This window comes from Phyllostomus hastatus, unplaced genomic scaffold, assembly GCF_019186645.2.
Source record: "Phyllostomus hastatus isolate PE091 unplaced genomic scaffold, TTU_PhHast_1.1 phas_contig_210, whole genome shotgun sequence".
Taxonomy (NCBI): Eukaryota; Metazoa; Chordata; class Mammalia; order Chiroptera; family Phyllostomidae; genus Phyllostomus; species Phyllostomus hastatus.
Genome location: NW_025333737.1, coordinates 25,017,054 through 25,138,949, shown reverse-complemented (window position 1 = coordinate 25,138,949; position 121,896 = coordinate 25,017,054). Strand labels below are relative to the sequence as shown.

The window sequence follows — 121,896 nt, the reverse complement described above, 5'->3', positions numbered from 1 at the left end:
GACATCAAGGCCTTCCAGTGCACACACAGATGAAAGGATGCCAGGTCTGTCAAGATCTAGAAAGGTAATAAGGACAATGTGAAGTTTAAAGTCTGATGCAGCAGCAGACAGCTCTGTATCTTGGTAATCACAGGTAAAGCAAAGGTGGAGAAAGCAAAGCAGTTCCTGCCCCCAGGTTTGGCAGGGAAAGAGAGGAAATGAACCAGACCCACCAATTGTTTTACGATGTTAAAAATTAAAAATGAAAACAGATCCCCCTTAAGTGGTCCACACTTAACCTCTGTTCCTGTTGTGTTTTGGGCTTTCTTTCTTTGTCCGTGAAACCCCATCTTCAATGCGACCTTGTCCACGTACCCGCCCATATTCTCTTCCTTGTCAGCAAGTAAATTCTCACTCATGACCTCGCTTTTACCTTGTTAGACTGTGGGCTCCGTGAGGAAGAAGCTGATTTGACTTTCACAGGGGCCTCTGACTGCTTTTAGAAGGCATTTGATATTTTTAATAAAAAAGGAAACCTCTCAAAAACAAAAGTGTATTAAAAAATTGCTCAAACACAACTTAACTTTAATATTTTATTTTGTGTAAAAAAGGGCAAATTTAGTGAATTATTTTCATCTTGTACACAAAGTTATAATTTTAATGCTTTTACATCCATGCTGAAAATTTGCAATTTGGTAAAAATGAAAGGAACATAAATTTCTCCAAAGAATTTTTCACGCCATTATATACACTTCCTGAGAAAGTTTCAAATACTTTCTCAATGATCACAAGTTACCAAGAAAATAAAAGATTAAATTTGTACAGATATTGGTCTATATATCAAATACATACAGAAATGATGTAAAAACCTTATGCAGTTTATTTTGACCTCTGTCCTCAAAAGATTTGCCCAGGGACAGATGCTTTTCTTTCGTATAAATGACTGTGGCTTTATATTTAAAATATGAAAATCAAAGGAAGAAACCCAGTTTAATCACAGTATTTTTAAAATCCCTTCCCAAATAGTAAAGGATCATTACCAAATATATAGCACCATAATACAAATATTGATGGGAGAGGGTATTCACATCACGCAAAATTAATAATAATAAAAACAAACAAACACTGAAAACCCGTGTTAGTATCCGTAGAATAAGAAGTTGATAACAGCTTTAGCTTTCCTCATACACAGCAAAAAAAGGTTAAAGAGTTTAAACTACCAAAAGCCCCAAATAATCCTACCAGGAAAAAACAAAAACAAAAACAAACCCAAGGTCAGCAGTACATCTTGAACCGTAAAAGAGAACGGGGCTATTGAGCTGTACTATTGGAGTTATGGCTAATTCATGAACCTCCTCCGCGTGAACTCATCTCCGGTCGTCGGCAGGAGGAGTCAAGTCTGCACAACGAAGAGGGCTGCAGATGTGTTTACACTGTAGGAAGTCCTTACCAACCTTTAACTGTTGGCCATGGGATCAAGAGGAGAAACACCATGAGCAGGGGGGAAATTCAGAAACTCCCAGAGCCTGGTTTCGCTCTAGAACTGGAAGCTTATGAACAAATGAGCATTTCACAGATCTAATTACCAGGCTCCAAATCAAATCTCTCCTGACTTATTCAGTTCCCTGCAGAGCCCTTAAGCCCAAGGTACTGGCAGAGCACGCCATACAACTGGCTTCTTGTGCACACATCGTGCAGTCAGAGTCCTGGACTGAATTCACTGAGTCTGAGAATAAAGATGGTTGTAACTCTTGCTTTGGAAGTCTTCTAGGCTTTAAGTTTATGGGAAGATCCTTACAAGTTAAAGATTTGGAAAGTGTGAGGATGTCACATTTACAGTAGGTCCCTCTCGGTAATGTTTAAGATAAATATCCAGTAATTTAAAAGCTGAATTCACATATATTTGACACATGAGAATCAACTTGGCATTGATATGATATACATTTATGCCCCTAAAGAATCAGTATTAAGAAATGTCGACATGCGATTCCATAAATTCTTACACTATAAAGTAACAAATTTTACTTCCAGTAGCAACTACAAAACCTTATGTTATTAACCCCTCTTGCATAGAATGAGGTAAACCTGTGCGTATTACCAATGCTATTATTCCCAAAAGTAGAGCATTATTTTAGAAAATAAATTGCTGGTTTTTAACGTTCTATGAATTTTAAAATTCAAACAAAAATCTTACTTAAAATGGTCTCCTGGGACTTTCCACTAACATTTTTAAAGCATTCCATAGGTTGAAGGACTGTAGAGTTTAATCATTTTGATTAATTTCTAATTAGCCCTACCTATATTCCAGAGGAGATGGTCAGTGTTACCACTCTGAAGAGGCCAGGCTAAGACCCAGAAGCACTTCTACAACAGATGCAGTAATTCCTGAGAGTTTAGTTTATGAACCCCACTGGTAAACGCTAGAGCTCTCTCATTCAGTCACAACTCAGAAAGTCAGAACATGCAGAGAGCAAACCTTTCACCAATTTACCCTTCGATCCTTTTTTCTGAAAGGAAGCCACGTGAACTTTAAAAACAGGGAATGTTCAAAATGGTCCAAATCAGTAATTATTGTTAAAACTAATTCTGAACACAAATAAAGACAATTCATACTGTATATATATATATATGGAATTTCAAGAAAATTAAATTCTCTTTCAAATTAATTTCTAACAAATCCAGGATAGTTAAAAGCATGGCTGGAATGATTTTGAAATCTTAAACTTATTTTGGCTTTAAACAACTTAGAATTTGATTCTCCCGATACAGAACATCTGTTTTGGGGTGTGGTTATTCCAAGTACTATCTCACAAATGGAGGGAGGTGGCAGAGAACTCATCAAACTCCCTTCTGTAGCATACTTTTTAGTAAGGAAAATGAAAGAAACTTAGGATAATATTGCATTTTCCCCAACCCCCCAAAATGTAGACTGACATCCTGTATATCTATCTGGTCAACCATTCCAGTTAACACTTTAGTGTTAGGATAATTTTCATCATTTTTAAATTAAAGAACATATAAAAGTATCCAGAGTTCTTCCAGTTTCATATAGAACTCCAAATAAATGTTCACAGAATGAAAAACACTTCTGTACAAATGTTTAAAATGGGCTGCAATGAAACGCCAACAAGCAGAGCCGATTACCCCTTCCGTGATCTATGTGGTGCCGAACCGGCCCTCCAGGAGGGGGTTCAGTTGCATATTTCTGCAGCAAAGGAAGCTGGAGATGTGACTGGCCTAACTTCGGAAATCCCCAAATCTCCCGACAGGTACCAAAAAGGTTCATTTGTGTGGACAGTTCACTTGCATTTTACAACTATATCCTTCTTAAATCATTTCCTTCAATCCTGCTACCTAAACTTTTAATCTTACCAAAAAGTTAGAATTTCAGTTCTTGTTAACAATGCACATAAATCCAAATGTGTAAAATATTACAAAATTCTTTCAAAATCTTCAAATACAACACAAAAATTGTCCATCTTTATAAATTGAAAAATTTCCCCCCATGACTAAAATAGTTTCCCCACCCGCCTGAAAAATCCGGAACTGAAATTTTCTATGTTTAGCAAAATGTCCCAGTAGAATAGCCCCGCTGTACAGCTGGACTGACTACAAAGCAGTCCCGTGTAAAAGTCTTCCCCGCCCACCCTCAGTGTCTGAGCCACTCAGGGCTCTTGTTTGATGTAGAAGTTGGCAGAGCCGTTGCTTTCCTGATCAGACGCTCCTTGGAGGAAGCTGTAGTCCTCTCCGTCTATCAACTCCTCCTTCAGCTGCAATGTAGTCACTGCATGAAAGAGATACACGCACAGGATGTTATTAAGCCTTTCTGGAATATTCAGATTCCTTTTAATCTTCATATTCCACTAGCTTGACATTTCGGTAGAAACACTGAACTAATTTTAATTTTCAAAGTGGACTGACACTTAAGGAAAATTTCAATACAGAACAACAGCGCATATTGGACACTGCACGACAGACACCTTCAACAAGATATTCAAGATAATAAGGATCCCTAATTTGACTAGAAAAATTAGAAATTTTCTTATGGGTAAGTATTCACTTTTATGTCAATGTCTATACAAACAATGATGCATTAGGTTGCATGGTCCTGAAATATATTTAATAAGTAACAACACACAAAAAATGACTTTAACATAATCTTACTGACTCCATGGAATATACCTTTATTAAAAAGACTCCTTGAAGAATAGAGATATAAATCACCTGAGTTCTTATCTGGTGACCCAGTTTTTAATGAACACAAACGAACAGTATAGGCAGTCCTCAATTTACAGAAATGTCATGTTCTAATTGGTCTTTTTTTATGGACAATTAATCTTCAGTTTCTAATATTTTCAGTGGGGTTTAGATTTCTGAGCAGCAGCCCAAGCCATGCTGGTGGGGCTCTTTCTAATGCATGGACAAGGAGGAAGACAAAAAAAATTTTTTTCTTTGCTGGGCCCAGCACTGATCTTATGTAAAAAATTTAGGCTGTTTAATTCTGAGATTTTGCTAACTGTTTTTATAAATCCCTCTGAACTTAAATCACTGTCCCTGGACACAATTATCCAGTAACTTCAGACTGCCCTAATTCCTTTTTCTGAGATCTACCCCCTACTTTGTACAGATTTCCTCCCTTCCAAAAAATTATTTCCCCAATTGCTGAATAAAAACAATCTCAGCTAGGTGTGGAAAACAAGTCTTAATAACAACAAACCTCTAAGAGATGTGTTCAGGTTTCTTAAAAAGTTAATGCTTCACCAAAACTGAGTTGGTAAAGTTTCACACAATTTAAAGAGCAGGCAACCTTGTACGCTAACATGCTCACTGGAACCCAATCCCATGGTGAGCAGCGCTAAGTTTCTTCTCACATCTATGCAACAGAGGTAACACACTGTGCTTTCCCCGTCTTACCTGTGCCCCAGGGTTCTTTTAAATTTGACCCAATATTCTGAAACAAAGAGCTTTCACATAAAACCCCAACAACTCGAGAATAGCAGTCCTGAGGGGCTACAAGCAGTGGGAGCCGACTGGCTATTATCAGCCGACTACGAAGCTGCGGCTGCGGCTCTGGCAGCACAGTGCTCCCCCACACAACGCAGTTCAGTGTGTGACTGACGTAAGCTGCTCGCTTCCTGCAGGCACGGGCTCCAGAGATAAGGTATTCTGTGCTCTCCACTATGGATCTTTCTATTACATGCATGAGGGGATGCACATACATGGAACGTAAGTTGGGAACTGCTTATACAGAGTAATGGTAGTTTACGGGGAGAATTGGGACTCAGTATTAGAGGAGCAGTAAGCCAACTAAGTTTTCAGAAAACAGCACCTCAATAGTGTCACCACATAGAATATTCAAACGGTACACTTTTCAAAGCCAGACAGTGCAGCCATAGAAAATTATCATGCCTTGATTTCAGTTACAAAAGATTAGTTTCAAAAATAATGGTCTTTGACATTTTATTTAATAATTAAAAGAACTGTCTTTTCAGAGATACCAATTCATTTTATTTTACTTTTTTACTTGTTTTGGTAATGACGCTAATAAACGTAATAGTCCAAAGACAGGAAAGTGAATACACTCTACACCTGTAGCAGCAGCAAAACAAGCACCAATCAGGTAAAAGCAAACAGGGCTGTGTGGTTCTTCCTTTCTTTAAAAAATTAGTTTGTAAAAATGCTTTTATGAAGAGTATCAAGTACGTAATAGTTATCCTTCAAATCTAACCAACATACGTTAATTGTTAAGGACATCGAAACAATACCATGAAAATAAACACATAAAAAGGAAAAAAAAAACCAAACAAACCCAAGTTTCATTAAAGGTGCAGTACCCACAATAAAAGGTTGATTAAAACAATATCTTGTTAAATGATGATAAGATGGCTAAATGAATGATAAAAGAATTATCGTGCTTCAAGACCAAACATGTGCCATTCAAACAGATGTTTTTGTTTGTTTTTTTTTTTAATGCAAGAAAGGTAAGCTGAGATTCTAAAGCACATCCTGAAACTATTTGCATTTGCTGTTAGCAACAAATTTCTGGATTATGCTTTTACTCACGTTAACATATGGAAACAATGTGCTTAAAAAAAAGTAACTCAAGATAAAGGTGAAACATTCACTCAGATGTGGGGTGTTTTAATGCAGTTTTTGTTTCAATGGAAACTAAAAGAAAGCTTGTCTGGTCTCTTCACACTAATCACTTCTCCTTTCCAGGTCTTACTGTCAAAGAAGGATGGATAACTGAAATAGATCCTGTGGCTACATTTCACTTTCTACACAAACACATTTTCTTAACTCTCGTTTTAAAAGGAAGTCACTTTACTGACTCTGATCACTAACATTTGAGGAGATGAACGGAAATCGCATTTTCCTGGCAAGAAGTCCATAAACACAATAAGCACAACAGCTTACCAGCAGCAGCTCTGACATGGTTAAGGCATCGCAGTCCTTACAGTTTCACCCGAGTGACGTCAAACCAGTGCCACACGGGAGCCCCCAGCTCAGGGGACACTACAGACACTGGCAGAACGACGGTCGGAAGCCTTGGGTTCCTGTCCTAGTCACCTGCTCTATGTGCTCGGGCTGGGCCAGTCCTAGCTCCACTGCACACAGATCAGTGACCTCTCTCAAAGTGGGACTCTTGTCTTCAAAACCAGACTAATGCTTGAAGACAATACATCGAAAATCCAATACAAACTCAAATATATCCAGAGCTCACAATATCTGTAAGTACTTAGGTTGAAGAAGACTACTTCGTAAGTAACAAGTACAAAAAAGAAAAAATTAAAGACAAACAAGAAAACTGTAATGTTCTTTAGATAGACTGAAGGTTTTTCCATTAAAGAACAGATAAACTTGGATTTGCAGCCCTTATTTTATATATATATATATATATATATATATATGTACACACACACATATATAAAATATATATGCATATATATGTAGAAGGTATAAGGATATTAGAGAAAACAAACTAGGAAGGCTCAAGATGACCTATTAACACTGTTAGGGAGGTGAAAGCTGAAAAGCATCTTAAAATGGCAAGAAAAATAAAAAGGCTGATATCTTGAGGTGCAAAAATATAACCAACCAACCAACAAAATAAATAAGCAGACAGAGAAATGAGAAGAAAACTGGCACTAAGTCTCACCTGGGTGTTCAATGTACAAAAGGCATTTTAAATAAAATGATATGGTTTAAAAACAACCGTTAGGATGCAGATACAACTTTGGTTTTCCATCTGATATGTCCTCACATCTGCTGAAGTTCATCACATGCAAGTGAAGTCTTTCTGATATTCTATGATAACATGTTTATTCTTAGCAATTACAAAGGACAAAACCTTTTGTAGTCTCCTGTACAATCTACCAGCTTGCCCTCATCAATTAAACTCAAATATAATTTAATTAACCACTGTACATAAATAAATGTGAAATTAGGGAAGTAATTTCACTCAAATTTAACACCAAAACCATACAGGTACTGTATTTCCAAGTCCATGCCATCCAATTTAAGATTGTGGTAAATGTTACTACCAGAATGAAATTACACTGAAACACAAAACACATCCTTTCTAATGATCGAGATGCTGTGGAATGCTATGATCGAAGCCTCATCTTTGGATGTGATTAATCAGATCGATCCCTAATGGCGTTTCTCTCCTGGGGCGAGGCACGTAAAATTCTGCAATGCCAATGTTCAACTATTTTAATGAAATCACAAACTAGTTCAAATTGTTTTTATAATTCCATAAACTAAAATTATAGCTTTCCCCTAATCTGAAGTTCAAAAATGGTTTGTTAACAAAAATAAAAAACTTTCCCTCCCTGATGATTCATCTTAGTGAAAATGAAATTTTTAGTTGAAAGTAAAGAAAAACTTAATGAGTCAGCACCTGTCATGCCAGACCATGCTTTGTCTCCCACCACCCTGCCCAGACTTGACCCTGTATAGTACCTGAGGTGCTGATGTCACTGATTACCTGTTTTGAGGCTGGGACTGAACTCTCGGCTAGTGCTGGGAGGTGGGAAGGCCTCCAGGGCTGTCTGTGCTGGAAGGGTTCGATATGGAGGAGGAGTCAACTCTTCGTCACCAGAGAAGCTCCTCCGCACCCCACCTGTCATGGGCAGGCTCGACAAACTGACAGGCTTCTTCCCAATTGGCATCTTCCTCTCTAAATATCAAGTCAAACTAAAGTAAGCTTCTACTTACACGCCTGGCAAGAAAAGTGCATTATATAACTAGGAAAACTCGTGTTGCACAGAAGACTCTGAAAGGAGAACCAATGAAGCAAAGTTTGTATTTCTAAAAACAAGGAGAGTATGTGTGTGCGTTGAGCACAGACTGGAAGTGGGGGGGGGGGGTGGTGGTGCATTTTTCTAGTCACTGAGAGTCTAGTAATCCTGGTTCCCGACTCTCAAACAAATTTAAAACATAATCAAGCAAAATGACCCACAGAAAGCATTTGGTATGGAGAAGAACTGGCTTATTTTCCTCACAAAAATTTTAGCTTGAGGGGAGCTGAGAATTCTGTGCAAGAGAGTGAAGTTTTTAAGACCCTATTTGGGGAGCAGCATTTCACTGCCCATGTAGGCGCCAACACTGACCTTCAGGGAGAAATCACACAGTTTAATGTATTGTCTAGGCTTGGCAGGGCTTTACCAATATAAAGTGTGCTTCCCTAACTTTTGGTTTATAATCTTCTAGTTTAGAAAACTTGTAATTCTTATTCTGAAGAGCAATTCTAAAATTTAAAGCTTGTTGCCTGCAAGTTCTTAAGCAGTCTAATTTCTTTTGAAATACCTTTTGGTTATAGTTTCTTAAACAAACATAAGCCTTCAAAAATTTATACAGTGCTTTCACTAACAAAACAGATATTCTAAAATTTGCAAACACTGAACAACCAAGCATACTGTATTAGGTTGAAAGCTGAGGAATACTTACATATATTTGTGACTATAAACTGTATTTGTTTTCTTCCAGAGTATTCAAATGACCCAGCCAAGGGCAATTAGAAATTATGCTTTATAAAAATCAGGACTAAAATATAAATACATCTGCCAGATATTAGAACTATGTAAAATGATCTGGAAACTCAGGTACTAGTGAGTACACATTCACCTCCACTGCCAACCTAAATCACACACAGCAATCATTTAGACTTTTTCTAACGTACTACACACCTAGAGATAAAAATGCAAGAGACTCTCCAATTCTCTGCTACTTCTAATGGGCCCTGAAGATGGTATAGAAATCAGTGCTGGTCTTCTGACCTCAGAATGACCAAACCTTGAGGAAAAAAAGGCTTTTGGATAGGACGGATCACACACACACAAGTTTATATGACCCTCTCGGCAGAGTATGACTTGTTTTTCCAAAACATCAGTAAAGAGTTACCCTTTAGAGCATCAACGCAGCTCCTTACAAAACAAACTAGAATAATGAAACTGATCAACTGTCTATTTCTGTAAAAAATAAGCACTACCAACAAATACACTGATGGATAATTTAGGTACCGAAAGACCGAAGAGCTGTAAGAAGAAAACAGAGCCAAAATACAATAATCTGCAGGCAAAGTTCAAACAGAGGAAAGGCTTTGTGGCCTATCTCCTATTGATTAAATCTGAATACAATGAATGACTTAGGCGTCTGAACCCCAAATTCTTTATTATTTGGGTAAGTTTTGTGGGAAAAATTTCTAACAAATGATTTGTTGAGTGATATAAAAAATAAATAAAAGGAGCAAACAATTTCTTTATAATGAAGACTGTTTTTCATTCAGCTGGCACTATAGTTCCTTATCCTCAATTCCAAAATTCAAATTTTTGAATAAAACTTTGGTAACAAAACCAGACCTGACTGGGTGATACTATTTATAATCTTTATTGGTCCACTCAATGTAAATATTTATATATATTTTGCTTCATAAAAATGCTCCAGAGTCTGTAAGGGGTATTACATTAATATATGTCACACATACTGTACTTTTTTAAAATCTAAAAAATTCTGAATTCCAAAATACATCTGGCCCCAAGGGTATACAAATAAGAGATTCTGAGTTCATTGTTCTCTTCCTTCCTATGTCTAAACGACAATTTGAAGACATTAGAGGTGACATCATAATACGAGCTATTAAAATGTAAGAGAACACATATTATTTATGGCTAAATTATTTTTTCTAGATAACCCAGAAACCTGATGATGTTAAATCTGATCATGTTAAATGGGTACATTTTGTTAAATGTAGTCTCTTTGTTAATTCTGTAATTCCTCTCCTGTTCCCAGCCCACTGATTCAAAACCACCGAGCTCCATAAACCAGACACAAACCCTGCAAGAGGCACACCAGAGGGAGGCATGTGAACTGTGTCGACAATGCTCAGAAATTAGCTCTAAGAAGTATTTTCATTAACCACAAAGCAGTAAAAAACATTCTTAATTCAACATCTTGGAAAGAAAACTCTGAAATCAGAAACTATGGTTCAGGGAAAAGGGAACGCACAGCTAGAGCGGCCCGTGCTGTTCTAACCGACCTTACACAGAGACCAGCGATCCTGCGCTGCGGTCAGTCCACCGACAAAGCCCCATGTGACTGTGTCCTAACCATTTCCAGACACGTGGGGAATCACTTTGATCTGCCCAGCACAGTGCTCTCGGGAAGTTTTTTTTAGGTGAATATCAAACATGGCAAGCAAGTTGCAGGCAAAATAATTCTGGGACTGCGGGAGGCCTATGCCAGTAACACAAAGGAGAGGGTAAGAGGCCTGGCAAGTTATCACCGAAGGGAGGCTGGTCCGAGTTTCCTGCTGCAAGGAAACCAAAGCGCCACTGCACTGGCTGGTAGAAGCTTCTAAGTTCCCCACTGAAAGAATTATAAACTAATAACTATAATCTGAAAGGTAAGGATTTACTGCCTTTTTTATGCTTCTCAGTCTCTTGGTTGTTAATGAGACAGATTAGCACTTATTTGAATTGATGGCAAGTCAGCTGGAACAAAAAAGCTTTCAGTTTTAATCCTCAAATCTACTTTTTAGTTTTAAAAATAACTTTGGATGAAAATAATCTTATCTTAGAATGAAATATTCCATGACCATCTTCATGAAGAGAATCTACAGCTTTCTCTGGTGGGGAAGAAAGATTTTAAAAGACTCAGGTTGAGCTATCAATATATTTTATACTATTTTGGCTATTAATTCTAATGAACACTCATTGTAAGGTAAAATACAACACAGAAAGTATATTCAGCCCTGGCCAATTAGCTCAGCTGGGTAGACTGTTGTCCCGATACGCCAATATTGTGGGTTTGATCACTGGCCAGGGCACATACAGAAACCAACCAATGAACACTGGCCTGTGTGGCTCAGTAGGTTGGAGAGTCATCCTGCAAACAAAAAAGTTGCACGTTTGGTTCCTAGTTTGGTGCATGCAAGAGGCAACCAACTGGTGTTTCTGCCTGTCCCCTTCCTTCCCTCTCCTCTCTCTAAAATCAGTAAAAAAATAAATAAATAAAAGAATCAACCAGTGAATGTGTAATTGGAACAACAGCTCAGTGTTTCTTTCCCCGCATCTGAAATCAATCAATTAAAAAAAAGAAATTGGACTAGAAAAATCTTCTTAAGTCTAACTTTGTTAGCCGTCAACTTGAATTTCTTTTAAGTACTGATCTAGAGTGTTTCAGTTTGTAAGAGTTTTGGGTTTATTAGGTTCCCAGTCTATTATAAGCATCAAACATCTGCTTAAAATTTTTTTAATAAAAAGGTTTTAAAAAATTAATTTCTAGTAGGTTTACATATTATTTCAAAAATCATTTGTAGACTCTGTTCTTTAACATGTTACAAATATCATGGTAATAATTTTTCCTGTCAATTAAAATATGCATTCCTCATTATTGAAAATGTTTGCCTTTTATAGCATACTGCACCTTTAAGCATAATACACAATGTACAGTCGTCAGCTCTCACAAGGGACATGATTTTCTGTGCAGAAATACCATGACCCCAATTGGTTAACAATTTAGGAAATGTATGTAAACACCATGTGATGACCCACTTTTCTTATGTCCTTTGTATTGCTGGGACTTAGCCTTTTTCTTCTGTTTTGACGAACCTGATTGGCTTTCTCTTGACGCTGAAAAATAAAAAGGGAAAACTGGTACCAGCTAATTGATTACAACTAACCACAGGCACAACTTAGATGAACTATCTTTACCAAGACCATTATGCTTATAAAAGTATATAATGCTTTGAAAATAAGGGTGCTTGTTCAGATAAACCACGAACCTCGACACCATACAGATTCCACTATTTACTCAGTAAATACTTATAATACACCAGTAAATCTTATGCCTATAATTTAAAACTCATTAAAATAAGTCTAGCATAATTTGGTGAGTGCTCCTACTGTTGTGTTTCTATAGTCATCATATAACTGACTATTGAGTTCACACAGCCATGGTAAACATGGTCTGATTCTGTGATATTGTTGTTGAGTCTTAAGATCTTACCTGGCAACCAATCAGACATAGGTCTATTCTTGTCCTGTGAGCTCACAAGATGATTTATGTGAAATAGTCCTCTGAAGAATTGCTGATTTTTTACAAAAGGACACCTTTTCTGTATAGCAACTTACACTGTGATGCTGGAGGCTGTAGTTGATATCCAGTTAACTGACACCACCCTACAGGATAGAGGTCAGGGGACTCACAGTCTACCCACTGATCATACTCTTCTTCCCATCCATCAAAATGTATCCTCAAGAGACGATGAATAATTCGAGTTACTGTGGCTACACATATTAAACGTGGCTCCATGAGATCTACTGCTTCTAATTTCATTCCTACACGAAATCCGTGATTTGGAACATCCTGACATGGAGAAGCAAAACATTAACACCGGTGAAAAGGAGAATGCATCACTCCACTATCACTACACAGGAAAACAAGAAAGCAACGTAATTTAAACCAAAAAAAAAAAAAATCCTAAATAATTCTTTAGTTATTAAAACGTAAAAAGACAAGGCATTTAAGAACTAGTTAGGCAAAGTATTCATTTCCATTTTACTCAGATTAAAAAATAAAACAAAGTTTGGAAACAAACTTTATTTCTTCAGTAAAAAATGAATTTATATTGTTTTATTACTCTATTTTTTAAAATACAAATCTCCACTAAGAAATTCTAATATATTTTGATCAAATAATGGTTTGCATGTGTGTAAAATCCCACATAATTATTACGCCATCTTCCACATTTACCTTATTAAACAGTTTTACTGGTGCTGCAACGGAGCCCGTTTCCCTGAGGTAGTCAAACCATTTAAAAGGAAGTTTAGTGTAACCTGAAAGACACACCTGGTTTAAGTAGCAGTTCGTTTAAAAGTAGCATAATACAAAAAGCAGGTAAAAAGAAGTAACTCTGTATGCTCAGATATTAGGTTATATGACAAATTTTTAATTCATGCTCTAATACTACCGAGTGTAATAATTCCTCCATGTCATGAGGATATTCCTTCTTTTCTGAGCAGACACTGGTGTACCCCCTTATCCCAGTGACTCCTCTTTCCTCTACTATAAGAATTGTGGACTTTTGCTTCTTCAATTCTACACTTACAATAGTTGAACATTTACAATTTCCCAGTCACATTTTCGTTCTTTGAAAGAAAGAAAACTAGCTGGACAAATACTATTTTTATAGACCTCTGGTTTTGGCTTTCCCTCCTCCTTTTCTTAAGAGCAAAACAGAGGCGCAGATATTGAAATTAGGAAGTTGATGGGCTAGGCCACAAGAGCTACTTAAGGGCGTATCTTTTAGAAAGCCACATGGGAACCTAAAAATGAAAACCTGCCCCCCTGAACAAAAGAATCTATTTTAAAAAAAGTTAATGGATGCAGTAAAACCTACTGAGCCTACATCACCATCTCAACAGGGCTTGAGAATAGTAATTCATACTCTAAGGTGTACAGATGCTCAGAAAAAATTGTACACTAACAAAATTTATTAAAGCTAGCTGGAATCAGTGCTTTGTTTTTAGACCATCCCACAGTTCTTTTACGTGTGCATATATTTACATATGCAATATATACACATATTAGGTATTCATGCAGCAAGAAATCTAGGGCTGTGTTACATGTTGTAAACAGATACCACATACAATGAAAGCAAGAAGGAAAACCTAAGTGTGTGTATAAGCATGAAGTACCTCTAGGTGGAGTAAGTTCAATCATGTTAATTTCACAGAAACCAACAGGGAAAATAGAAGGGGAGGTTGCGTGATAACAGAACCAGTCAGATCCATCTGCTGCTTCTGAGCCATCGATCCCAATCATCAGGAATCCGTCAGCTAGCACCTTTTAAATTAAAAGAATTCCAAATATTTGAAATTAGACACCACTATTTATAAAAATAATTCTTTAAATTTAAGTGGCACACTAAAAGAAAGGAAAATCTATTACATAAAGGTCTCTTAAAAGTTGAAAAATGCTTCATTATTTATGTTAAAGAGCTAAGATGATAATGGAAAAGTCTATGTAAATTCCAGTGTGCACCAGAAACGAAAGCAGGGTCACAAAGAAGTGATTTCAGAGGTCTGGGAAAAACAGTGCCTTTGCCAAAGCCTAAGGCGGCCTGCTGCCAGGAAACCATAAAATCAGGCTGAATGCTCTTTCACAATTAATTTAACCAACTAATTATGGTTAGGTTCTAAATCATACTCAGAAATAACTATACTTCTTTTCTTTGGATTTATCACATAAGAAGAGGTTTTCCAACTGCTTCCATCTTCAAGCTCCAACTTAATCTCTCTTATCCCACAGATAACCATGTTTCTCTACAACAGAATCTAAGGCCAGTTGGGCAGGGTCTTCCCCTCACTTCTTTCACACCTCAAATTGTTGCAATAGCCCTTTTCCATCCCACACAAACCTTTCCATCTTGTCTTACGATCACCACTGGTACCTTTGTCAAAATACTGGCTCATTTAATCTGAATCTAATGTCCTCCAACTTCTATTACATTAAAAGTATTTTATGTGGAACAAAAAGCAAAAATACTTTATTTTGAAACAGTTCACTGTATAATGACTCCTATATTGTTTTCACCTAGAGACTTAAGTCTTACACACACACACACACACACACACACACACTTCTTGCAGTCTGACTTCTGTCCTTACCCTACTAAACTGCTAAGTTTACTAATGACCTCAGTTTGTCAAATCCAGTGCCTTTTCCCAACACTCATCCTCCTTAAACTTCAGCCTTCCCGCAGTTTCCAATATCCACTGGCTACTCTTAACTTTTTGAAACATTTTCTCCCAGACTCTCATTACAGTGCAGTCACTGGTCAATATTCTCACCTCTGATCATTCCTTCCACATTTTAGTGGCGGCTGCCCTTTCACCTCCAACCCTTCGGTTTCTGATGTTAGTCCTGTTCTTTCTGTTTTGGTGTCCTCATCCACACTCAACGTTTCAATGACAGACTTCTATGCCAACAACCCCTCAAGTTTATTGTGAGTTTGTCTCTATTCTAGTTTCTCAGTCCTGCATTTTACTTGCAGGCTGAACATAGTGTCTGAAAGTTAACACAGGGCATCAAACTAACAACTCAAAGGTTATCAATTACAGGTCCCGCAACTCTCTATGAACACTCGATCCTTTTACCCTTGCCACTAACTCTCTTCTCCACTATCCTGTTTGACAGCATTGTTTTCAGTCTTCCCCTACGGACAGTTCCCTTTCACAAGTGAAACTTTCCTTTGGTATGACCTCTGTTTATGCCAGAATGCTTCGCCAACCTACCCTGTCATTAAAGGAAGCTCAGAAGGGTCTGACCAAGCATTCTGAGTCTGCACTACTGGGTTACACATTATCTCTCAGTCTCTGCTCCCAAGTTCCTTCCTTCTGGTGTTTTCGTCTATATTGGGTATGTACAGGGTAGGGCAAAAGTAGGTTTACAGTTCTGAGTACACAAAACAGAGTTTATTCTTATATTATTACATATTAATTATTGCATTATTTATGTAATAACTGTAAACCTATTTTTGCTCCTCCCTGCATAGAATAACTTTCTCTTCAAGTGTCAACAGCTTTGTCCAAGACCCCTGAAAAGCACTACCCACATCACATGGGATTCCTTTCTCCCTTTCTAAATGCAACTGACTGAGCTAGGGGCTAGTTTCTAACCTTCAGGGGACCAAGCCAAAGGCTGAGTTCAGCTAGATTCTCTCTCAGTAACTAGACTTAACACACAAAGACTATTTTTCAAGCCCCATGTCAGAGCTGGGACTGAAAGGCTGTGATACAGAGCAGGACTGCGGCAACATGTGCTGACTGTGTGGGCACAACGTCCATCAAAGGAAAGTGGAACAGACTCAGAATAGAGCAGAGGGGGACACACAGGCCCATGGCTTTCCAGTTCTCATCCCTTTGCTTCCATGTCTGGGAGATTGCCCATTGTGTCCTCGGAGTAACGTTCCTAGAGCTAACTTGGGTGGGTTTCTCTTTCTTTTTTCTTTTAATCTTTTATTTATTTATTTTTAGAGGGGAGGGAGGGAGAAAGGGAGAGAACTATCAATGTGTGGTTGACTCTCATGTGGCCCCCCACTGGAGACCTGGCCCATACCACAGGCATGTGCCCTGACTGGAAATTGTACTGGCAACCCTTTGGTTTGCAGCCCACACTCAATCCACTGAGCTATACCAGCTGGAGCTCTTTAAAGATTTTTAAAATTTATTTCTAAAGAGGGGAAGGGAGGGAGAAAGAGAGGGAAACATTAGTATGTAGTTGCCCCCCTACTGCAGACCTGGCCTGCAACCCAGGCATGTGCCCTGACTGGGAATCGAACCAGTGACCCTCTGGTTCACAGGCCCAAAGCCACTGAGCCACACCAGCCAGGGCTGGTTTCTGTTTCTTATAAAGAAAAAGCCTTGCCCAGAATACTCAGTGCAACTTGTCTGAAGTGCACTGTGTGTGAACCACTGGTCATTTCCTAAACGTGGCCTGTACTTTCCTTCCTGGATGCTTTTGTGCGCATTCTCTTCCTACGGCAGCTTCCTCCTGTATCTCTGCTGGGCCCACTTTTACCATCCTTCAAGATTAAGTTTTCAAATGTCCTCCCTTCTACAAAGCTTTCCCTGATTCCTCTGAGCCAACATCATCTCTCTTTTGTCTGAATCCCAACAGTACTTTGTACCTTTCTGAAGCCACGGTCAATCTTGTATTAAACTTATTTTTGTCATCTTACTTTGTTCCGTAAGACGGTAAGCTTTTTAGCGTCTCCTAGCACAGACGGCATTAACTCAGTATCTCCTGAGGGTAGCCTGACATCGTACTAACTGGACACTTCTCTGGACAAGGGCACGGGATAGTGGCACTGGGTCCTGAACCCGGAGAGTCACAATCACCCAGAGAACTCCATGCTTTCTTCCTTTTAAAAACAAACACAGATTTCTGGGCAATATTTCTTGTGATTCTGATTGAGCAGGTCTTGAGCAGATCATGGAAACATGTGTTTTAAATTGTAGCAGGTGACTCTGATCACTAGTCAGAAAACGAGGAAGAACAGGGTTTGGAGCCAGTCTTTTCTAGCTGTGTGACCTTGAACAGGTGCTTGAGACACAGCAGCCAACATCACTGTTTTTAATTCCTTTAGCTTTAGGTTTTAAACTGGGTTGAAATGCACATCACAATTTAAGTTATACCTTTATGTAGGTATACTCATGATCAGTGGTTCTTAAGTGTGGCTGTGCTTATGGATTACCTGGGGATTTGAAAAGAAACCAACACGCCAATTCTGGGGCCTCAAACCACACTGATTTAATCAGATAGGGGAACAAGAGGCCTGATTACCTATTTTTATAAGTTTCCCAGGGGATTCTGATGCCTAACTGAAAAGTGAGAACCACTCTTCTAGATCTTTTCCTAAAGCAGTGTCAGAAAAGAGGAAAAACTGAAAATAAAGAAAAAAAGAGGAATAATTAAGAAAAAGAAAAGAAAAGCACTACCAAAAGGAAGGAAAAGGCCCAAAAAGTTTATACAGGAAACTGAAGATAATATTGGCCTTGTTACAATTCTCTGCTGGACTAGCTCTGACCAGGAAGTAATTTAATTAAATATTCTTCCTCTACTTAGGATACACTTCAACAAAAAAAGGTGGCAGACTCAAGATGACAATCTTGACAACAAGCTATACAAAAAGAGATCCTCTGATAAGAGAATTCAAATTCATTCTAAAATTACTAGTAACCGACTTCCCAGTGAAGATCCAGACACATATATTTTATGTCAAAATGAATTGCGTTAGGGCTTCTTTCTCCCAATACCTTAAACACAGTTCCTATAACTGCATTTCTGTAGTTTAGTACCCATTCTCTTACCTTTCTAATGGTTGCGACACATATTGTGGAAAGATTTAATGGGTCTATAGCTTCCAATTTCATTCCTTCCTTGAACCATTCCCCACTCTGGTCTACTTCTTTTACCTAAAAAATTACATGAAAGCACATCTACTGTTACAACTGTTATAATTTTAATAATTACAATGTTACCAATTAGAAAAGGTTTACCACATGGAAATACCAAATGCCTTCTCCTACCTACCTAATATTGTAACTCAAACTTCCATTAGGGAACAGAGAGAATTCAGGTAAACCGGCAGAATTTAAGGGTAATTATAATCAATAGTTGTGACACCTGTGAATTACAAGGTCTCAATCCTTTTAAGTGAACATATGTAATTGTGATTTCCATAATTTAGGAAAAACCCACAACCCTCTTTCAAACATAATTTACAAATGAGGGTTCTTATAAAAACTTCTTACCTTAGCAAATAAATGTGGTGGTGTATCAAAATGTCCATCCTGTTTCTTTGTAATATCTACAAGGAAAAGTTACATACTAATCTGTCAGCATTTGTGAGAAGATCAAAAACCACGTTTCTTTGAAGGTTTCAAACTCACAAGGTATGTATACTCTAAAACATGGCAAAAATACATGCCTTCTACATTTACGATGAATAACCTTTAATAATTTCTCTTGTCAGGATACATGTGCCATTAAGTACAGTCAGCCAATTAGAATGCTGGCTATTTCCTTAATTAGGGAATTACAACTTTAGAAACATGTTTTAATGTGTTCAGTATTAAGTCTAACCAGATGTAATCCTATTTTGATTTAAATTGAATGGAATGGGAAAGGGTATCTTTAGATCAAATGGGCTGGATAAGAAAAGTATAGAAAAACCAAATGGAGTGGTGACCAAAAGTGCATTATTTTAAAACTGGGAACAAGCAGAAGGAATATAAAGGAATTAGGATACAAATATTCCGGTGTGAAGCTTCCCTAATGAAGGTAGAACAAGCAGCCCAGACAACTAAACTGCTATTTCTGACCTGTGCTATTCTGGAGAGGAAAATAATCAAGTAGTGCACTTCAGCCTCAGTGACATTGTCAACAGGAGTTCTTGTGACAGGTGCTTACCAGATCTTTTGAATCGATGGCCTATGCTTCGAGACCAACCGATATGATGGATTAACGGGCTGTGCATGTGGCACCAGAAGTCATCTGTTCTGTCTTCACTGTCTTCATACACCAATCTTAATCTTCCTCCAATGACACTCTCCACCACTGCTACTCGTGTTCGACACAAATGCCTCTTGTCGACCACTTCTACTCTCATGCAAGGTTTGAAAGGGTACTGCATGCTCTCTGAAACCTTGAAACCAAAGCAGATGAAAACTCTTTGGAATTCAAGACAGAGGTCTACAAGTCATTTTACCATTGTGCTATTAAAACTATTGATATTTAATGTGGCTCTGGCTCACTAAACTAAAGCAATTCCTTAACAAAACTCAGAAGTCACTCCTTTTTACAGAGCTCTCATTTGACACTCCAGTCCTTTCTAAGTCTTTACCTTTTGTGAGAAATCGGGAGGAAGTGTTTTGGCACCAGTAAGTCGTTTCACTAGAAAAGCTTTCCAGTTAGCATACTTATGCTGAATAGCTAGAACAGAAGAAATAACCAGTTACACTTTAGCGACGAGTATAATTGCTTCATAAAGTATTTGTAAGGGAAAAATAAATTTCCTTGCAATATACTATATTAATCAAGATCCTGAAGAAGGGCAACAAAAATATAGAAGACAAGTATGTCTTGCTGGCAAATATGTTACTTGAAAACAAAAAAATATAATTTTAATTTCTATATTATCTTAATGTTACTACGAGTGAAACTGCATTAAGTTATGTATATTTAAATTACAGTAAGGATAAACAGACTACTTACTTCTAGGAGGGACAAGAGGTTTTCCACTGGCTGCACACCAACCAACTGGATGGATATCAGAACCACACACATTGCACCAGAAGTCTAGAGCAGAGTCATTTTCAAATCCTTCATATCTTAACAGGGCATTGTAACCTGAAATCAATAAAGCAATCACCACATAAGGAGAAAGCGAACGAAACAGAACAGGATCTAGCGCTGGTAATGGCTGGGAAATGTTAGCGTGCATCTGCACCAGAAACACCTGCAGGACTTGTGTGCAGACAGACAGCGAGGCCCCAACCTGGAGGTTTTGATTTGTATCTCGGGTGAGTCTGAGGATCTGCATTTCTGACTAGTCCCTAGCGATGCTGTGGCCACTGGTGCAGGGACCGGACTTCGAGAAGCACTTGGTGCACGGACAACACTCCAACCGAGAACCATTTATATAATGCAGCTAGTTTAATGGTTTTCAGGGCATGGCTTCCTCCTTTGAATGTATTTCAATTTCACTCATAGTTTTTTAAATTCTGAAAAATAAATCTGCAGTGAAAACACGGTTGGGAAAGTTCTAGAATGTGTCGTTTTGAAAATAAAAGAAAGATGATTGTGTGGTTAATAAAACCTTTTTAAGTCAAAGAAATCCAGTTAAAGTATATTTCAGAGAAATTACTTTATCCAGTTGATAATCTGGATTTAGCTACTTCCAAAGTCTAAAATGTTCAACCTATTTATTTGGAAATAAGACTAGAAAAATGTTAGGTCAAGAAACTCAATAAATACAAACAATAGCATGTGAAATCATTTAAAAACTGTATCTACTAAGCAAATAGGAAACTATATTTCATAGAAAGAATAGTAAGGTTATATAACCTGTTTGTAATTTAATAAATCTTAGGTTGAAATAGATCAAGGTTTAACTTAAGGCCTTTAGTGGAATAAAAGAGGACCAATAACTTATATTTCAGGCCAGGAGGTAAGTTCAGTCAGCATTTTCATGAGTTAATATCTAAGATAAAAATTTATAGCATTAAACCTTTAGCCTTAAAATTCATAATTCACAGAAAAACTCACGAGTCTGTTAACGGCTATAGTTCATAATTATCATATTATATTAAGCTCTAGTTCATAATATCATCAGGCTCACTTCTAAAATACCATTAAAGTGGCTAGAATAAGATATATGAAGCAATTAGATAAAACAGAAAAGTAAAATCAGACATGGAAGGCAAATAATAATTCTTAGATATTCACTGCCACTGACTTAAACATCGAGGACAGAAACAACATATTGCTGTTTTAAATTTTGGTGTAGAGAATACAATCATTTAGAAATGCTTATATAGCTGGGGAAATATCTGAAGGAAAAGGTGGGAGTTGAATTGGGTTACATGCTAAGTACAAAGCATGAAATAGACTTCCAGTCAGGATGGTGGCACAGGTAGATATGGCTCACCTCTTTGCACAACCACATCAAAATTTTAACTGAAATATATAATAACCATCAGAAATTAAGTTGAATGGAAGTCTGGCAGAATTAAAGAAACCATATCCACCCAGAATAGTAGGAGGGGCACATGTGCAGAAAAGGGTGGTCCCTCACGAGTGGTGGCTAAAACTTCTAGAGGGATATCTCAGGAGCAAGTAGTTCCAGCCCCACACTAGGCCACCCAGCCCAGGGTTCCAGAGCCAGGAAGGTAAGTCCCCACAACTTATGGCTGCAAAAACCAGTGGGGACTGAGTCCATGAGTCCCAAGAAGCTCCTCTTATACAGCCTACACACAGACTCACCTACTCAGACTCACTCCCTTTGAGCTCCAGCACTGGGGCAGCAGCTTGAAAGGCATCAAGGGCATAAAGGGAGGAACTGAAGTGTCGGGCATCAAGGTGAGCAGAGGCCACTGTCCCCTTTCTAAAGCCTCCCCTGAAAGAGCCTGCAAGCTAGTGCCATAGCTGAGACCCCATCAACCTGGCTAACACTTGACATGCCTTGGAGATCCCCAGAGACATAGCCCCACCCAACTTATGGACCCTCTCAAGCTAATTTTCCATATGAATGGCTGGTCTTGGCTCCTGCTTCACAAGGGCCTAAATCCTCTCAAACAAGCAAAAGGTGGCCTCAGTGAGCCCCCAGCTCTGCACTAGCAGCAACCAGCCTAGGTTCATAGCCTGGCTTTACCTAGGACTCTCCAAACCAAGTACAAGTACCAGCCATCTCAGATTACTTTGCAACTCAGGCAGGGTGGCCCCAGGCAAAACACAGGTGGGGGCTGATCTTGGCCTGCCCCACCTGGGAAACCCCAGGGCCAGCACACACAGTGGACAGCTACAGACCACATCCAAGCACCACCACCCTGCTACTGCACAACTGATCCTCCACAGAGGGCAGAGGTTGGTGGTCAGTGGTCAAAGCCAGTCCTTGCAGCTGACTGGCCTGGGTACATCCCTCTCTTTAATCTGCCAAGAGCAACCAAAGCTCAACTACAAGGAGAGGGTGTACTCAGCCTACACAAAGGGTGCACCTCGAGCCCAGCTTGGGTGATAGGGGAGGCTGTGCCACTGGACCCTGCAGGGCACCTACTACATTAGGCCAGACTACCAAGACACGGAGTCAAAGCAGCTAATACATAGAAACAAACATAGGGAGGCTGCCAAAATGAGGAGACAAAGAAATATGGTCCAATTGAAAGAACAGATCAAAAGTCCAAAAAAGAGCTAAATGAAATGGAGATAAACAATCTATCAGATGCAGAGTTCAAAACACTGTTTATAAGGTTGCTCAAGGAACTTAGCGAGGACTTGAACAGCATAAAAAAGATCCAGTCAGAAACGAACGATACACTAATTGAAATAAAGAACATTTTATAGGGAAATAGTAGTAGAGTGGATGAAGCCAAGAATCAGATCAATGATTTGGAACCTAAGGAAGCAAAAAACAACCAATCAGAACAACAACAAGAAAAAAGAATCCAAAAAACTGAGGATAGTATAAGTAGCCTCTGGGACAACTTCAAGCATTCCAACACTCACATCATAGGGATGCCAAGAGAACAGAAAGAGCAAAGAACTGGAAATCTATTTGAAAAATAATGAAAGAAACTTGCCTAATTTGGTGAAGGAAACAGCAAGTCCAGGAAGCACAGAGTCTCAAATAAGAAAGATGTAAAGAGGCCCACTCCAATACACATCAAAATTAAAACGCCAAAGGTTAAAGATAAAGAGAGCATCTTAAGAGCAGCAAGAAAAAAAAAAGCAGTTAGTTACCTACAGGGGAGTTCCCATAAGACTGTCAGCTGATTTCTCAAAAGAAACTTTGCAGGCTAGGAGCGACTGGCACGAAACATTCAAAGTCATGAAAAGCAGGGACCTACACCAAGAATGCTCTACTCAGCAAAGCTATCATTTAGAATCAAAAGACAGATAAAGAGCTTCCCAGATTAAAAAACACAAAAAACAAAAACCCCAAAACAAACAAAAAAAACCCCAACACAAACAAATAAAAACATAAGGTGTTCATTATCACCAAATCATCATTGTATGAAATGTTAAAGGAGCTTATTTAAGAAAAAGAAGATCAGCCCTGGCTGGTTTGGCTCAGTGGACTGAGTGCCGACCTATGAATCAAAGGTTGCTGGTTCGATTCCTGGCAGAGCACATGCCTAGGTTGTGGGCCGGGTCCCCAGTCGGGGGTGTGAGAGAGGCCACCTATTGTTTCTCTCACACACTGATGTTTCTCTCCCTCTCTTTCTCCCTCCCTTTCCCCCTTTCTAAATATAAATAAAATCTTTTTAAAAAAGATCAAAACTATGAACAATAAAATGGCAATAAATACATATCTATCACCAACTGAATCTAAAAAACAAGCTAAGCAAACAAGAACAACAGAGACAGAATCATGGATACAGAGAGCATTTTGATGGTTGCCAGATGGGAGGAGTTATGGGGGAAAGGGTGAAGAGGTGAGGGGATTGAGCAGTACAAACAGGTAGTCACAGAATAGCCGTGGGGATGTCAAGTACAATATAGGAAATGGAGCAGCCAAGGAACTTATACACACATGACCCATGGACATGAACAATGGTGGGGGGATTGCTTGAAGGAGTGGGGGTGCTGGGTGGAGGGGGACTAAAGATGGAAAAATCAGGACAACTGTATTAACATAATCAATAAAATATAATTATTTGTATTAAATTAAAAAAAGAAAAGCATGGCACATTGCTATGGGAGTAAGCAGAGGCACAGAGGTGACAGAGAATAGGTTATATGAGGGAGGAGGAAGATTGATCCCATCAGAAAAGATCACTTATGTTGGGGAGCAACAAAAATTTGGGCACTGGCATATGGTGCAACTCAACTAGCTGTAAATGCTGACCATATCTGTCCTTGAACGACAAAGGAAGCATTAAAGACATCTGAGCGGACCCTGGCCAGGTAGCTCGGTCAGAGCACCATCTGGGTATGCCAAGGCTCCGGGCTCAAACCCCGTTCAGGGCACACAGAAGAATCAACCAATGTATGCATGAAGAAGTGAAACAATAAATTTGTTTCTCTCTAAAAATCAACAATTAAAAAAAAGGCATTTGAGTAGAAAAATGGAATTAAGATCATTTTTAGGTAAATTAAATTTATCGGCAGAACAGTGACCAGTACGCAGGGTGTTTGGGGGAGAATTTCTGGACAGGGCTAAAAAGAGCAGGCTGAATAAGACACCTCTTCCAGTCATCTAAGGACAACTTTTCTTAGTTGAGTGGCTATCCCTCCTCCAAAGTACTCCAGTGCCCTACTATACCGCCACTCACTGGGCACCCTGTCATAATCATATCCAACACTGGCAGATGTAAGGTTGCTGAAAAAAAACAAACAAATCTTACACTCCTGCACATCACTTGCTTACAGTGTCTAATGTCATAAATACCTAACGCATTTATTTCATGAGCAATTAAGAAGGGCCAGAGTATATAAAGGGAGTGAGGATGAGAAAAAAGGAAGAATCCAAGACACACAAAATTATCAACCCTAGTTTATTTTTGGCATTATAAATCTTATCACTTTTTTCAGTACCTCAACTGTGTGTTACTTTTTCAAGTATTTCCCTATTCCAGGGGTTGGCAAACTATCATTGGCCCACAGATCTGGCCTGATGTTTTTTATATTCTGCCATCTAAGAATGGTGTTTACACTTTTAATGGAAAACAAACAAACCTAGAAAACAAAGGAAGAATAATATTTCAAGATACATGACATTTAAATAAAAATCAAATTCAGTGCTTATAAGTAAAGTTTTACTAAATCACAGCCATGCCTATTCATTTATGTATCACTACGGCTGTTTTCATGCTATGATGGCTGAGTTGAGTAGTTATGACAGACTGTATTGTCCAAGAAGCTGAAAACATGGACTGTTTTGCTTTTTACAGAAAAAGTTTGCCAATCCCTGCCCTATTACCATATTAATTTATTTGGCAACATTTGCAAAATTCACAAATATGCTTCCTTATAAGTTACAAACACATTTGGCGTTTTCTAATACATGAAGCGTGCTCTTCACCTGCTAGTTTTACAATCCCAGCAATCCAGAAGACTTTGGTAGGCAGGCTGCAGTCTGTATTGGGAACTTCTACTCTCACATTCTCTGAGATATCACCCCAGCAGGTCCCCATAGGTGCCTGTCATATAAAAATTATTAAATTATCATTTTATTAATACAAAGCCTAAAACAGTCCATCCAAACTTAAGCATTGCTACCAATAATAAAATACTGAACTAAAAATGCCATTCAAATTATTCACTTTTCTTTAGAAGTGTAATTATTTCTTTTTTCACAGAATTCTATTTGGAGAAAGCCAGTGACAGCGTCAAGCTCAAGATGAAGAGGATTCACATACATTAGAATAGATCCATGTTGACTTCAAAACTCAATACTGTCCTAATACAAGACTTGAGCAGTAATTTTTGTAAAAGCTGAATCACAACTTGGTAGATTTCACAGGACAAAACTGACTTAAGAAACTCATTATTTTTAACATGTACTGAATGAATGACTGCACTTTAATCCCTAATTTTAAAAGATCTTGCCAAAGAGCCGAAAGAAAAATAATTCCCATCAGCAATGTGGTTTCTAATAACAAAGGAGAAACAAAACTTAGTTATTTATATTTCAACTTAGTTAAAATTCATAGAACAGAAATACAGCCTGTTCAGACAGACATGTGGCAAAAGTACCGAGTCAAGTTATTTAAAAGTTGGAGTTTACGCATACCATGGCTAAATAATGCTGTTTCTAAATTTTTCATGCAGGAGTTACTATAAACAAAGAAAAAACTTTCAATGTTAGAGCTGGAAATCACTAGCCTTTATACCAAATGGTTAAGATGGAGATCCAGAAAACCAATCAAATGGCTATCATGAAGGGATTTTCAAAAAGTTCACATACGTTTCCAAATTACAATTTCCACTCCATTTTAATCCTTAAAATGTGAGGCCATTGCCCTGACTGGTGTGGCTCAGTTGGCTGGAGCGTCCTCCTGTAAACCGAAAGGTCGTGGGTTTGATTCCCAGTCAGGTCACATGCCTGGGTGGCAGGCTCGGTCCCGGTTGGGGAGCACATGAGGGGCAACCAGTTGACCTACCACAGATGGTTCTCTCCCCACCATGGATGTTTCTCTCCCTCCCTCCCTCTCTCTTTAAAATCAAAGGGCATGTCCTTGGGGGAGGATTAAAAAACTAAACCTTGAGGCCATTTACAAGTATTTGGCACGTATGCAATGGTTGATTAAATCAAAATCAGCAAATTCAGGAATATAAATGTTGACAATACTGAACCATCTCTGTGGCCCTTGACTCCAGCTCCTCATTAAGTATAAGTTAACACCTTGACCACAGAGAAAAGGATTAGGTGAGGTTGTAAAAGACCTGATAATACAAACGAATCAGGAAAAGACAAAATAGCTTCCAAGCTTGAAGATGAGTAAACGAAGACATCCAGGAGTTACACAAACCAGCCACTCTGAACATTCTGCGATGTTTTTCATGCAAGGACTCCCACACTTTGGCAAATACTAACCCAACAGGAAGATTAGCCTAACACAGTATTCAAAACCCCTATCCTCTCAATAGTTTACATAGAATTTCTGAAGGAGAGGAAGAAAATGTCAAATACTGAACTAGGGTAAGTCTGGAACCAAACACGGAATCAATTTGTAGCTACTGCTTGAAGTAGCAACAGTGAGTCTGCCTCAGTAACTTGCGGACGGTGGCCTAGCTCAACAATTTTTGATTCTGGAAGAGTACACATCACTACCTCCTTGAGCTGTACAAAAAAAATAATACATCCACCATGACTACCTCCTTCTGCTTTTTTTAAATTGAAATATTGGACTCTTCAGGTTCTGCTATCTCCCCCTATATCACTCTAGACTGGGGCCATCCCTATTGCCAGCAGATATAATTAGAAAAGGAGGCTGGAAGGAAGATAGGTAACACAGATTAAGCTAAAATAAATTAACACCAAGAACATGCATTCAATTCTGTGAGGAAGAACCAATCAGAGCAGACAGATGTAGTTAAATATATGTATTGAATTAAGGTAGTGTATTCATCCCTCTTTATTTGGCTGCCAAATCTTATGGAATGGGTTTATTTTTCATTGAGAAGAAAGAGGCATGGAATTGTTGACCAGCTGGGGTTTATGTTGGGACACTGCTAAGTGAATTTGGCATACAAGATTCCCTTTTGAATTATGTATGACAATGTCATGCTGAGTTTTTTTTAAAAAGCCTTAATAATTGTTTGGAGAAAATAACTTTGTTACATTTTATTAAAGAAAACAAAGTGTCAATACGATCACTGAAAAAATAAAGTTAATGTTGACTTTAGTGGGGGATATTATGGTTTTGGCCCTTACAGTCTGGATTGGTATAGGAGAAAGTAGCAGAAAGTGACATTTGTTCTTGCCTGTAAGTTTGTGGTTCTGCTAGGCCCTCTTAAACCAATCCATATGGTTTACTCTGAGAAAGAAAAAAGAGGAAACGAAAACAACAACGTAAAAGAGCACCACAGTCATTGAACGGTATGTGCTCGATGTGTTGAAATAGCAAGGTAATTACATAGATATATCTGCCCTTTTGTTTAAATGAATATTCTTAAGTGTGGAAGACTAAATGACCCAGGGCTTGACAGCCATCTTCATCCAAGTCATCTGTCTTCTCTTGCTGGCAGGAGGGATACCTCTGAAAGTCTGGATTGGCATAGCATGAACTAGCAGAACCATAATTTACAGGTAACAACAAATTTACCTTCCAGACTCAGGACGAGAGGTCCACCTCAGGCTCCTCCCAAACCAGGAAGATCTGCTTCACCACTTCCTGCTCCAGGGCCACTCGTGAGGGCTATCTGGGAGCGACTCTCCTTCCCTGCAAGGTAAGCTATCATCAGGTCCTGCAGGACATGGCCAAATCCAAATGCTGAGGGCTCCCCAGCACAAATGTAAAACCTCCACCTGACTGTCTGAAAGAAAATAATTTGGTGGGAAGTCCGATTTTCTGCACTTCAAGAACATTCCCAGATAGTCCAATAGCCCGGATGGCTAGTACTCAGAACCTAAGAGAGCTGACACACTGCACACACGAGGCTTCATGGCAGAAATACAGATTTCCTTCCATAGAGCTGCCAGCCGATAACTCTTGATAACCACACACAATCTTCAACATTAATAGAGTTTAAGTGGGTAGAGGGTTAGCCTTGAAAGCTGCACTAGGTAACCAAAAAAGACTCAATCCCAATGATAATATGGCAAATGCAGAAAAAGCCACCATTGAAATATTTTAAGATTAACAGGCATATGATTACTAAAGTGCATCAAGTAGAAAAAGATGAACCCTGGCTGGTGTGGCTTCCGGGACTGAGCGCCGAACGGCAAACCAAAGGAATGCAGGTTCGATTCCCATCAGGGCACATGCCTGGGTTGTGGGCCAGGTCCCCAGTGGGGGATGCACAAAAGGCAACCACACATTGATGTTTCTCTCTCTCTCCCTCCCTTCCCCTCTCTCTAAAAGTAAATAAATAAAATCTTAAAAAAAAAAAAAAGAAAGATGAAATATTTGGCTAAAATGATGGAGGAAAAAATTACCGGAAATGAACTAAAAACTACTCCTAAATAATACTACTTGCTAGAATTAACAGGAAAAAAACAACTGCTCCCTTTTTCTCCAGAAAGCCCATTCACCCTTCAATACTAGAATGTACTTTTTGGGGTGGTGGGAACAGGGAGATGGGGAGTGCAAGGACACTACACAAAAATGGGATGCTTGGGGCGGAAGTAAGATTACAAATGAGACAATGCCATGTGCACAACATAAAAAGAGACAGAAAACAGTGGTTACTAGGTTTTAAAGGCATAAAACAGCACATAATTAAAAAAACCACATATTAAACCAATATTGTTTAAGAATTGGGAGACTGCAATAGAACAAACACTTTAGAAATCATACCAAAATTAAGAAAGTAATCTAGCCCTGGCTGGTGTGGCTTAGTGGACTGAGCACTGTCCTGTGAACCAAAAGGTCACCATTTTGATTCCCAATCAGGGCACGTGCCTGGGTTGTGAGCCAGGTCCTTAGTAGGTGGCATGTGAGAGGCAACACACATTGAGGTTTCTCTCTCTCTCTTCCTCCCTCCCTTCCCCTCTCTAAAAATAAATAAAATCTTTAACTATAAAAGAAAAAGAAAGTAATCTAGATTATTTAGGTTTTGTTTAACACTGGTGAGTTTTGCTATATCACAGTTCACTGCTTTCCTACAGAGAATCTTTTGTGGTAACACAATAACTAACTCAGATGGAGCAACCAAGTGCCAGAACTAATTTAAGTTTTCTTTCCATTAAAAAAAAAATTCTGCAATCTAGGATGACAATCTAGTGTAGATTCTAACATAGTTAAAATGGATGAAGTCGTATTTATTTTCAACTTTCAGTGGAGTCACGTGAAAGTGCGCGCATGTGGTCAAGGATAGGCAAGACCTTTTTTTTTTTAAACTTGGAAGAGATTATTTTACTGATAAGCACATACCTGACAAGTAGATAAGTTTTGCTATAAACTATTGTTACTGTATATATACAAACAAAAGGGCTTTTCTTTTGTTCTTAAAATTGAAAGTATACTTGTGACACAGGTGGCAAAGAAATATGGGTAACCTTATTCCCTCGGAATAGCTGGTGTACAGGTCAGGCACCAAAGAGAGGGCTAGAAAATATCAGGTAAGAAACACCAGGTGGTATTTGTGGAGGTGGGATGTAAATGTACAGCAAACTAAGCTTTACTAAAGGCACAGCATACATGTACCTGCATACATGTACAAAGGACTTTAAAAAAATATACAAAACTGTAACTATTTTCAAGGGCAAAAAAAGCAGGATGCTGACACTTCTGGCTTTAGCAATGACAATACTGCAAGATAGTAGAATATACCATCCAGGTACCAAACAAAAGAAATGTGAAACCTGTAAATACATAACTGAAGGATTACGATTTTAGCTTTTGATGATTCATATACATTTGGTATTAGCACAATTTGCCCCGCACTGTAATACCTAGGAAAGAAATGCTTTGCTTGATTTTATAAAGCAAATAATGGGAAATAGGAGTGCTTCAACTTAAGACTACAGTCTTTAAAAAATATTAACAGCGCTTTATAGCTAATGTTCTGCATGTACACAGAGTAACTAGAAGTTCTCTTGGGTGCAAAAATAAATTCCCACTAGAGGAAAATAACCTGTGAATTTCATTAATTTATATATTGTACCTAATTGGCATGTGGTTCTATAGTAGTATTTTGGAAATTTTTTGCAGTTAGGACAGAAACGGACACTGCTTTTTGGGGCTGTGAAGTAATAGCAAAAAACAAAACCAAAACCATACTGGTCTCTTACCTGGTTCCTGGCAGAGAACTCTTAAAACCTTCCTAATTTCCCTGGCTAGCGTAGCTCAGTGGATTGAGCACGGGCTGGGAACCAAAGTGTCCCAGGTTCGATTCCCAGCCAGGGTACATTCCTGGGTTGCAGGCCATAACCCCCGGCAACCGCACACTGATGTTTCTCTCTCTCTCTCTCTCTCTCTCCCCCCGCCCTTCTCTCTCCCTCCCCTCTCTAAAAATAAATAAATAAAATCTTAAACAAACAAACAAAAAAACCTTCCTAATTTCCTAAGCAACAAGAGCATTAGAAGCATCTTTTGCTCTAGTATTTGGCCTTTGGCCCTGGTTCTTGACACAGAGCCCCTAAATCCTTCAGAATTTCTTGGGTGAAAGAGTGTTTTGGTGCTAATATATAACTCTCTGTGGGCTTCTAGACAGCATCAGGATGGGAGCCGGTCACCAGGAACAACAAGCTGTAATTGTCAGCTTGGAACTTTCGGCCCCATTCCTCACCTTCCAGGAAAGTGAGAGGGGATGGGAAAGGAGATCATGCTTAAGTGAGGAAGCCCCCATAACAATCCCTATGTATGCGGTTTGGAGAGCTTCCGGGCTGGTACCCAGCGGAGGTGCTAGGAGAGTGGCACGTCTGGAGACCTCATGAAAGTTCCGTGTCCCTTTTCACATACTATGCCCTATGCATCTCTTCATTTATACCCTTTATTATATCCTTAATAATGAATCAGTAAATGTGTTTCCCCAGTTCTGTGAACCATTTTAGCAAATTAACAAACTCAAGGGGTCACAGAAACTCTAATTTATAGCTGGTCTATCAGAAGTACAGGTGACAACCTGGGACTTTTGACTGGTGTCTGAAATGGGGGTAGTCTTGTGGGACTGAGCCTTTATCTTGTGGGATCTGATGCTCACTCACTCCAGGTAGACAGTGTCAGAATTGAACTAAATTACAGGATGCTTGGCTGGTGTCAAAGACTTGCTTAATGTGTGAAGAAAAACCTCTAAATCCAGTGTTAGGACTATTGTGTGGTACTAGTATGTGAATAAAGGAGAAACACATGAGTGTTTTTTTCTATACAGGCTTAATTCAAGTCGATGTTAAACACAATCAAATAAAAAAATTTTGCATTATGAAATACAGGTTAAAGCCCAAAACTGAAAATTACAATCTAGCTACTAAAAAGAGTAGCAAGTCCCTTCATTTACAATAAGAGATGGATCAAATGAACTAGATGTTTTTTAAGATGACTTACAGCTTTGTGGCCATATGACTCAGGATTAATTAAAAGTGGTGTTATTTAACTCAGTGGTTTGCAGCCTCAGAGGCTGCCAAGAAGGGGGAGCCAAAGGCCGGGGTCAAGGCTCTGGCCATACCACCCCATGTCTTCCAGACCAATCAGAGTAGCTTCCTCTTATCCTGGCTATGTTTATTAGGGAAAAGGGGAATTCTGATGCTTAAGATAAAAAGTCTAAAAACTACCACCCAGAGAAACTGACAGACCTATCAGGTATCTGGCAATCATAACATACAGATTTCTAAATGCATATATTTAATGACAACTGGGCTTGATTTCCATTAGTAAATTATAAAAAAATCAAACATTGTTGTGATTATAAACCACTATGCATAATTGCAGCAATTACTGAAGAGAATATAGCCCTATAATATGCTTGGCAGAAATTTTATTGTCAGAAGATAGACCATAGAAAGAGGAATTCTACCCTTAAGGCTCTGACACTGCCCTCACCATAAATTGCTTTTCCAATCAGAACAACTTGCCTTCCAGGTTACACACTGGGTGTTTAAAAAAAAAAAAAAAATTATGTTTGAATGAAGAATCGGTAGGATTGGGGAAAGGCTACTAGCCTCTGTTCAAGCTGAAGACGAGGCACATGCAGAGTCTGGAGGAAGTGGGCCCTACTGATGAACCAGTGTTAGGGCACACGTCAAATCTTAAAAGACTAGAAGATAGATAACATAAGGCAGGATCTTGTGTTCCCAGCTGCTTCTGACAATGGGTTTTCTACAGCAAAAGCTACTCACTCTCTCTGGATAGACCTAGAAAACTATCTTGGGGAGAACCACGAGGAGTCAATTCTAAAAAAAGAAAAATCAAGTGCAGCATGAGGTGTGATGTCCTAAACCAAATGGCTTCACATGAAAGATGCTGGTCAAGGCAACAAAGCAAATGCATTTGTACTAAAATATACTAAGAAATTACTAACGTAAAATTTTTTCTATTTGATAAGGACAAGGCAGTAAAGAAAGATGAGTGGAACAGAAAGGCACTGGGCGACAGATGCCTCACTTCTAAATGCAAAAGAGGAGGCTCCACATTATTCATTGTTAGGAATATGACACTAAGGCTAAATGCTACATTCTATATGATAGAGTACGTCAATAATCTTAAAAGAACAAAGTCAAAAGCAAAGTCAATTTCATTATTATGACATTTTCTTGCAAAGAATTTTAATATAGTTTACTATTCAAAGATATGGACATGAAATAAAACATGCTACTGGGACTTTGAAATGCTATTATAAAAGGTATTCTGACTACTTAAATAAAATAGCTTGCACGGTTTATTACATTAAAGCATAAAAAAACAATATTAAAATAAAGGCAGTAAAGATATAAAAGCTATTCAGGAGACAGCAGACAGATGTTCCAGGTATCTAGGATGAAAGACTTATTATATCTGAGAATTTAATCTAATTTTGAGTTTCTTAGTACCAGAAAAAACTATCCTAAGAGAGGAAAGTTAAAGATTTGCTTAGTAGTTCTTTTTAAAACTGCTGTTGCCATATATTCAATATATTTCACAAATGTGACACCGTTTATCAACATTATAGTAAAATAAGTCACCTACTTCACACTGAGATGAAGAATGTAAGATTTCGTGTAAGTTGGCTGAGACAGTCCGCATGCCACAAGGGCTAAGGGCTCAACACTTGTACTTTCAAAGAAGAAAACTAGCAGATGAATGAACAAATTTTAATTTATATTTCTACCACTAAATTTATATGCTTGGATTTGATCAAGATCCTATACTGGCCATAAATGAATGAAAATTCATTTGGATTTCCATTCAGTTGTGTTTACATGCTGTTATTTAAAAGTAGAGCACTAACTTAACATTAAGTATACACAAAACCTCATTAATTTTCTAAATTCTCTTCTTGTCAGTAGCAGATAAAACATTTAAATATAAATTGTAGTGAGGTTAAAAAAAGCATTGCATATAATTTATCAGAGATAAATCAAAAAGGAATAGAATAGAAAGGAAAGAACACATCAAATATATTTTAAACATGATTCTGAATTCTTTCCAAGGCTCTGTAACAATCTAATTGCTAAAAAAAAGAAAACCTTACAAAGGGTTTTTGCATATTTATCACACATATCAGCCCACAATACTATATTACTAACAAAATAAACCTGGAACAAAGATCCTTTCCTTCCCGAATCATCAGGTCAAATCACAAAGATTTAGGTTCCATACATGATACATGGTTTCTATTAGGTTGAACTATATGACATTGCCAATGTACAACTATTTTTGATTACAAAACCAGCAACTTCTCGTGAAAATTTGAATAGTATTGTCCTTGCTTAAAATAATTTTGGACTGCAATGTCTTTATAGAAAGCTTTTACTTAAAAATGTATAGAATTTATTTTCAGCTATTGATAAGTATAACAGAAAAAATATTTCCATTACAAGGTATAAAATAAAGATGTAAGGAGAACATGCTTAGGTGTTATTGCACCTTCAGATTTAAGCCATGAATAAGCATTTCAGTATGAGGTGAGAAATTCCATACTCACATGTTTAAAGCAGGTAACTGGAGCTGCTATAAAGCTATTGCTATTGATGTAGTTGCCCCAGCTGAAACCTTCCATGGAGACTACTGTTGAAATAAAATAAATTTAGATATATTACAATTCTCAATTCTTAAAATGTAAAATGGTGTAAAATTAATTTATCATGTTTGAAGTTTTTTTTCCCTGTAAAAGGTTAAAGAACAAGCCCAGCTGACGTAGCTCAGTGGATTGAGCATGGGCTGCGAACCCAAGTGTCGCAGGTTCAATTCCCAGTCAGGGTACATGCCTTGGTTGCAGGCCATGACCCCCAGCAACCGCACATTGATGTTTCTATCTCCCTCCCTTCCCTCTCTAAAAATAAATAGATAAAATCTTAAAAAAAAAAAAAAGGTTAAAGAACTTCTCCAAATGAATGTGAACTTTGGCATAAATCGTATCTGCAAACAGCCAGCAGTTTAAGTCTTTTACATACAACACAGTTCCTCAAAAGCGAAGAGCTCTCCAGTTATGAGAAGCTAAGAACAGACGTGTTCATGATAACGAATGTGGATATGCTGCTTTTGTTTTTATTCCCATGCAGCTCTTGCGGTGAACCTTAGGGAGAAGTCTATCTCATATCTACCACCTAATACTAGGGGTTTTCATTACCTTACTCCCTACTTACCTCCCTGTCTTTGTGCTTCTGTTAAGAATCTCCTAATAGAAAGAGTCCTTTCCTCTTACAACACTCTTCTCGCCACTCCCTTGGAAGCCTGCTAAATGTCTTATTTCTTTGCCAATTATTCCCCACAATGCTCCCTACTCTCCAAAGCACAGAGAGAATCAGTACTTAAAAAATAAATACTAAACCAGATAAAAAAGCACTAATATTAAGGAGACTGTCACAAACACTGAACCTGGTGAACGCAAACATCCTCTTCTAGACTAACTGACCGAAACCGAAATGTCAGGGAGCCCAGTGTCATGTGCTAACAGGGAACAGAACTAGCTTAGCTAACCAGAATTCAACATCAAAATGTCAGTGATTAAAACCAGATGAATCAATATCAAATATTTCACATCTATTAACATTCAAGTCATTACCTGCTTTAGTCTTTGCTTGATTTTGCAAGGTAGCTTGATACTGAGCATATGCGGCTAGTTTAGCAACTAAAGGTTGTTTCTGAAGAACTTTAGCTTTCTTTGTTGGAGGCTTACCCTAAAACAAGAAGAGTTAAGTAAATAGGATTCTTTTCAGCACCCCCACCAACACCAAAAAGTAACTTGATTGCACACTACTACTTATTCTGCTTAAATAAACACCGAGGGTTTAGAAAATTATTAAAGCAGAGGGAACATACAAGGAATTTTAACAAGAGAAGTGTTTTCTGGAGTTCTGCCACAATGTAGATATCTAATATGGATAGCAGGGCTGGCATAGACAAAAATAGCAATATGCAATTAATATGTTAATAAAAAATTACATCCCATAAGATGTTAAAATATAGGCTGTGATGAATACTTGATTCTTTCTTTTACTAGATAAAACCAGTGGTTATTCACTCATGCAGGTTGCCAAGCATTGCTATTTTATGTGGTAAGAAAAGATAATCGAACGTTTAAAGAGCAAGTGACTGAGGTTTATACCTTTAGTGCTAACGCAAAAGATCAATGACAAAATGATCATGGGCCAAATTCAGTGTGACAAACTGCCATCCATTTGGGCACAGACCAATGCTCAGGATCTTTAGGCACTGTCTTTCTGAAATATAGAAATACATCTAAGTGATGTATTTCCTTAATTTGGAGGACTTAACCTTTTCAGTGCTATGTAATGATCACAATAAGTTAAAGGAGAATAAGAAAAAATGTGATCATCAAAGTAAACTAATTACAAGAATCAGGTATGTAATGCCTTTAAAAAGTTGTTTACATGCTACAACAGAAACAACTTAGATACATCATCAATTCTCCAGTCATTTTGTACGCCCTGATGTACATTTAGAGGAAGATGAGTTTCCTCCTATATTATGAACATTTTCAAAAAGGTTAGTTGGATTAACCAAATACATTTGGTCAAGGTATCAAATGGGTTGTTATCAAAAGTACAAAGCAAAGATGATGGGAAAATAAACCAAAGGGTAAATCATATCCTTACAAATGCTGAAAGATCTACCTTGACATAACTTAAAAGAAAACAAGGGGGGGCAAATGGCTTCAATTATTGAAAAGGGGACTGTATTTATGATTATTTAGGAAAAGGGTATTTTTAATCCACTTACACAACTCAGTTTATTCTGGATACTGTGCCTTGTCTACTTATAATAGCTGTCAATTTTATAGATTGAACACACACTGGAGCTCACCTACATCCTAAAAATGTGGGGTATAAAATGATAATTGACCAATGGGACAGAGGGGGAGTGCAGTGAATAACAATCAAATGACAGGTAAACGATGAAAGCCACAGAAATAATAGATATAAAGAATAAGGTTTCTGTACCGTTACCTGAAGTCTGGCCAAAATGCTTGCCTTCTTGGAATTTGACGAATAACTTCTTGAACATGAAACGCTGCAGAAACGCTTTGTTTTAGAGTAAAAAGCATCTCGCACACCAACCATCCCACACATTTCGCAGGTAGCTAATTAACAACAACAACAAAATATTGGTGTCATGATCATATAATAAAATCAATTTTAATCTAACAGTTTAATAACTTCTCCAACTATTTCAAAGTTTTAATTTAGATATTTTTGTTCTGGCTGGTGTGGCTCAGTGGATTGAGTGCTGGCCTGTGAACCAAAGGGTCACTGGTTCAATTCCCAACCAGGACACAGGCCTGGGTTTCGGGCCAGGTCTCCAGTAGGGGTGCATGAGAGGCAACCACTCATTGACGTTTCTCTTCCTCTCTCTAAAAACAAATAAAATCTTAAAATTTTTTTTCCTTCTAACAGAAAATTTCTATCTGTCATACAAATAGTAGAAAACCCTAGATGAAAGTGAGAGAAAAGACTGGTTATGATGCCTTCCTTGGCTAGGAGTTCCAGAAGATAAGTCAGGCTTAAAAAAGGGTCAAAAGACAAATATTTAAGTCGGATTGCACTAACATTTCCTTAGTGCTTACCAGGTGCTAGGAATTTTCACATACATTATGAGCTGTTTGAAAGGATTAGAAACAAGAGTTGAAAAGTAGGACACAACTGAGGACCAACACAAACTGTTGCATAAGCCTTTAAAATACTGCAGTGATGGAAGCCTATCAAGCCTCTTTTGTACATTAGTAACGGACAATGATCTCAACTGCAGAAAGGAAGAACTAGGGTCACAAGAACTGAAGCTCTAAAGAGATAAACAGATATATGCCCAGGAGTAGAACTGCTGAATTATATGGTCCTTGTATTTTTCATTTTTTGAGGAATAGCTATCCTGTTTTTCATAGTGGCCGTACCAATTTACATTCCCACCAACAGTGCACCAGGGTTTTCTCTTCTGTGTGCCCAACCTTTTGGCAACTCTGGGCCACACAGTAAATACACAAACACTGATGAAAACAAAAAAAATCTCATAACCTTTTAAGTAAATTTAGGATTTGCAGTTGGGCCACATTTGCAGTCATCTGGGCTGCATGGAGCCCACAGGCTGGAGCCCCCCCCCCCCCATCTAGATCCATGTCAATATCTGTTATCTCTTGTAGTCTTTTTAGTAACAGGCCCCCTGATGGGTGTGGGGTGTTATCTCATCGTGGCTTTGAGCTGTACTTCCCTGATGATTAGTGACGTTCAGCACCTTCTTTTGTACCCAGCTGCCATTTTATATCTTCTTTGGAAAGATGTCTGTTCAGGTCCTTTGCCATTTTTTAATCGGAATTTTTGCTTTTCTGCTACTGAGTTGCATGAATTTTTATATATTTTGGATATCAACTCTTTATCAGATATACAGTTATCTCATGTTCTCCCATTCTGTGTTGCCTTTTTAATTTACTGGTTTCTTTGGTGTAAGAATCTCTTTAGTTTGATGTAGTCCCACTATCTCTTTTAGCTTTTGTTTGTGCTTTTAGTGTCTCATCCAAAAAATCATTGCCGAGAGCTACATCAAGAGCTTTTCCCCTGGTTCCTCTAGGAGTTTCATGGTTTTAGGTCTTACATTTTAAGTCTTTCAGGGGTGTCCAACCCGTGGTCCGAGGGCTGCATGTGGTCTAGCATGGCTATGAATGTGGCCCAACACAAAACTGTAAATTTACTTGAAACCTTTTTTTCCTTCTCATCAGTTTCCATTAGTGTTCATGTATTCAATGTGTGGCCCAAGACAACTCGTCTTCCACTGTAGCCCAGAGATGACAAAAGGCTGGACACCCCAATATCAAGTTAATTTTTTTGAGCGGTATAAGAGTGGGGCCCAGTTTCATTCTTTTGCATGTGGATATCCAATTTCCCCAGCACTATTTTTAAAGAGACTACCCTTTCCCCATTGTGTGTTCTTTGTGCCCTTCTCAATAGTTGGCTATAAATTAGTATTGCAAAGAGGTATCTGCCCTCCAATGTTCATTGCCATGCTATTCATAATAACCAAGACATGGAAAAACTCAATGCCCTTTGACAAATGAAGAAAATGTGATATACATATATATCATCTATAGCAAATGAAATATTGTTCATTTAATAAAATATGCAGCCATTTAAAAAAAAAAGAAGAAAATCCTGTCATTCTGACAACGTGGATATGAAGGTACAGGGCCTTATGCTAAAGGAAGGAAGCCAGACAGAGAAAGACAAATACTGTGTGCTATCATTTATATGGGGAATCTTAAAAATAAAAATAAAAAAACCCTACTTCATGGAATGGTGGTTGCCAGAGGTTGGGGAGAGGGGGAAAGAGGGAGATGCAGGCCAGAGGGTTTCAAATTTTCCGTTATAAAAAGGATAAGCTGCGGGGATCTAACAATAGGGGTGACTATTGTTAATCATACACTATTATATACTTGAAAGTTGGTAAGAGTAGATTTTAAGTGTTCACACCACACACGCACACGAAGTCGACTACATGAGGTAATGGATGAGTTATAATAAGCTTGATCTTGGTAATCATTCCACAATATACATATATCAAATTATCACACTGTACACTTTAAATATATACAATTACACCCGTCAATCATTCCTCAATAAAATTGGAGGAAAAAAAGATGAACAGAAATAAAATTGGAAAAAAATTTAAGTGCCCAAGTAGGATCAAATCTCTACCCAAACAGTTAAAACTTGAGGCCCTCATAGTCTAACCGGTGTTTATAAGTCTATGAAAATTATGGGAAAAGGTAAGGTTCTAGAAGATGAGAGATGAATAAATGATGTCTAAGAGGAGAAAAAATGGTTTTCTGTTGTAAAAAGTGTAGAACTGATTATTATAAAGGCTAGTGATGTAGGTAAAAAAACTGTGATCCCAAGGGGACTGTATATCTTTGCCAAGAATTAAAGATGTCAAACCAGAATTCCCATGACTAGGAAGTAATCTCCACAGTCCTTAAAACAAGAGTCTGGCACACACAAAGCTTTGATAAACCTCATGTCCTTTTGTGATGAGATTAACAGACTAGTATGTCGTAACCAAACCATGGCACATTTGATAAAATCTGTCATGTAGCTTTGTCATTAAGGACTGAGAGATTTAAACTGAAGCGGGAGACACCTTGGTAGATGTTAACTGGTTGGATGACCACACCTAATGGGTTCTGATAAAGGAAGTGACATTTTTTGATATGGGCTGCAGGACTCTGTATGAGGCTGTGTGCTGCTCAACTTTTAAATCAAAAGATGAGAACAGGACTTATCAGGCATTATTATCAAATCTGTAAGTGACATGAAACAGAAAGATTAGACCTGGCTGGTGTGGCTCAGCGGACTGAGCACTGACTGGCCTGGGAGCCAAAAGTTCACGTTTGATTCCCAGTCAAGGCACATGCCTGGGTTGCAGGCCAGGTTCTCCAGTTGGGGCTGTGCAAGAGGCAACCACACCTTGATATTTCTCTCCCTCTCTTTCCTTCTAAGAAGTAAATAAATAAAATCTTTAAAAAAACCCTGAAAGATTATACAACACAGCACTTACCAGTATATGACAGAAATAGGAATAAAATATTTTTAAGACAGTCGAATTGAGTAAGTAAAAGGTTATCTGAAGAGCTTCAAAGCCTTATGCCTTGTTTTAAAAAGAAAATAATCAACAGCAAAAGCACAAGGCTGGTTTAATTGGTTTATTAGTTCATATGGTAAAAATCAAAGGGTTTTGGTTTGAAAAATCAAACCAGACATCGATGTTTCCCTCTCTTTCTCCCTCCTTTTCCCTCTCTAAACATAAATAAAAATCTCTTTAAAAAAATTTTTAGAGAGAAGGAAGAGAGAGAGAGAGAGGGAGGAGGGACAGAAACAGCGATGTCTGTGAAAACATCAATTGGTTGCCTCTCGCACTCCACCAACCGGGAACCTGGACCTCAATCTAGGCATGTGCCCTCACTGGGAATCGAACAGGCAACCTTTTGGTTTGCAGGTTTGCCCAACCCACTGGATGATACCAGTCAAGGCCAATTACACAGGGTTTTATTATGTAATTACAAAATTTAAGTCTACATTAAATTTCTCAATAGCCTTCTGTTTTCATTTTGTTCTACTTGCTTTCCAACAGAAAATGGTAGGTAGACAAAATAGAGATCAAACACAAACCCAGTGATCTACTCTGGAACTGTAAGTTTTTTCAAATTGCATTATAAAGATGTCCTCTGTTATAAAAACTCTAAGGAAGGGGAATGACAGAAGACATGCAATAAAAACATATCCTTAAACAAAGCTGTAAACAGGTGAAGGCTGTCCACCTGAAGGCTGAGCTCTGGATACTCACCCATGCCAGATTTCCCATCCGGATATGTGTAGACTTGTCCATTGTTTTTAATAATTGGGAGATTAGAAGGTAAAGGAGCAACTTCTTCTTCACTCTCCTCAGAGCTGGAGCTGCTACTTGTGTCCTCACTGCAGCTATCATAACCGTCAAACATCCCGAACCAGTCTCTTCTTTTCCTCTCGGATTGTGAAGAATGTTCAATCTTAAAAACAGAAGAAATTAATAATACATGACACAGACCTAATATATACCCCCTAAAAGACCTTAGTTCAAATTTTGGTAAGTGAGATTTGAAAAATGAAAATCTAGCCCTGCGAAGTGATAATTTTATTTTATAATGGAAAGCTAAATGTTTGTGTCAAAATGGAGTCCTCCACTTCTGAGGCTTAAATTCATTAGCTATGATGTTAGCTAGTAAGAATAACAATACTGATGGTAAGAATATTGACTGAAGCAGATCATCCTGTAATTCAAGTTTTGCCCTAAACCAGGCGTGGCACTTCTCTATAAGAGATTAGATCAGATGATTAAAAAACTGTACTGAAATACACATAACAGATGATTTCTTAATCTGCCTTTCATCTCTAAAACTGCAAATATCTAACCAGCAATTTTCAACTAGTATGCCACGGAATTTTTAAAACATGCAATACCTGTTTCATTGGGGCACTGACTTCTTTTCCCTTCAACTGTTCAACAACAACAAAAAAATGACAACAGCCACCACAACAATGGCTGTCCAGCATGAATGCCCTAACTTGAACTGAAAATGTATAGGTAATATGACAGAGTTGCATCTTATTGGTCACGGTATATAATAAGGTTGTGTCTGACTGGTTAACTCTTGGTACCAGAAATCCTTATACACGACGAGTGCACGCACTTCATTTTTAAAAGTAATTTTGGAGCAAAAAGGGTAGGTAGTTACCTTTTTTGGGTGGGGGAGAGTAAATCAACAAAAATTATATCTATTTTGTCAGATCAGCAAAAACTATAATGTACTTTTTGGTGTGCTGCAAAATTTTAGTAATTAATTTATGTGTGCCATGTGATGAGAAGTGTTCAAAGTCGCTGGTCTAGACTATAATACTTTAGAACACCCAGGAAATATATAAATGCTTTAAAAAAAAGTATTTCTAAGAGTTCTGAAAGGATTAATTGAGACTTTTAAGTATTAGGGACAATTTTTAGATAGTAGCCATTTCAAAATTAGACAAGATAACATTTCTACACATAAAATCCTATTTTATAAAATCCTATTTCATTTTTTAAAACAACGGTTTATAAAAACCCAATTATCTCAAGCAAAATATATTTCCTTTTCAAAGGAAAGCATGAAGACACTTATTTCTGCAGTGAATGCTACTCATATGTTCCTCCAAAAAATCCTTCACTGGGGCCACAAAAATAGCCCCCAAAATGAATACACCACTATTGAAACCTTTCATGAAATAAATTCTAAACCTTTAAGTTTAGCAAGAAGAAAATCAAAATATAACCGAAAAAATATTTGAAATAAAAAAATAACATCAAACTATCTTTAAACATGTAGTGAGTTATAAGTCAAGCAAGTATTATCAACTGAAGGATCTTTAGAGTTGGCACCTATTTTTATTCTTTTGTTTTTACACTTAAAAAAATTTTAATTGTTGTTCAAATAGTTTTCTGCCTCCCCGCCATCCCAGCCCACCCACCCCAGCACTCCCCACCTCCCTCCCATTTTCACCCCCCACCCCTTGTTACTGTCCATGTGTCCTTTATAAACTTGTTCCTGCAAACCCTTCCCCTTTTCCCCTGAAATTCCCTTCCTTTCTCCCCTCTGGTCACTGTCAGCCTGTTCTCAATTTCAGTGTCTTCGGTTATACTTTGCTTGTTTGTTTGTTTGTTTTGTTGATTAAGTTCCTGTTAAAGGTGAGATCATATGGTATTTGTCTTTCACCACGTGGCTTATTTCGCTTAGCATAATGCTTTCCAGTTCCATCCATGCTGTCGCAAAGGGTAGGAGCTCCTTCTTTCTTTCTGCTGCATAGGATTCCATTGTGTAAATGTACCATGGTTTTCTGATCCACTCATTTACTGATGGGCACCTAGGTTGCTTCCAGCACTTGGCTATTGTAAATTGTGCTGCTCTGAACATTGGGGTGCATAGGTCTTTTGGATTGGTGTTTCAGGGTTATTAAGATATAATTCCAGCATTGGAATTGCTCGGTCAAAAGGCAGATCCATTTTTAGTTGTCTGAGGAAATTCCACATTGTTATCCATAGTAGTTGCACCAGTCTGCAATCCCACCAATAGTGCACTAGGGTTCCCTTTTCTCCACAACCTCTCAAACTATTCTTTTGCTTTAATATTTTTTATATCACTTTATATTTCTTGCACAATTTCTTTTCTGGCTAGCTTAAGTTAACAAGACCAGCAACAAAGCTGAAATCTGTTGTCCAAACCCTGACAATATAAAGCCATCCACTTTTATTGAATAAACTGTCATCTTCAAGTATTTAGCATTAAACATCTGCACTGAATGGGAAACTGATTTTCACTCATATCAGGTGTAACTATGAAAGCGACAAAACCAGTTTCTCAATCTGCACAATGGAAATATTTTATATCCAAGCCAACACTGTCTTTTACAAAGTTCCTTGGGAGTCTCTACACTTTTTTTTTTTATTCTTCTTCTTCTAGAAGTCTCATTTAGTCCCCATTAAAACAAAAGCAAACAATAAAAAAATCCCATTTTTTTGTGGTCACTTTAGATAATTATTTCATCTCCAACAGTTTTCCCTAGCTTGATTACCCATCTTATTTAGCAGATTTGGTTCTGAGTAACTTTTCAAGTATTTCTATAAATTAAATCTATCTTCAGAGAATCAATATCTACTACCACTAAGAGATTTCAAAAAGAATAAAGAAGGCAATTCCATAAGAAAAGCCTAACAAGATGGCAGGGAATGGGACAGTCATTGTTTAGGTAAAAAGTGATGCTAAGAACACAGAATTCTGAAAGACCTAGAGTTGATACTTATTTTTTTCCATTCACTAGCTGTGAACTTGGGCAAGTTACGAGATTACTCCTTATTCATGCAACATTCAACAACCATCAAGTAATCTGTGTGTCTCATAGTGACAGGCTAAAGACAGCAGACAAGATCCGTGGTTCTCACAAAGGCGAAAGCCTACTGGCGGGAGAAATGTAAGCAAGGCCATTTGATGACAGAGTAACTAAGGCAGGGGTAGACAACTGAGATGTAGTGGTGAGAAAAGACCATTAGGACAAAAAGGGCAGTCATTTAAGTATCTGCTGCTGCAATGTTCTAGGCAAAGGAAAGAACAAGACAAAAGGCTTTTCAGAGTGGAACGTATTTGGCACAGGGAACGCCCAGTGTCGTTGGGGCCCAGTGTGAAGAGGTGTGGGAGATGAGGTGGGAGGAGGATAGAGCGGCCACATGAAAAGAGCCCTTGAAAGCCATTACGAAATATTTATCAAGGTGACTGGAACTCACACTTAATAAACACTGGCTAGAATTCTGATTTCTAATAAATTTGTACAGTCTACCAGCATGCAGAGATGATTTGTAGTATCTGTTGTTTTCATACAGGCTTGTCTGCTTTACAGAGAGCTTGACTGGCAGCTAATACATATTTATTGACCATTAAATGCCAGCACATCTACTTTGACTCTATTTCTCAGAGAATATAAGCCTGAAATTTCAGGGAGTCAATGATTACGATTTTGTCTCAATAATTACAGGTTATAAACATTTAAAAAAGTACTATGGTTAAATGCATTTGGGAAATTTTCTTAGTTCAAGCCTTCTTTAAGCCTTTAGTATGCTTATGAACATTATGATAAAGAGAGATATATAGTGTGCAGTCCTTCCCAAAGAATCTTCAAGGACTAATGTTCTAGAGAAGTGCTCTCTGACCTTTTCAAGGTCCCAGCACACACACAGAAAATGATTATCTACGCAACAGAAGGAGAACATGCCTCTGCGTGCACCCAGGCTGAGGTCTCTGATTATCCCAAATACTGCAGGAATGAATATCCTGACATACACAAAATCCAGGACACACTAGTTGAGAAGCTGTATTCCAGCTGGGGAATGTTGCTCACTCACTATTTTTTCTTAGAATAGAATACTAGTTAACTATATAAACTGTAATCAATTTATCCCACATAAAACTTACCATTTACTTGCTGTCGGGGAGCTTAATAGGAAACTCCAGCATCAAATCAAAACCCCCAAGGGGGCTGGAACTTCAATGAAGGTGAGTAGGGAAAAAAATCTGCATGCAAAGGGGACCTAAAGGGAGTCTTTTTGGCCTATGCTCTGGGTAGAGTGGATTCTCTGAGATTATGTAATAATTATAGCTTGCCCTCCTGATTATGTCTGAGGTCATAATTTACCATCCCCTACAGTCAAGAAATCAAACTAGTTCCAGGATACTAGTGCCCCCTGACACCCAGCAGAAGCAATCCTAAATCACCTCAGAAAATAATCACCTGTAACTCAGGCCTTTTACCATCCCCACAGATTTAGTACACATTCAATATCAACCACATGATATGCAATCTACCACAAGCACGTGTCAGCAAAAAGAGATCAGGAATCGTGAAGTTAGGCACTGAAACTGCCAGAGACAGAATATAAAATAACCATTGAAAAACTCATTAAGAAGTAATAAAAACATTACTGAAAAATTAGCAAAGGAATAAAAGGCAATCCGGCATATTTAAAAAGAACCAAACTTCTGTAAATAAAAAATATAACCATTACATTTTAAAATACCAAAACACGTCAATAGATGGGCTAAACAGGACATTTCAGCGATTAGACATAACTGGAAAAAAATAGGGAAATAGAAGGTAAACATTAAGAAAATACCCAAAACACTGCCAAGAAAAGCAGAAACAAGGAACACAAGAGGTTAAAAGAGCATAGAATATAATGACCTAATAAGGCCCTCATTGTTGTGGCTCAGGGAATGTGTACTGGCCTGAGAACCAAAGGGTCGCTGGGTCAATTCCCAGTCAGGGCACATGCCTGGGTTGCAGGCCAGGTCCTGAGTAGGGGGTGCATGCGACTCAACCACACATTGATGTTTCTCTCCCTCCCTTTCCCTCTGTCTAAAACTAAGTAAAATCTTTTAAAAAACGTCTAATAAGTACTCTCAAAGGAGGTACTTCCGGTCAAGATGGAGGCGGACTTGCGGAAACAGGCAGAGAGAAGGGAAGATGCAGTATGGTGCAGAGGCGCAAGAACACACGATCCTACATTCACTTATGGTGGATAAAAATCAGGAGGGATACCTTGGGAATGAGTGATACCAGACCCAGGCCAGACTGCGCAGCCCAGGGTTCCGGCGCAGGGCAGATAAATCCCCATAACTAATGACTGTAAAAACCAGCGGGGTTTGGGGTGGTGGAAAAAACTCTGGATTTTCAAGAGACTCAGTTTAAAGGCCCCGCACAGACTTAGAACGTATGCAAACTCACCTTCTCTGGGATTCACCACAAAGGCAACAGCTGGAACGGCTCCAGTTGCATGCAGGAAGTGGGTAAAGTGACTGGAAACAGGCGACTGCCAGGAAACCTCCAGAAGCCAGGCAGCAGCACTGTCCCCTCTCTGAGCCCTCCCCCAATACAGACACAAAGCTGTGAAGCTGATTGCCCTGCCCAGGTGATTACCTAAGGCTCCACACCACACAATTTATAGGTGCCTTTTCTACAACAGGCCACGCTACTAAAGCAGGGAGTCAAAGCAGTTCTAATATGCAGAAACAAACACAGGGAGGCTGCCAAATTGAAAAGACAAAGAAACATGGCCCAAATGAAAACGGGATAAAACCTCAGAAAAAGAACTAACTGAAAAAGAGATAACCAACCTATCAGATGCAGAGTTCAAAACACTGGTGATCAGGATGTTCAAAAAACTTGTTGAGTACAACAAAATTAAAAAGGCCCAGGAAGAAATGAAGGTTACACTAAATGAAATAAAGAACAATCTACAGGGAACCATCACTCATGGGCATGAAGCTGGGATTCAAATCAACAATTTGGAACATAAGGAAGAAATAAGCATTCAACCAGAACAGCAGGAAGACAAAAGGACTAGGAAAAAACTGAGGACAGTATAAGGACCCTCTGGGACATCTCCAAATGTACCAACAACTGATTCATAAGGATGCCAGAAGGAGAAGAGAAAGAGCAAGAAATTGATAACTTACTTAAAAACATAATGAAAAAATAAAACAAAACAAAACAAAAACTCCCTAATCTGGTGAAGGAAGCAGATATACAAATGCAGGAAGCAGAGTCCCAAATAATTTGGACCCAAAGAGGACCACACCAAGACACATAATTAAAATTCCAAAGGTTAAAGATAAAGAGAGAATCTTAAACACAGCAAGAGAAAAGCAGATCATTATCTAGAAAGAAGTTCCCATAAGACTGGCAACTGATTTCTCAAAAGAAACTTTGCAAGTAAGAAGGGACTAGCAAGAAGTATTCAAAGTGATGAAAAGCAAGGACCTACATCCAAGATTACTCTATCCAGCAAAGCTATCATTTAGAATGGAAGGTCAGATAAAGGGCTCCCAGACAAGTTAAAGCTAAAAGAGTTCATCATCAACAAGCCATTATTACATGAAATGTTAAAGGGACCTATTTAAGAAAATGAAGATCAAAACTATGAAAATAAAAATGGCAACAAATTCACAACTATCAACAACTGAATATAAAAAAACAAACTAAGCAAACAGGCAGAACAGGAACAAAATCATAGATATGGAGATGATTTGGAGGGTTACCAGCTGGGAGGGGGAAGGGGGAGAGTGTGGGGAAAGGTGCAGAGATTAAGAAGCATAATTGGTAGGCACAAAATAGGGGGATGTTAACAACAGGAAATGGAGAAGCCAAAGAACTTTTATGCATAACCCATGGACATGAGCTAAGGGGGCGAGGATTGCTGGAGGGAAGGTGGTATCAAGAGGAGGGGGTCAAAAGGGGAAAAACTGGGACAACTGTAATAGCATAATCAATAAAATATATTTTAAAAAGAATTCTCAAAGGAGAGCATAAGGAGAATGGAGAAAGGGAAGGTTGAATGAGATACTGACTGAAAATTTTGCAGAAATAATGAAAGTAGAATTCACAGATAAAACTACAATACATATGAAGCAAAATGAAAAGATATCCACATCTAAAGAGATCATACTAAAATTGCAGAAACCAGAGATTTAAAAAGTAACCTATCACCACAGTGAATCTCACTAGTCAACATGCCCAACTCAGGCTCATGCAGTCCATACAGCTCCTTAGTAACTAACCTTAAATAAGAACAAACAGGCAAGGAACACCAATCATTTGAGAAAGACCTCTAAGAATGTGAGAGACCAAAATAAATCTTCAGGAAAAAAAGAAATCTAAAGGATTCTGTTTTGCTGGGAGCGAAACTTCAAAAAATGAAATTAATTCATCAGAGACGTAAGAATAGGTGATACCATCAGTGATCAATGAACAAAGTAGATCTTGCAACTTAAAAATAGAGGCAAAATAATAAATTCAACAAATGGATAGTAAAATCAAGGAAAAATTGTTCAAAAAAGTGAGTATGTGTGTATACATGAGATGAAAAGCTACATAATATAAAAGATAGAATTAAATTCAGAAGATCCAAAATCCAAAGAATAAAGATACTGAAGACAAAGCAAATGGTGGTAAAGTTATTTAAAGGAACAACAACAAAAATATCCAAGATCAAGACAGAGTTTCTGTATTGAGACTATGCAAACCCAGTTTAATGACTTAAAATCTACACCAAGGTACATCATAATAATCACAGAACTCTGACATTAAAGATACTAAAAAGTTTCAAGAAAAACACTATGCCACATCAAAAGAGAAAGGACCTAGGAAATCATTGGGCTTCTCAATGGTGAGATTAATAAAAGTAGTGTCTTTAAACTTCTAAAGGAAAAAAAAACCTTAACAGAAAATTTATATTCAAAGCTCCAAGTGAAAATCAATGAAATAAAAAAAAGAAATGAAAGCAAACACTGGTTCTTTAAGAAGACAAGATTTTTAATCTCTGATTTGAGATTTATCAGAGACACAAATTTTCCATTATCATGAGTGGTGACATCCCTAGGTCCTACAGGTATTAAAAAGTTAAGAATATTAGTAACAACCTTATGCTAGTAAGTCTGACAACTTAGATGAAATGGAAAATTTATTGAAAGACACAAAACCAAACCTCACACAAAAGAACAATTACTTGAATAGGAAAATAACTGTAATAATCTGAATAGGCAAAGAAACCATATTTGTAGTTAAAACCTTACACAAATTATTTGGAATACTTCCACACAGCTTTCCTCTTCTTTCCTAAAACAAAATTTCATTATGTATTTGAGGCTTTCACATGATTAGATTCAGGCTGTATATCCCCAGGTGAAATACTATACAACTGGTGCTCTTTCTCAGGTAGCAATGCTAGATTACATGATGCTTATCTGCCTCATATTGGTGATGTTAAGTTTTAAGACTTGGTCTAGGTGTGGTCTGGCTCTCCTTTCTATTTCCCCTCTTTTAAATAACGAACCTATGGGGAGACGTTTAAAGACTATGCAAATATTTGGATCAAAAATTCCACCCCAGTTTTTTGCATATGTAGATTCTTGCCCAATCTTTATGATTTTCCAACACCAGAATTCCTCCCATATTCATCAACTGGCACCCTTGTGTAAGAAATATACTTCTTTTTTGTATACGGATACCAATTCACTGATTCCAATGCTTCAGTGGCTTATAATTCATCATTGCCCTGAATCACTTGAGGGCTCAAATCGTCCTAAATTTGGCCAGTGGGAGCCCCATCAAGCTGACTCCTGTGTCAATCTGACATGTTCCTGCCATTTTTTAAAAAACAGTTTACTTTCTGATATAATGATAGTCCAGGCTTATCTTACCCTCATGTTCCTGAATCAACCATTTCCCCCAAAACACTTGGTTTCTTTTAGTGGGGAATGGTATTAGAAATGAAGATTTAGCCCTGGCTAGAGAGCTCAATTGTCTAAAACATCCTCCAGATACGCCAAGGTTGTGGGTTTGATTCCTGGTCAGGGTGCATATAAGAATCAACCAATGAATGCATAAATAAAAGGAAAAACAAACTGATGTTTCTCCCTTCCTCCTTCTCCCCTCAAAAGGACCTAGTTGCTGTGTGTGTCCAATTTATTCAGAGAAATGTGCAAAATAGCTGCATATGTTTTTTTTCAATTTCCTCTGCATTGTTATTTTCCCCTTGTCGTTTCTTATTTTGTATATTTTTTCTCTTTTCTCCCTTGATTAAAGTAGCCAGTGATATAGTTTGTGAAATGTTCCCCACTGAATCGTTTTGATAGTTTTCCTGTTCTTTAACTCATTAATCTTATTTCCTTTGTGTTTTCCTTTCTTAGTAGGAACTTACTTTCATTTTTATTATGTTAAAGTAACAAGATTTGGTTCAAGATGAAGTTGCTCATGATAAACCACACATCAGCAAACCCAAACTTTGTAACTAAGTTTCTATACTCCGGTCTCTCAGAAAAAGCAGGCCAAGGTCAACCTATCAGTACTTACCTGCTCAGCACAAGTTACCTGACCCAGCTCTAAGATTTCCCTTTGCTCTATTAAGGGACGTAATACCTGCTTTAACCCATCAGCAAATGCCCAATTTAACTTCCTTGTTCCTGGCTCACTTTGGTCTATAAAAATCTATCTTTGGAGCTCTTTTCTGAGAGACTGGAAGCTAAGCAATTTATTAATTGCTGAGTAAAGCCAGTAAGATCTTTAAAATTTACTCAGTTAAATTTTGTTTAAAATTAAACAGGTGTTTGACTATAAATTTCCCACTGCTCACTGCTTTTTATGTATTCCACAGGTATGGAAACAGTATTTCATTACCATTTTTGAGGAACCCTGGAATTTGTTAGCATTCCTCTTTAACTCCAAAGTTAAGCTTTTCTTTTTTTAAATTAAGGCATCATTTTAAGTACATTGCCAAGATGCAGAGTTTTTCTGTCACTTTATAAAAGCTACCTCATGACCTCTCCCAGTCTATATATCCCTCTCCTCTCCCTAGAAGCGTTCTAGCACCATGGGTTAAATTTTGTACGTGTTTTGTTAATATTTAAGGTTTTACACATATGGGGTAAAATTGTATTGACATTTTTATAGGTGATTTTACTCAGCACAGTTTTTAAGATTTATCCATGTTACTGCATGTGTAAACAGTTTATTAGTTTTAATTGTAATATTGTACTTTATCAAGATGTTTATTCACTCTCCATTTGGATTTGACTGCAATAGAGTTGCTAACATTCTGGTATATATGTGCTCATTTAATGTTGATAGGTTTTTGGAAGCTGGGGCTTTAAGTGAAACTATGTATAACAAAACCAACATTACCACAGGGTAATTGATATAAACAAGATTTAAATTCCTGTGGCTTATTTCTGTTCACAAAAACACCACCAAACTTCTGAAGACCCGAAACAATTCTAATATTAAACAGTGAAATAAATGTGAGCTACACATATATTGAGAGTAATTAATTTCCAACCCACTATTCTAGTTCCGGGTGGAGGGTGTGTGCAGTCCGTCTGGCAGCTGCAGCACACAGGGCGGGAACCAAGTCCAGACAGGACACCCTTTCACTGCAGGGCACACCCGCATTCACTCTATTTAGACACGCCAATCCACCTGGCGTGATGTGCAAACTCAGCAGGGAATCAGTGTTTTTCCTCATCAATGTTACAAAACAACGCTGAACAAAACGATGTCATTCTAGGACCTGCTGTACAAGGGTTTCTAAATTATAAAAGGGTTTCTAAATTTCAAGGTCTAAGTGCCCTTTTGCTTTTGTTTTCTGTATGGGACCTACTGATGTTTTCCTAATACGTGAACAATTTTTGAGAATACTCTTTGAAAGTATTTTCTCTGTTATTATAGGGTAGTGATGGATATACTTTAACATCTGCCTTCTTAAATTTAGATCTTGTACCCCAGTTTTTTGTCCATTACACCTATGTTGTGCTGTTAGTCTTCTATTTTTAGTGTTTCCTTTTACTACTTACATTTTTTAGTTCCTGCTTTATACAAGATTGTTGCTGATTCATTTGGTGTATATAGCTATTACCTTCGTTGTGAAGTGTGGTTTTTAGCATTATAAACTGTCCTTTGTCTTGTACAATGCTTTTGGGTTTTACTTGTACTTTCGGTTATCACCATTACCACTGCTGCTTCCTTACTAGTTTACTTGCCTGTTATAAATTTGTCCATCTCTCTTTAAGGGCCTTTATACATAATCAAGTTGAGTTTTGATTTTTGAGCCCTTCTGAACAATTTTTTAATTGGTGAGACAATCCTCACTGACATGATCACTATGTTCGATTTCAATTCTGTCCTATTATTTAGTTGTATTTTGGTTGCAGACCAACACAGTAACACAAATACTGCAAAGAAGGGAGTCACATAAATTTTTTGGTTTCCCAGTATATGTAGGTTTCATTTTAACTATACTGTAGTCTATTAAGCGTATAATAGCATTACATCTAAAACACAATGTACATACCTTAATTAAAGATACTTTATTGCTAAACAAAGTTAACCATCATCTGAGTCGTCAGTGAGTGGTAATCTTTTAGCTGGTGGAAGGTCTTGTCTCCATGTTGATGGCTGTTGAGAGATCAGGGGGTGGTTGCTGAAGGCAGTGGTGGCCGTGGCAATTTCTTCATTTTTTAAAAATTACACTTTATTGATTATGCTATTACAGTTGTCTTGATTTCGTCCCCCTTGCTCCCCTCCACCCAGCACCCCCCAATTCAGGTAATCCCCCCACCCTTGTTCATGTTCAAGGTCCTGAGTGTAAGCTCTTTGGCCCCTCCCTTTCCTATGCTGTACTTTACATCCCCAAGGCTATTCAGTAACTACCTATTTGTACTTCTTAGTTCCCTGACCTCTTCCCCCATTCCCCACAGCAACCCCCTTCCCCATCTCTTTATCTTATCCTTTGGCATTGTACTATGATGTGTCTTGGTGTGGGCCTCTTTGCGTCCATTTTGTTTGGGATTCTGTGCTTCCTGGACTTGCATGTATATTTTCTTCACCAAATTAGGGAAGTTTTTTTCATCATTTTAGCAAATAGATTTCCAATTTCTTGCTCTTCTTCCGGCATCCCTAAGAAGTAAATTGCTAAATTGAAGTTGGATTGTTTCAAGTTGTCCCACATCCTGCTTACACAATCCTTGTTTGTTTGGATTCTCTTTTCTTGTTCTGATTGGTTGTTTTTTGCATTCTTATGTTCCAAATCATTGATTTCATTCTTGGCTTCACCCATTCTTTGTTTCTCTGTAAAATGTTCTTTATTTCAATTAGTGTATCCTTCATTTCTGGCTGGATATTTTTTATGCTGTTCAGGTCCTCACTAAGTTCCTTGAGCATCCTTATAACCAGTGTTTTGAACTCTGCATCTGAGAGATTGCTTATCTCCATTTCATCTAGCTTTTTGTGGACTTTTGATCTGTTCTTTCATTTGGGCCATGTTTCTTTGTCTCTTTTCATTTTGGCAGCCTCCCTGAGTTTGTTTCTATGTATTAGGTAGAGCTGCTTTGACTTGATAGTATGGCCTAATGTAGTGGGTGTCCTGTAAGGTCCAGTGGCACAGCCTCCCTTATCATTCAAGCTGGGAAGTCGAGGTGTGCCTTTTGTATGGACTGAGTTCACCCTTCTCTTATAGTTGAGCTTTGGTTGCTCTTGGCAGAGCAATGGGAGGGACTTAGCCAGGTCATTCAGCTGTAAGGACTGGCTGTGACCACTGACTGCCAACCTCTGCCCTCCATGGAGAATCAGTTGTGCAGTAGCAGGGTGGTGGTGCTCCGATGTGGTCTGTAGTTGTCCAATGGGTGCACTGGCCCTGGGGTTTCCCCAGGTGGGGCAGGCCAAGATCAGCCCCCACTTATGTTTTGTCTGGGGCCACCCTGCCTGAGTTACAAAGCAATCTGAGATGGCTGGTACTTGTGCTGGGCTTGGAGACGTCTAGATGAAGCCAAGCTGTGAATCTAGGCTGGCTGCTGCTCACTGAGGCCACCTGTTGCTTGCTTGTTCATACAGAAAAGCAGCTTGGGTGGGCCTGTAAATTGGGTGGGGCAGGGTCTCTGGGGAACTCCAAGGCAGGTCAAACTGTTGGCCAGATTGATGGAATCTTAAATACTGCACCAGTCTGCTGGCTCTGTGGGATAAGGACCAGAAAACATACAATGGCTCTGCTTGCTTTGATAACAAACATCTCAGCCTCCCTCTGCACACCACTGGTGCCCCTCAAGCTGCCTGCCTGGCTCCGGATCCCAGAGGGAGTAAGTCTGAATAGGTCAGTCTGTGTGTGGGTTCTTTAAGAGGAACTGCTTGGGGCTCTATCAGTTTCTTCCATCAACTCAATCCCTGCTGGTGTTTGCAGCTAGAAGTTGTAGGGACTTATCTTCCTGGCACTGGAGCCCTGAAATGCAGGACCTGATGTGGGCCTGGGACCCCTCACTCCTGAGATATGCCCCCTGAAGTTTTATCCACCATGTGGATGTGGGACCAGTCCATTCTGCATCGGTGCCCCTCCTACCAGTCTGGATGGATGTGGTTTCTTCAATTCCATAGTTGTCAGGCTTCCATTCAACTCGATTTCTGACAGTTCTGAGTGATAGTTGTTGTACAATTTAATTGTAATTTTGTGGTGGTGCAAAGAGGCAAGTCATACCTGCCTATGCTGCCATCTTGATTGGAATCTTTGTGGCAATTTCTTAAAATAAGACAACGATGAAGTTGCCACATCCATTGACTCTTACCTTCATGGACATTCTCTACAGTGTGCGATGCTGTCTGATAGCATTTACCCACAGAATGTCTTTGAAAATTGGAGTCAGTCTTCTCAAACCTTACTGCTTTTCATTACATTCACATAATATTCTAAATCCTTTAGTCATTTCAACATTAAAGTTGTTCTTCTATTACAATTGCCCCACTCCCCCACCCCCCGCCCAGCCCAACAGATGCTCCCAGTCAATCCCCACACTGCTGTCGTGTCCATGGGTCATTCTTTTGTGTTTTAACTAGTCCTTTCCCCTTCTTTCCACCATTACCCCGTCCCCCCTCCCCTCTGACCACTGTCAGTCTGTTCCGTGTTTCCATGTCTCTCCTTGTATTTTGCTTGCTGGTTTATTTTGTTCATTAGATCCCTCTTGTAAGTAAGACCATATGGTATGTTTTTTCAGCAACTGACTTATTTCACTTAGCACAATAGCCTCCACTTTCATCCATGCTGTCACAAAAGGTAGGCATTTCTTCTTTGTGCTGCATAGTATTCCATTGTGTAAATGTACCACAGTTTTTTGATCCACTCATTTACTGATGGGCACTTAGCCTATTTCCAGCACTTGGCTACTGTAAATAGTGCTGTTATGAACACTTGGGTGCGTAAATTCTTTTGAATCAGTGTTTCAGGATTCTTATGGTATATTTCTCAGCAGTGGAATCAATGGGTCAAAAGGCAGTTCCATTTTTAATATTTTTTTGAGGAGATTCCATACTGTTTTCCACAGTGGCCGGACCAGTCTGCAATCCTACCAACAGTGTATGAGGACTCCCTTTTCTCCACATCCTCAGTGGCACTTTATTGATTTATTAATGATGGCCATTCTGACAGGTGTGAGGTGGTATCTCATTGTGGTTTTAACTTGCATCTCTCTGACAGCTAGTGATTGTTGGGCACTTTTTTGTATGTCTATGGGCCCTCTGTATGTCTTCCTTGGAGAAGTGTCTATTCAAGTCCCAACCTATGGCAACTATAGCCTTATAAAATGTATTTTTAAATAGTAAGACTTGAATGTTAAAATTATTCCTTGATCTATGGGCTACAGAATGGATGGTGTGTTAGGCATGAAAACATTAACCTTGTTTTGTACATTTCCAACAGAGCTCTTGCGTAACCAGGTACACTATCAACGAGTAGTAATGTTTTGGAAGGAATCTTTTTCTTCCTGAGCAGTAAGTCTCAACAGTAGGTTTAAAATACTCAGTAAGCCATGTTGTTAGCCACCAGATGTGGTGTCTTCCACGCTTTGTTGTTCCATTTATAGAGCACAGACCAAATAGATGTAGCCTAATTCTAAGGGGCCTATGACTTAGAAAATGGTAAATGAGAACTGGCTTCAACCTAAAGTCTCCAGCTGCATTAGTCCCTAACGAGAGAGTCAGCCTGTCCTTTGAAGTTAGGCACTGACTTCAATTAGGTTTGCTGTCTTGTATGGGCATGGTTCCTGGTACCCCAAAACAATGGTAATTGTTTTGATAATAATGTCAAAGATAACTGATCAAAGATTATCACAACAAATAATGAAAAAATTTGAAATACTGACAGAATTACCAAAATGTGACAGGCACACAAAACGAGCAAATGCTGTTGGAAAAATGGTGCCAATAAGCTTGTTCAGTGCAGGGTTGCTACAAACCTTCAACTCATAAAAACAATGCAGTTATTTGAGAAGCACAACAAAGCAAAGTGCAATAAAACGAGGTACGCCTGTACCTTTTAGAGTATACTGGGTATATTTTTGTTACCTAACTTGTTCTGTCTTTCAGTTTCAGATGGTATCTCCTGCATCACTCCTAATAGCTAACCTATACTCATTAATCTTATTCTAGTTTTTCTTTCCCTTTCCCCTCAGCTAATCTTATTCTAGTTTTTCTTTCCCTTTCCCCTCAGCTAATTATTTAGTTGCATTCTTTGTCAAGAACGTGTAACATATAGGTACTTTCTTCTACTTATGTCCCTACTCTTGATTTCAACCTTAGCTCAAAGAGATAAATGAAACTTTTTTTTTTTTGCTGCATCTACTCTGAGAATGAAGACCATTCTCAGCAGACTGTTGACATTCCAGAAAATGTCAACAGTACTCTGAAGGGATGCAGAGTTATTGCGAAGGGCCCCAGAGGCAGCCTGTGGAGGGACTTCAATCACACTGATGTAGAACTCAGTCTCCTTGGGGGGGGGGGGCGGGGGGAGAGGCTCTGGGTTGATGAATAGTGGGAAATAGAAAGGAACTGGCTACCTTCCACTCTCTGCGGCCATGTACCCAATGTGATCAAGGGTGTCACAGTGGTCTTCAGTTACAAGCTGAAGTCTATGTACGCTCACTTCCCCATCAACATGGATATTCAGAACGGTTCTCTTGTTGAAATTCAAAATTTCTTGGGCAAAAAAAAAAAAAAAATACATCTGCAGAGTTCCCATGAGGTCTGGTGTTGTTTGGTTAGTACCTCAAGCCCAGAAAGATGAGTTAATCCTTGAAGGAAATGACACTGGACTTACATAAAATTTGCTTTGATTCAAAAAGCCAAAACAATTAAAAACAAGGATATCAGAAAATTTGGGGGATGGTATCTATTTCTGAAAAAGGACTAGTCCAGCAGGCTGATGAGTAAGATCCAAGTCGCCTAGCTACTGAAACGGCGTGATGCCATGATTCCTCACACTTTTTTGAAAAGTAAATAAATAAATGAAATAGTCTCATTTCATTTGAGATGAAATGAGGAAATATCGCAGTCTTCTTGCAGAAAATTTCCTAAACATCTATACCTGTTCAAGCTCAGCCTTTGTTATTTCCTCAGGAAGGGCTAGTGAGTACAATATTCTGAGTTCGGGGCACATTGAAGATTGTTTTCCTATAGACTTGACACCTGAACAGCTGACTGAATATGAAATCATTGGTTAGCATCTTCTTTCCTCATGCTGCTCTGTTGTTGCCTTGCTTTGTATGTTGCTTTTGAAAAACCTGGTAGCAGTCTAACTGCCCTTGTAAACCACCTCATCTTTTTTGCCTGGAATCCCTGGGAATTTGTATCTTTAAATATTTATCAGAAAATATCCTAGATTCTGGTATGAGCTTTCGATGTACAGATTTAGATCTTTTATTGCCAGAGTTTTCTTGGATGATAGTTTTAAATATTGTAATCCCCCCCCCCCCCGCTTTTGAGGTACAGTAATTACACACATTAGACTTTTTGGGTCCACCTTCCATTTAAACTGCCATGTTAAAAAAATAAATTTTGCCCTTGCTGGTGTGGCTCAGTAGGTTGAGCGCCGACCTGTGAACCAAAGGGTTGCTGGTTGATTCCCAGGCTGCGGGCTGCGAGTTGCGGGCTGAGTCCCTGGTTGGGGGTGCACAAGAGGCAGCCACACAGATTTTTCTCTCCCTCTTTTTCCTTCCCATTCTCTAAAAATAAATAAATAAAATCTTAAAGAAGAATTTAAAAAAATCTCATTTTCTGGATTGTTTTCCTGCTTTTCTTCAATGTTTATTATATTCATACTCTTATCTATTATTCAGTGGGAACCTTATAATTTACTCTTCATTCCTGGTATCACTTTGTCTCATCCTTCTTTTTTCTCTAACTTTATTTCTTCCTGCTTTTTTGTCCCTTTCCATACTATTTTTATATTTCTGATTCAAGGTTCTTTTTCCCCCCTCCATAGTTGAAATGATTTGATTCACACTGTTTTTTTCTCTCTTAACTGTTCTCTATGGACACAGTCCATTCTTTTCTCTTTCAACTCATTTCATGGTTAGAGTTCCTAGTTCACCAATGCATATTAAAGTTTGCTTTCTCCTTTTCCTGAGGCATTGTTAGTTTTTTCCCTCTTCTTTCTCTTCACTGCCATTTCTCCAAGTCTCCATGTTTTTGCCCCTTCCCTATGAAATGGTGCTTGTAATTTAAGGCTACCAATTCTGGTAGTTTACTTTTAAGCTCTTCTCTGTGGTTAGAGAAAAGAGCAGAGAACTATCAACTTTCAAATCTGTATTCAGTATTTTGGAACTCAGTATTGGAATTTTCTCTTTTGGAAGTGGTCTTTTGTGTTTCATCTAAGTCTTCCATGCCCCGAAACTCTTCCAATGAACCTGTTAAGCCTTTCTTCTCCCACCCTTCATACCCATAGGAATGAGCAGAAGAAGCTCTTAGAATATGATTTATTTCTCTACTTAGAGGTTATTTGAAGGTTATGATAATCTGTTTCTTAATAACGCTGAAGGCATGGGTAGTGTGTGATTTATATGTACCTTTTGTTGGTTTTATAGATTTATAGAAAGGTGGGTGGGAAAACTGGATCAGGCCAGACCTGGAAGTCTACATACACATATTTAAACAGTATATTAGAATATGTTATCTTAGAAATATTGCTTTTGTCAATTTCTGAAACACTTCACCTGTCATTAGATTCACTTTTTGTATCATCTATACAGTTTTCCAGAGTAAGCCATCTTCATTTACATCTAATCTGGTTCAGAAACATGGTTTGATCTATAGGAGTTTATTTGTAAATTCTATAATAACCTCTGTTAGGCATAGTCTAAGCACTTAATGTGTAGTGATGTACTTAATCCTTACAAATATTATTACTCCCATTTTACAGATGAGGAAGTGGAGGCTCCAAGAGGCTAAGCAACTTGCCCAAGGTCATATGGCTAAAATGAACACTAGCAATATGAATCAAGGGAATCATCTTAAATATGGGTTAAATTTTAACTGCTTTTCTCTTTTTCTCTTAAGTATGGTTCTGTTAGCTAACTTCTGAAAGCTTTGAAAACAAGCATCAAATACAACTGTTTCAGGTAATATGCCTGTCTGAACACTTTGCTCTTCAAAACAAAGCTGAAAAATCATGTTAGTGATTGACCTTGACTATAAGGTGATGAAATGACTGCAGGTGGGGGGAACCTCCCCTAATATTTGGGCACATATGGATACTCTTCATCCATCGCAGAGAAAGTCAAAAGAGAGACTCTAAAATTCAAACACCGAGTAATATAAAGCTAACATTTAGAGTACTGGAGATAGACACTAGACAAAAAAGCTAAAAGAACTGAAAGTGTAATAGCTGTCTCATGAGAACGCAAGTGGAAGGACTGCTGCAAGGGATACTTCTGTTGGCGTACTTTTATCCTTAACACTGTACTAACAAATGCATGCCTTTTACAAAGTAAAAGTTAATTTTTATGAGGCATAAACTACTTTTTAAAAATTCATTGCACTCATAAAAATGGAGAGATTGACGATATCTGGCATTGGCAAACTGGTGTAGGAAGGCAAATTCATGGCATCTTTTTCGAACACAATTTGACGTTACTTATGAAACCTTAAAAAAAATATGTCTTTTGACCATGCAATTCCACTTTTAGGAATCTGTCCTTCAGACGTACTCATAAAACACAAGGATCTATGTGGCACCCTGACTGGTGTGGCTCAGTCGACTGGGCGCCAGTCAGTCTGCGAACCCAAAGGTCGTTGGTTTGATTCTCAGTCAGGGCACATGCCTGGGTTGCAGGCTGGGTCCCCAGTTGGGGGCGTCTAAGAGGCAACCAACTGATGTAACCCTTCCTACTTCTTCCTCCCCTACTCTCTAAAAATAAATAAATAAAATCTTTTTTAAAAAAGAATCTACATAGAAGAATTCCTTGCAGCAATAATGTAAGAGTGAAAAACTGGAGGCAATCTAACCATAAGCAGGAGAATGATTAGTAACAGGTAAAATAGTGAGTGAAAATATAACCTGTGCCCTGGCTGGTGTGGCTCAGTGGACTGAGCGGCAGTGTGAGAACCAAAGGGTTATCAGTTTGATTCCCAGTCAGGGCACATGCCTGGGTTGAGGGAGTAGGTCCCCGGTTGGGGGCGTGCAGGAGGCAACCACACATTGATGTTTCTCTCCCTCTTTCTCCTTCCCTTCTCCTCTCTAAAAATAAAGTCTTTGAAAAAATGTAAATTGTGAAGTATGTATAGTGTGACTCATTTTTTATTAAAAAAATATATATGCTGGTTTATGCACAGATTAATATGCCTATGTTTGTTTACATACGCAGTTAGAAAGATCCTAGAAGAAACAGCTAAAACTCTGAACAGGGTGAGGATGGGATAGTAGAATGGTTTAAACCTTTTTTCATATTTTTCATTTTTAAAAATAGCAAATACATAAAACTTCTGTAATGAGAAGTAGAACAAAAAAAAGAGGCTTTTATAGTGGCAAAATGTAAGGAGTCACAAATCAGTAGAATTTCATTTTTATCTCTGTGACACCCTGATGAACCTTCCTCCCTATAAAATCTAGAAAATAATTAGAATGTACAGCTATTAACTTCTAGTACAATCAACCAAAAGTTCCAATGAAAGTATAAACTGCCTTGGCCAGTATGGTTCAGTTGGTTGGGTGAAGTCCCATAAACTGAAAGGTCACGGTTTTGATCCCTGGTCAGGGCACATGGGTAGGTTCCAGGTTCGATCCCCAGTCCAGGTGTGCATGAGAGACAACCAGTTGATGTCTTCTCCCTCTCCCCCCCTTCCCTTCCCCTCTCTCTAAATGAATAAGCATGTCCTTAACAGACACTTCTCTAAGGAGGACATACAGATGGCCCATAGACATATGCAAACATGCTCAACATCACTAGCCATCAGAGAGATGCAAGTTAAAACCACAATGAGGTACCACTTCACACCTATCAGAATGGCCATCATTAACAAATCAACAAACAACAAATGCTGGGGAGGATGTGGAGAAAAGGGAACCCTAGTGCACTACTGGTGGGAATGCAGACTGGTGCAGCCACTGTGGAAAACAGTGTGGGATCTCCTAAAAAAATTAAAAATGGGTCTGCCCTTTGACTCAATGATTCCACTGCTGGGAATATACCCTAAGAATCCCGAAACACTGATTCAAAAGAACTTATGCACCCCAATGTTCAAGGTAGTATTATTTACAATAGCCCAGATTGGAAACAGCCTAATTCCCCTTCAGTAGATGAAAGGATAAAAACCCTGTGGTACATTTACACAATGGATTACTATGTAGCAATAAAAAAGAAAGAATTCTTACCTTTTATGACTGTGTAGATGGAAGTGGAGACTATTATGTTAAGCGAAATAAGCCAGGTGGAAAAAGACAAACACCACATGAGCTTACTTTACTTGTAGGCGGAATCTAAAGAACAAAATAAACTAACGAGCAAAACAGAACCAGAGGCATGGAACAGGCTGACAGCTGCAAGAGGGGAAGAGGAAGGCAGGGACTGATTGAGAGAAGGTTAAGGATTAGTTTCCTTCACCAATATTGATAAACAACTGGGGAGTGTCTGTGGGAGTTGGGGGAGAGCTGAGTGGAAGGAGGCAAAGAGGAAAAAATTTGGACAACTGTAATAACATAAACAAAACATTTTTTAAAAATAGCATACCCTTGGGTGAGGATTAAGAAATAATGATAATATGCCCTGACTGGAATGGTTCAGTGGACTGAGTGCTGGCGTGTGAACCAAAGGGTCACCAGTTCAAATCCTAGTCAGGAAACATGCTTGGTTTGGGGGCCATGTCCCCAGTGGGGGGTGCATGGGAGGCAACCATACATTAATGTTTCTCTCACTCTTTCTCCCTCCTTTACCCTTTCTCTATAGAGACAAATAAAATCTTTAAAATTAACAAATAAATGCAAACACATATAAATATGCAATCAAGTAATAACAGCATACTTTTGACATGAATAAACTTATCAAAAGGTAACAATTCTCCATTACCCAAACTCATAGGGTAATATACATTATTTTAAAAGTTTTATATCTAGTTGTGAAATATGTTTTCTACACCCTTAAATTTCAAAGTTGTATGTGTGATCTTACAAAGTTCAAAATAAAAATTAATAGATACACTCTAATGAATGGACTCAGGAGGAGCTGAAGAACTACTTGGCTCTTACTGGTTTCTTCCTCATTGCGCCATAGGAGGGAAAACACAGTCTAGCACAGTGACACAATTCGCTGGCCTAAAAATATATGCCTTCATTCTTTCTAAGCTTGCTATTGGGAGGAAAATAAATGGTGAAGATTTGGGATTACTGGTGTTTTGTTTCCCGAGTTCAATGTGAAAGAAAGAATAAACTCAGGTCAATGATACAATCATAAGGAAATGGAAAACAGTAATATCCTGAATAACCTACCTAGAGAGACTGAAAAGTACCCAGGGAATGATAAGAGAGGTCAATATATTATACAACTATATTCTAAGATTTAAAGTAACAGTGAGCAAAAGGAAGTTATCCTTTAATCTATAAGAAAGACCAATTTCTATCTCTTTGGGTTCTGGTTCTATCACTTATATGACTTTGGATATAACCATTACTTGGGTCTCAGTTTCCCTCTCTTCTAAATAAGGAAAACACCACTTACCACACAGGAAGGATGTATGATAAAATAAATAATTCACATGAATGGGCTTTCAGTTCTTCAGGAGAAAGCTACGAATCCTTAAGTATGAACCTGAAAAGCTATTAAAAATAAGATGATCATGTCAAAATTAAGTCTGAAACACAACAGCCCAGATTCTACCCAAGTAACAGAATTCATACTACAGCTGTAATGCAAATGTAGTTTGACCAATCAAACAGCATCACTTTAATTAACATTAATACAGCAAAGTAGGTTAAACAGGTAATTTGGCATCATATTAATGTAAAATGATGGTATTTCTCTTGGTGTTAACCATTTAAAAACATATTTGGGGGATAGTTGATCAAAAGGTATATAGTCATGAATAGTAATAACTATGGGGTATTAACAATGACAACTGAATAGGCTTAAACACCTATGTGTACACAGGAGGTTATTTCTGTGGTATATAAAGTTTTGAAGTCTGCTGAAATTAAAGTAATAGGTGGCATTACCTAATCCTTATTGAACAATATATACAAGTCTTTATGCTAAGCACCAGAAATACAAAACAGTGTTAGGTTTAAAATACCCTACAACTAGACAACACGCTATGGCCCAATAGTGGAGAGGACAAGAAATTACTACTATATATTAATTAAGGACTAACGGATACACTCAGTTCTATAAGAATGAAGTAGGGATTGGATGATATAACGAAAGGGAAAAAGAAAAGGAATCCCGGGAGATCACTTTAAATTAGAATTTATAGCAGCTTATATTTTCTTATACAGTGGCCACCACATCTGACTGGAGGTTTATGGAAACCTTGGGAGGCAGGGAGGAAGAGCTGACACTCAAAAGAGATTAGACAGCAGGCCTAAGATCACAGGTCAGGAGGTGGCAGAGCCAGAGCCAAGCCAGTGTGCCAACTCTGTTCAGAGCTCACTCTACTACGTTAAATGATCAATACTACAGTGAGAACTAGAAAGGAGCTCAGAAATCTTCTAATGCAGTGTGTTTCCTTAGCCAATGTGATAAAAAATTTTCTGGGACATGCATTAAAAACAGAGATTCTCAGACCCCACTACAGACCTACTGAATGATAACCTCCAGGAAAGAGGTTTTGTATTTTCACAAGAACTCTTAAGAGGTGACTAGAGAGACTAGCTGCGCTTGGAAAATACTGTTGCATACCTCTGTGTCCAACATAGTAGATGTGTGGCTATTTAAATTGACATTGACCACATCAATAAAATAGAAAATTTGGTTCTTCAGTTGCATAACTATCTTCTAAGTTCTCAATAGTCGCATGTGGCTAGCAATTACCATACAGGGTACCACATATACAGGGCATTTCCATTACTGCAGAAAGTCCTACTTGACAATGCTGATTCTAGACCAACCCTTCAACTGTGAGGCTAAGAAAACCGAGGCACAGAACTTCTCCAGGAAGCGCTGGTCAGTGGCCTAACTGAAACTCAAACCTACTCTGCCAATGCCCCTTCTATTATATCATTCCACCCCACCTCTAATTCAGAGTGTATTCAAATAGAATAATTTTCTTTCCACTCTTTCTCATGGATTCCAGCAAAGCAAGAAGAGAAATTCTAAATTTATGGGGAAAAAGTAATTCTTAAAAAAAAAAAAGTTCATTAAAAAAATCACAATAAAATCTAAACCAAACAGCAATCTTCGTGTAAAACTAAAAATTTGGACAGTTAAAATATGTCCTAATGTTACAGGGCGTATTCTAGCTTGTTTTAACTATTTTAAGTCCTTCCTCTTCTACTGTCCTGGTGGTTTTTATCTTTCTTGGATTTGAAATCCTGAAACTAATGATACATTTCAATGATAATTGTATCAACTATAATTGCCTTAAAATTATAAATGTGAAACGGTCAAATCTTATCTAGCAAACATTTCAGAGATGAAAAATTGAGAAATAAGGAGCAATGAGAAGAACAGTGACTTGACTAATTTTAGAATGTGGTCACTCAAACCACTGAGCACTCGTGGTTTATAGTATTATACCTTAATACATTGTTTTCACTTCTAAGCTATACTTTTACATTTGACTACTACATCATGTTTTAAAACAAGTTAAATGATTTTAACTTCCAATGTGACTGAGGGACTAGAAGCACTTGAACATTTACTAAGGTTCAGGCACTAATTAGGTTAACATATAGCCAGCCATAAAAAAGATAGCAATGTCTTTAAAATAAAACCAGTTGTTCCTGTCTAGTGTGTTTAGAATGCAAATGGCTCCAAAGCCAGTCAACTCAAGTCAGGACAGTTCACATTTGAAGCAAGCAGGAAATAACTTGGAGTTCTGTATTATAGTATTTAAAACTTTAAAGACAGAATTACACAGCTCTCTTAACTCTTTTTAGTATCTAGTATCCATTTCCATGTTAAATTCTAGTGACTAAATTTAGAGGAAATTCTGTATGTCCAAGTTTGTATAAAATTAAAAATTAAATGGTTAAAAAACATGCCCCAAATAAGATACTTATAAACTGATACTTATTTAAGACATTTTTGCCATAATTTGCAAGGCATCCAGAAGCCTGAGATGGGGTCCTACATAAATAGAAGCAATTTGTTATTGAGAGGAGGTGGTGCAAAAAGACTGCTATTTTCTTTCTAAACACTCTTTGGTATTGGGGTAAACAAACTAAAAAACATACAGTCTGAGCACACTAGAGCAGAGCAAAAGGGGGAGAGAAAAAATGTCTGTGCTCTAACATTTTAAGAAGGGACTAAGAGTATAAAATGAAATTTATTCTCTGGCTTTCAGACCAGACTTATTACTTCTACATTTGATCTGTTATGTCTTTACTCCCACTTTACCATATTAGGATAAGGAAATCATGTGCCCTCAAGACTTAAGCCAACAAAACTACTTTTGGTGGCAGTATAGCTCACCAAATGAAGAACATGAGAAAAATGCTAAGTGACAGACAATAATAGAAATTGAACTCTCAACTATCAAAGTGCTCAATACTGGCGCATGCTAATGTAAAGAGCATTAAAAATAACACAAACTCTAAGCAAATATCAAAGTGTGGCAAAAGTTTCTAATCTCATAAAAAAGTGAAAAAAAAAAGCATAAAAAATGAAAATATTGTGTAGGAGGGGCCCTGGGAAGGAAGAGCAGCTTGAAAGGAACACCCGGGTCAAAAGGAGGGGAGGAAAGGGTTCTTTTGGTCACCCCTCTACCAGGGGATGCTTCTAACAGCTTCAGTGCTATTCCCAAGAGGCAATTTTAAGCATCCTTAGGGAAGGCGATTTAGGCAACAAGCTTTCAGACAGGAGAACGAGAGAGATGATGCTAAAATTTCTAACTTCAAAAAGAGGCCCCGGTGAGAGAAAACAGCCGCGAAATTCCCAGACTGCAACTCCCAGCCTTCCTGAAGAAAAAGAACCATTCTCAGGCATATAAACCAGCGCTTCTGAAACTGACCCAGCCGAGTTTTCTCAGCTGGCCCTCACTATCTCTCAAACCCTCCTCCCTCCACTTCCCTGCTGTTCTTTCCTGGCACACAAAATATAGGCCAATGAGCGGTGGGTGGGTGAGGAGGATGTGAGAGAAAATTTGAGAAGTAAAAAAAGGGAGCAACTTAACAAGGACATGAATGAGACGACAGGGTCTATTAAGGGCAGGCAACAACCAGAACTGCTAAAAAACGGAACGGGCTTTCCTGGGCAGCAGCGAACGCTCCGAGTTTGTAGGGGTTTAAGCAGAGACCAGACTACCTACCACTTGTCAGAGAGGCTGCGGAGGGGACGGCTGCTTTGGGTGACCTCTAATGTCTCTTCCGACTCTGAAAGGTTAGGATTCTTATTTCACAAAAGAGAACGCAAAGGTCAGAGAAGCCCACCGACTAGAACCCTTTTAAACGAAAGCAGTCTCAGCGGCTGCTTCCCAAACACCACTCCCACCTCTCCCTCCCACACGTGCCCACCCCGCCCCCTTTCAATATTTCCACCTCCACGTGCGAAATGCCTCGCGGCACTCGCCCCAAAGGGCAGAGGCGCCCTGCCCAGCAAACCACCTCAGCTGTGCCCCCCTGGGGCAAGTGAGGACTCCTCTCCCACCCTAGGCGGCCGAAAAAGTGAAAGTCTCAAATGCAGCCTCACCCTCACATCCCCCAGCCAGAGCTGAAGGGGGAGGGGGCGGGACAGAGGAAAACTTTCTTCTACATTTTTTCTTTCAGAAAGTGTATATAGAGTGTAGAGAGAACCCCGAAGAGTTCGGGGCTGAGGGGGAGGGGGGAGGGGAACCCCCGGAATCGTTTAACGGCCGGTAGGGGGAGGGGAGCTCCGGAGGTTGAGGGGGCGTGGGATGGAGAAGCAGGCCTGGGAGCCGGGTCAAGTAGCTGAAGGGGCTCCTGGGGTCGGGGAGCTGCAGGCGTCCCCCCCACCTGGCACACAAAGCGACTGCCGCGCTCGGCTCTCACCAGATCCTTTGTGCTTTCCATCAGGGCCTCATGGGTAGGGGTTGTCCGTGCTCCCCGGGCCCGCGGCGCCCCCTCCCCGAGCTGGGGGCAGGCGCCTCTCCCCGGGGCTACGGCGACTACAGGGGTGCCCAGGCTGGGCCCACACCGGTGGCGGCTGCGGCAGCCCCCGGATTTCCCCCCCTTTAACTAGGGTGGCCCCAGGATATCAACAACATTAGCATAGCCCTCCCTCCCAGCGCGCCTGCGCCGTGACCCGCGCCCCGATTGGCCCACTTCCCTACATACCCTCCTCGCTCTCTTCCAGCGTGGGACCCTCTGCAGGCTCCGTACTCCAAGGGCCGTACCAAAACGAAGGGGTGGAAAATGCAATAGGGGCTCGAGTTAAGTAGAGTGGTTAAAAAGTCGTGAGGAAGAGTAAAAGTTTCATTCAGCCATCTCAGTTTATACTGCGGCTTTGTCGTACTCCTTTCAATCAGTTGCAACTGCTGAGTTGTGTTGGAAAAAATTTTCCACTCCAGTCACGCCGCCTCCCCCTCCACCCGGAAGATTGGTCCTCCCGGAGGAACTCCCCTACGGGGAGGGGTTGCTGCGGGGGAGTGGGCGTTACGTAGGGCAAGAGTGTTGGTCACGTGCTAGTAGGCTGCGCAGACTCCTTCCAAACCCCCCCCCCCCCCCACGCCTCAGCGGCTGCCGAGAATACTGTGACTCGGCGCACGCGCACTGAGGATCCACGTGAGCGCCTGCGTTTCCTAAAGCCAACGATGCCGCCAGAACGAAGGAGCCGAACAAGATCGGACCGGGGAACCGGAGCGAGGCCAAATCGGAAGACCGGAGTGAAGGCGGGCAGGACAGTCCGAGCGGGGCCGGGCGGACCGCCCCGAAAGGCTGCTTATTCATCCCAGCGGAAACTGCGGGCCCGGCCGAGAGCAGCGGCCGCTGCGATCGCAGTCGCAGCAGAGGAGGAGAGACGGCTCAGGCAGCGGAACCGTCTGGCGCTGGAGGAGGACAAGCCGGCAGTGGAGCGGTGCCTGGAGGAGCTGGTGTTCGGCGACGTCGAGGACAACGAGGATGCGCTCCTGCAGCGTTTGCGAGGCCCGCGGGTGAGGGAGGCCGTGGAGCCCGTACCGAGCGCGCTTGGCTGGGCGCGGGGTGGGCGGTGATCTGGAGGCGGAGCCTGGGCGACCTGAGGCGCCGGCGAGCACCCAGGTGGGAGGGAGCGGGAGAACCCGGGCGCCGAGAGGGCTAAGCGATCTGGAGAGGGCGGAGACCGCGCCTTTCCCCGCCCTTTTGGGAGCGGCTGTGCTTAGTGTCCGGCAGGCGCTTAGCATGTTCTGTCGAGTGAACTGTAGTCAGGAGCATCTTTGATTGTAGTTAGCGGTGCTCAGCCCCTCTATCCTCAGACTCATTGGTTCTCTCGTGGTCGTTCGATTCCTTGCCTTAATACGTCGTGGTGATTCAGGAATTCCACTTCATTTGTGGAATCAGAATTCGTGAGCCCGGGCCTGGGAGTCTGCGTTTTAACATCTCTCCAAGTGAATGACTCTCCAGCTTTGAGAAGGACTACATATTCGTTTATTCAACAAATACTTGTGAGCCTGTTGGGTGCCAGATGTATTTCTTGGCAATGGAACTGTGCATGATTATAGTTTTAGCACACTTTTTAAAAATCATCCCTTTTATTACATACCTGCCCCTCCCCCCGAAGATTGGGAGCCCCAGGCATTGTTCTAAGCACTGGAGGAGCAACAGCATTGGGAAAAAAAAAAACCGGGCAAAAACTCCTGCCCTTTTGGAGCTTGTATACAAGTGGCAGAGGCAGAAGGTAAAGGAGATAAACGCTGCTGTAAAATTCACAATAAGTGCTGAAGAGAAAAATAAAAGCGTTTGGATGGGAAGATAAGTATATGTAGAGAAGGCCTGTGAAATTTTACGTAAGGTCGCCGAGCAAAGCCTCACTGATAATTGCGATTTGATAAACAAACATGGACCTAGCAAGTTATCAACTAATTGCCAAAAACTCATATGGTTGCTTATAGGAGTAGCTGCAGAAAGCTGGTAGGTGTATGGAGAACTACTACTGGAAAAAGGTCGAACTGGGTGACTGTTTCCTGGTCAGGAGGAGAAACAGTCTCTGTTAGATTTTCTGGGCTTTGAAGGATCCCAGGCTGGTGACAGCCAATAGAAATCCTTTGTTCGTCTCTATCAGTGTGGTTTGGTGAAAACACGAGCTCACTTCAGGGGATACTATGTGGTCGAGACTTAAATTTGATAGCCCAGTATAACATTTTCTTTTCCTTTTTTAAATTGTGCGGTTGACAGTTGTCCCCATTTCAGTAAGACATTTACGAAGGTAGGGGGTCAGGAATGACAAAAATGGAGAAGGAGGTATGTCTAAGGATTTGAAATGTGCATTAACTGACACTCAGTCATTTGACTTTATCTTTGATGCTACGCTCCTTCTGGTCCCGTGACTTCTGTAGTTCTGGGATTTTTCCTGCTCCTTTCTCCATCTGTCAGTTTATCTCTTGTTGTCCTTGTCTCACTTGGTCTTTTCCCTTCATCACGTTGATGTTGTCTCCTTGCCTGTTCCATCTTACCTCACGTGTCCAGTGTGTGGTACCATTCCCTTACGTCCTCACTTTTTATTCTTCCTCTGGCATTGGCTGTGGTAGCGTTCCATCCTGTTGTTTCATCAGAGGGCCTGCAAGGCCAAGCATTCCACAAGCCATCTCACTTCATGTGCTTGGGAGCCTCCCTGGGGTATGAAGAACTCAGTGCTTGAGGGCATTTCGTCTTCTCTAGGTTCCAGTGCAGGGGGACTCCGGTGACTCGGAAGTGGAGAATGAGGCCAAAGGTAATTTGCCACCTCGGAAGAAGCCAGTTTGGGTGGATGAAGAAGATGAAGATGAGGAAATGTAAGTTGCCAAATTTTTCTTCCAGAATCCGTCTGCATACTTTAAAAGTTATGTACAGGTTTGGAAAAAAGTTCTCTTTATGAAATGTGATTGTGAGAAGATTTGAGAAATGCTGGAAAGTACTGGGAGGAAAAGGTCGTTCATAATCCTGCCGCAGAGGTAGGATCACCATCAACACGTTCGCATACCACCCTCCCTTTCTCTTCTCTTCAGTGTTGTCTGGGCCTGCGTTTGCCTTCTAATCTGGCCAGTTCCTAACTGACCGTGGGCAAGCTTGGGACTGCCTTTCCTCGTTTGTAAATGGAGTTGATGACAGTAACTGTTGGGTTGGCCAAAAAGTCCATATGGTTTTTTTCCGTAAAATAAAAGACACATTTTTCATTTTTACCAATAACTTTATTGATTTAAATATCTTGAGTATGTCGACTGTCTCCCGTGGGTATAATGTTGATTGTTCTCAATGTCTTGATTTGGTCACTGTCAACTTTGATTGGTTTACCTGACCTTGGAGCATCGTCCAGTGAGAAATCTCCAGCACAAAACTTGACAAGCCACTTGTAACACATTGGATCAATCATTGTACCTTCTCCACACATTGCACAAATCTTTGGCATTTCAGTTGTGTTTTTACCTTTCTTGAAATAATAAAGCATAATATGCTGAAAATATCACTTATTTTCTTCCATCTTCAGTGTTAAAGTGGCTACACAAAAATTTACCAGTTTTGCTAAGTTTGTTTTTAAATACATGCTGATATGACAGCTGTCACAATACAATCTAACAGAATCATTTGAAATGATGTTAAAGACAACTAAGTGCTACTAGAGCCACCTTAGGAAAAATAACAAATGAAATTTTGGCCAACCCACTATATCAGAAGGCTTTTGAGATAAAATGAAATAGTGTATGTAGAACTCTTAGCACAATGCCTGAAACTGAGAAAAGGCTGGAAAAAAGCACACAATATGTGCTTCAGTAGATGAGAATGACTGTACTGCAAGCATAGCTCCCCACTTCAAAAAAGAAAAACATCTTCATAAACGTTTTTTAAGGGGTGTATTATGTAGTCCATTGTATGAATTGATCATAATTTCCACAGCTATTATTGGATGGGTAGTTTTTGTTTTTGTTTTTTTAATTTTTCTCTTTAACAAGTTAATGTTGACATACATATCTGTGTAAATATTGTCTCACTTTTCTAATTACTTCTTTAAGAAAGATTCTCTGAGGTAGAACTGCTTATTCAAGAAGCACAGACATTTTTAAGGTTCTTGATAGATACTGCCAGACTGAGCATGAAGTTCTACCAACTTACTGTCCTGTTGAGAAGTGCCCATCGCATTCCATTTTTATAAGAAGTGATTTATCTTTTTTCAGACTCTGTCAGTTTAACGGATGGGAAGTACTACTTGTGTTGAGACAACATTTTTGTTGTTAGTCACCAGTATTTCTTAAAAACATTCTCCCATTATGTCTTTGTTTATTTGTCTCCTGGAGACTTTGTTTTTTAGTAAGAACTGTATATATTTAAGGTGTATGACGTGATGTTTTGATATACATAGTAAAATGATTACAAATCAAGCTAATGAACGTAGCTGTCTTCTCACACAGTTCCCCCCCTTTTTTGTTTTTGTGGCGAGAGCACCTGAAATCTCCTGTTAGTGAATTTCGAGTGTACAATGCAGTGTCACTGAGTGTAGTCAGCGTGCTGTGCAGTAGCTCTCTGGACTGACTCGTCCTGCATAGTTGGAGTTTTGACCAACTTCTCCCCACTTCCCTTAACACCACCATTCTTCTCTGCTTCTCTGTGTTCTCCTCTTTTTAGATTCCACGTATAAGGAGATTATTCAGTATCTTTTTCCTATTTGTTTTATTTCACTTAGCATAATGTCCCCCAGCTTTATTCACGTTGTCACAAATGGCAGGATGAGACTGTTCCTTAATGATATCGCTATATTAGCTCCTTACATATTGAGAATTTCAAACCTATATATGTTACATTTCTGTAGATTTTTCTCTGAGTTTTCTGTTTGCCTTTTAAGTTTGTTTTTAGTGTTGTCTGACAGAATATTTAATTTTTTATAGTCAAATCTATTAATCTTTTTCTTAGGTTTTTTGTTTTTAAAAAGTCCATCAGAGAGAGATAAATGTTTGCCTATGTTTTTCCTTCATAGTATTATTTTAAGGTTTGTTTTTTATATATTTGATTTTTTTTGTTTTACCTGGAATTTATTTAGGTGAATGGCATAAGCTGTGTCTAAGTTTTTGTGAATTTCAACTGTTAGTTCTTACGGGGTAAATTGGATGATCTGAAATATCGGAGAGTCCTTTATGTGTTGGGAAGAATGGAGAGGGTGCCTCCGAGATGTTCCACATCTTACAATTCGTACCCTATATTTTTCAATTAAATTAGTTTTCTCAGACTACTAGAGGCAACAACTATTTATGTTGAGTCTTTAAAAGTTAGTTAAAGCATGCTGTTTGTTCTGTGTTTTATAGGATTGACATGGTGAACAATCGTTTTCGGAAAGATATGATGAAAAATGCCAATGAAATTAAACTTACAAAAGATGAGCTTCAAAAGAGACTTAAGGAAGAGTAAGTATCCTTTTTCATATGATTTTAACCAGGAGGGATTTTTTTTTTTCCTTTTAAAGATTTTATTTATTACTAATTTTAGAGAGGAAGGGAGAAAGAGAGGGAGAGAAGCATCAATGTGTGGTTGCCTCTCACACGAGCCCAACTGGGGGCTGGACCTGGCCCACAACCCAGGCCTGTGCCCTGACTGGGAATGGAACAGGCGACCCTTTGGTTTGCAGGCTGGTGCTCAATCCACTGAGCCACACCAGCCAGGGCTAAGCAGGAGTTATTTATAACCTTATAACCAGTAGTTTGTTTTGACTTGCTCTGGCTTCAGTTGTAATAGCTTTTTGGGTAGTATGGTTTCCATTTTGAAACAGTATGAGCATTGCTCTTGGAAGAAATGGGGGAAGAAGGAATACAAATGCAAAAAAAAATTTGGGAAAAGCTTATAATCCCACCATCCAAATAAAATCAGTGATAATATTGCTTCCTTGCTTGTTCATTTGTATGTGGTAAACCATCTCTTTTTCACAACTTCTAGCCTCTTTTAGTTAAACATTGCTAGGAAATATGTGTCTTTTAAAACAATGATTTCATATTGATTCTCCCAGTTCAGACTTGCAGACCTTTAAAAGTATTTTTAAAGTATTGTATTTTTGTTTACATTGACCTTAATGAAATTTGTAGAGGTTTATTGCATTATCACTTTTTTTAGAAGTAGGTTTATTGAAGTATATTTACAGTGGAATTCAAGTATAATTATCAGTGAAAAGATACTCCTTTTCAAGTATCTTTATGAATTTTGTTAAACACGTGGTCACGGAAGCACCATAGTAATTAAGGTATGGAGTCAAACTGTAGAACATTGCCATCACCCCGAAAAGTTCTGTTCTACCCCTTTGTAGTCTACCCTCTCCTCAGCCTATTGTGCCTCTAGCCCCTGACAGCCACTGGTGCTTCCTGTCCGTACAGACTTGTTCCCCCCCACCCCAGTGTTACAATGAAACATGCAGTCTTTTGAATCTGTTATACTCATTTAGTGAACCTATTATTTCAGGTGTTACTTTCAGCTTAGGTCTTTTCAGCTTGAGATCTCGTTTTGTTTAGTTTCCATTTTTCCTTTTGTTAGGTTAAATTCTCTTTAAATACTTGAAAATATTTTTATATTAGCTATTTCAAAGTCCTTGGGTGCTAATTCTGTTAGGTCTGTCATTTCTGTGTGTGTTTCTATTGACTGATTTTTCTTCTGGTTATGGATTATATTTTTCTTCTATGCAGGTCTAGTAGTTTTGATTGGATTCGGAAGAATGTGTTGTTACAGTATTGATTTTTTTTTTTTTTTGCTGTTAATGAGCCTTGAACTTGGTGTTGGCAGGCCATTAATTGGCTTGGAGATCAGTTTGATCCTTTCAAGATTTATTTTTAGTTTTGTTCTAGAGCAGCACATTATACACTAGGCTGGTTTGCCTTCTGGGATCTCTGCTGAATGCTCTGGGTGTTCAGTAAGGACCTTCTCTGTAACTGGGTGGAAATTGAGTGAGCTTTGGTATTGTGCAACTTATCACTCCTTAGTCTTTGCTTGGCCACACGGAGTTTTCATCCTCCGAGTGTGCAGCTTAGTATTCAGCAAAAGTGCCTGTCGGTGGACGCCTGTGCAGATTTCTGGAACTCTTTCTCTTCTGCAGTCCACTGCCCTTCCAATTCCATTTGTCTCAGCCTCTTTCAAATCTGATCTTTTTCTCCTCCATGCCACGGTCTTTTTAAAATGCCTTCAGGGGAAAGTCCTGGTGGTGATGACTCAGCTTGTTACTTCCTTTCTCAGGGACCACAGTCCTGTGTTGCCTGTTGTCCAGTTCCTAAAAACAGTTTCATGTATTTTGCCTAGTTTTCTAGTTTTTATGGCTGGTGGGCTTAGTTTGGTGAGCTTGCCTATATTTCTGTATAATACAATTAAAATGGCTCTTTGTGCTCTTCTGGATACCAGCCTTTCAGAATATATCATGCTTCTTTCTCCTAATGCTTATTTTTTCCTAGCGTGGAACTCCCATTTTAGTCAAAGGATATATGATGGAGGTTTTGTATTAGCAGTCTGGTCAATCTCTTCCAGACATATTCTGTCATGTGCTGTGTACTGTGGCATTGGTTTATATGCACAGAGACTTGTTTACTTAGTCCCAAGGTCCCAGGTGTGTTGAAATGAATGAATAAGACAACCATGTAACCAAATGTAAAAAATGAACAACTAGGTACCCAAGTGTCCTGTATCCAGGACTTATTTAGATGGTTATAGATTTATGAAAGTATCCAAAGTAACCATGTTGGAATTATTTTGGGTGAGTGGACCTTCTGTTCTTAAAGACAGTAACTTTGAAAGAGAATGTGTACATGTTCTCAAGGATGAGTGAACCTGTATTTTTTAAATGTATCGAGCTCTGCGGACATACAGTGGTTACCATGCAAATTACTCCTGTTTTTGCTTAGATTCCAGCATGCTATGGGGGGAGTTCCTGCCTGGGTAGAGAATAGTAAGCGGAAAACATCTTCAGACGGTGAGTATCGATACCTGTTTAGTTAGTGAATAAGTTCTATTCCTGTTCTATTGTTATTTGAGCTTTCTCATGAGTCTTACTAAACCTGGTGTTTCAAATGTCTTTTTTTTTTTTTTTTTTTAATGTCTGGTTTTGAAGTCTACCATTTCTCTGAGGGAATCCCTTTTACAATAGTGCAGGCCTTACTTAACAACATGTTCTCCATTGCAAGGACAATAACGGATGGGCTTTATGATTTTCTTTTTCTCAACAGAACTTTGTTGCATTATGGCATGGGATTAAGGGTAAATGAGTAGCACTGTTACCTCTTGATTCAGACCCCCCCCCCCCTTCCCAAAGATATTGGCAGCTGACCTAGGAAATGGTCAGCTTCCTAAGGAGCATAGGTCAGGTTGGGCCCAGATGGTTGGTCACTTTATAAAAACTCATTTTTTAGCTCCAGGTTTTAAGTTTGGCTTGCATGATAACTATTTTCTGCTTTTTATTTTTTGGATTATTTTTCCTCATTCGAGGATATGTTTTATTGATGAGAGAGAGAGAGAGAGAGAGAGAGAAACATTGATGTGAGAGGAAAATACTGATTGGTTGCCTCCTGTAGGCCCCCAGAACAGGGAATGGACCCACAGCCTTTGGTGCATGGGATGATGCTCCAGTCAGCTGAGCCGCCTGGGCACTATTTTCTGCTTTTTAGATCCTTGAGTTGAGATACAACCGTGAATGGTTTAGCCAAGATCTGATTTATGTTCTTGGAGTCAGAAATTTTAGGTTTGGAGTTGACCTTTGATCTTTGGGGAGTCCAGAATATGTCCTCCCCCTAATTCAGGAATTCCTTCCTTGTCATCCTTAATATCTGATGAATTTGTTTGATTACCCCCACAGTCTCCCCCTCTGTTCATCCCATCCCTGCCCATCCTCATGGTATTCATGTACAGGGATCCCATGCATTAGAGCTAGTTGTTTTATACACAGCGATTGGAAAACTCAATCTGTTATTAAGTAGAAGTTTACTTTCTGGTTTCCAGCCAGGTAACTTACAGGGTTTGAAGGAATGTTAGTGTTGTAGCCTGACTTTATCTACTGAAAGAACTTTTTGTACAACATCTATTAGGTGATAATTTAGCCTCTGCTTAAATATATCATATACTGTTGTACTCTTTCTTCCCATTTTCTTTTTTTTTAAATGACTTTATTGATTATGCTATTCCAGTTGTCCTGATTTTTCCCCCTTTGTTCTCTACACCTGGTACCCGCTTCCCTCCAGCAGTCCTTCCACTGCCTTAGTTCATGACCGTGGGTGGTACATATAAGTGTTTTTGGTTTCTCCATTTCATACACTATTCTTAACATCCCCCTGTCTATTTTGTACCTACCAATTATGCTGCTTATTCCCTGCACCTTTTGTCCCATTCTCCCCCTTCCCCCTCCCAGCTGATAATCCTCCAAATCATCACCATATCTGATTCTGTTCCTATTCTGCTTGTTTGCTTAGCTTTTTTTTTTTAAGATTCAGTTGTAGATAGTTGTGAATTTGTTGCCATTTTAATCTTCATAAGATTTTATCTTCTTTTTCTTAAATTAGTCCCTTTAACATTTCGTGTAGTAATGGCTTGGTGATGAACTCCTTTAGCTTTAACTTGTCTGGGAAGCCCTTTATCTGCCCTTGCATTCTAAATGATATCTTTGTTGGATAGCGTAATCTAGGTTGTAGGTCCTTGGTTTTCATCGTTTTGAATCCTTCTTGCTAGTCTCTTTTTACTTACAAAGTTTCTTTTGAGAAATCAGCTGCCAATTTTATGGGAACTACTTTGTAGATAACAATCTGCTTTTCTCTTGCTGTTTTTAAGATTCTGTCTTTATCTTTAACCGTTGGCACTTTAATTATGATGTGTCTTGGTGTAGTCCTCTTTGGGCCCAACTTCTTTGGGACTCTGTGCTTCCTGAATTTGTATGTCTATTTGCTTTTCCAAATTAGAGACATTTTCTTTCTTTCTTTTTTTTTCCAAACAAGTTTTCAATTTCTTGTTCTTCCTCTTCTCCTTCTGGCACCCTTATGATTCAGATGTAGGTATGTTTGGAGATGTCCCAGAGGGTCCTTATAGTGTCCTGGTTTTTTTGACTATTTTTCTTCTGCTGTTCCAGTTGAATGCTTATTTCTTCCTTATGTTCCAAATTGTTGATTTGAATCCTGCTTCCTCCTCATCAGTGATGGTTCCCTGTAGATTTTTCTTTATTTCACTTAGTGTAACCTTCACTTCTTTTATGTTGTTGCTATAACTCAGTGAGTTCTTTGAGCATCCTTATCACCAGTGCTTTGAACTCCACATCTGATAAGTTGCTTATCTCTGTTTCATTTAGTTCTTTTTCTGGGGTTTTGTTCTGTTCTTTCATTTTGGCCACATTTCTTTGTCTCCTCAATTTGGCAGCCTCCCTGTGTTTGTTTCTGTGTATTAGAGTTGCTTTGACTGCCTGCTTTAGTAGCGTGGCCTGTTGTAGAAAAGTTACCTGTTGATTGTGTAGGGCAGAGCCTTAGGTAATCACCAGAGCAGGGCAATTGGCTTCACAGCATTGTGTCTGTGTGTTGGGGGAGGGCTTGGAGAGGGGACAGTGCTGCTTGCTGGCCTCTGGAGGTTTGCCCGGCACTTGCGTTTCCAGTCATTTCACCCACTTCCTGTATGCAACTGGAGCCTTTATTGCTGGTGATTCCCCGAGTGGGCGGGTTTGCATATATTCTAATTCATGCGGGCTGTTTAAGCGAACTCTTGAAAATTGGGCAATTTCTTCTGCCCCAACTGCCACTGGTTTTTATAGCCAGAAGGTATGGGGATTTACCTATTTGGGGCTTTAATCCTGGGCTGTGTAGTCTGGCCTGGGGGTGGGATTGCTTGTTCCCAAAGTATCCCTCCTGCTTTTTATCCACCGCCTGTGAATATAGGACTAGGACTCTCAGCCTGTCTCTGCTATTCCACCCCTCCTGCCCATCTGGATGAACATGACTTAAGTCCTTGGTGGACTTCCACACAGCTCGATTTTTTGATGGTTCTCGTTGTTACTTGTTTTGAGAAATAGTTATTCTCTCTGGCTGCGCAAGGAGGCAAAGCACATTTACCTATGCCTCCATCTTCCCCTTCTTTCTTTAAGAACAGGTTGTTACAATGTTTTTATTTTGAAATTTACCTCTTTACATTCTATAGTCCTGCCTTTTGGAAATATGTAATCTTACCTCATATAAAAATTTTTTTATTTGAGAAATTTCTTGTTTGTTTTTTATTTGATATGTTAAATATACTTTGTCATTTAACCTTTGTTTTTACATGACATCATTCCTATACTCTTGGTAACCAGTTTGCCCTCGTGGGTGAAATATAATTTTATTATCAATTTTAGAATTTTGCATTCATAGAGTCACAGCATTTTAGATCCATGTAATTATAGATAGTTATACTAGCCGTTGACACAGAAAACCTCCCTGGTCCTAGTGGCTTAATTCAGAAGTTGGGTGTTCCCCCCCCCCCAACCGGTAAAATTGGGGTGGTGAAAAGGTGATTATCTGCTTCAGGGACCCAAGTTCATAGAGGTTCTGTCACCTTCAGGCTATGGCTTTCACAGTTGCCCAAGGTACTGGCATCCAGGTGGCAGAGAGAGAGAGAGAGAGAGGGAGAGGGAGGGAGAGACTTGCCCAGGGGAGGTTTTTATTGGCCCGTGCTGAGAGTGGTGTCGATACATGATGTTTCCACCTACATTTTATTGGCCAGAGCTCAGTCATGAGGCCATACTAACTGCACGGGATACAAGGAAATGTAGTTTGACTTTGTGCCCAGGATAAAAAGGAAACGGATTAGGTCAACAATTAGCCCCTCTGCTACCCTCTGGTGTATCCTAGTCTCATTCCTTCATTTCACAGATGAGAAGAGCATAGTTAGAAAAGATAAAATTGATTTCCTCTTGTAGTGACTAGAACCTAGTTTCACAGTTATTTCTAACATTTTATGTTTATCTGTAAATACTTCATTGAGTGTCTTTAAATGAGAGTACTCCCCCCTTTAAACATAATGACAATGCTGCCATCCTGTATCTTAAAAATTAACTGTGATTCCTTAATATTATGGATTGTTTTTATTGTTGCTGCTTTACTCTATCCCTCCCCGCCTCCTTGCCCAGTCTTTTTAGCTTGTTTTGTATTCTGCTTGGTCTTCATGGTGCTTTTGAATCTGGCTTGATATCTTTTTAAAGTTTGGGAAATTTCTTTACTATTGTCTCTTCAAATGATTATGTTCTAGTCAACTAATTACATGTAAAATGTTTTTATTTTTGACATTGTCTGTGTTCTTTTCTTTATTTTTGATCTTTTTTGCTTTCTGTACTTTAGTCTGGGTATTTTTCTCTCATCTGTTTTCCACACCACTAATTCTCAAACTAATTTTGATGTACTGTTTAAAAAATCCTTTGGGATGTTAATTTCTGTGGCTCAATTCTGAATCTTGTCTTTCATTATTCTGCATATATTAAACACTACATCTGGTAACTCCATTATCTAGATCTCCTATGAGGATTGTGTGTTTTTTCTCAGGTTTTAGTCATGTTACCTTGTCTTGACCTGGTTCCGGACATTGTTTATGAAAAACAGTATTGATTAGAGGCCTAAGACAATGGCATCTTTGTTCAGTGAATTTGTATACAGTTGACCCTTGAAACACAGGTTTAAACTGCCTGGGTCCACTTGTACGTGTGTTTTTTTTTCAGTTGACCTGTGCAGTTTAGTTGACCTGCACTGTTCAGTTGACCTGCACTGTTCAAATAGGCATTGTTCAAGGGCCCACCGTATTTTTTGCTGGGTGGCTGGGCAAGGGGCACTAGCAGTCTCAGAGCTGCTTATTCCAGTGAGAAGTGATAATGACTCAAAGCTGGGTTTCAAGAAGCTCCTGTAAGGTTTTCTTACAATTCTTCGGTTTCACCCTAATCCTAGGTGTTGCCTTTTGTGTCCCCAACCCAAAGCCTGGTGGTTTACCAGAGTTCCCCTTGAGAACCTCTTAGGGCTTTTAGTGCAGTTCCTTCCCCACCCCGTGGCCCCAGGAATGTTTTTAAAACTCCGCTCAGCTTCTCAGCTTTCTTTCCTAGAAGCATCAGTCATTCCTCGGGGAAAAGCAGCCCTGTTAGCTCTCTTTGAAGTTCTGATACACAGCTTGCTGACGTTGATATTTCAGTCAGCCTAAAGTTTCTGGTTCTTTTTCATGTGAGTGGTTAAGCTGGATCTGCTGTTCACCCTGTTACCAAAAACTTAGTTATGAGTTCTTTTTAAATTAAATGCTGACTTTATTTCAACTTCTTTTCATCTTGTTTTAGTTACTCTCTGTAAGTGTGTCTTTCACTCCAGAGCCAGGCTTTGATTTTAACCATATATATGAGCTCTGTGCCATCTTTTTCCTTTATTCCAAAATTATTTTGCTACTTTGCTTTTACCAATTGAAACTTAAATAAATTAGTTAAGGCTGGGAGGCTGAGAATGGAGTTGAAGTCTGACTCTAGACCTTTGAAGTAGGTAATGGTCATCGCATTGATTCTAAAGCTCAGCCTTGTGGGTTTGTTTGACGTAGATGAAAGTGAAGAGGATGAAGACGATTTGTTGCAGAGGACTGGGAATTTCATATCCACATCAGCTTCTCTTCCAAAAGGAGTTCTAAAGGTGAGAGTCAGTGAAGTTGGGCCATGCAGCTAATTACCTCTGTAATTCATTGTGCTTCCCAGTTACTAATGTATGGGTTCCTTTCATCCGTGGGATTGTGTGTGTCTGCTGTCATTTTTGCCTTGGTAAATACTTATGCTGGTTTTTCATCCTTTACAAAAATGATCTAGAAAATTAAATTATGTCCCCAGGAATCTTTAGGAACCCTATTTAATTTCTCCTTTTGCATTTCTCTTTATTTCTGTTAGCACCAGCTTAGTTCATACTGCTGTCATCTGTCACGCTGTTCACTGCGGCAGCTTTGTGACTGGTCTCCCCACTGGCACTGGACTTCCTCCTAAACTGTTCTCCATCTAGTAGCCAAAGGGACACTTTAAAAATAAAGCATCAGGTCATGCCAGCGCTCAGTGCCTTTTGAAAAATTCTGAATTTCTTACAGCCCAGCTGTCCTTCATGATCTGGCTTCTGCCTCCATCTGAAACTCCATCTTAGACCTTTCCCTCCATACTTCCTTCCCACATCATGTGGGCCTTTCTGTGTCTCCAACGAGCTGAGTTGTTTCTCGCCTCAGAACCTTTGCTCTTGTTCTTCTTGCTGCCTGTCTGTTCTTTCAGCACTACTAATGGCCAACTCATCATTATCTTTCTGCTCAAATGACACCTTTGAAAGGTCCCTCCTGTCCATCCTGTGTGACATGGCCAGCACCAATTACTTTCTCACTCGTCACTGTGTCTAGCTTGTTCACCGCAGTAACTAAGTGCACGCCCAGCACAGTGCTTCAGTTAAAGATCGTCCAGTGAGCAGATCTCTCTCTCTCTGACGTGGGTGCTTTTCCCCAGTACAAAGTGGTGGCAGGTGTATTTAGATGGGGAGGGACCATGTTATGATAGATGACTAGCAGACAGAGTGGTTCTGTCTCCCCCTGCCTGAAGAAGACAATTCATTGAGCACTTCATAGGGTGAATCCACCTTCATTTAAAATGTAGTCACCATAGAAATTTAACTTCAGTGGTTGCAAAGAAGGTGTATATAAAATACTTGGTTTTTTATATAATTGAATTTTTAATGCAGAGGGGAAAACCACATAAAAACAAAGGAATAACAGGAAATAGTTTGAATGATGCATGAGATTGTCATTACTTTAAACCAGCAACCATGTGCCCCTGAGAGCATAGGAAATTTGTACTAATCGTAGAACCATGGGGGCGGCCACATAGTACTTCTTACTCTGTGCCAAGAATGTAGAGATGCCAGAGTAGAAGTTTTAAGTAAAATTTCCTTGGAAGTCAAAGTCTCCTAACCCAAATAGGGTGTTTCTTTGGGGAAATGACTGTATCCTGGGGCTTTGAGACCTTAATAATTCAATTCTCTCACTTGAAAGATGGTACAAGTGGATTATCGTGTAGTAAAAGGACTTGCTGGTAGGTAGCAGTACTATTTCAGTGGGTTTTCTTCTTTAAATAAACCACTTTATAATGTTTTTCCTTCATGTGCTAAAGAAAATAACGTTAACCCACTTGAACTGATATAATTCTAATTTTATTTTTCCACAGATGAAGCATTGCCAGCATGCGAATGCCGAGCGTCCTACTGACGCCCGGGTTTCGTCCGTGCAGTTCCATCCTTGCGCGCAGGTGGTGATGGTCGCGGCGCTCGATAACTCCGTGTCCCTCTTCCAGGTACGCGTTTTTACATGAGGACTCGTGGGAAGTGTTCACTACTGGCATACAGGGTCTGTGGAAATAACCAAAAGGAATGTTTTGTATTTCCTTACAGGTTGATGGAAAAACAAATCCTAAAATTCAGAGCATCTATTTGGAAAAGTTTCCGATCTTTAAGGCTTGTTTTAGTGCTAATGGAGAAGAGGTTTTAGCCACAAGTACCCATAGCAAGGTGCTCTATGTCTATGACATGTTGGCTGGAAGATTAATTCCTGTACATCAAGTGAGAGGTAAGGTTTCTGTTGAACACACAGCTGATCAGCCCCCACTCCCCAGCCTACAGCTGAGTTTATTTAACATTATTTATAGCCACTTATTTTCCTCCCCATAGGATTTTTTTAAAGAAAATTTTTATAAGGGTTTATTTGTGCCAAACTGACAACATATGCCTGGGAGCCCGATCTCAAATGCTCTTGCAGATTCTGATCAGTAGGTCTGGGGTGGGGACTGACTCTGCATCTTTAACACACTCTCAGGTGATGCTGATGCTGCTGGTCCATGGGACTTACTTGGAGTTGAAAATCCTTAAGACCATCTCCCCGTATTGAAATAGAAAACACTGTATAGTGGCTACTATTTTTCTATATTCCACTAATCAGAAGCGGTGGGCTTTGGTTCTTCCCTGTATCCTCCTGGGAAAAGCAACCCGGAGGTTGGCCAAGGTATAGTTAGTGCAGGTATGCAGGCTTGTGTCTGCAGTCGCTGGCTTCTAAGACACATCACTTTTCTTTCCTCTCAATATTTTTCCTTTATTTTCCTCAGTATGGATAGCTTGGTAATAATGATGATAGTAATAATAGTAATGATAAATGTATTTTCGTGGTGTTACGCTGTTGAACACTATTTTGAGTCCCTCATCATTATAAAACACTATAAGTAACACTAGTCAATTAAGGACACTAGAATAAGGGGGGAAATTGCTGACTAGTTAGTACATCTAAGCCTTATATATTCACAGATTTGAAAAATGAAGACTATAGAGCTGATGCGAATGGTACATTTGTTCGTTAATTGTTGGGTTTCATAACCTGGGATTCACACTGTGGCATCCATGGACTCTCAGAATTCTCTGGATAGAATTAAGGGGCCTGTGGAGTTGGATGGGAAAATATTACATCTGTGTTTTCACTAATCGCTACTGAAATTTAGCATTTCCTTCGGTTATGAATGGTTTGAACAACTGTCACTTTGAGAAGGGAACCACGTGCTTCACCAGACTGCCCCAGGGTGAATGGCGTAAACAAGGTTAAGAGCCCCAGGTTATGAATTCAGACTCTAGAATTTGACCATTTGGGAATAAAATTAGTTGGCTGGGCAGCCACCATTTTGATTGCAGACATTATGGTAAGGTAATTTCTGAGCCTTACTTTTCTCTTTTTGTAAACTCACAGGGCAATAAGTATTAAAAGAGAATTTTTTAAAGCTTCTAACTTGGCACCTGCCACACGGTAAATGCTCAGTGAATGTTAACTTTGCCACTGTTGATGGTAACATGTAGTGTGTGTATTGATCACAGTCTGTTGATGGCGAGAATGGCATCAGGTTTTGGACCAGTGGAGTAAGACAGACCTTGGTCAGCAACCTCGGTACTTGAGTTCTGGCTAAGAAAGAATTCAGAGCCAAGACTCAAACTATAAGAGAAAGCTTATTCAGAAAGACATGGGGGCAGAAGAAGTGAGCTGTACAAGGAATGGGCCCAGGAAACAAGCCACAGAGGTAAAAGAAAAGGCCTTGGCACTTAGGAGTGAGAAAGGTAAAGGTCACGAATGCGCTTGGGGTGGGAAAGGCTTGGCAAGCTTCCTGGGAGGGAGAGAGCCCCACTGGGTCCTCCATAGGGAGGGTATTTATTTGGAGGCCTCAGGGGAGGATCTTGATAGAATAGTCATCAGATTTCCAGGTGTGCCCTTTCAGGGTCATGGCCTCCACTGATTGGTCAGCACCAGGGTCATTAGTCAATGAAGCTGGTCCTGAGTCAGCCATGGGGTCGATTGTCTGGTTTTTGCTGCTTCTCTGCGCCTAGAGTTGAACTGAATCTGAAGCCTAGACGTTATCTCTGGGGGCTAGTGCCTAAGGGTGTGGTTGTGCAAGGGCGCACAGGGGAGTTGAATGAGGCCATTCTTCGGCCCCTTGTTCCTTCTCCAAGGGGGTGTGCTGCTTGACTGGTGACCTGCCAGGAGAGGAAAGGTCAGGGGAGGGTCTGAGCCACGGGACTAGCAATATGAAATGTCGGAGTCTAAACGGCAGGACCGCCTGTAGGGTATGGGAGGAGGAAAGGTTACCTGGGAGCAGGGCCCCTGTTTTCCTAGTTCTGCCCGTTTTTAGGTACCTGGGGCTTTCTGCCGTGGGGACTTTCGGTACCTGGCCTATTGTCCTCTGTCTGTCCCCATCTGTCTTAACTGCCTACCACAAATCTACTCACTGTACTGTGGAATTTGGCTCGAGTACATTTGCCATTCCTTTTCTTATCAATTAGCAGTTGACCTAAGAATCTTACATATTTTTAAAAAGATTTATATTTGACATCTTTAAAGCATTGTATCTTTCCAGGCCACATTATAAATTTTGTTTGACTTATTTTGAAATGTCCAGCATTTGTAAAGAGCAATAATAATATCAGCACTAGCATTTGTTATCACTATTTTTTATGAGGTTAAAAGCAAAATGATATATATGTACATGTAACTATTATAATACACTGTAAGCTTTGGATGAAAATATGCTTACCTTTTTTATTTTTCCAGTTAATTGCTAAAGCAGCTACCTGTTCTTATTTGTAGGAGTTCTGTTTCCTTCTTGAAGATAGCCCCTCTACTGAACTGTCCCTAGATAACAGGCTTAGTCAGGCCAAAAGCACAAGTCCTCCCGCCACCTGCAGGCGGAGAGAGCAGTGGGCCGCCTGGGTTGGAAATCCTCTGGCACTTCGTCTCTGTTGCTGCCACGCTGGGTCTGTGTTCATCGTGGTCCTGCACAGTATGAGGGAACTTCGTTCACTGTTCCTGTGCTGATACCTGTGTGTAGCACATATCCCTCCAAGGCCACAGGGGTGCCCAGCGGTAGGCTTCAAGGTGACCCCTTTTTCGTCTTCGCTCCCATTCCTACTACCTGATACTGTGCCATTAGGATTAGGTCTGCAGGTGCGTCCAGCTGTAGCCTCACACTGTGCTACCGGTAGCCTCCCTGCCCTGCTTCATCATGTCACGATAGTCTCTGTATATTTGGAGCTGTTTCTGTATGCTGCAGTCAGTATAGTTTGCCTAGAATCTGGACATTCTTAAGAAAATTACTTCATAGGAATAGAGTCATCTTGAAGGAGACTGGTCATCAGCAGAAGTTACCCCAGTGATTTCAAATAAATGATGCGCCTGGATTGACTCCAGTCAAGGAACCTAGGGTGTCAGCTGCAGGGATGAGACTGGGATGGGAGGCCCAGTTGGTAGCAGTGGGAGCCATCCTAACAGGGACAAAGCCTGTTCATAGGATGGAGATGGTCTGTAGGAGGCTTACCCAGCATTTTCCTGTATGGGGAGGTATGGGTTCTTCACTAGATTCTTCTTAATTCTTTCTCTCTGATCACTATTTTAACTTAATGACTTAAATTTTTTTTAATATTTTTTTTTATTTGACTATGCAGTCTGTTCACATGGTACAAACATCCAATCCTTAGAAATGGGTGGACAGTGAGAAATCTTTTCTGCTTCATTTCTCTGGCTACCTATTTTCTTCTCTGGAGGTAGCCAGGTATCCCCTTTCTTTCTGTGTCCTTTCTGTTAGGCAACTATTTAATGAGTAACTTGGCTTTCTAAGCCATCTGGTATCAGGAGTCTCCTGTATAGTCAGTATGAACCTTTTAGGATGGCAAAGGGACATGCCCCTTTGTAAATAAGTGGAGCGACTCTGGTTTATACACCCAGCTCATTTGACTTGGTTACATGAGTTGTATCTTGAGAAGCTAAGCTACTCTTGAATATCCTGACAGCTTGTATTTTTTTTTTCTTTTCTTTTGTATCCGCAAGTTAAAGGTTAGACTCTCCAATCATGGGAGTTCATCCCGGTTCATCATGGCATGTTTAGTAGGTGGCCAGCAACTGGTTTCTGTGTGTTGTTATGTTTTCAGCTGTCTCTAATGTTAGTGTATTTTCCTCCTGGTAGTGAAATTTGTGACAACAGTATCATTTATCCTTTTAGTTTATTATGGGTATTATGGCTTACATTTGAAAAATTGGTTGATAGGTTTACTGTTTAGAAAGCTGAGTCTCTGGCCTGCGCTTAAAATGGTGAATGTAACCAAGGCAAAGAAGAAAAGTTTGCTGAGCGTTGTAGTAACCTTATACTTGGGTCACACTCAATGCATGGGGTAAGACTTACTCAGTATCTTAGCCTAGGTTTTGTTTAATTTGAGGCACTTAGATATTTTCAAAGGCCAGAAACTCTCAATGGAAAATAGCATTATTGAACATCATATTAATCTTTATTTGATTCATTTTCCTTAGGTTTGAAAGAGAAGATAGTAAGGAGCTTCGAAGTCTCCCCAGATGGGTCCTTCTTGCTCATAAATGGCATTGCTGGATATTTTCATTTGCTGTCAATGAAGGTGAAGCATTATTAGTTGTTGCTTATTCTTGTAGGACACAGGTGGCAAACACAAGGCCCATGGGCTGAATCTGGCCCTCTACCTTGTTTTATCCAGCCTGGTACCTTGTTTCTATCCGGTGGCAACACCGAGCTCTCACTTAACAGTTAAGGAGTAGTTAGATTTATACAGTCCTAAAGTTACATTCAGCCTTTTGAAGGCAACTGTGAGGCTGATGCGGCCCCTGGTGAAAATGACATTGACACCCCTGTGTAGGATGAGACGTTAGTGCAGGGGTGGTCTTGAACCATAAGTCGTGGTATCCTTAAATCCGCATCTCAGGTAGAGGAGCACAGTGGCACTTGGGTAGAAGTTGTGGGCACTTGGGGGGAAACCTCGGAGTACGGGGAAAAAACAGTGTGGAGTGGGGGCTATACAATGGAGAAGTAGATGGTTTCTGTCCTACACAGTGTGATTCTTCTGTTACCCTCCTAAAACAATTTGATAGGTAATATTTATTATTCTTTTAGACTAAAGAATTGATTAGTAGCATGAAAATCAATGGAAGGATCGCAGCATCGACATTCTCTTCAGATAGTAAGAAAGTGTACGCCTCTTCTGGTAAGTTAAGCTAATGACATGATGATCAGAAGCTTCTTTGAAGCTTTAAATGTGTTCACATTTCAAATTTAGTAAAATGTGTGATTTTAGACATTTTAGTAAGCAAATCAGTTGTTTTATTTTTAGCATGCATTTATTTTGTTGTTGGCATTGGTCTTCTCATTCACCATTTAACATATATCGCTAACATGTTTGAGGACAAGATGGAAAGTAAATGCTTATTTAAAAGGTGAGTTATTCTAAAACTGCCTTTCTTTGCGAAAGTTGCGTAGAATCATTGCCCCTTTTAGCTCCTTCTGACTTGGATAATGTTTGGAATTTTCTTTATTGCTGACCAAAAGCAATTCAGATCTCATCTTCCCTGATATTTCTGCAGTACTTTTTTTCCTTTAAACTGTAAGAGAACGTTTATTTAGAAAGTTACAGAAGCAGAGTGAGGTGTAGGAGAAGGAGACAAGGTGCAGAGGCAAAAGAAGGGCCCCTGGAGTTCAGGACAGAAGGGCACTGGTGAGGACCCTGGGCGGCGGCGGCCCCGGAGGGAGAGTGCCTGCCTGTAGCAGTGTTGGCCAGCACTCCGCGATCCCTGGCGGTCTCTCATCTTGTGCTTTCCTGCTCTTCTGCCCTTTTGATTTCCCAGTGTCATCTTTAACTCTTGCTCCCTTTCCGAGAGGATGCTGAGGGCCCTCACAGTCTCAGTGTAGTTCGCGTGGTTTGGTGTAGTGGGGAGTGTTAGAGAGGTTCTGCCGGTGAGTGCGCTATCTTGCAGTCTTACCTCAGCAAGGAGCTTTTGATAATATACCATACATTTTTGAAAAAAAGGTTTTAAATGAGGATTAGCTTTTTAAGAAAGGATTAACTTGAACGTTAGTTTTAATTTTTGTTCTGGTTTTGGCCTGCAGTCAAACTTTCATAAAGGTGAGTTATTTACATTTGTATTTTTTAACCAATTAATACAAGAAGGTTAGCAGTATCTATATTCCTTATAATATGCTAGGTCTTCTGAGAGGTAAGGAATAAATACTGGTTCAGAGTAATAATCCTAATAAGATGGCCCTTGGACCCTGGGAGAGTCAGAGTTCTCCCAGGGCCCTTGGACCCTGGGAGAAGAGGGAGAGGATCAGCAGGAGTAGTGAAATGTGGTATATGAATTGGAGGTAGATGTGAAATATTTACAAATTCGGTCACTGTGGGGAAGGTCACATTTACTGTAAGGAAGGTCCTAAAAGCAAGGGAGGAGTGATCAAGAGTCAAACCTTGGTAATTAAGGGTTGCCTATATTTTGCCTGTTTTTCTTCCCCTGTCCTCTTTTTGTCTTCCTTTTCTTTTTCTGAAAGGAGTAGTTGATGTGATTGGTATATCATTCATATTGTTCCATATAAAGGATGTTTTGAGATAGAAGGAGAGTTGCAAAAAATTTCTTTCCCTTTTATCTTTTCCACTTTACCAGTTTTTTCTTTCTTCTCATGGATTCATCGTTACCTCTTTTGCCTTAAGTCATCGCCCACTTACGACCATTAAGTGGACTTGGCTTGTAGATGTCCTTCCTGCCCTTGACCTCTTCTCTTCCCATTTTCGTCCATTGCTAGCTAATCTTTAAACACCTTCCTTTATTGTACCATTACCCTGCAGACAAACATTGAGTTTTTGAAAAATGACCCTATTAAATTTTTCCAATTATGTTTCATTGCTACCTAATCTGAACCCATATGCCAGCCTGGGAAATTTCACTGGTTAAGGAAATAGTTGAAACAGTAAGATTTGTTGAATTCCCATAGGGAGGATAAGAGTATATAGGACAGCGAACTTGAGAGCAATGTCCACAGAAAAGGCAGAGCTGAAATAGGTGCGGGAGGAGCCACCTTTGAGACGCACGTAGGGTCATCACAGAAGTAAACCTGTGACGGGTGAAGAGAAGAGCGTGGTCGTCAGTAGTGAGTGCCACCGGAGTGAGAAAAAAATGAAGGACTGCTTTTGGTGATTAGGCAGCCATTTCTGTTATGAAAATATTTGTGATCTCTTCGATTTAATGTTCTTTCTTGTACAAATTCTGCCTTCTCAAAACTGTTCTTATTCACATTTAGCATTTCTTACTATTTATATTGTTAGTTGATAAATTGTGCATAGTGTCTTAATTAAATTGTAAATTCCCTGTGGTCTGGACCAGTTGATTCTTTATTTCCTCTCCTCCATCATCAGTTTGATATCTAAGCCACCTAGCCATTCATATTAAGTGCTCTAATACCTGTTGGTACATGTTGAAAGACCAGTCCCAGTGGGTATTTTGTTTTGTTTGCTTTTTCCAATTTGCTCTAGTAATCCAAGTGAAATGTAGAAGCTTTTTCTGAAAGTTCAGCTCAAGCCAAGAGTTTGTGACTTTCACTCTAAGATACTATTTATTAATAACTAATTGAGGATGCAGTTTTCTATAAATGGGAATGTAGGCAAGAAATATTTTTAGGCCAGTTTTGTAGATCTAGGACATTTATAGTAGGTCTTTATTTGTAGTCTCTTGTCCTGTTCAGAAGGGGCTAAGAATGGTCAGTCCACATGACTTTCAGGTTTAAAGCAAAATTAACCAAACCTTTTTTGTCTCTCTGATTCAGCGGATGGAGAAGTTTATGTTTGGGATGTGAACTCTAGGAAGTGCCTGAACAGGTTTGTCGATGAAGGTAGCTTATATGGACTGAGCATTGCTACCTCTAGGAATGGACAGTATGTGGCTTGTGGGTAAGTAGAGGTTCTTGTAACTCTTAATCACATTGTACTAATGAGAAAATACTAATGAATTGATATACTAGATGGTGCTTAAGTATTAGTAGTTCTGTTTATAAACTGTTCAGTAACAGGAGATTGGTAAATGCGGGTCCTTTACATTTTGTCATCTTAATGCAATGTCTAATATTATTGGTGGCTTATCAGCTCTTTAGCAAAGGAAATACTGGACTGCCTTATATACATCATTGTATTTTTTCTTATTTTTGCAATATCCATTTGATCACATCAAGTTTTCCTATTACTATTTTAGTCACTTGCCATTGATTAGGAAGTAGAATAAGGTGAACTTTGGCTTATTCTACTTTAAGTCTTTTTTTTTTCCTACTTTAAATTGTAAAGGTACTTAAAAGCACTGTTGCCTTCATCTAGCTAGGTGATATAAACCAAACACACGTTCCTTGTAAATACTGTTTGTTAGTATTGTAGAAATTTTGAAAATTTTATCTAGGACTTGTTATTGTGTGATCACAGAAAAAAATGGTTTCATTTCCCTGCTTGATTCTAAAATGCATGGTGAGGGGCGGGGAGGCGTTAGATACTTACCTGTAATTCTACCTACCAAACCACTGGTCAGCACCCGTGATTTTAGAACTTTCAGAAGTGGATTTTTATGACTTTATCTTAGACTAAACACAGTGGATCCGTAGAGATTTCAGTCAAATCTTCCCTGTGTTGGGGGGGACAAGTAGGTCTTGCTCTCCAGAAGCATAGCATACTTAGCATTTTTTCTTCACTATGCTCCTTCCTTCGGGATGGACATTGGGGAAACATCCCTGCCACACTGGGAAGCTGTAGAGCTTGGAGAGCAGGGCAGCATCGTGCGATCTGCCACAGGCAGCAGGGTGGGCAGTAGCTGGTGACTTGGTGCGGGAGTGTCTTGGTTAAGGCCCACCCTTTCCTGTGTTACCTGTAGTCACCACACCTATGCCAAACCTGGAGGGAGGGACTCGTCAGCTTGAGCCCAGTGTTCACCAGAGTCGTGTACACTAAGGCAGCAGTTCACTATTAGGAGGACTTCTGGGAAGAAAGCTCCTTTCAGATGAAGACTGGTGTTTAAACTAATTATAGCTACTTTTAAGCAGAACTGCTTTGGCCTTTACGTGGGGAAAGAATAACTACACAAAATGACCTTTACTCAAATTTGTGAAATTAGTCTGTTTCTGATCCTTGCCCCTCTATTTTGTATCACTTTTATTAATCCTCTTTGAAAGGCCCAAGTAGGAAAGACTCTGATAGTAGTAGTTTAAATTCACTTGATTTTAATTGCCTTGAGTGTAATTAAATTCAGATGTGTTTAGTTAAAGAACATTGTGAGATTTTTTGTTAAACCTGTAAAGAAAGGCCTTAACACTTGTTAAAGGAATTTCTGACGTTATCAGGGAGGTGGAAACAGTCACTGGTGGTGGAGGAGCCAGAGGCCTGACCGAACCCACCTGGCCGGCTGGGTGTTGGCTTCCTCCTCCCTCCTCCTCTCCCTCCCTGTCCCGCAAACACAGTCTCTCTCTCTCTCTCTCCCTCCCTCTGCTGGTGCTGGTGTGAGACCGCTGTGTCTTGTCTGCTGCTGCCGGGAATTTAACTCCTCCTTTGGTTTCAGAACTCTGGTAGTATCTGTTAACGGGAATTTAACTCCTCCTTTGGTTTCAGAACTCTGGTAGTATCTGTTAACTCTTCTCATTCAGTGTTGTGACGTAAAGTGGATGCTTTCTGTTTGCAGTTTTGCTCCGATGGAAATGGGGAAACTAAGGATGTTGTAAATAGAGAACTCTTCTCGTTTTACACCGTCGTCTTTCATGGCTTTATTTAACGTAGGGTTGCTAGTTCTGTCACACACACACTTGAAAACACTGACAGGGTTGGGTCTTGAGTGGGGTCTTACTTTTTCAGGTCAGTGCCCTTCTCACTCCACTGGCTGGAATCTGTAGCAATGTTGTACTTTTGCTGCATCTTCTGTGAATGAGGTAGTGTGTTTTGTTTTGTGACTCCCTATGTAGCTGACAGATGAGTCAGGGAAAAAAAACAGTTGAGTGATCACTACGTACAGAGCACTGCATGTTGAAGAACGGGTGAGTTGTTGGAGGCATAGCAGCGCAGCTTCTCCTCGCCCTTGCCTGTGACAGCCCTTAGTGTGCATGGGCCCTCATGACCTCAGAACATGTGTCACCAAGTAAGGTGGCCCCAGAAGGTGACTTGGAGAATCCCTGTATTTTGTTGCTGTTGCCTTATTTTCTACAATTACCCTGAAGTCAGGAAATGTCTCATCTTGCAGCCATCGTACAGGTCAGTACAGTGTAGTGGCCTGTATGATGGTCGCTGCATCGTACCGAGTAGTTTCAACTCTTGCCTTTACTGGGGATGTGCAAGCTGCGAACCACTTTGGGGGGTGGGGGCATCGTTCCATTTTGAGAATTGTAGGTCAATGCCAAATTATTTCTAGATACTTAACATACACTTATATTTTATGTTAACATAATGATATATTAAATATATGTATGCTTTTAATATTTCAAATCAAAGTTCTGTCCAGTGATTAGAGATATGTTGACTTTAGCCTTCATCAGCATGTGCCAAGGACTGTTCTTTTAAGTTAATTAATTAATTGAATTTTAAAAGATTTTATTTATTTATTTTTAGAGAGTGGGGAAGGCAGGGAGAAAGAGAGGGAGAGAAACATCAATCAGTTGTCTCTTGTGCGCGCCCAGACTGGGGGTTGAACATGCAGTGCAGGCCTGTGCCCTGACCAGGAATTGAACTGGTGACCTTTTGCTTTGTGGGACAATGCTCAACTGACTGATCCACCCCGGTCAGGGCTTTTTCATATATGGCCATATATGTATGTGTGTACATTTATAATATATATTATATAATATAGGAGGTCTGTCCGGAAAAAAATTCAGCCATTGTTACTACTGCGAGAATGGTTTGCGCATCACTGTAACCTGGCAGCCAAGGAGAGTGGACTGGAACGTGCGTGCATGAACAGTCACAACTTCACTCTCCTAATCAGTGGGAATGGTGGACGGCATTGAGTGAGCCATGTGTATTGTGTGGTTGTCACATTCAAAATGACTGAGCAAGTAAAGTGACGCGTCTGCATCAAATTTTGCGTTAAGCTTGAACATTCCCGGGCAGAAACTCTTCACGTGATTCAGAAGGCCGCAGCTGTGGGCAACTGGTGACTGGCAGATTCATCAGAACAATGTGCTTGCACAAGCATCACATCTTGTACATAGTTTTTTGGTAAAACATCAAATCACCTGGGTGACTCAGCCCCCTACAGCCCAGATCTGGCACCCTGAGACTTCTGGCTTTTCCCAAAACTTAAAATCATCTTTAAAAGGGAAGAGATTTCAGACCACTGATGAGATTCAGGAAAATACATTGGGGCAGCTGATGGCAATTAAGAGAACTGTGTGAGGTCCCAAGGTGCCTACTTTGAAGGGGACTAAGGCATTATTGTCTTATATATAATGTTTCTTGTATCTTTTATTTTTTTCAGTAAATGTCTCTATTTTTCCTATTACGTGGCTGGATACCTTCTGGGCAGACCTCGTATATTAACTCTACATGTATATCTGTGTGTATATATATATTTTTGTATATAAACTAATTTCATTCTCATTTCCTACTGCATAGTATAGGTATTATTATCTTCACTTTACAGGTGGGGAAGCTGAGGCACTGTGAGTTAAGTAATTTGGTTCAGGTCATCCAGAGTGTAAGTGGTAAAGCCAAGAACACAACCCCAAGTAGCCTGGCTCCAAAGCCCAGGCTCTTGACCACCCTGCTACATTTTTTAAGGTATACCTCTGAGTGTTCGTGTGTTTAAGTACGTAAGTGGTATAGTTAGTAGGAGTTTTGTAAATTAAGTTTTATAAGAAGTAGAGAAAATAGAGTCCAGTGCGTCGAGTATGACTTTTTTGTGTGCCGTCTGTATAACCCCTTGGAAAATCAACTTCAATCATTCTGTGCTTCAGCTTTTATGTAGCTTTGTCTTTTATCTTCTTAAATCTCCAAAAGTACCTAAGATTTCCATTTTTCCTACTTAAATCTGGGTTTTAAATTCTTAACGTAAGGCTGCTTCAGGATTTTTGTGATTTCAGCAACCTAACTGCGTTTGGAGCACGGAAGCAGGTCTTCTGTAGCTGAGAGCTAACAAAGTTTCTCTTTCATCCTCGCACTCGAAGATATTTTCAGTATTTAGTCTCATCACGACTGTCCTTTTCCTGTCATTGCTCCATTTGTTTGTATATCTGTTTTTAGTTTTTGGATGGTGTTTTAGCTTCATCCTGCATGTCCATCACCGTAGCCACTGGCCACATGTGGCTGTTTAAATTTGAATTAATTATAATAACAAATTTAGTTTCTTAGTGACACTAGTCACTTATTTTTAATTTTACTCGAGATTTTCTTGTTTGTTCCAGTGTATTGTTTTTTAATTTTTATTCAGTTACACTTGACATTAGTCACATTTTAAGTGTTCAGCAGCTACCTGTGTCTAGTAGCTCCCATATAGGGCAGCACGACTGACTTTTTCTTAATTCAGTCATTGTATTGCTAAGAAAACGGAGCTCAGTTGGGTGAAATTTCAGTTTTGTTTGTTGGTTGTTGCTCATTAACTGGTCATTGGCAGAGCTGGATCTGGAGCACAGGTCATCTGGCCCCCAGTTCTGTCTTCTCTCCACACTACCCACCCCCCAAAATTTAGATTTTATTTCAGAAGAACACTGGATAATTCAGGGCTATGTAAAAGTGTGAAATTTATTTTGATTTAGGACCTAGAATTAATTAATAGTCCTTTGATTTTAGTACTCCCAAATATAAAAAGTGAGTTTTTGCTTCATCTGCAGAATCTTTAGGGGAGGTATGTTTCAAAATGCAAGAAAAACCTGTTTTATTCAGTGATGTGTTTTGCTTTGGTTTTCTTATTCATAAAAACATTTATTGAGCATTGTACTAGGGATTCATCGCCTTGTAGTTCACTGTCCCGTGGTGAGGACAGGCACATATGTGTCTTTGTTTACAGGGCAACTTGTCATGGGCTGCAGTTTATTTCAGACAGTGCTTTTTAAGGTCTAAGGAACGGGGAAGGCTGTTACAAATGCACATCTGGGAAAGGTTTTTTTTTTTTGAGATCTTGGCACTTGAGCTGGGCGTTTTGATGGTCAGGTTAGGATTCAGAAAAGGGAATGAAAGTTCCAAGCTGTTGGAAAAGTACAGTCTTCATTATAGAAAGAAGCATGGATTCGTAGCATGATCTACAAGACTTCAGATTTATAAACAAGTGGGGTTATTTCGTTTAGTGGATGCTGAACATAGTGGGGAAAGTTGTCCTTTCAGTGGACCTAGAGGTACCTCATGTGAAGAACTGCTTCGTTGAATGAACAGTTCATATCTGGTGAGCCAGTCATTTGCAGTTTGCTGAGCAGGACTGTCATCTGTAAATGTTTTATAAAATGCCGGTGCCTGACTTTTACTTCCTTTGCTCCAGATCACTGTATTTCCAACATCAAGTTCCTCATCATAATCCACTTCTCCAGTTTCGCTTATGCCCTTCCTTAACTGCTGTTGAGTCTCACAAAAGGGCACAGCTTTCTGGGCCTCTTTAGGGGTCAGTGAAAACAACGGACTAAGATCCCGGCCTCAGAAAACCCTTTCCAAGGGGCAGGGGGCCAAACTGGAAACTGAAGCCGCACATGGACTCACCGTGTAGCTCAGAAATGAAGCCCACGAGGAGTGGTGCAGGGAGGCCCACCGGAGAGCCAAGCCTGTGGGCCAGGGCACCCCTGGGCTCCCAGTCCTTTCTCCAGATCCAGCGCAGGCTGGCCTCTCGTGGGTGCGGGGATCATTGGACATAGGGTCACCAGCAGCGCTGCCTTGGGGGCCCTCCCTGAGGAACTCGGGATGCGGCAAGCACTGTGAGCCCGGCCTGCTCCCCGAGGGTAGTGGCAGAGTCAGTCACAGGGTCTCCGGGTCCCTGCAGAGTCTCACTGCCCCCTCGGCCCCTGGAGGAAGAGCGAGCAGCAGCTGCAGGCATGGCTGCTGAGGCTGACAAGGAGTGAGCTGGTGGGGCGAGATGTTCAGACAGGCTTGTTTTTAATCTGTGGTGTTCCTTTTTCTCTTCGCAGTTCTAATTGTGGAGTGGTGAACATATACAGTCAAGATTCTTGTCTCCAGGAAACAAACCCAAAGCCGATAAAAGCTATAATGAACTTGGTTACGGGTGTTTCTTCTCTGGCCTTCAATCCTACCACAGAAATCTTGGCAATTGCTTCAGAAAAAATGAAGGAAGCAGTCAGATTGGTATGTCTTTACCCTTTCCTTTTATCATTGGTAACATGAAAATTTCAGTTGAAGACATGGAAAGATAACAGGAAAGGAAGAGTGTTGGATTATTTTTTAAAGTAGCTTCTTTTGACTAGTAGAAATTACTAGTATTATAGCTTTTGGGTGTTGTTATATGAAAGGTGCACAATAGCCACCAAATTTGTATTATGTCAGTTCTTTTGGGAAAGCTGTGCTGTTCTATCAACATTTCTTAAGTGGCTGTTCTTTATTTCAGAGGTTTCTTTCAGTATATTAGTAAGCAATATGTTTAAGGCAAATACTTCTTTCCTCTACAGTTTTTTCCTAGAGGAAAAGACCTTTTTTAAGGCCTGTTATCTTAAAAAGGAGGCAAAATCTAGGAGGCAAGTCCTAGATTTTGAAAATAAATTGTGCTTGAAAATAAATTGTTTAAAAAGATTGCAATTTAAATAGCTAGAATAGTACTTGTGAATATATCTCTGTGCCAGGAGTCCCCAGCACCCCTCCCAAGTTTGGTGATTTTGTAGGAGGGCTCCCAGGACTCAGTGTATGGTCGTACTTATGGTTAAGGGTTATTTCGGGGAAAGGATATGATGCAAAATCATCATGGGGCAAAGTCCCCTCCTAGTGGAGTCCCAGGACATGGGTAATTCCTCCAGTGAGATGTAACCACATGTGCTAAGGAAGCTCATCCAGGACTCGGTGCCAACATTTTTATTGGGGGGTGATCATACAGGTGCTCTCTGCCCAGCATGCACCAAAAATCCAGGCTCCTGGAAGTACATGCAGGTGTTCAGGTTAGACCACGTTGTACAGATGGTTTAGGCACAGTGAGCCGTCCTTGTCATTTAGAGGAAGTTTCAGATCGGTGTAGGGGACCGTTTACCATTCAAGTTCCCAGACACCATCCAAGGGCCACCCTTGTCAGTAGGCCTTTCTAAGGATTAGCAGCCTCAGGCCTACATTAACTCTTCTGCCCAGTTTCAGCTCAGTTTAGATGTCACTGCATCTCTGTGAAGTTCCTTTCCCTTTGGGCAGAATCAGTTTTCTTCATTCATTTAACAGTTATTTGCTCTTGGCACCAGTTGTATAAGATGGTGTAGAACTTGGAGTGGCCGTATTGCATTGTGCTGCTGTTGCGTGTATACCACCAGGTGGTAAGCACTTTACAGGAACTGTTGTTTTTTCTTTCAGCCAGCAAAGAGTCTTGAATACTTTGTCAACTTTGTTTGATAGTGTATAGTTTACAAAAATTTACAAACAAAACACTTTGAGTCAAATAACGGTTGTCAGATAATTAACTGACCCCATATTAGTAACTAATAAAGGGCAGAACTGTGCTTCTAGATTCCATATTTCTTCTAGCACTTTAGTTGTGTTTCTCTTGAATTCCTCAAAGTCCTAGAACGTGTACAGGACTTGAGATGGCAAGTAGCTCGAGGAGGAGGCTTAGCCCCACCTGTATCATCACATAGAGCAGCTTCGCTGCCACCGGATATGGATTGGCATGCTGCCTAACATCTTCTCTGAGAGGGGGAAGGATCCTGCTAGAATACATTGTTTGAAAAGTACAGCATTGTTTTATTGCCTCTCTGTCTAATGACTCATTTGATAAACAGGAAGGTTCTAATTCAAGTCAGGTTTAAAATCTCCATTCTAATGGGAGTGGCAGACTAGTACATATTACTCTTTTATCATTTTCATGGTAGTAAATTGTTTTATAAAACCACGGGATCTGCCTCATGTTGACATAATATATTCAACAAGACGCCTAGTAGTTCTGCCTAGTTTGCCTCAGTAGTCGTGGCAGCATTAATGGTTTTTTATTGTGGAAAAATCAAACAAGGAATTCATTAGTAACAGCCAAATCCCGTTTTTCAGATGTTCGTCAGCCATAGGGTCTCATGGAAGGAACCAGGCACAGCAGCTTCAGAATATTGCAGTGAAACAGCGTTAGTACCATCAAATGCAGCCTCTTACAATGGTCCAAACAGTGCTGTTGTCTCAGTACAGCACAGCGGACAGAAATCTAAGCCCATGGCACCAGTAGGAGACCCAGAAGTTAAACTTATTACATCTGTAACCTTGAATGTTTTAGAAAGTTGTAGAACTTCTTATCCATTACGTTAAGGATGAGTGAGCTTTTACTTGTTGAATTTTGGTACCTGGGCCCTTAAACGTAGTGACAGAAATGTGGTTCAAGGTAAAGGGAGCTTTCCGGGGTAAAGATGTTTGTGTTTTTTTTTGGCCTTTTTCTTAATTGTTAAGTTACACCTTTTAATCCAACGGCTGTAAAGAGAGGTTATAGAGCACAGTCCCCTTCTAATGAGGTGGGGTTGTGGTTTGCGGGAAGATGTGCTAATGCAGCGAGAGGTCACACTGGGGACTCGGCACATGGACATAGTTGAGTCAGGGGGGAGGACACTGTAAACAGGGTTTTTTGGCCCCCAACAGCCAAGTCAGTAGAGGAGATAAAGTAGGAAAGTGGGTTCTCAGTAAATTGGTGTTCGTTCTCCATTAGGAAGAACACACTGGGAAAGCCTGGCCACTTTGTACGGGTGTGAGGGGATTTTTTGTATGAAGGCACATCTGAGGGGGCACGGTTTACACTGTAAACTTCATAAGTGTGTGTTTTTACCACAGTCTTTCTGGTATTCTGTTTATCCAGCTACAAAAAACACAGCTACCTTCTGTTAAAAATAGGCTTTAAAAAAGTGCCATGTGTCTTGTGCCCCAATTTTTGTCCTGTAGGGCGTTCCCTGTGTATAATAAATAACTGACTTAAGTATAAAGTTACATGAATCCATATTAGGAGGCTGTTTTTTTCCAATTTCAGAAAATAAAAAGGGTGGTATAATATTTTCTTTGAGGAATCATTCAAGTAGAAAGGTTGGTTCTGGTATATTTTGTTTTGGAAGAGTCAGAAAAACAGCTCCCTAAACTTCCAAGTCCTGTTGATAGAAAAGTTACTGAGCAAATGTGTGGGCACAGTGTAAGAGTCAGGTTACATGTGAGGCGGAAGTGGAAGGCAGGCGTGGGCAGTTCTGTTCTCGGCACTTGCAGCAAATGGGTATTTCCTGATGGTCTGCTCCCGAGCTGCCTTGGATCACCTGTTCCGAGTTGGTGCGTGCTTGGAGGACGCAAACGCCTAATAACTTAAGCAAAACAGGAAGCCAAACCACTTGTCAGAAACTCCTGATTTCTGCATTCCCAAACTAAGTGTAAATACATTTTGCAATATCCTCATTGTGGTTTCTCTCCTAAAATGCTAGTCTGCTTTATACTTAAACTTTTCAAAGAACCTGTTCAGAGTGGTGTTTTAAGAAGTTTAAAAGTTAAGATCAAATCGGATAATTCTAGCTTCCTAGCGTTAATGAGTGAAGACCATTTCTTGTCATCGCTAATGCCTTTGCATTGATACCATGCTGTGCTGTCAGAACCTGTCTTCTGGAGAGGTTGAGAATAACTGAAAATGGCATGGGGATTCACTCTAGACTTTATCCTTTCTTGACACAGTGGTCAATAAATATGTCAGGGAGTAGGACCTAATAAGTGACTGCCTGTGAAACCTGTTTAATAGGCAGGTACATATATTAATGGTACTTGTCTGTGAGAATCATCTTGATTGGATGGTTTAAAGTCTGATCTAAAAGTGTAGAGGAGGGCAGATTACCAAGCTAAAGAACTGAATGATAACTCTGTATTTGAACGTGAGGGTGCTGTATTTCTTGAAAGAGCTAGAGAACATTTGAAAATGAGAATTGCTAAAATCCGCCCCCCACCAAGGTCACAGGTTCTGTGCTTGGGTTTGTCTCTCTGCAACTGGGTGAGGACTGGCCTCACCTGGCTTTGGACTTGGACTCAATTTTCCCCAGAAGCAGACTTCCTTGGAGAGGAAGACTGTGTCCCTCTGTGCTTCGGTCTGGCCTTGAGGTGAGCTTTTGGCTCTAAATCAGAACACAGTTTCACTTGAAAAACTAGGTTTTCATGATTCAGTCCTCCTCAAGAGGTTGCAAAAGACAAAGAATGTGTCACATAGTTGAAAAATAAAGTGGGAAAAGGAAATTCTATGCCTTTGGAATACTTGGTATGACTCTGCCTAGGCTTCAGTTGCATAAAATCAGACTCTTCATAATGGTTAAAGTATCTGTTCCCTGTGACAAATTCTAGTATTCTTTACTGTGGTCATTCAGTCAGAGCCTCAGTGGGTGTTGCTCTTGACTTTTCCCTTCCGTTCATTCATTCAGCAGACACCTGAATCCCCCAGGCTTCATGCTAGATGCTGCGTTAAAAACATCAAGAAAAGACTTTTTTCTCCTCCTTTCCTCTCGGTTAATAGCACATTGAAAATCAGATGTTAATTTGGAATATTTTACTACATGAACATGTACTGTAATCAAAATATACGTTTTGTTCCAGCTAAAAGATAGAATGAAGATTGAGATTTAAGAAAGTTGAGTTCCCAGTTGTTACAATTTAAAGCTTTTTATTATTTCCTGCAGGTTCACCTTCCTTCCTGTACAGTATTTTCAAACTTCCCAGTCATTAAAAAGAAGACTATTTCTCTTGTTCATACCATGGATTTTTCTCCAAGAAGCGGATATTTTGCTTTGGGGAATGAAAAGGGCAAAGCCCTGCTGTATAGGTAGGTATTGTTTATGCTTAAAAGTCAGAAATACCTGTAATCTTCTTCTGGAAATGTGAAGAGGTGCTGCTGTTACATTTCCCGATTTTCCAGTTACATACAGTTTGTTACCTCGATTACAGTGAATCGATTACAATGATAAGTTACTAAATAAATTGTAGAGTGTAGGCCTGACATTTCATCTAACAAAATGTGCATTTTTCTACCATAAATGTCACTAATGGAAAATTCACCTGGGGAATTTTTTTTTTTTAGAGCTGTATTTTGAAAATATCAAATTGAGGAAAAGTAGCCACTTTAATAATATTGCCACTTTCTTGGTGTCTTATGTTTAGGTTAACCTTTGTTGATTTGGCAATTCTCTATTTACTCCATTAGATTTAAGAGAAAATATTTCTTTTCCCTGCAGCTGTAAGCTATAACTGAAGATGTTAACCACAAAGACATCCAGAAGTTATGCTCTGCCCGGGCTCTTTTCTGCAGTCAGTATTCTTAGCCGTAAAGCAAGGAACAAGTGAAATCTAATTGCATTGTTGCCAGAAGATAGAGGTGACAGGTGGCTCTTGAGGGAGACCTGAAGAGCCAGAACCCTGGGACTTAAATCACAGCCCCTCTCCCCGCTCCCTAGTGTAGGCAGTGAACGCTGCACGGCAGCCGTGGTTGTTTGTATGCTTCGGGGAAGGCCCGCTTTCCAAATAAAATGAAATCTGGAGTGAAGAAAAGGAGGCATGTAAATTGATTTTGAGGATATAGTTGTGAAAAGAGAATATAGCAAACAATAATACGGTTTCAAGTTCTATTTACTTGGAAAGGAAAGTTGGTTATATACCTGGAATATTCATATATATTCCATCATTCCCATTTCGGATCATTTTTGGTGATTCAGTTTGGAGATTATAACAGAATGCAGTCTTATTACACTTTGAAAGTCTCTTCCAAAGCTCTGGTTTATTATAACTGAATTTTTCTTTTCGTTATGTAAGCCGAAGGACATTGGAATCTCCACCAGAGTACTGATCTCTAGTGAGAGTTTCTAACAAGTAGATTGGACTGGCATTTCTATTGGGTATGGCTGACCAGGTGTGTCATGGACCCCAATTTGAGGCTTTGGGGCAAGCTTAACGCCTTTACCTAAAATCTGAGGTATAGCATTAGGATCCTTCGGAATGTCAGATTGAGCAGTCTTAACCTAGCATGCCTGCGGAGAATTATTGTGATTACACCCCCCACCCCAAGTACAGAATTCTAAGTACCATCCTGTGATCTGACTGACAGTACTCTGGGTAATTGGAAACTTGTTTGGATTATTTATTATTTGTCTTTTACTTTTTCAGGTTGCACCATTACTCAGACTTCTGAAGAGATTATCTGAAGTAAGAAAATCCCTTTAAATGCTTCTCCGGTTTTACGGTCACTCCCGTTGCTGTCCCTGGCGGAGAAGGGACTGCGTTAGCCGGTCTTGGTTTCAGCAGAGGAGTGGAATGGGAGTAGATCAGCAAGGGCCTGGTTGGACTTGAGTCTTCCTTGGGAATTTCTTTTTATTTAAAAGAATTTGTTTTAGATTTTATGTATTTATTTTTAGAGAGAGAGGAAGAGAGAGAAGGAGAGAAACATTGGCTGGTTGCCTCTCACACGCCCCCAACTGGGGACCTGGCCTGCTACCCAGGCATGTGCCCTGACGGGCAGTTGAATTGGCAACTTTTCGGCTCATAGACCAGCACTCAGTCCACTGAGCTTCCCACCAGCCAGGGCTCCCACCAGCCAGGGCTTCCTTGGGAATTCCTTACTCTAAATCACAACAACCTGGCTCTTTTCTTCTGAGTTCCACTCTTTAATATTGTAATTACTGGTCATTTAATCCACAAAGGACCATAGACTGAACAGTGAGAAAGTATCTTCATCTATAATTAAAGCTTTCATGAGCTCAGATCCTCTTATTTTGTATATGTTTCTTGAGAGACTATAAGTGCCTTGCCCTGTAGCTAGTTAACAGTGGCTTGTCACAGTCCTAGTTAATGTCTGATCATTAGTTTTAAAGCAGTAGGACATGCTCCTTCTCCCGTGGCTTGGTCTTCGAGCTGAGTGAGAGCTGGTGATAGTTCGGAGGTTGAGCTTTGCAGCTGCCCCCTGTTTATTGCAGTTGACTGATTTGATCTTTGAGAGTCCTAAATGTTGAAGACAGACTCTGGGAGTGCATATAGATTTAAATAGAAGAATTTTTCAAAGTAGAAGAATGTTAAAGCATGAGCCAGGAGGGGGAAGCAGTCTAGCCATCCCGCCTTCCAGAATTACGTTGCTAGTGCGTGTTCGTTGGTCAGCAGCTACAGATCAAGTGTATAATTTCTCCTCTTCTTTCCTTAGGTTCAGTCAAGTTACAGGAGAAGCCCTTCCTGATAGACCTTCTCAGAAACTTTCCAGAACGTGTGATATGTGGATAATGAGTTTTGAGCCAGCTGTGCATATTTAAGTTAATAGAAATGTTTTAATAAACACATGGCAACTTTTGTTTGAAAATAAATGTATGTGGTTCTTCCCTCCCCACCTACACTCAGACACACCGACTTGGATGCATTTCCTTTAACACCAAACATGAGAAATTGGAAACACCTGTGTGTCGCCAGCATTCTCATGGGCAGATGGTGCCATATTTCACAGTTAACCCTGATAGTGTTTCCCCCTTTCCCATAGATAGATCCCTCCCTGTTTCAGGGTAACAACTAACTGAGGCTCTGATTGGCTGGAAATGAAAGTGATGAGATCTCCGAGAATGAATTTTGAACTTCCAAGATTTCCTGGAAAAGTGATTATGGACTATTCTGGTCTTGGTACTTCAAATGGTTGTGATTGTTTGTGGGAGAGGAGGCACACGAAAACCTGTTACACTTGTCCTCCTGATTCTTAGCCACTCCCCCTCCTGGAAATACTCCTTACTGCAACTTAAATGTTTCCTTTAAGTTCCGGTGTTGACAGTTGATTCCATAGTTCTTTAATTGTACGATACACCTTGCTTTGGACTAGTCCCTACATTTCATGGGAAAAACTGACCCTGTATTATGTATTTATGAAGCATTGGTTATGAGAAGTATCAAATTGGTCTAAGCTTTCACCCCACCGCCTTGTTAAAACATGGGGAAGTCAGGAAGTTTTTCAGTGATAAAAAGTGGCTCTGCCCAGAGAAGTAATAGACCCCACTTTACTGTATTCAAACAGCCGGTCAGTGGAGGCTGTCTCAGTGTTCGTGAGGCCCTTCCGGGTCTGTCGGCAATGACCTAGAGCAGCCCTGTGCTTGTGCAGTATGTTAACGTACCCCAGCATCTTTCTGAAAGGACGTTTTCTATTAAGATGGGCTACTGTGCAATTCCGGAGACCATTCCTCGGCCTCCTCCTCTCCTATCAACATCTTCCAAATGAAGAATGCTAGTGCTAAACGTTTCAGGTTCTCAACTCCAGTGGACTCGTGTTATTTCTCTCGGGTTGCTAGAGGGCAGTATTGGATCGTGAGAGTAATTGAAGGAAGGAAGCTTTTTGTAGTTTTTGTGTGTTTTTTTTAGCACCTTGCCGTGAACTTCCACTAGATCATTGTTTCAGAAACGGACACCAAGCCTTGTATGTGCTTATTTTGCATATGGTTTTCAGGGGCTGAAAGGTTTACAGGCAGTTACCATTCTAGAGAAAATGATGGGAGCAGAGTTTAAGTTTTAACTCTAATGTCTCAGGGTCATTTTTTTATACCCAGAGACATTACCCTTCTAGGGGCAGAGTAAAGAATTCCCGCTTCTAATCCCCAAATAGGTAAAAGTGCTGTTTGTTCTCCAGATGCTACCAATCCTGCTTCTCTCAGTGTTCTTTTTCCCCTCAGTGGAAGTTAGGAATTGGAGCCACTCTCTGTAACAGGGCCAAGTTACCTCTCCAAGGAGACGACAGCCGCAGTCGTGAACAACTTCACACAATTCTCAGCTGACTAAGTTAACATGACTGTAGCTCGTGTCTGTGTTTTGAGGGAGGGGGTATCTTGAGCTGCGAGGAGACAGGTTGCCGTCCAGAGGCCCACAGGATGTACTTGGGATGTACTTGTACCAGGTAACTGGAGGGATGAATTGGCAAGTTGAAGTCCGGTGTATCCCACTCATCTCCTCTCATTCCCACTCATAATCATTTAACTGAGGCGTCTATGGTACTTTCTTCCAGTTGAACAAATTGCAGGCAGGAAGTCTTGCCTTACTGCATATGTGTTTCTGGGGAGGCTCTGAAACCCTTGCTAGGCCTGCACAGAACGAGGTGGCCAGCCGCAGTGTTCCTAACTGGCATGTTTACACTTGAGCTTGGGAATGGGGCGGAGGCAGGCAGATGCCTGTGAAAATGAAATGCTTGCTTACACCTCCAGTCAGCTCCTCAGTTCCTTGGGATCTCACTTCAATCCGTCTACAAATTCATTACACCGAAGACAACAAGTATTGTCCGTTCTGTTACCCGGAGGAGATGGGGGCTGGCACCAGAGGCGTGGGGAGAAGATGGGGCCAGAGCAATGTTTCTGAGCCCCTGGTGCCCTCCTTGTGCTGACATCAGGGTAAGCATGTCTTCTCGAGACATTCTCATTGTTCTCTGTAAGGAAAGTAGTATTTTCTTCTTGTAGGGGAGTAAGTTGAGGTTCGGAGAGGTTGGACATCTGATCTTAAAGCCATCCTTACTCAGATGAGTGGTCTTCAAAGGAGGGTGTGCATACTCTCTTCAATTTTGTTTCTCAATTACAGTTTACATTATTACTCCGTACCAGTTCCAGATGCACAGCACAGTGGTTAGATAATCATATACTTTGCAGAGTGTTTCCTCCAATATTCCTGGTACCCACCTGGCCCCATACATAGTTATTTCAATATTACTGGCTGTATCTCCTGTGCTGTACTTTACATCCCTGTGACTATTTTATAACTACCTCTGTGTACTCTTTAAATTTTTTATTACAATACATTTTTAAATTGAATTTATTGGGTGACATTGGTTAATAAAGTTATGTAGGTTTCAGGCGTACAGTTCTGTAACTCATTATCTGTATATTGTATTGTGTTCACCACCCCAAGTCAAATCTCCCTCCATCACCACCAGTTTGTACTTCTTAATCCCTTCACTTTTTTCACTCAGTCCCACAACCTTCCTCTCCTCTGACAACCTGTCTGTGAGTCTGTTTCAATTTTGTTTGTTCATTCAGTTCTGTAGATTCCACATGGAGGTGAAATCATATGGTTACTTGTCTTTCTCTCACTGACTTAATTCACTTAGCATAATACCCTGTAGGTCCACCACACTGTTAGCAAATAGTAAAATGTTATTCTTTTTTATAGTCAAGTAATATTCCATTGTAGGCACGTACCACAGCATTTTTATTCATTCACCTGTTGATGGGCACTTGGGTTGCTTCCATATGTTGGCTATTATAAATAACATGGGCAGTGCATACTCCTAACAATGTATTACAGCCCATTAGATTGTGGAGAGGAAACAGAACTTGCATGCTATGCAGAAGTACTTTTTGTTTTATAATGCACTTCTACCATAGGTCATATAGCTATTTTATGAACAGATATGTTTATATTGGAGGCATACACTCAAGGGTTTTCTATGAAAGGGCTACTGATTGAGAGGCCCACCCCGCTGCCGTACCAAACGTGGCACCTCCTATGCTGTTTCCCACATCCCTCCGCGGCCCCCGTCTCGTTTCTGCATTGCCTACAATGTTAACAGCTCCTCCATTAACCTAGTTACCTACCCTCGGTACCTAAGACTGACTTTAAACCTGAGGTTATTCTCTGCCTCTAACCCCCACCACCAAGACTAGTTACCAAGCGGTGGGTTTTTTTCTTTCAACAAATCCTTTTTTTTTTCCCCCTGCCCTACCATTTCCCCAGTTTGCATCAGCTCTCACCTGTTATTCCCCTAACTGGTCTCATTATTTCGTACTTCACATTTTCCATGGAAACGTCCTGTTGCAGCCAGGGATTTCTTAAAACATGTATATGGAAAACGTAAACATACAAAAGAAGAGAGGCTACTGTAATAAACCGTGGCTGCCTCGCCAGCTTCAGCAATCAATGCCCAGCTCCTGGGAGGCTCCGTCCGTGTCCTTGCCTGCAAACTTGGGTTATTTTGAATTCAAGCCAAGACGCATCTCATTTGATGGTAAATGTTTGAGTATGTATAGAAATGTGTTTTAAAAATTCAAATCTCAGTATGATATTCTTGCTTAAAATCCTTCAGCAGTTCATCTCTCCCAAACTCTTCAGTTCCCCCATGTATGGAAAGAGCATAAAAATAGACCTGCCTTGTAGGACTAGTTATTAGGCTCAGAACAGCACCTGGCCCAGAGCAAACTCTCAGTGGATGTTCGTCGCTGGCATGATCATTATCATGACCACGGTCAGGTACAAGATTATATTCAGGCTCCTGTGCTTGGCAGAGAGGCCCATTATTTCTGCCTCTTCGCATCTCTTCACCTGTCTCACTCACCTTATGTTCAGAAATAGTGAGCTATTTGAAATTTCCCTGAATAAGCCAGCTATTTTTTACCCCGTGCCCTTGTTTTTGCTGATGCTTCCTTCTTGCCTTTTCTTCTTGTGCCTTTCGAACTCTGCACATCTAGTAAGACGGAGATGGACTTCTGTTACAGATTTATACCCTTCGTTGCATTTCTTTGCTTATACAGTCTTTCTGTGTAAGGTTTGAAGCGGCTTTCCAAAACACACAGTAAAAAGGGAAAAAGTGTGTGAACCAGGGTCTGGGGAAATACAGGGCAAATTAGAACTCAAAACATGTAGACCATGCATGGTTCCCAAAACTGAGCTGTATTCCCTGCCCCCACCCCCACCCCCAGTTTTTGGCCTCAGCAGTACTCAAATATATTTTTTTGTAAAAAAACATTTTTTTTTAAAGTGAGTCTTTTCCCTCCCTCCCTATGGGAACCTCAATTAACAGTTTGATATATATCTCGCTAGTTAGGTTTTTGTCGTTGAATCCATTATGTGTTTAGATGCAAGAAACAGAACCTTAAAAATAGTGGCTTAAATCATAAGGACATTTATTGTTTAAGAAGTCTAGAAGTGCCCTGGCTGGCATAGCTCAGTGGATTGAGCGTGGGCTGGGAACCAAAGTGTCCCAGGTTTGGTTCCCAGCCAGGGTACATGCCTGGGTTGCAGGCCATGACCCCCAGCAACCGCACACTGATGTTTCTCTTTCTCTCTATCTCCCTCCCTTCCCTCTCTAAAAATAAATAAATAAAATCTTTAAAAAAATTTAAAAAAAGATTTTATAAAGAAGTCTAGAAGTGTCTCTCTGGCTCCAGAATCCATTTGGTGGCTCAGCAGTACTCATCTCTGCTCAATGTGTCTGTTGCTCTCTTTGCCGCTGTCTCATGGCTACAAAATGGCTGCTGTACCTTGAGTCCTACATCTTCACCCAACGTGAGAGCTTTCCAAGCTGGAAGGAAGGGGCCGGGGAGAAAGCAGCTTCCTGCCTGGCAAGGCTTTACCTTTAGATCAAAGGAGAGAGTGGTCCTAGAAGTCACCCTGCAGACTTCCCCTCATGTTACCTCAGCAAAGAGAACCGGTTTTTCATAAAACCAGTCACCCTTCATTCCAGGGGCCTGCTGGCCCTGAGCACATAGCTCTCTGGCTTTTGCTTGAGAAAAAACTGGCCATTCTGTTTGTAAGGAGGAAGGGGGAGGGGAGGTAGGGAGTGCCTGTTGGGAAAAAACCAACTTTGCTCACTACAGGTACATGCACACATTAAAAATTTTTTTGTCTTATTTTTTTTAACAGCAATGGCTTGAAATTGTAATACTCTCCAACTCAGTATTTTCACTTAATTTCAGTTATCCAGCAGATACAGAGGTACATAAGGATTTATTTCATTCTCTGTAACTATTGCATAGTATTTCTGACTGAGGAACATTGGGATAGTTCCCCATCTTTTACTATTATAAAGAAAGCTGCCATTAACTTACTTACTCAGGCCTCTTTGCACACATGTGTATTTCTCCAGGGGAGATACCTGGAAGTAGACTTACTAGATAAACACATTAAAAAGTTTGGTAAAAATTGTTCTCCAAAGGGGCCATGATAGCTAAGCAGTGACAAAATTTCACCACTAGATATTACTGTTTATAACTTAATGAGTGAAAAATGCTATCTATTATTTTTCAGTTGGCTATGCTCTGGTTTTTATTCCTTCCATTGAAAAGAGGGCAACAAAAATTACACGAGTCCCATTTTCCATAAGAGAAGTTAGTGCTCGTTCCCCTGGGAAAGCAGTCTCCCCATCACTGCCTCCACCCCGACTTCCCACTCTTGACAGTATTTGCTAACATATTCTTCTCTTGCTGGTATTTTATTCATCTTTGTATCTCCAGCATCTAGTTTAATGCTTGTTCCATGTGTGACATACATAATTTTATGAGCTTAAAGACATCTGGCTTGATAACAGAAAACAAAGGGTAAACAAGGCGTAACAATGACTCAGCATATTTTATGAATCCCACATCAAGACACATGGATTGACTAAGGACTTTTGTGACTGTTAGTGGTGTGAGAAACTGTCTTGGAGGTATGATATGAATGCATAAATGACAGACTTCTGCTCTGACTGGTGTGGCTCAGTGGGTTGAGCAAGGTTCTGCAAACTGAAAGGTCACAGGTTTGATTCCCAGTCACGGCACACGCCTGGGTTGCAGGTTTGGTCCCTGGTTGTGGGTATGCGAGGGGCAACTGTCAATGTTTCTCTCACACATCACTGTTTCTCTCCCTCTCTTTCTCCTTCCTGTCCCCTCTGTCCAAAAGTAAATAAATAAAATATTTTTTTAAAAAAGGAATGACAGACTTTTGAGGTATTCTGATGATTTGTGCAGACAGGAGGTGAGCATATTTGGAATTGGGACTATTTTGGAGGTTAATTGTGAAGAGGAGCTTAAGAAGGAATGCTGAGGCGTCAGGAAAGATGAACTGTAGGTAGCCAGAGGCAAAACCCAACTTAGTAGTTTTTAAAATAGATGATGAGTTGAAAATAAACTGTGAAACTTTGAGTCAGCCAGCAAATGCATTTTCTCATTGACAGCTAAGCGGTGATAAAATTTCTTCCTCCTAGACCCTGATTTCCCTTCAGAAAGCACATATGGCCTTTACATAGTAAAAAGAAATAAAATTCCCAGAAATTCCAGTGAGATGATATGCTCTTTTTATATGATTCTGTTTTCTCTCAAACTCTTGCTTTCTTCCTTAAATGTAACATCCTCCTCCCATTGCCCTTATCTGGGTTTTCGAATCACCCACTCACCCACCCATTCCATCGCCCACCCAGCCTATGACTATCAGCTGAGCGCCTGTGCGTGTCAGATACCACGTGGTTCACGCTGGATTCCCGGCACTCACGAGGGATACAGTCCCTCCCCTCATGGAGGCGGAGTCACACATTCCACAGTTCAACACGCGTGACTGAGGGGAAGGGCAGAGTGCTTTGGGAACATGGAGCAGGGAAACTTGGCCTGGTCCAAAGTGTCCTGGAAGGCTCCCTGAGGAAGCCATGGTGAAGTTGAGTTCAGAAGACTGAGTAGGAGTTAGCCAGGAGAAGGATTTCATCCTAAGCCCTCCTGCCACCTCTCCCCTGTGCTCCCCGAGGCCTGTCCCCCATCCCGCTGTGTGGAAGTCCACAACCCACTGTGAAAAATCCCTGTGCATCTCTGGCTGCTTCTCTTTATGTGGAACCCCAGGTCCTCTGTGGGGCTCTGGGTGTCCAGGGGATCTCTCTCTTCTCTTCAGTGGCTCCGACCCACCCCTCCCCTGCCCTCTCTCAGTCTGGTGTAAGAAAAGGATGCAGTGACTTTTTCTTCTTAGGCAGTCCTCTAATGTGACTTTGAAAGGGCGTTTTGTCCTGTTTCCAAGTTTTGGGTAACTCTTCTCATCCTAATATTTATAAGGCATGTTAGCACTGGGCCCAGCCCAGACTAAACTCTTGATAAATGTTATGTTACTACTAGTGTCATTTTTAAAAGACTCTGACAGTACACTGCACATAGTAGGCACTCCGTAAGTGCCGAGTCCCTTCCGCTGTCCCCGTGGAGGAGGTAGAGTTGTAGGAATCATGTTTGGTAGGAAACTTGGAGGTCATCTGGTCCAGACAGTGGAATGATTTGTCCAAGGCCTTACAACTTATCTAATGTTAGAGCTGGACTTGAAATCCAGACCTTGACACTTGAACCCAAGTGTCCTGACTTGCGCTTTAATGCTCCTTTGACTCCAGCACTGCATGCTCTCCGCTCACTGTGGGGCCCTTCCGGGTGGCTCATCGTCTCTAATCACCGGAAGGGTGACAAAGGACCTTGAGGCTGTGCCCTCAGCTCCTCTTATCTCCTCTACAAGAGGTGGATTGTCCTCTAAAACCCTGGAAACTCCCAGGGACTCCCCGCTCTCCATGGAGCACCTGTGACTGTCTCTCGGGCCAGGAGAGAGAGGACGCAGTGCCCTCTCCTGCTAGTTACCAGCCTGTCCCATCTTGAGGGTTTGGAGGATATATATCCCTGAGCCTCCCTGCATCCTTCAGTCTCTGCTTGGAGATGTCCTTGAAGCATCCCTTCTGCTTTGCTTGTGGGGATGTTGCTGTGTAGGTGCCAAGTGGTACCCGCTGTGAATCTTCTGTTGTACAGTTTTAAAGACACGAAGTTCTTTTAGAGTCATGCTTCAAGAGGCAGTACAGCATCGTAGTTAAGAGCACAGATCCCAGAGTCGACCAGCTTGCTTTTAAATGCCAGCCCTAATTTGGACGAGTTATTTATGCTCTCCAAGTCCTGGTTTCTTCACCTGTCAAAGAGGGACAGAGGCTACTCCAGAGGGCTGATGGAGCATTAAGAGGCACTACAGCATGTAGAGCACATGGCCCATTCCTGGCACAGGGCAAGCATCCAGTAGATGCCAGCTGTTATTATTTTTTCATCGGATCCTGCAGCGGCCTTGGGAAGTAGGCAGGGCAGGTCTTATTAGCCCTTTTATACTCCTGGGAAGGCTGGGTTCAGAAATGTTAAATGACTTGACCTGAGGTCACAAATCCAGTAAATGGCAGTCAAAACTCGAAGTGTCCTGACTCTGAGTCCAGTGCTCCTTCCATGCTCAGAGCGGCCTCTGGAATGAGTGGTATTTCCCCTGGGAATCTATCTGCCCGGTCGACTTTCAGGTGTGTGAATTCTCTCTCCTTCCTGCTGCTCCTCCTCCTGCCAGAATTCTGCCTGGTGCTCGTCTCCAGCAGCCCACAGGCCAGACCTCTCCCTGGGGCTCAGAGGCTGCCAGGATGTAGGTCTGTCTCAGGAGGGAGCAGGAAGGGCACTCAGTGGCTGCAAGGTTCATCCACACAGGGGGTGCCCCGAGCCTTCAGCTGGGTGGTCTTTTGAGTGGGATTACTTTGAGTCCCTCCAATTTGAAATAAGACCTATCATAAGTTCATGCATTTGAAAATTGTAGAATCGCTTAATTCTTATAACAGGTATTGTAATACACATATATAATATCAGTGAAAAGGTACTAATGAGTTTTTACACTATTGTACTTTCTACAAAGGATAATTTCTCATGCAAGAAATTGTCTTAGGTATGACTAGAGGTAAGTCTTAGGTATGACCATAAGAGGGACATAATGTCTGGCGGTTTTTCTTTTTGTGGGGCTGCAAAATGTAATTTATTTTTCATTTATTAGTTGGAATGCTCTTATAAAGAGATACCCTCATTTATCATTTGGCTACCCAGTGATACAGGCAAAGGCAGGATGAAGGCTGGGTTATTTTCCTTTACTTACCAGTATCTGAGACGACAAGTGGGATTCCTATCATCCTCTGAGGGTGACCAATCTTTTTTAAAAAATATCATTACAAACCTATGGATTTACATTTATTTGATGGGTTTTAATCTATTGCAATTATTATCACTGAAGCTCAAGTTGTCCCATCTTTGGCCGGTGGAAGCTTCTTCAGCTTGGGTCCTGAGTCCTTCTGACGCGACACTAGTGATTTTTTTTTTGTAGCTTCCTCATTATTTGGTAGAACAAAATGTTTCAGGCTCATCTTGCATGCTTCCAGCACCAGACACGCCAGCAGCCATTTCTCTGGGGATTCCTGGATTCTTTGGGTGAGAAATCATATTTCAAGACCACATTCTCTGACTGTTAGTGATGCTCATCGCTACTGAGGTTGATTATTGTTTCTAGACCTTTTCAGGCGACAGAACTGGAAGTGGGGTGGGGAATCTATTGCATGTGGGTAACAATCGTCTGTGCCTTGTTGGAGGACGTCATTGGGAGGATGTGACCACTGGTTGACCTGTGAGCTGGACGCAGGCAGTCGAAGGCGCCCCATCCCGCTCCTGTGTTTGGAAGGTGCCTTCCACTCGCCTTCTCCGCACTAGAAGCTGCTCCAAAGACACAGCCTTGAGAGACAAGGTGTTGCTGAGAACATCTAAGGTGACTATGTGACTGAACCCAGGTAAAGTCTCTATTAAACTTTGAAGGTTCTGGTAGGCAGAACCTTCTGCCTCATCCAGGTGCCCAAGACGAGCCTCATCGGTAAGTTCCATTGCCTATGAAACTGGCTACCCCTCACCCTGGAGCTGTCTCTCCTTGTCCTATGTGTACAGGGGGCTGGTTTCAAACGTCACCCGGGAAACTCCTAAGTTTTCCAGCCAACACTTTTTACACTGGAAGGTCAGTTTTGCTACATATGAAATCTTTGGCTCATATCTTCTTTTCTTGAGCATCTGAAATATGTCACTCCATTTCCTTTTGGAGTAAAGTGTTGCTGTTAAAAAGTCTGATGACAATTTGAATTTCTTTCCCTTATTAAGTCATATGCTTTTATTCCAGACAGTTAAAGGCTTTTATCTTTTTCTTTAAATGTCCACTATTTACTAGAATTTCTTGGTGCTGGTCATTCTGGGTCAATCTTCTCGGGTATAAGTTCTGCTCTTTCAATATGAAGTTTCAAATCCCCTTTTATTTCAGGAAGTATTCTTGAATTGTAGTTTTTTAGTATCTGTTCTTTTTCCTTGTTTTGGTTCTCTGCTTTAGGGATTCTATTATCTGTATATATAATCTTTTTTGCTTATTTTCAATATTTGCCATTTTCTCTTGAATATTTTTCATCTTTCTTTGTTTCTTTGAGTTTTATTTTTTCCCTGTTTTTCCCCTTTTATTTCCCTCAAGAAACAAGTTGCCATGATTTGATCTTGTGCTCCTTCTGGTCTATTCTTTATTTCCAAAATTATTTTTTCTTTCATTTTCCATTCTTTCCTGAGTTTTGTCATCTCCCTTCTAAATTTTCCTAATTCTAATTTATGATGTTCTTTTGTGTCTTGTAGTTTTAAAAAGGTGTTTGATCTTGGTTTGAAGCAGTCGTAGGCTGATTTTGTTCCATGGACATGCGTTTCTGGTGTGCATCTCTTCTCCTGGGCGCGGGGCCTGATCCTAGAAGTGAGCCCTCGGTGTTCACTCAGACATCTGCCAGCCGCCCAGTACTGGAGAGGACCACACTCTTCCCCGTTTCAGCTGCTGTTTCAGATGGACCCTCCGTGTTTTCTAGGGAACACCCGTGGGCTCTTTCTGAGAGGTGAGTCAGAGTCACAAGCCACTAAGTGGCAGAGATTTGGACACTGACTCCTCATTCTAAAGCTGCATCGCCTTTGGGGTATTTCAGCTCTTTCTGTGATGCCTGTTCAACTTTGGAGTCTTGGCCAGTGAAAACAGACTTCCTTGGATATTCTCAAGATCTGATATAAAGCATTTGATACGGGTGAATGTCTGGTCCCATTTCTCAAGAAGCAATAGACACTGTTTAAAATAACCTCTGGATATTTTCACAGTCTGGAAGAATCCTTTTTTGGGTGATTCTTGGGCTTCATTATTCATTTTTCTTTCCATGCTGGGCAGAGATGCCTCTCCACCCCCATCCAGCCTGTGGGATGTGCTGAGCTTGGCGGAAGAGGCTTTGATGTGTGGTTCTTGTGATTAGCATCTGTGGTCATTGCAAACCTTGGGGAGTCTGAGGGAGGGGGAGGAGTAGGTGCCAGTCCTGCTAAGAAAGATGAGACGTACTTACGTAATTGACACTGACATTTGCCTCTGCTGTAAATCTTCTCAAAGAGACCTCCCATCTCTAATATGATGCTTTCCCAGGGAGATGGGATCCAGCTTGATGCATCAATTGTGGCTTCATTAATTTCTCCCTGATATTTAGTATTAGCTGATACCTGGCCCTCCAGGGACCAGCTCAGGCACTGACATCAAGAGGTCAAGGGTCAGCCTGGGAGGGTTCAAGTCAAGGGAGGGGGCTAGTTTTCTCCTCATCAAGAGCACATCTATTCTCAGGCTTCATTATTGAGTTGGTTGTATGTGGGAAGATTAAATACAAAGAAAGGGAAATCAACAAAAAACCCAGGTAGAAAAACAGAAAATAGGGGAACGAATGAGAACTGGAATGTACGCAGCAGTCAAATCCCTCCTGAGCTAAACCCATTCTGGATTCTTCTGGAACTTCTGTCCATATACATCACTTCCTTTGATTCTCACCAAGACCTTCTGATTATCTTCATTTTGGAGAGAAGAAATGGGGGCCTGGGAAGGTTAAGGATCTTGCCTGGCTTCCCCAGGTGAAAGGAAAAGTGTATGTTCTTTGCACGGCTCCAACAGAGCCCAGTTCAGTCAAAACCAGAGAAGGACAAACGCTGGCTGGCTGGCTGACTCCACCCTGCTGCCTGTTTCTGGAAGGCTGCAATTAAAGAAGTGTTTTTACATTTTTAAATGGTTTAAGGAAAATCAAAGAATACTGTTTCATAACACATAAAAGCCGTTACATAAAAATCAAATTTTGGTGTCCATAAATAAAGTTTTGTCACAACACAGACCTGCTCATCATCCATGGCTGCTTTTGTGCTGCTGTGACAGCAGTTGTGACGAAGACCATGTGGCCGGCAGAACCTAAAATATTTACTCTCTGGACTGTCATGGAAAAGGTTTGCCAACCCTGTTCAGACAGATTTCCGGACACCCAGAATGACAGAGAAAAAGCTGAACTGAGTTCAGACATGGGTGCATACTTTATTCATAACTGATATTGTTAAACATAATTAAGCACCCACAACTTCAGAAACAAAAAAAACACGGTTTCATCTCCAGCCAGGAATGGTCCCGTAAGGGTTTTAGGGTTTATCAGCATCCCTAAATATTGCAGTCAAGGTTGTTCAGCCACGTCAGTGATTTGCCTCGAAGGTATTAGATATTTTCAAATAAATGCCAGGGATGGGGTTTTAATGTAACTTGAAGAGTTTGCTAATTTCTTTGTCTCTTGATTATTGCATGGTGTGTGATTATTACAAAAAATATTTACTTTCCCCAAAGTCATTCGTTTAGCTCAGGGTTTGTGGCTGATTTATCATTGTAGGTGGGATAGATCATGTTTGTCTATTTCAGGTAAAAAGGGAAAAAAAAGACAACCCGCTGGAGGCTCTTACCAGGTCACCAGTTTTATTACAAATTGCTTGGAAAAGAACATGCATGGGTGAGTTGTCTCACTCTCCAGTCCCAGAGTGTTTGATTCTTCCCAGGCGACAAGTTCTCTGACCTGGCAGAGAGGAGCCCAGAGAGGAGCCAAAGGGAAGGATGAGCGCTCTTTCTGTTTTCCGGTGTGGTTCCTCTTCATTCGAGAAAGCCCTCCCGCCCTCGACACCTCTGTGCGGCTCACGATCCCCACGAAGACCATGGGTTGACTGCCTTTGCCCCGTGTCCTCCTCAGGCTCCATTGCTTCTCTGAACCTCTTGGACTCCTTCTGGTTAAATCTACCCATCCCCCACCGCCCCCCGTTGCCATTCTCTCTTAAGCACCCTTCGTGTGTTACCCCAGGACACTTGTCTGTTACCTTAGCTATTCCCACCCCAACCCGCCACGAGCTTGTCACGGGATGCTGTCTTTTTTTTTTTAACTTTTGTAGCCCCAGCACCCAAACCTTGGTTACCACAAAATTGATCTTGATTAAATATTTACTGAATGAAAAAATGAAAGAATGAATGAATGAATAGACAGGATTGAAGGGGGTCTTGCCAGGGAGCATGCCCACTGGGCTGAGATTCTGGGACTGGAATCCCAGAATGTTCCTTGGGATAAGAGAGAAGAGACGGTATCCACTGGGCCTCTGGGGAGTCACCTGGTGACCACAGCGCCCTCTGAACAGAGGGCAGAGGAGACGTGTTGGAGAAGGCAGACGTGAGGGTGAAGGCTTCACAATGAGCCTGCAGACCTGCTGGCAGTCCCAAGACCCACAGTGTACCGTGCCTGGCGGGCACCGTGACCCCATGTGGACCTCCATAATGATCCTGGGTGGTAAGTGATGGTAATGATAAGTGATGGGTGGTCTTTTCTACTTTAGAGGAGAAAGAACCCAAATTTGGAAAGACTAACCTCTCCGACATCACTTACTTAAACTAGCTAAGTGGCAACTCAAACTTGGTTTCTTCTCCACAACTTGGTACATACGTCTTCGTGAGAAAATTGACCTTTTTAGTGGTGACTTCACAGAAAAATCTGAACACTTTCATTCTTGCATTCTGGTAATCCTGAATCATGTAGGTAATGTTCACCTTCTCACCCACTTAATGTTCTCTCCCCCAAACAAAACAGCCCAGAAGGGCTGCACTCATGCTCCCTGTCACTGGGCTTTTAATTGCTCTCTAAGTTGTAGTTAAAGAGCCCGACTTGCAGGGATGATGGAGAGAGCTGGAGGGGGAGCAGAGTTCTGACCTCAGGGTGCACCAAGACTAGCAGGTGCAGAGCCAGATCCGGTCACCAGGTGCAGGCCCTGGATGAGCGGCTGCGATGGGGGCCGTGGGCCGCGCATGAGAGGCTGCTGGAAGGTGGGCTGGATGGGATGCTGGGAGCTGGGAGCCAAAGGGCCTGAGACAGCGGCTGCAAGTGGGGCTGTGGGTTGGCCTGGGAGGGAAGGTCCACCTTCACGCAGAGCATGAGCCCTGCCTGTTTGTTTACCGTGGAATCTAGAATGGGGCCTGGCATTTTCTGGGATAGAGAGGATTCTCTCTGGCCAGGGTTGGGAGCACAGTCAGGAGCCGCTTCAGCATTCATAGGGACCTACGGCTTGGGTGGGGTGTGTAGGAGATTATGGAACCGGGCCTTCGTCTGGCAGGGACCCAGAGGAAATCCAGAGACCAGCGCTGTCATGGCATTGGGCGCTGTGCTGGGCACACGGTAGGTGGGGAGTTCAATGAATGGCAGCACCAGCCAGCCAGTTCCTTAGATCCAAAGCCAAGAGTCAATCCTGGCACCTCTTTGTTTCGCCCTCTGGTGGGTCCCATTGCTGTAATAGCTCGTGAACCTGTTCATTGTTCTCCACCGTGTGCCCACCACCGTAGTCCAGGTAACACCGCCTTTTCCCTGGAGTTCTGTGATAGCCTTCTGCCTGCTCTTCCCTTGTTCTCTGGAGGGTGTAGCTTCTCCTCCTGCCGCTGCTTCCATCCTGTTCTCTGTACTGTATCCACGGGTCTTCTCGAAATGCAAATGAAACTGTCCTGGAGCCCCCACTCCGACCCCATCTTTAGCTCTCATATCAAACATCACTTTCTTCATCCAGGTCAAGCCCTTGTGTTATTTGATCTTCAAGTATCATGTACTGTTCTTTATCAGGATTTTTAGTTATATATATATATTTTTTTTATATGATTTTTTTCCCTCCACTAGACTTTGAATTGTACAAGGACAAGGACAGGGTCTATTTTTTGCTCATCCATGACCAGGTTTCCCAAGCAACCAGCACAGTCTGTGACTTGGTGACTGTTAAATAAATAACTAAATAACAAATACACTTTAGCGAATGAGGGGATCAACGAATGAATGGATGGCCGATGTGACAGGGAGCCATGACTCAAGGCAGCCGGCTGTGCGTATCAAAGGGAACACGGACCAGGACCCTGCACTCGGCTCAGACCTCTTGCCTCCTGTAAGAAGAGGAAGGCTCATTCTGAAACACTCAGAAACATGTTTCATCATTGTAAAGACGCTTCCCTAAATAGATGGAGAAAACTGAACCTGGGAATTATATAATGTAATTGGACAAAAATGAAAGCCAATTGGTTCCTGTCTAGGCAAAAATAAAACAGGCTAGAAATTGTAATACATCGTCAGTGGATCTTTGGGAACGGAGAGCAGGGAGAGTGGAGCAGGCAAGGCAGGTGTGTGAGACGAGCTTGCACAGTCGAAAGTGAACTCCTGTGGCCACGTAGTGCTCGATGATTTTGGCTTTGGACCAGAGGCGCTTGCCTCACTGTGCTGCTTTCTCGCAAAATAACCTCTCTCCCGACTTGTGCACCTCTGCCCAGGGTTAGTCGCCTTCGAGGACGGTTGGTTGAGTTGACCACACTTTACAGATGGGACCGCTGAAGATAACTAAGTGACCACAGTGACTAAGCCAGAGGCAACAAAGACAGGCTTTGTCCTTAGCCCCAGCCCCTTTTTCATCCAGTGTGTATGGACCGCTCCATAAGTGAAAAGCATTTTTAGCTGCAGCCAGGAATCCATCATTTTTCACCACCGGTGATGGAGACAAACACCCTTCCTAGCCCACCTCTGTGTGTTGGCACCCAAATGACCAGTCTAGCTCCTGTCCCTGTTTCTTATCTCCCTGGAATCAGTGTGTCAGGAGCCTGGTGGCTGAAACTGGAGGAGAGCAGAGAGATGGGGGTAGGGGGCAAGAGGGCCAGAGTGTGTCAGTGACTATTGGCGGTGTGGTGCAAAGATCCCAGGAGTCGGACACAGCTAGCTTCAGATCGCCTCTGATCTCGCAGCAATTGCTCCTTCTCATTCTCGTCTGTGAAGTGAGCGTAATAACACCTGCCTTGCAGTGTGGCTGTAAGCATCGAATGGGTGACGTGGC

At 40.4% G+C, this 121,896-nt stretch overlaps 2 protein-coding genes, 1 long non-coding RNA gene and 1 pseudogene across 4 annotated transcripts; 3 read left to right on the top strand and 1 right to left on the bottom strand.

Moving 5' to 3' along the window:
* Positions 1–558: 558 nt before the first annotated feature.
* MBTD1 (mbt domain containing 1) lies at positions 559–68,840 on the bottom strand. 2 transcript variants are annotated; one of them, XM_045836532.1, is made up of 19 exons: positions 68,586–68,840; positions 67,886–67,949; positions 64,141–64,238; positions 53,469–53,572; positions 41,856–42,057; positions 37,472–37,611; positions 36,073–36,187; positions 34,993–35,075; positions 25,790–25,907; positions 20,263–20,397; positions 19,892–19,980; positions 19,459–19,693; positions 18,801–18,856; positions 18,357–18,461; positions 14,181–14,328; positions 13,237–13,319; positions 12,615–12,849; positions 12,036–12,113; positions 559–3,763 (listed from the first exon to the last, which is right to left on the bottom strand). In XM_045836532.1, exons 5-19 carry the CDS (start codon positions 42,007–42,009, stop codon positions 3,645–3,647), a joined length of 1,893 nt encoding a protein of 630 aa, XP_045692488.1. In that variant the 5' UTR covers positions 42,010–42,057; positions 53,469–53,572; positions 64,141–64,238; positions 67,886–67,949; positions 68,586–68,840; the 3' UTR covers positions 559–3,644. The 2 variants fall into 2 exon arrangements, with proteins under 2 accessions (XP_045692488.1, XP_045692489.1); XM_045836533.1 differs by having other exon boundaries at positions 37,478–37,611.
* Positions 57,763–58,363, top strand: LOC123816923 (annotated as a pseudogene).
* A 457-nt stretch (positions 68,841–69,297) lies between the features above and the next one.
* On the top strand, positions 69,298–105,461 carry UTP18 (UTP18 small subunit processome component). Its single transcript, XM_045836910.1, has 14 exons — positions 69,298–69,685; positions 71,388–71,500; positions 74,000–74,098; positions 76,565–76,632; positions 82,224–82,312; positions 83,866–83,991; positions 84,089–84,263; positions 88,524–88,624; positions 89,134–89,224; positions 91,828–91,951; positions 98,125–98,299; positions 102,805–102,947; positions 104,282–104,320; positions 105,309–105,461. Exons 1-13 carry the CDS (start codon positions 69,347–69,349, stop codon positions 104,304–104,306), a joined length of 1,668 nt encoding a protein of 555 aa, XP_045692866.1. The 5' UTR covers positions 69,298–69,346; the 3' UTR covers positions 104,307–104,320; positions 105,309–105,461.
* A 9,664-nt stretch (positions 105,462–115,125) lies between these two features.
* On the top strand, positions 115,126–116,572 carry LOC123817664. The gene is made up of 2 exons (XR_006785471.1): positions 115,126–115,429; positions 116,323–116,572. It is a non-coding gene; the product is annotated as an uncharacterized LOC123817664 (long non-coding RNA).
* Positions 116,573–121,896: the final 5,324 nt, after the last annotated feature.

Bases quoted from the DNA above. Each gene is read 5' to 3' on its own strand.
- MBTD1 (XM_045836532.1), bottom strand. From the start codon at position 42,009: ATGTTTGACGGTTATGATAGCTGCAGTGAGGACACAAGTAGCAGCTCC. The intron at 20,398-25,789 runs GTGAAGAGCACG...TATTGATTTCAG, and splicing joins TGGGATTGTAAAACTAGCAG to GTTACAATGCCCTGTTAAGA. The intron at 18,462-18,800 runs GTAAGAAGTTTT...GTAATTTTTTAG, and splicing joins CACCACATTTATTTGCTAAG to GTAAAAGAAGTAGACCAGAG.
- UTP18 (XM_045836910.1), top strand. From the start codon at position 69,347: ATGCCGCCAGAACGAAGGAGCCGAACAAGATCGGACCGGGGAACCGGA. The intron at 91,952-98,124 runs GTAAGTAGAGGT...TTCTCTTCGCAG, and splicing joins GGACAGTATGTGGCTTGTGG to TTCTAATTGTGGAGTGGTGA. The intron at 98,300-102,804 runs GTATGTCTTTAC...TATTTCCTGCAG, and splicing joins TGAAGGAAGCAGTCAGATTG to GTTCACCTTCCTTCCTGTAC.